Genomic DNA, 113,110 nt, shown 5'->3' on the forward strand with positions numbered 1-113,110 from the left:
AACACCATCTCTATTAAAAATATAAAAATTAGCTGGGCATGGTGGCAGACACCTGTAATCCCAACTACTCAGGAGGCTCAGGCAGGAGAATCACTTGAACCTGGGAGGCAGAGGTTGCAGTGAGCTGAGATCACGCCACTGCACTCCAGCCAGCTTCCAAGAGGGTCTCCTCTGATTCCCAGCACCTGGAATTCATGCCCTTGGGTAGTCAGTCCCAGGGCTAACCATGTAACCATTAGGACATTGAGGAAATGATGTGCAGCTTCCAAAACTAGATCATAAACCATATTGTGGCTTCCACTGTATTTCCATTGGAGTTCTCACTCTGGAGGAAGCAGCTACCATATCGTGGGAGAGACTGAAACGGTCCAATGATGAGATCCAGGAGGTGAGGAAGCCTCCTCCCAGCAGCTATGTGAGTGAACATCCTGGAAGTGGATACCCCAACCCAGTCAGGTGTTCAAATGACTGCAGACACAGCCACCATTTCACAGCAGCCTCAACAAAGAGACCCCAGGCTCATACCATCTAGCCAAGAGGCTTTGAATTCTTGACCCACAGAAAATTTGAGATAATACATATTTATTATTCTTAACTATATTTGGGGGTTATTTGTAACACAGCAGTAGATAATTGATTCAGTGACTCACAGTAAACAAGGTGAAAGAGATTCAGATGTGGATTTGAAATAAAAGGGAGTCCCCGTATTGAGAATTTTTAACCTTTAGAACATATGACAAAGCTCTGTCGATTAGGTAGGGCTGATTTCACTCACTGTTCTCCTCTGTGAATGTACACATCCCCCTCATCCATACCGCTCTATGCACTAGGCTGTAATTATACTATTCCAGGGATTGTCATTGTGCACTATCATTATAAAAATGCTGAGGGTGGGAGACAAACTGAGAGCTGGGAGACGGGTCTTCCTACAAAGCAGCCCCAAACCCAACTGAAAACAAGGTCAAGACTTCGAATCCAACAGTGAGCATTAGCCTAGCCATCTTCCAGTTCATACCAGTGGAACGGAAGTTATCAGTCCTGTGTTTCCAAAATGCTTTCCAGCAACAGGACCTCCAGGTGTTGAAACCATGCTGGGCTGAGTGCCAGCCTTTTGAACTGCAAATTACCCTGGGGTTCTGTGGGAAGCAAACTTGGGCGCCCTCTGGTGACCTTCTGATGAACTACACCACCCAAACATTAACAATTATTTTATAAACAGGTTAGTCATCTATGAGTTAAATTACTAAAGTCCCTTTTCTGTACATACACAGTAGATGCAGCAGCTGGGAGTATGATTTCCGAAAAGAAAAACTGTACCTACATACTTTTTTTTTAGCCAGTTGCAGATATTTTTCTTTTTTTTCTTTTTTATTTATTGGATTAATTTTTTTATAGAGATGGGGGTCTCCCTTTGTTGCCCAGGCTGGTCTCGAACTTCTGGGCTCAAGCGATCCTCCCAGCTTGGCTTCCCAAAGTGCTGGGATTATAGGCTTGAGCCACTGCCCCTGGCCCGGATGTTTTTCATTCCTTTTTTTTTTTTTTGAGACGGAGTCTCGCTCTGTTGCCCAGGCTGGAGTGCAGTGGCTGGATCTCAGCTCACTGCAAGCTCCGCCTCTCAGGTTCATGCCATTCTCCTGCCTCAGCCCCCCGAGTAGCTGGGACTACAGGCGCCCGCCACCGCACCCGGCTAATTTTTTTGTATTTTTAGTAGAGACGGGGTTTCACCGTGTTAGCCAGGATGGTCTCGATCTCCTGACCTTGTGATCCGCCCGCCTCGGCCTCCCAAAGTGCTGGGATTACAGGCGTGAGCCACTGCGCCCGGCCAATTTTTCATTCTTTACCGCATTTATTTTATCTATACCTTAGCAGGGTGCAACTAATGGGTTATGGTTATTGATTGATTGTACAAATTTTAATAGAACCCTTACAATTTCATCAGTCTAATTATGGGAAGCCTTGGAGAAGTGGCTGCAAGTTAAATTTCACTTGAGAGCTAGAATACCAATGCTTGACTCAACTCCTGTTTTCATGTTTGCTGGTTTCAGAAGCCCCTGAGGCAAGATTTCAGGTAGGAACTATCAGTTGTTTACCCTCCCCACCTAGCACCCACTATTTCATCATCTTCCCTGCCTTTGTCTGTCTTTTGGGTAGGAGAGGGCAGTCACAGGGCAAAGTATTCACAAGAAGATACAAAAGGGTGGCTGCAGATGCATACATGAAGAACTTTAAATGAAGACAATCTGTGATGATGCACCTGTGTTTTGCACATTACGTACTTAACTGCTGAAAGAATACGTTCATAGTAAACACATGCTAACCACTCTGGCCATGTCAGAATGCCTACACAATAATAACCGCATCAGACTTAATGTACCAACAGCCCCACTTCCATCCCCAACGGAATGCTTGGTATCTTTCTGCAAAGGAAAATTTGGAAGCAAGACTGCCTCTCTTTCCACTTAGCTAGCAGGAATTTCAATAATGAGATGCGGCAGCATCCATTGACTTTGTACCACCTGTCTTTTATTGTAAGTGTTCACCCTAACGGTTTTTATTAACGCTTTGGCTTCCGTCGCTAAGCAACGTGCCACGTTGGGGCTCTTCGCCAGACTACACCTGTACAAATGTCAGCCTCATTCTCCTGGCTCTGAAGGAAACGTGACCGTTCCCCAAACATGCTCTTTATGGTTGCTTCCTCCTGTTCTTTTTCTCCTTCCCTGAACCGCTCCCAATAGAGACAGGTTGGCGCTTCAGTGCATCTCAGAGCCTCTGGCGCCCGGGCGCCCCCTCCCGGCGACACCTCCCGGCTGTGAGCGCGCGGGAAGAGGCCAGAGGCAGGGCCTCTCAGCTGCTCGGACTGCAAACCACAAAGCGTCTCTTTTTTTTTTTTTGAGGGGCGGAGGTGGTCATTTTTATGTTCCCTGGGCAAAGCGAGCAGCCGTTTGGCTTATAAAATAGCAACGACTGCAGTGGCCCACACTGTCATCACGAAATGCCGCCTCTTGTCATGGTCCCCGGAAAACAGGGTTGAGGAGGAGGAGGAGGAGGAGGAGGAAATGGATAATGCCGATGAGTTACTTTTTTTTTTTTTTTAATTTGGGTATGTTCGAGTACATTCTGGTCTGAATGGCGGTGGAGGAGAAGGTAGAAAGGAGGCGTCTGCCGAGCAGCATCCGCGCGGAGCGAGCTGCGGTCCTCGGGACCCCGCAGCAGGAGCCACGAGCCCGCCCCGGCGTCCGAGCCCTGCAGGCGAGGCCAGGCTGGGCGCGGAGGGACCCCAGCGCCCGGGGAGCGCTCGCTGTCTTTGAGTTCCTGCTGCCAGAGCCCGGCCTCCTCTGCTCTCCGCAGCCTCGCAGAGAGGGCGCAGGGGCGAGTCCTGGGCGGGCAGGGCAGCCGCGCCCGCCAGAGAGACAAAGGCCAGGGGGTCTCTGGCCGCAGCACTTTCCAGCGCCGCCCGGTCCTCACACAGAAAACTCTTCTACCTCTGCGGGTGCGGCTCTAAACGGTAATGTTTGCATTTTCTCTAGGGTGATCCGCAGAGGGGGCCAAGCCATAAGTCCCCTCCAAAAGTCTATATGTGTTCATCGCATGTTTACCAGAAGATTTGACACTACACCAAAAAGCACACAGATAAACACCTTAGAAGTATCACCGTAAAAACGGTTATCTTTCCAGCCAAAAGTCTTGAAATGTGTGGCTCCTAGCGGCAAGCAGCAATGGGATAGTCGCCAGGGGCCTTTTACCCTGTTTAGAAGGTTGGGGGAGGCTGAAGAACATCGCCTGCAGGCCTGGTGGGGTGGCTGACGCCTGTAATCCCAACGCTTTGGGAGGCTGTGGCGGCAGATCACTTGAGGTCAGGAGTTCAAGACCAGCCTGGCCAACATGGTGAAACCCCCATCTCTACTAAATAAATAAATAAATAAATAAATAAATAAGGCCGGGTGCGGTGGCTCACGCCTGTAATCCCAGCACTTTGGGAGGCCGAGACCGGCAGATCACGAGGTCAAGAGATCGAGACCATCCTGGCCAACATGGTGAAACCCTGTCTCTACTGAATATACACGGCCTCCCAAAGTGCTGGGATTACAGGCGTGAGCCATGGCGCCCGGCCTTCTTTTTCATTTTTGAGACAGAGTCTCATTCTTTCTCCCAGGCTGGAGTGCAGTGGCATGATCTTGGCTCACTGCAGCCTCCGCCTTCCGGTTTCAAGCGATTCCCTGCCTGAGTCTCCTGAGTAGCTGCGATTACAGGCGGGTGCCACCGTGCCCTGCTTATATTTTATTTTTTTTTATGTTATGTTATGTTATGTTATGTTATGTTATGTTAATTTTTTGAGATGGAGTTTCTCTCGGTCGCCCAGGCTGGAGTGCAGTGGCGGGATTCGGCTCACTGCAACTTCTGCCTCCTAGGCTCAAGCAATTCTCCTGCCTCAGCCTCCCGAGTAGCTGGGACTACCGCTACACCACGCCCGGCTAATTTCTGTATTTTAGTAGAGACGGGGTTTCACCATGTTGGCCAGGATGGTCTCGATCTCTTGACCTCGTGATCTGCTGGCCTCAGCCTCCCAAAGTGCTGGGATTACAGGCGTGAGCCACCGCACCCGGCCTTATTTATTTATTTATTTATTTATTTTTTTAGTAGAGATGGGGGTTTCACCATGTTGGCCAGGCTGGTCTTGAACTCCTGACCTCAAGTGATCTGCCGCCTCAGCCTCCCAAAGCGTTGGGATTACAGGCATGAACCACCCCACCCGGCCATACCCAGAGTTTCTTATTTTCAGATGAAACATTTTGCTTGATGCCAACATTCTTGTTAGATGTTTTTGTTTGTTTTTTGTTTTTAAGACAGGGTCTTACTTTGTCACCCAGGCTGGGGTGCAGTGGCATGATCTCGCCTCACTACAACATCTGTCTCCCAGGTTCAAGCGATTCTCCCACCGCAGCCTCCCTAGTAGTTGGGACTACAGGTGATGACCTCCATGCCCGGCTTTTGTTTGTTTGTTTGTTTGTTTTGTATTTTTGGTAGAGATGAGGTTTCACCATGTTGCCTACCAAAGTTCTGGGATTACAGGTGTGAGCCACCATGCCTGGTCTTGTTAGGTTTTAAAGCCCATATTGTTTTCTGATCTGATTTTTTGTTTTGTGCTTTATAAAGCAAATATTTATGAAGTATCCACAATGAAGTACCCACAAAATGTGTTCTTGAAGTGAAAGCTAAAATAGAGCCCTTGTCCCTGCTTTCATGGTCCTTCTGTTCTAATGGATGTCATTCTGATGGGGGCTACGGTAACAGCAAGTCAGGGTCTCACCCATCAGAAGGTAATGGTATGTCAGTCGGGAGGCGGGATAGAGTGTCGGGCACTGCTATTTAGATGGTTGGTTAGGAAAGCCCTCTCTGATAAGAGAGCAGAGACCCTAAGAAATGAGAGTGTAGGCTGGGCGCAGTGGCTCACGTCTGTAATCCCAGCACTTTGGGAGGCCGAGGCAGGTGGATCATGAGGTCAGGAGTTCGAGACCAGCCTGGCCAGCACGGTGAAACCCCACCTCTACTAAAAATACAAAAAAAAAAAAAAAAAAAAAATATTAGCCAGGCGTGGTGGCACATGCCTGTAGTCCCAGCTACCTGGGAGTCTGAGGCAGGAGAATGGCTTGAACCTAGGAGGCAGAGGTTGCAGTGAGCCGAGGTTGTGCCATTGCACTCCAGCCTGGTGGACAGAGCAAGACTCCATCTCAAAAAAAAGAAAAAAGAAAAAGAAATGAGAGTGTAAGCCACATGGGACTCCAAGGGCAGAGCGAGCATAAGGTCAGGAGTTGGGGGGGATGTTTGAGGGGCACTGGGGAGGCCTGAGCGACTGGAGCTGAGTGAGGGAGAGGGGACGTGCCAGATGTGTGCTACAGAAAAAATTACTCATGGCCGGGTGTGGTGGCTCACGCCAGCACTTTGGGAGGCCAAGGTGGGCAGATCACTTGAGGTCAGGTGTTCGAGACCAGCCTGGCCAACATGGCGAAACCCCGTCTCTACTAAAAACACAAAAATTAGCTGGGTGTAGTGTCATACGTCTGTAATCCCAGCTACTCAGGAGGCCGAGGCAGAAGAATCGCTTGAATCTGGGAGGCAGAGGAATCAGTGAGCCAAGATCACGCCACCGCACTCCAGCCTGGGCGACAGAGGAAGATTCCATCTCAAAAAGAAGGAAAGGAAAGGAGAGGAGAGGGGAGGGGAGGGGAGGGGAGGGGAGGGTCACTACTGACACTTGTTAAAGTGGAATGGCAGACTTTATTCAGGGGACCGTCACCATACATATAAGGACTGTTCCCCAGTGGGGGAGAGATTGGGCTCAACTCCAAATCAGCAAGAAAAGGTGGATCGTGCAGCCAGGGGGTGGGGCCCAGGTTTTCTTTTTTTTAATTTTTTTTGAGACGGAGTCTTACTCTGTCGCCCAGGCTGGAGTGTAGTGGCACGATCTTGGCTCACTGCAACCTCGCCTCCCAGGTTCAAGCAATTCTCAGCCTCCCAAGTAGCTGGGATTACAGGTGTGCGCCACCACGCCCACCTAATTTTTATGTTTTTAGTAGAGACGAGGTTTCACCATGTTGGCCAGCTTGGTCTCGAACTCCTCGCCTCAAGTGATCCACCTGTCTCGGCCTCCCAAAGTGCTGGGATTACAGGCATGAGCCACCGCGCCCAGCCCCAGGGCCCAGGCTTTCTAGGGCCTAAACTGATACCATTTGTGAGGCCCTGGTTAAGGAAATGAATATAAAATAATGAATCCAAAATGAGGTCCGAGAATGAATATTTAAAGGCGCCCTTAACCTAGGGTCCACAGTCCCCTGTAGCTGGGAGGTGGGTGCGCCTTTGGGCCAGGGCATGTGCACTCCTTTGTGCCAGTCTCTCCCCAGCTGCTTGGCCTGTCAGCACCTGTTGCTGTTTCAAATTTGCAGCCCTGCAGCCCATCCAGCCTGAGTGTGGCCTGCTGAACTCTGGCCAAAGTGCCTTTAAATGAAGGTTGTCCAGCCTTGACTGAGATTAGAGTAGACAGATAGATTAACCCAAATAGTTAATCTGCCAAAAATGTCCATCTTAATTTAAGTTGGAATATTACATGAAAAAAAAGTTGGAATATTACGTGAAAATGTAACATAAAGGCCAGGTGCCATGACTCACGCCTGTAATCCCAGCTCTTTGGGAGGCCGAGTCAGGAGGATCACTTGAGGTCAGGAGTTCCAGAGCAGCCTGGCCAACATGGTGAAACCCCGTCTCTACTAAAAATGCAAAAAACTAGCCGGGCATGGCAGCATGTGTCTGTAGTCCCAGGTACTTGAGAGGCTGAGGCAGGAGAATCACTTGAACCCGGGAAGCAGAGGTTGAGATCGCGCCACTGCCCTCCAGAAAAAGAAAGAAAGAAAGAAAGAAAATGTAACATAAGGTGCTAAGTACATAGAAAGAACAATAGAATCAGAGCTCTTTGGGGGGAGTGATGGATTCTGACAGAGGAAGAGGAGGAAGAGGGGGAGGAGGAGAGAGGAAGAGGGGGAGGAGGGGGAGGAGGGGGAGGAAAAAGTGGGAGAAAGGAGGAGGAGGAGGAGGAGGAAGCTCTCACAAAGGAAGCAGCATTTATCTGGATTGGTAAACATAAGCAGGCTCTGCCAGGTCGAGGATGGCAGAGGGGTCATTGCAGGAGGCAAAATGGCACCGGCAGCAAGGGGTTGGGTGCAGAGAAGTGGAGGGTATGTTGGGGCTGCAGGGGTCTCGGAGGGAGAAGCTGGAGAGGTGGGCTGAAGGGTGAAAGGCGGGGCTGCGGAAGGCAGGCATTTCAGTGAAGCTGCTGGAAACCATCACAGACTAAAATGTTAATGATTAATCATTTGTTACTATATTAACCCACTGCGAGGGCTAACAGTTTTTCAAAAGGCCCTCTGGAGCCCGGAAGACTTGGCTGAGGGGCAGTCTGTTTTATTTTTTTAATTTTAACTTTTCTAATTATGGAAAATTTCAAGAATAACCTGTGTACCCGTCCTCCTGCTTCAGTATTATCAACCAGAGCCCATTTGGTTTCAACTATCTCACCACTCACTTCTCCCTTGCTATATTATTTTAAAACAAATCTCAAGAGATAATGTTCTCTAAAAGATTAAGACTTCAGAGCAGAAGAAATAACTATTGGGTACAAGGCTTAGTACCTGCGTGATGAAATAATCTATACAACGAAGCCCTGTGACACGAGTTTACTTATATAACAAAACTGCACGTGGACCCCCAAACCTAAAATAAAAGTAAAAAAAAAGAAACTAAAGGTAAAAAAGACTAGAAAAAATAACCATAATATCATCAATGTCATAAATTTCTTTTTTTATAGTTTGCTTCAATCAGGATCAAATGTCAGAGGTCTTTGAACCAGAGCAACTCCATCTTGAATAGAGGCTGGGTAAAATAAGGCTAAGTCCTGCTGGGCCTCATTCCCAGGAGGTTAAGGCACTCTGAGTCACAGGATGAGCTAGGAGGTCAACACAAGATACAGGTCATAAAGACCTTGCTGATAAAACAGCTTGCAGTAAATAAGCCGGCCAAAACCCACCAAAACCAAGATGGTGATGAGAGTGACCCCTGGTCGTCCTCACTGCTACCCTCCCACCAGTGCCATGACAGTTACTAATGCCATGGCAGCATCAGGCAGTTACCCTATATAGTCTAAAAAGAGAAGGCATGAATAATCCACCCCTTGTTTAGCATGTCATCAGGAAATAACCATAAAAATGGGCAACCAGCAGCCCTTGGGCCTGCTCTATGGAGTAGCCATTCCTTATTCCTTTCCTTTCCTAATAAATTTACTTTCACTTTACTCTACAGACTGGCCCTGAATTCTTTCTTCCACAAGATCCACAAACCCTCTCTTGGAGTCTGGATTGGAACCCCTTTCCGGTAACACAAATAAGGTTTATACATTGCGATTGGTTGATCTTTTAAATCTCTTATTAATCTAGAATTTATCTCTTTCTTTTTTCTTTTGATTTATTTGTTAAAAAAAACAAAAACAAACTCAAGTTGTTTGTCCTTTAGAATTCCCCAGTCAGGGCTTCAGCAATGGCATCACTGTAGTGTCATATAATATGCCCTCTGTCCCTACAGTTGCCATAATTTGGTATACGGATGTCAATCAGCTTTAGGTTTGATCTTTTGACAAGGCCATTTCATAGTTGGTGGTGTGTTCTTCCATCAGGAAGTATGTAACAGATACTTGGTTGTCTCTCTTTTTGTGATATTAACAATCATTGATACTCAATACCCAGGTAGGAATGGATACGTAGGGCTGGGCCCTGGTGGCTCATGCCTGTAACCCTAACACTTTGGAAGGTCAGAGTGGGCAGATTGCATGAGCCCAGGAGTTTGAGACCAGCCTGGGCAACATGGTGAAACTCCATCTCTACAAAAAAATTAAAAAATTAGCTGGGCACGGTGAAGCATGCCTGTAGTCCCAGCTACTCAGGAGGCCAAAGTGAGAGAATTGCTTGAAGGTCAAGGGAAGGTCAAGGCTACAGTGAGCCATGATTGCACCACTGCACTACAGCCTGGGCAACAAAGCAAGACCCTGTGTCTAAAAAGAAGAAGAAAAAAAGAATGTACAGTTAATAATGGAATTTCAGGTGTGCAAGCAGGTCAATGGGGGGAGGGCTATTTTGGGGTACAGAGAATCAGATGATCTTGGCACCTTTAAAATAACACTTCACATCATATAAGGTAGACAAGTTCTTAGTCTTTTTTCATATACAGTTGGCCCGAGTGAGCTACTGTACCCATCTTTAGCTTTCTTCTCTGCAGTTCATTAACCCATTTCCTTTTCTCAAAAACCATATATGCTGACCCTTTCCAAACTTTATAAATTATATTCCTTTATTCAACAAACATTTATTGGCTGGGCGCAGTGGCTGTAATCCCAGCACTTTGGGAGGCCGAGGCAGGCAGATCACTTGAGGTCAGGAGTTCGAGATCAGCCTGGCCAACATGGTGAAACCCTGTCTCTACTAAAAATACAAAAATTAGCCAGGCATGGTGGCGCATGCCTGTAATCCCAGCTACTCGGGAGGCTGAGGCAGGAAAATCGCTTGAACCCGGGAGGCAGAGGTTGCAGTGAGCCGAGATCGCGCCACTGCTCTCCAGCATGGGCGACAGAGCGAGACTCCATCTTTAAAAAAAAAAAAAAAAGAAAAGAAAAGAAAAAGAAAACTGGAGGCCGGGTGCGGTGGCTCATGCCTGTAATCCTAGCACTTTGGGAGGCCGAGGTGACTGGATTGCCTAAGGTCAGGAGTTTGAGACCAGCCTGACCAACATGGTGAAATCCTGTCTCTACTAAAAATACAAAAACTAGCAGGGCGTGGTGGCAGGTGCCAGTAATCCTAGCTACTCAGGAGGCTGAGGCAGGAGAATCACTTGAACCCAGGAGGCAGAGGTTGCAGTGAGCTGAGATCGAGTCACTGCACTCCAGCCTGGGCAATGAGAGTGAAACTCCATCTCAAAAAAAGAAAAAAATAAAAAGAAAACTGGGCCTTCTGGTGATTTTTAAAAAGTAGGTTTGGGGCACATTGTGAAGGTTTTGCAAGTCAGGTCAGGCCAGGTACGGTGGCTCATGCCTGTAATCGCAGCACTTTGGGAGGCCAAGCGGGCAGATCACTTGAGGTCAGGAGTTTGAGACCAGCCTGTCCAACATAGTGAAACCCCATCTCTACTAAAGAAAAATACAGGCCAGGCATGGTGGCTCACGCCTGTAATCCCAGCACTTTGGGAGGCGGAGGTGGGTGGATCACCTGAGGTCAGGAGTTCAAGACCAGCCTGGCCAACATGGAGAAACCCGTCTCTACTAAGAATACAAAAATTAGCCCAGTGTGGTGGCAGGTGCCTGTAATCCCAGCTACTCAGGAGGCTGAGGCAGAAGAATTGCATGAACCCGGGAGGCAGAGGTTGCAACGAGCTGAGATCGCACCACTGCACTCCAGCCTGGGCAACAGAGTAAGACTCCATCTCAAAAAAAAAAAAAAAATTAGTTGGGTGTGGTGGTGCACACCTGTAATTCCAGCCACTCAGGAGGCTGAGGCATGCTTGAACCTTGGAGGCAGAGGTTGCAGTGAGCTGAGATCGCGCCACTGCACTCCAGCCTGGGTGACAGAGCGAGACTGTCAGAAAGAAAGAAAGAGAGAGAGAGAGGAGGGGAGGGGAGGGAGGGGAGGAAGGGGAGGAAGGAAGGGGAGGAAGGAAGGGAGGAAGGAAGGAAGGAAGGAAGGAAGGAAGGAAGGAAGGAAGGAAGGAAGGAAGGAAGGAGAAAGGAGAAAGAAAGGCCAAAAGTTTGCAAGGTTTTGAAAAGGGAAGTGTGAAAGTATTTGACTGCAAGTTCAGAACTCAAAACTATGTAATGTTCAGGCCAGTATCAACTAAAGCATAGTGACTCAACATGTGGTCCACAGTGTGGGACAGAGATTGAGAGCACACATTTAGAAACTGGGTGAGGTGGCTCACATCTGTAATCCCAGCACCCAGGAGGCAGCAGTCAGCTGAGATCAGGCCACTGCACTCCAGCCTGGGCAACAGAGCGAGACTCCATCTCAAAAAAAAAAGAAAGAAGGAAAGAGGGAAGGAACGAAGGAAGGAAGGGAGCTTTTCAGGCAATATGATAGAATAATTTTGTTTATTGAATCTAAAAATACAATGTAATAACAAAAAAAGTTATTTGGAATTGTATTTTGCATGTTTTTCTTTCCAACTTACATTTATAATAATTCATATTTATTATATTTTATGAAAGTTATCAGTCCAAACAGATTGCAAATTTAAAGAAAACCAGTCCTGAGACTGGGTGCGGTGGCTCACGCCTGTAATCCCAGCACTTTGGAAGGCCGAATCGGGTGGATCACTGAGGACAAGAGTTTGAGACCAGCCTGGACAACATGGAGAAACCCCGACTCTACTAAAAACATAAAAACACAAAAATTAGCCAGACGTTGTGGTGCATGCCTGTAATCCCAGCTACTCGGGAGGCTGAGGCAGGAGAATCGCTTGAACCTAGGAGGCAGTGGTTGTAGTGAGCCGAGATCACGCCACTGCACTCCAGCCTGGGTGACAGAACAAGACTCTGTCTCGAAAGAAATAAAGAAAGAAAAGAAAACCAGTCCTTTACCACAGATACTTTGGAAAGCACTGGACTAGAGTCAGAATAATGCAAGACAAGAGTTTTCTCTTATAGTTTAGGTTAGTTTATGGAGAGAGAGAGAGAGCACACTAAGTGTTGGCTGTTAAAAAGCTTGTAGTTTGCCCAGGGAGTGGAAGGGGTGTCAGCAGCCAGGATAAGCGAATTTAAAGTGGCAATTTAATGACATCACTATTGATTTCAGACTCCTGCAGTGTTCCCCAAACCTTGTACTATACTCAGATTAAAGTCTAGGCTGCTATTAAATAAATGAAGAACAAAATATTGGGGGGGGGGAAATTGAAGCTTTCTTCTTATGCTAACCTCCTGCTATAACCTGGCAGGACAGCTACTTTCCAATATTTTTATAAGTTATTTATATACAAGGGAAGTGTGTTGTAAAGAATTCTAGGAAAGAAAAGGGAAGTCTAATGTTACAAGACACTGCAGGGAAATGTCACCGTATAATAACTCCCATCTGGGTTGGGTGGCAGGGTTTGGGCTTACATGATGTTATGTAATAACACACACCCTCCTTCTGTGCCTTGCTGCCTCGCTATTACACTACACATGGTGCATGTGCAGGGCAGAACGCACCGGGCCCTATGGTGACAGTGCAGGATGCACCAAGAAATAGGAATGCAGACATATTCTCAAGACAAAAAGACAGGCTGGGTGCAGTGGCTCACGCCTGTAATCCTAGCACTTTGAGAGGCTGAGGCGGGCCTCAGAGTAGCTGAGACTACCACCACACTTGGCTAAGTTTTGTATTTTTAGTAGAGATGGCGTTTCACCATATTGGACAGGCTGGTCTTGAACTCTTGGCCTCAAGTGATCCGCTCACCTCGGCCTCCCAAAGTGTTGGGATTACAGGCCTGAGCCACCATGCCCAGCCAGTATTCTGATTTTCTTTAACCCCCGGAAGCTTCCATGTATTCGTTTCTCACAAAGCTTCTCAACATAACCTGTAGACTTTCAACACATACCCACATGCTAACAAGGTGGGTGTGATGGTTAATATTAGATGGCAGCTTGATTGTATTGAGGGATGCCTAGATAGCTGGTAAAGTATTGTTCTGGGTATGTCTGTGAGGGTGTTGCCAGAGGAGATCGACATTTGAGTCAGTGGAAAGGGAGAGGAAGATCCATCCTCAATGTAGGTGGGCACCATCCAGTTGGCTGCTAGTGGGGCTAGAGCAAAGCAGGTGGAAGAAGGTGGGCTAAGCTGGCTTTTGGAGTCCTCTGGCTTTCATCTTTCTTCTGTGCTGGATGCTTCTATCCATTTCTCCTGCCCTTGGACATCAGACTCCAGGTTCTTTGGCCTTTGCACTCTTGTACTTAGACCAGTGGTTTGCCAGGGCTCTTGGGCCTTTGGGTACAGACTGAAGGCTGCACTATTGGCTTTCCTGCCTTTGAGGCTTTTGGACTCGGACTGAGCCGCCAGTGGCTTCTTTCTTCCCCAGCTTGCAGATGGCTTATCACGGGACTTCGCTTTGTGACTGTGTGAGCCAATTCTCCCTAATAAACTCCCTTTCATATATCTATCCTATTAGCTCCGTCCCTCTGGAGAACCCTGACTAATACAGTGGGTTAACAAGGTGGTCGCTTCTCTTTTTTTTTGAGACGGAGTCTTGCTCTGTCCCCCAGGCTGGAGTGCAGTGGCGCGATCTCAGCTCACTGCAAGCTCCGCCTCCCAGGTTCACGCCATTCTCCTGCTTCAGCCTCCAGAGTAGCTGGGACTACAGGCGCCCGCCACCACGCCCATCTAATTTTGTTTTTGTATTTTTAGTAGAGACGGGGTTTCACTATGTTAGCCAGGATGGTCTCGATCTTCTGACCTCGTGATCCACCTGCCTCGGCCTCCCGAAGTGCTGGGATTACAGGCGTGAGCCACCGCGCCCAGCCTACTGGTCACTTCTCATTTAATTCATGAAACAGAAGCAGAGAGGTATTGGCACAGGCTGCAGTCAAGCATTAGCCTCCTGACGCCCTGGACATAAACTGGCTTCCTTGGTAAGCCTGATGTCTGTGTGATGCCCAGATTATGCTGAATTTCACCCTCAAGGAGTAGGTCTAGAAGACCCAACATCTGGCTGACAGTAAATCCAGAAAGTAAGAGCTGAGAAAATGAAAATACCAGAAACAAATTTTTTTTCAAAAAAGTTTCCAAGAAATGAAAAATGTGTTTTCAAGTTGAAATGCCTGACCAAGTATCCATCACAAGAAATTTTAAAAGACACCTACTAAGGCACAATATGATGAAATCTCAGGACCAGAAACAGAGATCTTAAAAGCTTCCAGAGACGAGAGAAAAAAAAAAAGCAAGTCACAAGCAAAGAATTGACGATTACAATAGCATCAGACTTCTCAACAGCAACACTGGAAGCTGGAAGACAAGGAAGCAAGGCCCTCAAAACTCTGTCTGATAAGTTTTCCTAATCTTGAATTCCATATTTAGTCAAATAATCAAGTGTAAGGAGAAAATAAGGATATTTTATACAAGCAATGTCTCAAAAAACAAAACAAAAAAGTAGCTTCTCAATAAACTGTTAGAGAGCTGTTTCACCAAGATGGAAAAAGGGGATATGGCATTCAGGTGAGTGAGAAATTGGCTCATATAACTATGGGTGCTAGGAAGTCTCATGATCTGGCATCTGCAAGCTAGAGACCCAGAAAAGCTGGTGGTGTAATTCAGTCCAAGCTCAACGGCCTGGGAACCAGGGTAGCTGGTGGTATAAATCCCATTCCAAGGGCAGGAAAAGACGAATGTCCCAGCTCAAGCAGGTGGGCAGGCAGCAATAGGAGTGAACTCCTCCTTCCTCTGTCTTTTTGTTCTGTTCAGGCCCTCAATGGATTAGATGATGCCCACTCACACTGGCCATCTACTCCACTGAGTCCACCACCAGAAATGCTCATCTCATCTGGAAACACCCTCACAGACACAACCAGAAACAATAGTTAATCTGGGCACCCCCTGGTGCCCAGATTTTCTGATGACACAGAAAATCAACCACCACAAGTACCTACCAAGCGTCAGGAGCTGTTTTAAACACTGAGGATACAGCAGCGAGCAAACCAAAATAGAGCAAAACCAAACCCTCTTGAAGCTTGCCTGGGATTGGGCTTGAGATTGATGACAAATAAGTAAGTAAAATACATAGTGTGTTACATGTAATAAGTGCCATGGAGAAAAAATAAATAAGAGGGTTGGGCAAACCATGATGGGAAGGTAGGTTTAAATGTGGTGGTCGGCTGTGCATGGTGGCTCACGCCTGTAATCCCACCACTTTGGGAGGCCGAGGCTGGCAGATCACCTGAGGTCAGGAGTTTAAGACCAGCCTGGCCAGCATGGTGAAACCCGTCTCTACTAGAAATACAAAAATTAGCTGAGTGGGCCGGGAGCGGTGGCTCACGTCTTTAATCTCAGCACTTTGGGAGGCCGAGGCGGGCGGATCACAAGGTCAGGAGTTCAAGACCAGCTTGGCCAACATGGTGAAACCCTGTCTCTACTAAAAATACAAAAATTAGCCAGGCATGGTGGCGGGCACCTGTAATCCCAGCTCAGAAAGCTGAGGCAGGAGAATCGCTTGAACCCGGGAGGCAGAGATTGCAGTGAGCCGAGATCGCACCACTGCACTCCAGCCTGGGTGACAGAGCGAGACTCTGTCTCAGAAAAAAAAAAAAAATTAGCTGAGTGTGGTGATGCGCACCTATAGTCTCAGCTACTCTGGAGGCTGAGGCACAAGAATCGCTTGAACCCAGAAGGCAGAGGTTGCAGTGAGCCGAGATCACGCCACTGCACTCCAGCCTGGGCGACAGAGCGAGACTCTGTCTCAAAAAATTAAATAAATAAATAAATACATGTGGTGGTCCGGGAGGCCTTTTTTTTTTTTTTTGAGACGGAGTCTCACTCTCTTTCCCAGGCTGGAGTACAGTGGCATGATCTTGGTTCACTGCAGCCTCTGCCTCCCAGTGATTCTCTGTGCCTCAGCCTCCCGAGTAGCTGGAACTACAGACACATGCACCATGCCCAGCAAATTTTTGTATTTTAGTAGAGAGCTGGTTTCACCATGTTTGCCAGGCTGGTCTCAAATTCCTGACCTCAAGTGATCCACCCGCTTTGGGCCTTCCAAAGTACTGGGATTACTGGCATGAGCCACTGTGCCTGGCCAGGAAGGCCTCTTGATATTGACAAGATAACATCTCAACAGAAACTTAAAGGTGGTCAGAGAGTGAGCTATGCAGCCATCTGGGAAGGGCATTTGGGCAGATGCAAAAGCTGTGAAGTGGAAGCATGCCTGGTTAGGGTTGCCAGGTAACATACAAGGTGCCCAATTAACTTGGAAACAGCAATAAGTTAAGAGGCTGCTGGAACAATCCAGTCAAGAGATGGTGGGGGCTTGGCTCAGAGTAGTAGCCATAGAGTTGGTGAAAAGTGAGCAGATTCTGAATATATTTTGAAGGCAGAGCCCACAGGATTTGCTAAGAAATTGGACATGGAATGTAAAAGAAATCTTAAAAATGAGTGCAAGGATTAGGCCTAAGCAACTGGAAATAGAAAGTTATTCATTTTATCAAGACAGTAAAGACTGGCTATAGGAGGAGTAAATTTTAGGGTGTTATCAAGAGCTTGGTTCTGATCATAGAAATGTTGGGTTGGTGGCTGGATACTTGGGTCTGGAACTCAAGGGAGAGAAGTGTTGGCTGGTGACAAAAATATGGGAGTCATTGTGGTTCTAATTATCAGAACCATTCCTGTCTTCTGAAACAGTTACCTACTACCAGAATTATGCTACATAAAGCCACCCCAAAACTTAGTGGCTTAAAACAACCACCATATGTTTAGCTTACGATTTTGGGGATCAGCAATTTAGGCTGAGTTTAATTAGCTGGGGAGTTCTGGTCTTGAGTCATTTGGGGTAGGCTTTCTCATGCCTCTGCTGTCAGCTGTCAGCGCAGCTGGCTGTTCTAGGATGGCCTTAGCTGGAATGATTCATCCCTGCTTCACCCAGTCTCTCATTTCCAGCAGCTAGTCCAGGATTGTGTTCCCAGTGGAGGCAGTGTTTGGAGAGAGAGGAGTGCTCAAGGCCCCTTGAAGCCTAGGCCTGGAACTGTCACATCAACACTTCTGTCACATTCTCACGGTCAAAGCAAGTCACAGGGCTGGTGGTGAAGGACGGGGAAGTAGATTTCCCCCTTGGTGGGAGCAGCTGCAAAGCCGCATTGCAAAAGGCAGAAATACAAGATTGTTTAGCCATCAGTGCAACCAGTTTATCACATGTCCCAAATCTGAAACATTTTCTTTTCTTTTTTTTTTTTTTTGAGACGGAATCTCGCTCTGTCGCCCAGGCTGGAGTGCAGTGGTGCGATCTCGGCTCACAGCAAGCTCCGCCTCCCAGGTTCACGCCATTCTCCTGCCTCAGCCTCCCAAGTAGCTGGGACTACAGACGCCTGCCACCACGCCCGGCTAATTTTTTGTATTTTTAGTAGAGACGGGGTTTCACCTTGTTGGCCAGGATGGTCTTAATCTCCTAACCTCGTGATCCACCCGCCTCGGCCTCCCAAAGTGCTGGGATTACAGGTGTGAGCCACCGTGCCGGCCAGTCTGAAACATTTTCAACCCGGCTATATTGAAGTTTGATGAACCATCTTTTCTCTCTTAAAAGAAATGTAGCCAGGCAGGTGGGGGGCTCACACCTGTCATCCTGGCACCTTGGGAGGCTGAGGTGAGTGGATCAAGACCAGCCTGGGCAACATGGCAAAACCCCATCTCTACAAAAAAATCCAAAAAAAAAAAAAATTAGCTGGGCCTGGTGGTGCACACTTGTAGTCCCAGTTACTTAGGGGGCTGAGGTGGGAGGATCACTTGAGTCCAGGAGGTCGAGGCTGCAGTGTGCCAAGATCGCACCACTGCACACCAGCCTGGGTAACAAAGTAAGACTCTGTCTAAAAAAAAAAAAAAAAAAAGTAAAAATAAATGTAGGCTGGGCACAGTGGCTCATGCCTATATTCCCAGCACTTTGGGAGACGAAGGCAGGAGGATCACTTGAGCCCTCAAGTTCGAGACTGGCCTGGGCAACATAGCAGACCTCATCTCTACTAAAAATAAAAAAACTAAGCAAGGCGTGGTGCAGCGCACCTCTAATACCAGCTGCTTGGGAGGCCGAGCGGGGAGGATCACTGGAGCCCAGGAGTTTCAGGCTGCAGTGAGCTGTAATTGTGCTACTGCCCTCCAGCCTGGGTAACAGAGCAAGGCTCTGTCTCAAAAAGAAGAAAAATAAAGAATCGGCCTGTGATTGGTCTAATAAGACAGGTAAAGTTGGTCTGATATTTGGCTTTAGTTAGAGCCAGAATCTCAAGGGGAGGGAGACAGGATTCAAGAATACTAGGATGGAGTGAATGTGAGAAAACAGAATGAGGGCCCAAGCCTGTAGAGAAGGAAAATACACTGCAACCCTATCATGCAGCCTCCAGACCACAAGGTTAAAGATTCCACCTGCCATCTTGTACTTTTATGCTGCCCACTGCTGCCACCAAGGGATACGTGAAAGACATTCCAGCGTGATCTTCGTCTTTGCCACATAACAATTCTATACAACTGTGTTCACAAATAAGTCATATCAGTGCCTCATAGCCCTGGTGGTAGTTAGGAAATCCTTCCTTTTTTTCTATCCTAAATCTCTATTTCTGTAGCACTCTAAGCCTGGATCTTCTTAGCTTCTCTCAGGAGGGAGAGGACAACACCCTTGGGTGTCTTCAGCATTCTCCAACTGCATAGGTGTTTGTTCTCCATAATGGCCTTGGGCACATTTTTCCTTCCTCCTCGCAGGCGGGTCACCTATTGAAAATGCTGCGGTGCTGTCATGTGGCATCCCCAGGGTGAGGCCAGAGCGACAGGATGTCATCCGCCTCTCACCCACCTCATGAGCATTTCCTCCAGAAACAGGCCAAGAGGAAAGGCCCGAACTTTCAAGACTAGGATCAACCCTGCAATGTTTGTTTGGGGGAAAAAAAAAAAAAAAAGAATATAGGCACACAAAGTTTCACGTGGTACAGGGAAGGTATGAGTTGCCCATTTTAAAGTGACATCAAACTGCTTGTCAACCCTGAAGAAGAATCTAGGGATAGATTAAAAAAAGTGTTTTTTTTTTTGAGACCTCTTCTCACTCTGTTGCCCAGACTGGAGTACAGTGGTGCAATCTGGGCTCACTGCAACCTCTGCCCCCTGGATTCAAGCAATTCTCTCACCGCAGTCCCCCAAGTGGCTGGGATTACAGGCACCTTCCACCACACCCAGCTAATTTTTGTATTTTTAGTAGAGACAAGAGTTTTACCATGTTGGTCAGGCTGGTCTCAAAGTCCTGACCTTGTGATCCGCCCACCTTGGCCTCCCAAAGTGTTGGGATTACAGGCGTGAGCCATTGCGCCCGGCCTAAAACATATTCTTTTTTTTTTTTTTTTTTTTTTGAGACGGAGTCTCACTCTGTCGCCCAGGCTGGAGTGCAGTGGCACGATCTTGGCTCACTGTAAGCTCCGCCTCCCGGGTTCACACCATTCTCCTGCCTCAGCCTCCCGAGTAGCTGGGACTACAGGCGCCCACCACCATGCCCGGCTAATTTTTTGTATTTTTAGTAGAGACAGGGTTTCACCGTGTTAGCCAGGATAGTCTCAATCTCCTGATCTTGTGATCCGCCCGCCTCGGCCTCCCAAAGTGCTGGGATTACAGGTGTGAGCCACTGCGCCTGACCCCTAAAACATATTCATGATGCAGTTTCCCAAGGCTACACAAAAGTCAGAGAATGTGAACAGGCATCCTGTATTTTGCACTGATTCAGAGTAGAGACCAGTATTGTAAGAATTTCTCATGGTAAAGGCACTCCTATGATAGCCTCTACTTACCAAATCAGCCGATGAGGTAAGTATGAGTTTCTGTTTTCTAGATGGAGATACTGAGGCTTAGAGAGGTTAAGATGCTGGAGTTCTCACAGCAAGTGCCAGGGCTTTTATTAGAACCCAGATTTCAAAATACCACCACTGCATAGTACTAATTCCACATGCCTTCTTCCAAAATGGAAAGAATGCCTTTTTTTCTTGTAAGTCTGCCAAATTGATGCAGACGCTTATCTTTTATTTGTTTTAGCCGAGCTAAAATAGAATGAAAAAAAAAAAAGAAAAGAAAAAGGAATTAGGAAGGAACATGTCTAAAGTACACATCGGATGCTGAGACATCTGGTATGCAAAGTGAGAAAAAGGTATCACAGTGTAAGTTCCTGCGTGTGAGTCCAAAATCCAACTGCACCAGTGTGTGGATGGGGCAGACCTGGTTTCAGCAGCAAGCATGAAGACAAGTTTTAGCTGGCAGAAATTCAAGACAAATCTCCTGTCTGATATTACCCAAAAGAAGCAAATGTCAGTTTAGGCTGCATTAAAATATTATTGCGTTGGCTGGGCGCAGTGGCTCACACCTGTAATCCCAGCACTTTGGGAGGCTGAGGGCAAGGAACATGAGGTCAGGATATCAAGACCATCCTGGCTAACACGGTAAAACCCCGTCTCTACTAAAAATACAAAAAATTAGCCGGGCGTGGTGGCAGGCGCCTGTAGTCCCAGCTACTCGGGAGGCTGAGGCAGGAGAATGGCGTGAACCTGGGAGGGGGAGCTTGCAGTGAGCCCAGATCACGCCACTGCACTCCAGCCTGGGCGACACAGCGAGATTCCGTCTCAAAAAAAAAAAAAAAACAAAAAAAAATTATTGCATTAACATACAATGTGGAAAATGAGGCCAAGCGATACCTGGGGAACTGCAGGGCCTTCACGCACTGTGGTTAAGAGGGACGGAAGTCAAGGGTGCTGAGCACTGGACAGGCGCATTAGATTCCTTTCCACTCTGGCGCTTTATATGTTGCTTTAGCAAGAGGGCAGTAACCACAAGCCAGCTGCCTGAGCTGTTTTCCTTTATCTCATGAGCTCATTTCCTTCCCATGCTTCCTGCTACAATAGTGGTTCCTCAATCCCCAGCAGGGAGCTGAAATCCCAGAAGGGTTTTTAAAATGCTGGATATTCTGGCTGGGCACGGTGGCTCATGCCTGTAATCCCAGCACTTTGGGAGGCTGAGGCGGGCAGATCACTTGAGGCCAGGAGTTCAAGACCAGCCTGGGCAACACGGCGAAACCGTGTCTACTAAAAATACAAAAATTAGCCAGGCGTGGTGGTGGGCACCTGTAATCCCAGCTACTCAGGAGACTGAGGCGGGAGAATCACTCGAACCCAGGAGGCAGAGGTTGTAGTGAGCCAAGATTGCACCACTGCACTCCAGCCTGGGTGACAGAGTGAGACTCTCTCTCAAAAAACCCGAAATATTAAATGCTGAATATTCTGTTTCAGTAGGTGTGGTGTAGACTCAGCACAGTGGCTGGCGCCTGTAATTATAACACTTTGGGAGGCTGAGTTGGGAGGATCTCTTGAGCATAGGAGTTTGAGACTACGGGGAATTATGATCACAGCACTTCACTTCAGCCTGGGCAACACAGTGAGACCCTGTCTCAAAGAAAGAAAGAAAGAAAGAAATTACTCTCATTCGAGAGGTACCCTCCATATACCCAGGGAAAATAAATATCCTCATCTCTGAAGACACAGAAACACAGAGAAGAATCTGAACAAACAGGCCTTGCTAAGTTCCCCCCAGTTTACCATTAGATCATCCGCTTTGTCTAATACTTTTGCACAACTGTTCACTCTTCATTAAACCAAAACAGAAAAATACACAAGCTCACCTGTTTCTTTGGGTCCTCATTTCCTTATGAAGGCTCCCATGTCACAGAAAACATTTAAAAAATGTGTACGCTGGCTGGGCATGGTGGCTCACACCTGTAATCCCAGACTTTGGGAGGCCGAGGCAGGCAGATCACGAGGTCAAGAGATAAAGACCGTCCTGGGCAACATGGTGAAACCTGTCTCTACTGAAAATACAAAAATTAGCTGGGCCTGGTGGTGCGTGCCTGTAGTTCCAGATACTCGGGAGGCTGAGGTGGGAGAATCACTTGAACCCGGGAGGTGGGGGTTGCCGTGAGCCGAGATCGTGCCACTGCACTCCAGCCTGGCGACAGAGCAAGACTGTCTCAAAAAATAAAAACAACAAAAAAATGTATGCTTTGCTTTTGTCGATTTGTCTTTTGTTATAAGGGCCTCAGTCATGAACTTAGCAATGGGTGTGGAAAGCAATTTTTCCTCCCCTACATGAAAATCTCTGCTGCTCTGACACTCACACCCAGTCCTCCTCCTCCTCCCTGGTCTATGGAACAGAGCAGAACAGGTTGCACATTACTTAACCAAATTTCAGAAGCTTAGTCACTTTTACTTTTAATAGATACCAGCAGTTGGTGTTACCATCATGCTGATATAATGGCAGTCACCAACGGTACTAACACACAGCCTGTGTTCCATCTGACAAAATCCACCACTGTGGATTGAATCCCTTCAAGCTAATACAATGGGAGAGGCTTAGGAAGGATGGGGTGCTAGGAACATAATGAAGAAAAGGTTACAGTGCATCATGCCCAAGATCTGTGTTTGCTTAGCTTCCAATTTTATCCTTGCCATCTGTTGATGCACATTCTTCCACCTCACTGAGGTAGTCAAAAGAGGTATTCATTTTTTCTTTCTAATTTCATGTGCAGTAATTTTCCTCTTTAACTGCCAGTTTCCACCTCCAGATTGAATACTAGTTTGGATGTTTGACTTACATGATGAATTGGTAGTTCTTAAGGATAACTCCCAAATTAATGTACTCAAGGAAAAGGAAATTACATGTATAGCTGTTTTGAATAGATGTCCAGAAAATACCAATTTTATACCAACTGCTTAGGGAACAGTAGAATAATTTGATAACCCTGTGCTCTAGATGAGGTCATGTGCAAGCCGCAATTGATAATAAACTAGGGCTTATCTGCTTCCTTTACATGTGGAGAACATCAGCAACTATACAAGTAGATTTTTTTTTCTATTTTTTATAGAGATGGGCTTTCACCATGTTGTCCAGACTGGTCTCAAACTCCTGAGCTCAAGTGCTCTGACCGCGTCAGCCTCCCAACGTGCTGGGATTATAGGTGTGAGTCACCACATCTGGCCAACAACTAGATTTCTAGTAACTAGGTGTGGTAGCTCATGCCTGTAATCCCAGCACTTTGGGAGGCAAAGGCAGGAGGATCACTGGCAAAGGCCAGGAGTTTGAGATTAGTTCCAGCAACATAGCAAGACCCTGACTTCCCCCGGCTCCCAAAAACAAAAAAAACAAAACAAAAAAAACCCAGAAACTCAGGACTAAATGGTAGCTAGTAGCTCTACTGTCCTATTATTAAAAACACTGTGTTATAACTCTTGACTAATAATTGTGGCTTGTGTCCCAGAGGGCCCCTCCAGTGAGTCCCTTGATGTCTCAATTTTCCTTTGTCTGTAGATTGTGACTCACACACAAAACAGCACTGCAGTGTTCTCCCCAGTTTGTGCTCCTTGCTCTACCTCTGGACTCAGAGAAGAGTGGAATGCATATATAAATGAATGGAGGAGAAAGTAATTGAGGGAAACATCATTGCACAAGTTACTTTGGCAAGAATCTTCCTCTAAACTCATATCTGATGTTTCTCTCATTGAATTGTATTGATTCCAGCTAAAGCCACATCCACTCCCAAAGGTTCTCATGGCCCAGCATATGGAGGAAACTTCAATGCCAACTTCCAGGCTCAATTATATGAAACTATGTGTAACTGCACAAATCTACAGGCTCTCAAAAAATAAACTGGAATGTTCTGGTAGTTAAAAATATGTCCCTACAGTAGTAAAATCTGTTTTGAACTGCTGACATGCACAGGGGCCTGATTTATCACTGCTGCATTGATTAAGGGCTAGACTTGGAGGATTTAAGTGAGGTAAATAGAAACTATCAGCACTATTATGATTTTTAACTTATCTGCAAGCTCCACGTTTAGAGTGTAGCTAATTGAGATGGCTAGCATAGCAGCCAACTTTTATTCAATGGAAGGTATGTGGCACCTTTCTCTTTCAAGAGACAAGACCTCCCTCTGTCACCAAGGCTGGAGTGCAGTATTGCAGCCATTAACTCGCTCCAAGCTCAAACTCCTGGGCTCAAGCGATTCTCCCTCCTCAGCCTCCCAAGTAGTTGGGATTACAGGTATGAGCCACTGCCTAGCTATGGCACCTTTTTCTTTACTTGCTTATGTTAAAAACACTTTAATCAACGCCTTTTCCTTTGGAATAATGAAATATTAAATGTTTCCAGAAACTTCAAGTTGCACTCACAGTTCTTATGGATAGTCTCTAGAAACACACGCTAATTGCCACAAAGCTGGAGCTCTTTAGTAGTGACCTACTAGTTGTAAATTACTGATCACTATACTAGTTGTAAATTAGTAAATCCTCCTGGTTTTAGTTCCATTTTACTGAGTATTCTGCTGCCAGCCAGTCATTCCACTCCACCTGTGTGCACACACATATAACCTTAAGGATGCTTTGTTATCAGTGTTCTCTCAAGTTGGTTGAGATTTATTGCTCGTCTTGCAATTTTACCATAATTATCACCAGTTTAGTTTGCAGTTAAGTTACTGACAATCCCTGCAGTTCAGAATGACAGAATTTACATCAACACAAATCTAGTGATTTAACTAGATTTTGAAACTCCTAATGATCCAAATGAGTAATTCACACCTATTACTGAAGCAGATGCACACATAATAAAAAACCATGTACCTGTATTGTATTTCATGCCTGCGACTGTTAGTCTCTTGAGTGCATTTTAATTAGACTTCCTTTCCCACTAGTGAAATCCAACAGTAGTCAAGTTTACCACTATCAGGCCTCATATTACTTAAGTACTTTGCAACAGGTAACCCTGTTGACTACTTCCTCCTTCCTAAAACTTTTTCCACCTGACCTCTGGGAGGCCCTCCCTTGGTTCTTACCTCAGGGGCAGTTCCTTCTTTTTTAAAATTTTTAAACTTTTTTCAGATAGTGTCTCACTGCCGCCCAGGCTGGAGTGCAGTGGTATGATCACAGCTCACTGCACCCTCAATCTCTCGGACTCAAGCCATCCTCTCAGCTCAGCCGCCTGAGTAGCTGGGACTACAGATGCCCAATTAATTTTTTTAGGTCTCCCTATGTTGCCCAGGCTGGTCTCAAACTCCTGACCTCAAGCGATCCTCCCCACTCAGCCTCCCAAATTCCTGGGGCTACAGGCATGAGCCATGGTTCCTGGCTAAATTTTAGAGATGGGGTCTCCCTGTGGTGCCCAGGCTGGCCTCAAACAATCCTACCTCAGCCTTCTGAGTACAAGTGCAGTGGGAGCACCTCTTAATTACCTTTGTTGGTTTCTCTTTGTCAACCAATCTCATGTTGGAATGCAGTCTATCCTCTCTCCAAATGACCTTATCCTGTATCATGGCTTTCAATGTCTATTGTTATCTTTCCACTCTCTATATAGTTCTCCAGCTTAGACTCCTCTGAAGAATCAGCATCTCAAACTTAACACATCCAAAACTAACAAAACTAAACTCGACTTCCCACCTCAGTGCCAACTTTCTTCCAAACGCTCAGACCAAAATACTTGTATCAACATTAAATCCATCCTCTCACCCACCAGCATATCCTGTTGTCTCTATCTTCATTTCCTACCACCTCAGTCTACTACCCTAGACTAAGCCACTATCATCTTTGCCTTAAAAACACATTATACACAATTATTCTATGCTTTTACCCTGCTACCTGGCAGCCAAAGTGATCCTTTAAAAATTTGAGTCATATCATGTAACTCCTCTGCTCAGAGCGCCTGTGGTTTCCTTGAGGTCTGGTCTTCCTTCCTTGCGCACTCCCACTGCTTTACAACCCTTCCTGTCTTCTTGGGTTAGCAAAGTGGCCACTTTTTTCCCAGAACACATCACACTCCAGACTAACTGCTGTTGTCTTGGCCTGGAATGGTTTGTCCTGATATCCACATGGCCTACTTCCACACCTTCATTTGTTTTCAAATGTCACATTATAAGGACCTTCCTAGAAAAGTCCTCTTGCTCCACTCAGTTGTTCTCCACACATTAACAAACCCTAGGGCCCACAGGCTACTAAAGCATGCCTTTGTTAAACTTAGCATCAAAAACAAAATGTTATGAGCTTTCTGATGTTCACATCCTTATTCTTGCCCAAAACGTCTTGACCCTAGGAATAACGAGAAAAAGATATAAAATGAGACAGTCTTCAAAGTCTGAGAAGATTCTACCTGGAATCTTCAAAGGTTTACCATGAGGTAAACAGCTGGGGTTCATCACTTCTGACTTAAATAGACATGATAAAATGCTATGTCCCAACCTTGATTGGATCTGGATGTTGGGAAAACAGCTAAGAGCACTGAAAGGACAACTGGGGAAATACCTCTTCTGCAGAACTGAAAATCTTCAAAACAAGTTGGAGCAGTGGAGCCCACAAAGTCTCTGAATTGCTACTTGTCTGTTTCAGGCTTCCAAGGCTAGTTCACCAATTAGCTTCCATCTCTCACCTCAAGGCCCTCTTCACTATCCTGGTTTCCCCAGCTTTGACCACTGCCTGAAAATTCCCTTCCTGCTATCATTTCAGAGGACAAAAGGCCCTGTAGATGAGACTCACACTTTTCATTACAATGTCAAATCAGAACGCTAAGCCAGGTGCAATGCCTCACACCTGTAATCCCAACACTGTAGAAGGCCAAAGCTTGAGATCACTTGAGGCCTGAGTTTTCAGACCAGCCTGGGCCACATGGCATGACCCCATCCCTACAAAAAAACTATCAGAATGCTTAAAATTGCTATTAAGTTCCCAATACGTATTAAGGTTTGTTTCCAATCACGGGGTGCTGGGGGTTAACATGATTAGTATCTGCCTCAGGTTTTGGACACTATGGACAGTCTGGAATTTGACACTAGGGCAAACTCCAGATTGCTCAAACCACTACATTCACATGTTCAAGCAGACCAGAGTCACTGGCCTGCTTTTAATCTTTCTTTTACAAGTGTAATCAACCAGGTAAGGCTGGTAGACTATTTCCCAAAACTCACGTTTTGAAAATTCCCCTCCCAGGCTGGGCCTGCACTTTGGGAGGCTGAGGTGGGCAGATCTCCTTGAGCCCAGGAGTTGAGACCACCCTGGGCAACTAAGCGATACTCGGTCTCTACAAAAATTAGCTGGGCATAGGGGTGCATGCCTGCAGTCCCAGCAACTAGTGAGGCTGAGGTGGGAAAATGGCTTGAGCACAGGATGCAGAGAATGCAGTGAGTTGCTTGTGCCACTGCACTACAAGCCTGGGTGACCGACCTGCCTCAAAAACTCTTCCCGCTTTTTTTCCTCCTGTATTCCTCTATTCAATCTCAGCTGCCACAATTAGACAGACGGAAAGCGCAAGGACATGTTCTTCTTGCATCTGTGGTGGAAACCTTAGCAGCAGATAGCAACTGCTCCAGGTCTGTCAAATAGATGCATTTTCTTATTCAGACACCCCATCTTTTCAGATACAATATAGAGAACATTTTTACCCCTTTGCCCACCAGCCAGCCCACATTCTGTGTACCTTCATCTTTTATATCAGGGGCTGGCAAACTTGCAGGCTCTAGTCTGTTAGACACAACTCTGCTCATGCACTGACAACAGCCACAGTCAATCCATAAATGAATAAGCATAGCCACGTTCCAATAAAACCGGACTCGAACTTAAATTCCATATCCCACAAGGTATTCTTTTCCCCTCAACCATTTAAAAAGGCAACCAACCACCTTAAAGTGTACAAAACAGGTGGTCGGATAGGCTAGTTTGCCAGTCCCTGTTCTAGTTACCAGGGAGTTTAACATTCATCCCAAAAGACTTCGCTCTCTTTATGTGAAATAAGCTGAGACAAAGTTGCTTCCACTGAATGAGTCTCTCTTTATTCTCTTGGTAATCTCTTCCAGTTAACTACTTCCGTTGTAGGTGATGAAATGGGTAAGGCTCCACACTTCAGATGTTGGCACTGCTATGAGCATGGTCTTTCCCTTTATTGCAACTCAAAATCAGAACCTTTGATTCTTTTTTATATTCCAGTCCCAGAAGTAGTCTCCACTGTAGAAGTTAATTGATGAGTAGTAGCCTACAATCAGGCTCTAGCTTCTCCAGGAACACTACAGGATCAATTTAGTTTAAATATGCATTAAACTAAAAGGCATTCTCTCAAATGAGTTTAAATGCATTTTATTTTTAGACAACCTACATGACATGTTTTTCTTAAAAACAATGCCTCCACTCCAAATAAATCACAGTCAAAATAAATGAAGAGCTCAAGATGACATCAGTCCCATTTGTCTTAAGTCCTGGTGTTGTGTGGATGACAAGCAGAAGCCAGTTATGATGACAGGTGATAGATCCAAAATAATTGCCAAATTTGTTACTGTAAAAGCAAAAACTACATTAATATTTTTCAAACATTACACTGCAAAAGTTACATTACCATTAACATGCAGCCTACATTTCTAGGCTAAAGATGTATTCCCCAATTCAATCTGGGCCGCCACAAAGACAGACAGAAAGCGCAGGGATTTCTTTCTTTTGCATCCTAGTGCAAACCAAAAGAACAACAGTAAATTGTTCAAGGTCTATCAGTGGATGCAGAACACCCTTACCAAATCAGCGGTAGCTCATTTTTCAGAAGGCTGTGGAATGTACCACCCACACCCTGCTCTACCAACAAAAACCTCAGATACTGTCTGAATAACCCCTTTGGTAAGTCATCTTATACTGTTCTAAGTAATTTCTGTCTACTGTTGACTCTAATCTTGCTTGTTCAGTATAGCTTTATGTTTATCTTCTTCCTTTTACAGAAGCCTATGAAAACTAGGATAATGAATGCCTTTGTTTCTGTACAGCTTCCAGCAGTTCCTTCCATAGAAGATACCGAGTTATTTATTATTAGTAAAACAATTTGCATACCAGTTCAGCAGTCAGCTCTATTTACTAAGCCAGTACTGCACTAGGCTTTTCAATGATCAGCTGCCCATTATCAGTAAACCAAAGTGAAAACCACTGATACTGATCCATACGTATACAGCAAAATATGATTATGAAGTGAAAGTGAGGCCATATCTAGAGGAAGATCAATGGTGTTCTCTGATCTCCTTCAGCATTTAAACTCTACTGTATTTTTTTGAGACAGCACCTCACTCTGTCACCCAGGATAGAGTGCAGTGGTGGGATCTCTGCTCACTGCAACCCCCCTCCCAGGTTTAAGTGATTTTCCTGCCTCAGGCTCTCGATTAGCTGGGATTACAGGTGCCCGCTGCCATGCCTGGCTAATTTTTGTATTTTTAGCAGAGATAGGGTTTCGCCATGTTGGCCAGGCTGGTCTGGAACTCCCAACCTCAGGTGATGCACCCACCTCGGCCTCCCAAGTGCTGAAATTACAGGTGTGAGCCATCATACCCAGCCTAAACTGTACTTTATTATGCCCCATCTGTACTCAACGTTTTCCACAAATAAGATTCTAAGCCTTTTTATACCCTAAGAATCTTTTACATATGAAACACAATTCTCTTGATCCCCAAAGAGAAAACTAAAACCATGTTTCAGAATGCTGTAAAACTCATTCTCAGTGTCACAAAACAATTGCAAATCACATCTAAAATATCTTTTTTACATTACTTATTTTAACCCACTTCCTTGTACTTACACATTTTTCCATTTCTAAACCATCCTTAAAGAAAATCATATATGGGGTCACACCATCCTCACGGTAGTCCAATAGAGCAACCATGCCATCTGGATTCATGTTTTCACCAATAAAGAACTTGGGAAGCAAACAAAATACCTAGAATTAGACTATTACATACAAATACATGCCATTCAAAACAAACTACAGTACAAGGGAAGGTTTAGACCACCACAAAAATCAAAACTCCAGTACCCAAAAGCTCTGATGCTCACTTATCATAGACATCTGTTCACTGGATTAAGGCACCTTAATAGTGACCTAAATAGAAAAATAATGTACAGAGCAATCCAGGAACACTAGGCTTTCAGGAAACCTTTACTCTCAATCCTAAATACAATCCCAAACCCTAAAGCGTGCTTATATAGTCAACCACAGGGAACATAAGACTGACAGTGATAGAATATATCATACAGTCTGGAAGTATCTTATGGCCAGGGGATGCATGAAGCTGGAAAATTAGAGGAAAGGGAAAGCCACTGACATTTTCCAAAAGTAGAATTAACAAGCTCAGATACATTAGAAGGAGGACCAGTAGCAATGAGACACATTAGAATTGTAAGCAAAAAACTGAAAGAACACTTAGGTGGTTAAGCAATTCACAAAAAGAAAAACTGAGAAATGTCATCTGGGAAGCAAATTTTCAATCAGAACACAAGATTTGGAAACACTTGCGAGCTGGGAAAGCCACTTTCTACACCTGGAATACTAGTATAGAATTGAAGATTAATCAACTTAATTTTTGCTCTTGCAGTTAAAATTGTACAATCCTTTGATCCAGATACTTAAGGTATTTACCTGGTAGTTTTTGAAATTAGCAAGGATGTGCTTGATTTGTTCTGCAGCCCCTGTCATAAAAGGTTTTACTCTTTCTGGTCTCTGTTCTTCAAGTTTCCCTTTGATTCTAAAACAACATTTCATTAACAGGTTGAAGTATTGAATTTTCAGTAAAATCAATTTTTAAAGTAAAAAATATCCAAGCTTAAAAAAAGAAAACACTGAAAAAGGCAACCAGCTGTTAAGAAATTACTAGTTCACAGAAGGTATCTTTCAAGAATGTTTACATTTCTTGTTGACTATTTTCAAAATACTATTCTAATTCTAAACGGAAACAGACTGCAGGCTTCAGTATGCTCATATTATAGAAAAGCAACCACTCTTTTCCGTGAACTCATTAATAAAAAAGCAAGGACTTTCACAAAAGTATACCCACTGCGAAAGAACCTCAAAAGTTAGCCAATCTTTAAATCCTGTAAGATTCTAGACATCAGCTAGGTACTGCCAGTATCACTTACGATTTCATGTAATCTTTGATGTACTTCTTGTAGGCTTCTTTTGTGAAACTTGTTTCCTGCAGGTGATGGTTCATGACAATATCGACACCAGTGATTACTGTGCTTTCGGTACCTTCGCCCTCGGGGCCTTCAGCGGAGGCATTTCCACCAATGAGCGAGTCATCAATGTTACCTTCTGTCCTACTGACCATCTGCATTAAGAAAAAGCAGTATAATTGCAAAAGACACAAACGCATCCAAAGCACCTTCCACGCCAATAGTTCACGGATAAGAAGTATTCTTAGTTCTTGCTGAAAATAAAAAAAGCACCATTTTGGGAATAAAGTTGTGACCCGTGGATTTCTCAAAACGACCTAACTTAAAAAAGTTGTCTGTTGGCCGGAACAAAAAATGGGGTCATTAAAAAGTTGTTTCCAGTTGCGGACATGTGATGCCTCTGGTTGTTAAGTGGGGACAGGACAAACACGAAAGGACTCCGGGCTCCTAAGCCGGAAGCATCATGTCCCGGACAACCCCGGGAGGAGGATGGGCGCCGAGGCGGCGGGCCTATTTCCAGGATCAGCTCCGCCTCCAGTTTTCTAGAAAAACCCAAGCCCGGAAAGAGCGTCTCCTCCGCCAGGAGGCGGCGGGGAGGATTGCACAACCTCAGGCGGGGGAGCGGCGGAAACCCGAGCCTGCTCGGCCCGGACTCCCCCACGCGCAGGCCCGACCGACTCACCTTCCCCTCCACCTCCAGGCACAACCCGTCCGCGATCTCCCGGATCTTGTAGATGTCGGAGAACATCTCATCGTCTGCCGGATACACAGAGCCGCCCATCACCGTGCGCCCGGCGCCGCCATTTCCCGCATTTCCCGCGCCGGCGGCCGCACGCGGCATCTGCCCCTCCGTAGCTCACCAGAGCTGGGCGCGAGCCCCGGGCACCGACCCCTCCGCGCTCGGCTAAGACCGCCGGCGTCCCCTAGGCCCGCGACGGCTGCGCCTTCCCCGCCCCCACCCGCACCCCAGACCCCCGTGTGCGGCAGTAAGGATAGTGCAGTGAGGACTCACGGCTGATGAGGTCCCGGTAGATAATCATGATGGCGACTGAAGGGAGACGACGACGGCGCTAGCTTAGCACGAGCCTGAAACTCGAAGCGAGCGCGGTGCAGCCGGAGCGGCGCTCGGGGGGAGGGGGGAGCGGGCGGAAAAGGCCGACTCAGCCGCTCCCCAACCTCATATAGAGGGCACGTCCCTCTACGTCATCGCCCGCTGCGCCTCCGGAAGCGACGCAGGCGGTGACGTGGCACGAAGAGCCGCGCGGGGGCGGGGCCACAGCAGGGGCGAGTCGGGGAGGTGAGCATCCGGGGACTTGAGGCGGAGACAGAAGGCTCCGTTTCACTGGGCACGCCAGCGGGTAGGGGTGGGGGCGGGGAGGTGCGCGCGCAGCGTGGGAGGAGGCCAACTCTCGGGGCGCTCCCTAGCCCTGGGTGGGTGGAGCGGGGGAAGCGGAGTACGTTGGACCCGGCTCCGCCCTACCCCACGGGGCCGCCTGGAGAGGTGCTGGGAGCTGGGTGGAGCTTAGAGGAATTAAACTTTGGCCCTGCGCCTCGTCCAGCCTAGGTTCCACCCTTTTCTGGGAAAGTGAGTATCAACCAAGGTAGGAGAACGTCGCATTTAGGGAGGGTCAGGCCCTCTGGCCTGGGGTAGATCTCGGGACTGCCCGAGGGCCTCTGACAACTTTTCAGCATCTGCCCCAGGGCTGCCCCAGCTGGAGTTTTTGGGACGCTTTTGTGGGGGCACCGCTGAGTCCGGATAGTGGGACCCAAGTCGTCCTGCTCGGCCCCTGGGGAATAATCGTGTGGGGCGCAGGGTCTGTGGGAAGGGACTTGGAGAGGAGGGAAGATGTCACGGGAGTCTGCGCAGGGTTTCCATGTGTTCCAATTTTGTCCCATAATTGAAAGCTTGTGGCATTCTGTGGCGGACGGCTACGGAGCTAGCTCTTCCGTTTACTATTTCGCACTTGGTCTTGGAAAAGTATGTTGTCGCTTTAAGATGAAGTTGAAATTTTATCCCTGGTGCTAGAGGGTCACACAAAGGGAGTTTCCCACCTGCCCCACCTGTTTTTTGAAGGACTTTACACCCAATTACTAAGTATTAAAACAAAACAGGTCCTGCATGGTAGCTCATGCCTGTAATCCGAGAACTTTGGGAGGCAACTACTGAAACCCTGTCTCTACACACACACACACGCACACACAAATTAAAAATTAATTGGGTGCGGTGGTGCCTTCCTGTAATCCCAGCTATTAGGGAGGCTGAGCTGGGAGGATCGCTTGAGCCCGGGAGTTGGAGGTTACACTGAGCTATGATTGCACCACTGCGCTCCAGCCTGAATGACAGAGCAAGACCTTGGCTCAATAACAAAACAAAAGTTCCGTATTTAGTCACATCCTCACATCTTTGGCATAAGGCAAAGATATATGCCAGTATGAAGTCTGAAAGCTTGTTCTATTTCGCAAATATTTTGTGCTTTGTATCCCTTAGAACTAGGATTTGCACGAAGATTCCAATTGTGAACAAGTTCGATCCAGTCCTACTCATAGAAGTGTTCATTCTGGTAAATCAAAGTATCAGACAATTATAATACATTAACAATTGTTCATAAATCCAATAATATAGCATTCAGCAGAGTAAGAATGCAACCCTTGGGAAAGAGCAGGACACAGGATGGCAATTGGAATGATGGAAAAGTCAAAATGCAAGAGCCAAGAAATTAACCCCTTTAAGAAGATGGGGGGACTGGGCGTGGTGGCTCACAGGTGTGATCCCGACACGCGCCTGTAATCCCGGCTACTCGGGAGGCTGAGGCAGGAGGATCGCTTGAACCCGGGAAGCGGAGGTTGCAGTGAGCCGAGATCGCGCCATTGCACTCCAGCCTGAGCAACAAGAGTGAAACCCCGTCCTCCCCCACCCCCAAAAAAAGAAGCTGGAGATCTTGGATGGAAAACTCCAGAGGACATTGGGCAACTAGGAGGAAGCTAAAAATGGGGTGAAAGGGAAAAAAAAAGATGGGGGTCTTGGATGGAAAACTCCAGAGGACATTGGGCAACTGGGAGGAAGTTAAAAATGGGGTGAAAGGGATCCCAAAATAAATGGATATGACACATGGTCAGTGAAGGCTCTCAAACCTCATTTCTGGAATGTATGAGATGATTATCACACATTAATACTGTGTGAACATTTTTTTTCCAGATTATTACAGTATAATTATTTTCTACCCCGCCCCGCCCAGATGGAGTCTTGCTCTGTCGCCCAGGCTGGAGTGCAGTGGCGTGATCTCAGCTCACTGCAACCTCTGACTCCCGGGTTCAAGCGATTCTCCTGCCTCAGCCTCCTAAGTAGCTGGGATTACAGGCGCCTGCCACCACGCCCAGGCAATTTTTTTGTATTTTTAGTAGAGACGGGGTTTCACCATGTTGGCCCGGCTGGTCTCAAACTCCTGAGCTCAGGCGATCTGCCCGCCTCGGCCTCCCAAAGTGCTGGGATTACGGGCGTGAGCCACTGCACCCGGCAAGTATAATTATTTTCTTCAGTTTTAATACTTCCAAACTATTCAGAAATATTATCATTGACCCATGCAGTACTCTCAAACATTACTCTCAACTGCCCAATCTCATATTCAGGTCGAAACATTTCTTTAAGTTTTATAAAAATATAGTCGTGGTGAAAAAAAGTACTGAAGAGTCTTGGCACCCTAGATTAAAATCTTGCCTTTGGCCGGGCGCGGTGGCTCACGCCTGTAATCCCAGCACTTTGGGAGGCCGAGGCAGGTGGATCACTTGAGGTCAGTAGTTTGAGACCAGCCTGGCCAACATGATGAAACCTCGTCTCTACTAAAAATACAAAAATTAGCCGAGCCTGGTGGCGGTTGCCTGTAATCCCAGCTACTTGGGAGGCTAAGGCAGGAGAATCGCTTGAACCTGGGAGACGGAGGTTGCAGTGAGCCGAGATTGCGGCACTGCACTCCAGCCTGGGCAGCAGAGCGAGACTCTGTCTCAAACTACAAACAACAACAAAAATTTTATTGATAAAATTGCGGGCTCTGAAAAGAAAAGATCTTGAACACCCAACCAACGAGAATAAACAGACGGTAGAGAAACAATTTAGTGAATAGTGAACAACTTTATTTAAAATGAAATAAGAATAGAAAAGAAAAATCATATATAAAGGCGAATCACAGTAAAGGTGAGTATTATTTTGTGAAACTTTTATTTTATTTTATTTTATTTTATTATTTTTTGAGAATGAATCTCGCTGTGTTGTCCAGGCTGGAGTGCAGTGGCACCATCTCGGCTCAGTGCAACCTCTGGCTCCCAGGTTCAAGCGATTCTCCTGACTCAGCCCCCTGAGTAGCTGGGATTACAGGCACGCGCCACCACTCCCAGGTATGTTTTAGATTTATGTATGTATGAATGTACTAGATCCCACATATATTTCTTCCTGTGGTTATAAGTCAAGTGTTTTGAAATCCATTGACTTGGGCAAATTTTCTTTTCAAATATATTACTTGGCACCATAAACTCTTCAATTTCAGCAAATGATTTTTTTAAATGACCCCAGTGTTTTGTGAATACTTATATTTGACTCTAGCTCATTTGAACAATTTTTGCCAGAAAGAGAAAACAGCCAAATGGAGATCTGGCTTGCTGTGTAGGGGCTGAGAGAAGTGTGATCATTCTGACCCTCTATTAGCAGGAAACTGCTCAACAGTCACATCTTGAAAGTAACTTGAGGCAACTGCAGGAGGGCTGCATGGCAGGAAAGAAATTGCTGAAAACAGGCTGGGTGAGCTGGCTCGTACCTGTGATCCCAACACTTTGGGAAGTGAAGTTGGGCGGATCACTTGAGGTGAGGAATTTGAGACCAGCCTGACCAACATGGTGAAACCTCGTCTCTACTAAAAATAATAAAATTAGCCAGGCATGGTGGTAGGCGGCTGTAGTTCCAGCTATTCGGGTGGTTGAGGCCTGAGAATTGCTTGAACCTGGGAGGTGGAGGTTGCAGCAAGTCGAGATTGCGCCACTGCACTCCAGCTTGGGTGACAGAGCGAGACTCTGTCTCAAAAAAAAAAAAAGAAATTGCAGAAAATTTATTTTTCTCCCCTCCCTTTTTCACTACTGTCCTTGACTAGTTAAAAAAAAAAAAAAAAAAAAAAAAAAGCCGGCTGGGCGTGGTGGCTCATGCCTGTAATCCTAGCACTTTGGGAGGCCGAGGCAGGTGGATCACCTGAGGTCAGGAGTTCAAGACCAGCCTGGCCAACATGGTGAGACCCTGTCTCTATTAAAAATACAAATATTACCTGGACGTGATGGCAGGCGCCTGTAATCCCAGCTACTCGGGAGGCTGAGGCAGGAGAATCACTTGAACCCGGGAGGTGGAGGTTGCGGTGAGCCTAGATAGTGCCATTGCACTCCAGCCTAGGCAGGCCAAGGTGGGAGGCTCACTTGAGGCAGAGTATGAGACCACTCTGGGCAACATAGCGAGACCCCATCTCTATGAAAAAAAAAATTGTTGAAAACACCTCAGTTTTCTCTCCCTCTGAAAAAGAAGCTACTGTCTATAGAAACAAAAGGCGGCCCGGCGTGGTGGCTCACGCCTGTAATCCCAGCACTTTAGGAGGCCGAGGTGGGTGGATCACGAGGTCAGAAGATCAAGACCATCCTGGCCAACAAGGTGAAACTCCGCCTCTACTAAAAAACACAAAAAATTCCCGGGCGTGGTGGCGGGCGCCTATAGTCCCAGCTACTTGGGAGGCTGAGGCAGGAAAATGGCGTGAACGCGGGAAGCAGAGCTTGCAGTGAGCTGAGATCGCGCCACTGCACTCCAGCCTGGGCGACAGAGCAAGACTCCCATCTCAAAAAAAAAAAGAAACAAAAGGCATAGACTTCGCTCAAATTGTCACCCTCTCCACAGGCTATCCTTGACCATCATGTTTAAAATTACAATCCCTGCCTCTTGGAAATCCCTGTGTTTTTGTTTTTTTTCCTTTTGAGACGGGATCTCCTTCTGTTGCCCAGGCTGTGAAGCGGCACAATCACAGCTCACTGCAGCCTCCACCTCCCTCCTCTGCCTCCCGAGTAGCTGGGACTACAGACACGTGCCACCATGCCTGGCTAATTTTTCTATTTTTAGTAAAGTCAGGGTTTCACCATGTTGGCCATGCTGGTCTTGAACTCCTGGCCTCAAGTGATCTACCCACCTTGGCCTTTGAAAGTGCTGAGATTACAGGCATGAGCCACCACGCCTGGTTTTTCTTTCTTTTTTTCTTTTTTTATTTTTGAGACGGAGTCTTGCACTGTCGCCCAGGCTGGAGTGCAGTGAGGCGATCTCGGCTCACTGCAAGCTCCGCCTCCCAGATTCACGCCATTCTTCTGCCTCAGGCTCCCGAGTAGCTGGGACTACAGGCACCCGCCACCACGCCCTGCTAATTTTTTTGTGTTTTTAGTAGAAACGTGGTTTCACCATGTTAGCCAGGATGGTCTCGATCTTCTGACCTCATGATCCACCCGCCTCGGCCTCCCAAAGTGCTGGGATTACAGGCGTGAGCCACCGTGCCCGGCCCCATTTATCCCTAGTATTTATTTGTAGGACTAATTAACCAACATGTTATTTCTTTTCTTTTATTTTTTTATTTTTTTTGAGATGGAGTTTCGCTCATTACCCAGGCTGGAGTGCAATTGCACAATCTTGGCTCACCCAAACCGCCACCTCCTGGGTTCAAGCGATTCTCCTGCCTCAGCCTCCCGAGTAGCTGGGATTAGAGGCATGTGCCACCACACCCGGCTAATTTTGTATTTTTAGTGGAGACGGGGTTTCTCCATGTTGGTCAGGTTGGTCTCAAGCTCCCGACCTTTGGTCTCGAGCTCCCGACCTCAGGTGATCTGCCTGCCTCGGCCTCCCAAAGTGCTGACATTACAGGTGTGAGCCACCATGCCCAGCCCCAACATGTTATTTTCTTATACTTACTTTATTTTCTGTCTCCCCTCCAGACAATGTAAGTGCCACGGAGGTTGAGAGAGTTTTTTTGCTCACAGTTGTATTCCCGGTGCATTAAACAGTGCCTATGGCTGGGTGCAGTGGCTCATACCTGTAATCCCAGCACTTTGGGAGGCCAGGGTGGGCAAATCACTTCAGGTTAGGAGTTTGAGACCAGCCTCTAGGTCAGGAGTAGAGACATGGCAAAACCCTATCTCTACTAAAAATACAAAAAATTAGCTGAGCCTGGTGGCATGGGTCTGTAATCCCAGCTACTCGGGAGGCTGAGGCACAAGAATCCCTTGAACCTGGGAAGTGGAGGTTGCAGTGAACCAAGATCATGCCACTGCACTCCAGCCTGGGTGACACAGTAAGACTCCGTCTCAAAAAAAACACAAAAAAACAAAACAAAAAAAACCATAGAGGAGAGCTCTTCCCTGGGAGGAGGAAAAGTGGCCTAAGACATAGTTAAATCATAAAAGCAAGTTGTAGAACATCACTCCTTCATTTAACACCCAGATACACATGACAAAAACCAATAGACTGCTCTAGCTATGTGTATATATTTACAAAAGCAAACATGAGAATCTAGAAGGTTATGCATCAAACTGGTAACAGTGGCTAATTCTGGGAGGCAGCTGGGGAAAAGTGAGTGGTCAAAGGGGAACTATAGCATTAATTGTTTCAATTTAATATCCAATAATGTTTCATATTTAATATCCAAAATATTCTTTTTCTCATAGATACCAAACATAATAATGCAAATAAAGTATGGGGAAGTATTTATATCATATGTAAACAATATATAAGGAAAATGCACCAAAGAAATAAGTATATATACCTGAAACAAGCTAAGGGAGGGCCATGCATAAATTGTTGGCCAGGCGCAGTCGCTCACGCCTGTAATCCCAGCACTTTGGGAGGCTGAGGCAAAAGGATAGCTTGGGCCCAGGGTTTCAAGACCAGCTTGGGCAATGTAGTAAGACCCCGCCTCTACTTTTAAAAATAAATGAATAAATTGTGTGGCTGGGTTTTCTGATCACTCAAGCAGTTTGTGAGTGTGAGTGTGTGTGTGCGCGCATGAGCACGCACAGGGGTGAACTAGCTTGATTTTTGAAAAATGGACCCATAAATTGTTTTGCTAAAAATATCAGCAAGTCCTTATTTGGGAGTAGTGAAGAGGGGCTGGGTGAATGCTTGCCAACATGCCGCAGGAGGAAGATAAATTATCTTTTTACTTTCCACGTTTTCAAGTGAAGAGCATAGTGAGGTGGGAATTAGAGATAATAGAATTTGAAAAGCATATTAATTTTTTTCATTATGCTTTGCCTTACTTGAAAAATTATTGCTAGCAGCTTTTAGAGTTCTATGTAGCACAGCTCCCTCAAACATTAAGGAGGCCATTGGTGCAAACCGAAAATACAAATAAGACAGTAAGGTGAAGCCAGGGGTAAGGATGATATCAAAGGATGTGTCATCAAGTCCTGCACAGTTGTCAGAGGTGGACTTCACACAAGGCATTTCTCTCATGGGCCCTCATTATGTGATTTAGTCTCAACGAAACCCCTACAGTGAATTTAGTAATGGGTGGCATATGGCTTCTTTCTTTTTTATTTTTTTATTTTTTGTGATGAAGTCTCGCTCTGTTGCCCAGGCTGGAGTGCAGTGGCGCTATCTCGGCTTACTGCAACCTCCACCTCCCAGGTTCAAGCGATTCTCCTGCCTCAGCCTCCTGAGTCCTGGGATTACAGGCATGCGACACCACACCCAGCTAATTTTTATATTTTTAGTAGAGACAGGGTTTCACCGTGTTAGGCTGGTCTTGAACTCCTGACCTCGTGATCTGCCCGCCTTGGCCTCCCAAAGTGCTGGGATTACCAGGTGTGAGCCACCACACCTGGCCGGTTTATATCTTTTTACTTTTCTTTTTTTTTTTTTTTTTTTTGAGACGGAGTCTTGCTCTGACACCCAGGCTGGAGTGCAGTGGCGCAATCTCGGCTCACTGCAACTCTGCCTCCCAAGTTCAAGCGATTCTCCTGCCTCAGCCTCCCAAGTAGCTGGGATTACAGGTATGTGCCACCACGCCTGGCTAATTTTTTGTATTTTTAGTAGAGATGGGGTTTCACTGTGTTAGCCAGGATGGTCTCGATCTCCTGACCTTGTGATCTGCCCACTTTGGCCTCCCAAACTGCTGGGATTACAGGCATGAGCCACGTGCCCAGCCCATTTCTTACAACTTTCTTCAGTGTAGGCCTAACCTTCATATTCAGTTCAGTAAAAATAAGTCTACTGGTAGGCGGAACAAAGGGCTCCTGCCTCACAGCTTGCTTGCTTGCTGTCTGTCTTTTCTTTCTTTCTTTCTTCCTTCCTTCCTTCCTTCCTTCCTTCCTTCCTTCCTTCCTTCCTTCCTTCCTTCCTTCCTTCTCTAATGAAGTCATAACAGCTTTCTGAGGTCTGGATTGATCCACAGGTAAAATTATTTCATGATCTGTAATGGACAGAATATTCTTCCAGCAATCTGCCACAAGTATTGCTTCAGAACAAAGACTTGAAGTGCAGAGAACATTGGCACATACCCTCTAGGGAATCCCAAACCGTCCCCAAGATTTCTGCTGATGTTTATATTGTCATAATCACTGATGACACGTGGGAAGGAAGAGAGTGGATTACATCACAGCAATGGAACTTCAGATTAAACTCTGAGTGTCCCTGTGCTTAAAATATCATCACTCACCCACCATGACTTCCCACAGTCCCCAACTCAGATCAGCTCACTGGCTCTTGTCTCTCTTTCCTCCTTAGCCCCACTCCCCATCAGTAGGAAAAAATAAGTGACAAATCCCTCTTGTTTTCCCATAAAGAGGCAGCATAAATATTCTCTTTTTCCTTCCTTCAAGGCCTCTCACTTTTATTACAGGTAACTTATTAAAATATTTTCCTGAAAGCAGTTCTTTCCCTAAAGGAGATTGTCTACTAGCGCCAGAGTGTTTGATAAAAATTGAGTAGTATTAGGCCAGGCTCTGTGGCTCACGCCTGTAATCCCAGCACTTTGGGAGGCCGAGGCAGGCGGATCACCTGAGATCAGGTGTTCGAGACCAGCCTGACCAACATGGAGAAACCTCGTCTCTACTAAAAATACAAAAATTAGCTGGGCGTGTTGGCGCGTGCCTGTAATCCCAGCTACTCGGGAGGTTGAGGCAGGAGAATCGCTTGAACCCAAGAGGTGGAGGTTATGGTGAGCCGAGATCGTGCCATTGCATTCCAGTCTGGGCAACAAGAGTGAAACTCCAACTGAAAAAAAAAAAAAAAAAAAAGAAATTGAGTAGTATTAGCTTTTTATTAATTCATTCAGCAAATACATATGACGCAATCACGATGTATCAGGTTCACTCCTACTAGATGTACATGAACAAGGCCTTGCCCTGAAGGAAAAGTGGAATAGACATGAGATTAAGCATGCAAATTACAGCCTCTTCCTCAGAGAGCTGCCGATAGCAACTAACACTGACGAAAGTCAATCACAATATCAGTTCCTTCCTCTACAGAGTGTTAAAAGTTTCTCGGCTGGGTGCGATGGCTCACGCCTGTAATCCTCTGTAATCCTGAGAAAGTGCCTGTAATCCTGGCACTTTGGGAGGCTGAGGCAGGTGGATCACTTGAGGTCAGGAGTTCGAGACCAGCCTGGCCAATATGGTGAAATATGTATCTTTACTAAAAATACAAAATTTAGCCGGTTGTGGTGGCGGGCACCTGTAATCCCAGCTACTTGGGAGGCTGAGGCAGGAGAATCGCTTGAACCTGGGAGGTGGAGGCTGCAGTGAGCCGAGATCATGCCACTGTACTGCAGCCTTGGCAACAGAGTAAGACTGTGTCTCAAAAAATAAAAATAAAAAAAGAGTGTTAAAAGTTTCTGAAGAGAATAGTCAAAGCAAATTTTTAAACTTTAGAACTCCTTTAATAACTGTGTTTTCAGCAGTGACCTAAAATTGCTAATGCTTACCGATATGACCATCTTGGGGTCTCTGAGGGGCATTGTAATGGCACCCTTATTCCTCACCAGGGTTCTGAAGCAATTAAGATATAAGAACAGGGAGGCAGCAGATGGAGACTAAAATGTCACCTTTACTACTGACAAAGGCTAGGTTGGAGGCAGAGATTATTTTTTTTTTGGAAAAAAAAATTTTTTTTGAGACAGGATCTCACTATTTTGCCCAGGCTGATCTTGAACTCCTGAGCTGAGGCAATCCTCCCGCCTCAGCCTCCGGAGTAGTTGGGATTACAGGTGTGAGCCACTGCACCTGGCAGAGGTCAGAGACTCTGTGAGCAAATGACTTCCTAATACTTTATAAGACTTAAGCCTAAAATGAGACAGACAGGCCTCTAAACCTTACTAAGTAGAGGAGGGAGTGGTAGGCCAGCTCCTAATAGGAAAAAGGGAGAGAAAAAGGCTACACATGTCAGTTTGTCCTTCCAGATTCCCCAGATAGGTGACAAGGGGAACAAGGCCATGGGCAAAGCAGATTCTCACAATGGAGTATGGTTGATTCTTTACAGGATCTCCTTTTGAAGTTAGAGAGAGTAGCTATACCTTAGGAAATGTGGCTGGACAATTAAGCTGGGTTTATTAAGAATATATGCAGGATGAAAGTGGAGTTAGCTGGTACCCATCCCTGGGCCTTATGGTTGTGGAGGAGTTCACTTAGGGTAACTATCCTGTATGTGCTGGCAGTGGTGGGGGAAATACTTTTGTTCTTGGGGCCCAATCTGTTCCAGGTGGCCATGAACCTGCTTGTGAGCCTGTGGTGAGGAAGATGAGAACGAGAAGGGGACAGCTCTTGGGACTGGACATTAGTGCTTTCAGGTCGATCTGTGATGCTTACCCCGGTTTTTGTTTTGTTTTCGTTTTTGGGACAGGGTCTTACTCTGTGACCCACGCTGGAGTGCAATGGCACCATCACAACTTACTGAAGCCTCCACTTCCCGGGCTCAAGTGATTCTTACACCTCAGCCTCCTGAGTAGCTGAGACCACAGGTGTGCACCACCACACCCCACTAAATTTTCTGTTTTTTTGTCGAGATGGGGTTTCGCCATGTTGCCCAGGCTAGTCTCAAACTCCTGGGCGCAAAAGAGCTGCCCGCCCACCTCGGGCCTCCCAAAGTGCTGGGATTACAGGCATGAACCATAACACCTGGTTTACTCAGAGAATAGCGAACGCTTCCTTGTGCCAGGGAAGGTGGAGCAGTCATGACTCAGGCTTCGGGAGCCTCAGGCTCGCAGCTACAGTCTTATACACACTCACATCAAATGCTGATGGGGCCCGAGTCGGAAAGAAATTAGCCAGACTAAGAAAAACAAGACTTTGGAAATATAAACGTTTGAATGAACATTTTAAGCATGCTATCTGCCTGCCACCTTGGTTCTCAAAGTGGTCTCCCAGACCTTTTCAGGGGTCTATTACATCAAAACTATTTTCAGGGTTTTTTTTTTTTTTTTGAGACTGAGTCTCGCTCTGTCGCCCAGGCTGGAGTACAGTGGCACGATCTTGGCTCACTACAAGCTCCGCCTCCTGGGTTCACGCCATTCTCCTGCCTCAGCCTCCCAAGTAGCTGGGACTACAGGCGCCTGCCACCACGCCCGGCTAATTTTTTGTATTTTTAGTAGAGATGGGGTTTCACTGTGTTAGTCAGGATGGTCTTGATCTCCTGACCTTGTGATCAGCCAGCCTCGGCCTCACAAAGTGCTGGGATTACAGGTGTGAGCCACCACACCCGGCCTTGTTTGTTTTTTGAGACGGAGTTTCTCTCTTGTTGCCCAGACTGGTGTGCAACGGCGTGATCTCGGCTCACTGCAACCTCCACCTCCTGGGTTCAAATGATTCTCCGGCCTCAGCCTCATGAGTAGCTGGGATTACAGGCATGTGCCACCATACCCGGCTAATTTTGTTTTTTTGGTTTTTTTTTTGGTTTTTTTTGTTGTTGAGACGGAGTCTCGCTCTGTCGCCTAGCCTGAACTGCAGTGGCGCGATCTCGGCTCACTGCAAGCTCCGCCTCCCGGGTTCACGCCATCCTCCTGTCTCAGCCTCCCGAGGAGCTGGGATACAGGTGCCCACCACCACGCGTGGCTAATTTTTTTTTTATATTTTTAGTAGAGAAGGGGTTTCACCATGTTTGCCAGGATGGTCTCGATCTCCTGACCTCGTGATCCGCCCGCCTTGGTCTTTCAAAGGGCCAGGATTACAGGCGTGAGTCACCGTGCCTGGCTAATTTTGTATTTTTAGTAAAGACGGGGTTTCTCCATGTTGGTCAGGCTGGTCTCGAACTTCCGACCTCAAGTGATCCACCTGCCTCAGCCTCCCAAAGTGCTGGGATTACAGGCATAAACCACCTCGCCTGGCCGTTTTTTTTTTTTTTTTAAATAGAGACATGGTCTTAGTATATTGTCTGGGCTGGTCTCAAACTCCTGGGCTAAAGCAATCCTCCTGCCTCGGCCTCCCAGAGTTGTGGGATTACAGGCGTGAGCCACTGTTTTTAAGGCTGGGCACTGTGTGGCTCGTGCCTGATATCCCAGCACTTTGGGAGGCTGAGGAGGGAGGATCACTTAAGGCCAGGAGTTTGAAAACAAGACCAGCCTGGGAAACATAGTGAGACCCTCTCTCTACAAAAAAAATTTTGAAAATTAGCCAGGTGTGGAGGTACATATGTGTAGTCCCAGCTACTTGAGAGGCTGAGGTGGGAGGATTGCTTAAGCCTGGGAGGTTGAGGTTGCAATGAGCCGTGTTCATGCTACTGTACTCCAGCCTGGGTGATAGAGTGAGACCCTGTCTCAAAAAAAAAAAAAAAAAGTTTTTAAAAAGTGTAAAAGACTTCCAAGATGAAAAGTCGGAGAATTACTGGCCTACCATAATACAAACCCCATGTCAGGATCTGGAAATATGCAAATAAATGAAAGGTTAAGGAATACACACTAGCCAGGTGCACACAAGCAGGGTATACCATTAGCTGATTCTTTTGAGCAATTAGTTTTTATTATATGGACCCAGTCTTATAACTGATCATGTTTCCCTTCTCTCTTTGACTGCTAGCAAGCTCAGAGCCAAATTTGGGCTTATTTCTGTTAACAGGATCTTACAGAATGCTTTTATGTTACAGCTTACTCCTGGTTACACCCAGTTTCACTACTTTCATTTCCCCTTTGTCCTGATTTGTTTTGCTTTTGTTTTCTTTTTTTTTGTTTTGAGACAGGGTCTCCCTCTGTCACCCAGGCTGGAGTTCAGTGGCGTGATCTGGGCTCACTGCAACTTCTACCTCCCAGGCTCAAGCAATACTCCTACCTCAGCCTCTCAAGTAGCTGAGACTATAGGCGTGCACCACCATGCCTGGCTAATTTTTTGTTTTTTTTGTAGAGACAGGGTTTTGCCATGTTGCCCAGGCTGGTCTCCATCTCCTGAGCTGAAGCAATCTGCCAACCTCGGCCTCCCAGTGTACTGGGATTACAGGTGTGAACCACGTCACCGTCTCAATTTTTTGTTTTGTTTTGCTTTTTGTTTTTTTTTTTTTTGAGATGGAGTCTCGCTCTGTCACCCAGACTGGAGTGCAGTGGCACAATCTCGGCTCACTGCCACCTCTGCCTCCTGGGTTCAAGTGATTCTCCTGCCTCAGCCTTCCAGATAGCTGGGATTATAGCTTTGCACCACAACACCTGGCTAATTTTTGTATTTTTAGTAGAAACGGGGTTTCACCACATTGGCCAGGCTGGTCTCATACTCCTGACCTCAAGTGATCCACCGGCCTCAACCTCCCAAAGTGCTGGGATTACAGGCGTGAGCCACCATGCCCGGCCTCAATTTTTATACCAAGGATTTTCCTCGTATGTATTTTACTTGCTGTGCTATCAGGTATACCTCTGTAAACCACATACAATTCTGTTTGAAACAAGACAGGACACAAAAAAGAAATACCTAGAGTGAGAACTCATGGAATTTCAAATCTTTTTTTTTTTTTTTTTGAGATGGAGTCTCACTCTGTCGCCCAGGCTGGAGTGCAGTGGCACAATCTTGGCTCACTGCAACCTCTGCCTCCCGGCTTCGAGCAATTCTAGTACCTCAGCCTCCCGAGTAGCCAGGATTACAGGCACATGCCAGCACGCCTGGGTAATTTTTGTGTTTTTAGTAGAGATGGGGTTTCACCATGTTGGCCAGGTTGGTCTCGAACTCCTGGCCTCAGGTGATCCACCCTCCTCAGCCTCCCAAAGTGCTGGGATTACAGGCGTGAGCCTCTGCACCTGGTCCAAATCTTTTTTAAAATGCACTCTTGGGAATATATAAAATACCATCCCTGCCTTTGATGAACTTAAAAGTCTATTGTCATACGTGTAAATGGTTACCAGAAACAACAGAATATGATAGATCACAAAGGTAGTACAAGCAAAGTCCATAGGAAGGGTTGCACCTTCTCCCCAGAGGCAAAGTTAAAATGAATGGAGCTACCAGGATTTAACGTTTCTTTTGTAGAACTCTAGGAATTCAGGGAAAGAGAGGCTCATTCCTGCCTTAATGGAGGTTTCAGGGGAAGAGAGGCTCATTTCTGCCTTTATGGGGGGTTTCAAACTTCAGTAGAAAACACTGTAATTGGAAAATGGCTTGAAGACTAATTGAAAACATCAGCATATTACCAATTCTGAGATGCATGTTTTTCACATTTTAAGATTTCTCATCTTGGGATGCATCTTATGGTATGCCATGATTACTTGTCAGAATTTTTTTTCTAAGTGATACATAAAATAATGATGCTTCTTATGATTGATAATGTCTTAGATTAGATGAAGACCATTATTAGTTATTATTATTATTATTATTAATTTTGAGACGGAGTCCTGCTCTGTCGCCCAGGCTTGAGTGCAGTAGCACGATCTCGGCTCACTGCAACCTCCGCCTCCCGGGTTCAAAGGATTCTCTCACCTCAGCCTCCTGAATAGCTGAGATTACAGGCACACACCACCATGCCTGGCTACTTTTTTTGTATTTTTAGTAGAGACAGGGTTTCGCCTTGTTGGCCTGGCTGGTTTTGAACTCCCGACCTCAAGTGTTCCACCAGCCTCGGCCTCCCTAAGTGCTGGGATTACAGGTGTGAGCCACCGCGCCCGGCCTTATTATGATTATTGTTATTATTATTTTGAGACAGAGTCTCACTCTGTCGCCCAGGCTGGAGTGCAGTGGTGCGATCTCAGCTCACTGCAACCTCCACCTCCCGGGTTCAAGCGATTTTTCTGCCTCAGTCTCCTGAGTAGCTGGAATTACAGGCGTGCGCCACCACACCTGGCTAATTTTTGTATTTTTAGTAGAGATGGGGTTTCACCATGTTAGCCAGGCTGGTCTTGAACTCCTGACCTGGTGATCCACCCGCCTCGGCCTCCCAAAGTGCTGGGATTACAGGCGTGAGCCACCGTGCCCAGCCTAGTTAGCATTTTAACATGCCATATGTCTACCACAGTGGTTCTCATGGTGTGGTCTTTGAGATGTCTGTAGCATTGTACAGCAGAATGTGGCCTACTGCAGATGAATGCTATGTGGCTAACAAGTTGCTAGAAGACCATCACCTATTGAATGGAGAGAGGTGGGGACAGACTCATGGAAAGCAATGAAGCTCTCAGCTTCCAGTTCTGGGTTTTCATCCTCCTCTTGCCTCAACCTCAAAGACTCTTCCCAGCTCAAGAACTGGGGGCCGCCCTTGATAAAGCTTTATCTGGCCCCTGATGTATTCTCATCTCCCCAGCTACCTTGGCCTAGATCTGCAGAAATCCCTTTCCTTTTCCTTCTGTAAAGCAAAAGCTGAAAAATTTCAAAAATAACATGACCAGAGAACAAAAGAAAATCAAGTACAGAGAAAACACTGTAGCATGAAAACAAACATGTATGGATTTTGCATGAATTTCAAAACAGATTTTACAACTTTCTCATCCTAATGGATGTAAGGTATAGCTACAGGTTTGGCTAATGGAAATTTCAGGGCACCTGCTCTTTCCCCTTAAAGCTATCAGGGTGGAGTGCCAAGCTCACTCTTGACCATGTGGATTTGGGTGGGCATGGAGAGAGGCATGCTGGAAGATTCAGGCCCTCCCCAAATCACCTTCCATGTTCAGTCTGCCAAGGCCACGTTGCTGACCAGGGTCAAGACAGCCTACAGCTGCCTTGTTCCTGAGGCCATGGCCAGATAAGAAAGCCAGCTTCCAGTCCAGCCCTTCCGATTCCTCGCCACACTTCAAGCTTATGGCTCTGATTGCCACTTCTTCCTGGAAGGCTCAGATATAACTTCTGAAAGTCGTGTTTTCACCAGGACCTCTTTTCCTGTGTCTCCTTCACTTGCTCAAAGGAAGCAGATGCGCTGTGGTTTCTCCCTGTAAGCAAATATTAGTTTCTTCACCAGTTCTGGTCAACTAGAACCTGGCCCTTACCTTCCCAGTAGTCATGGAGCCTGTGGTTTGGCTGGCTCCGCACAGGGTTAACAAATGCCTCTTGGGGAAGACAGTGTGGCCTGGTGGAAAGAACCACCACTTACTAGCTACATGACTACCAAGCCTGCAAGCCTCTGTTTCCTCACCTGTAAAATTGGGTGTGACTTTCACAGTAGTTGTGAGGAGTGACTGAAGTCAAGCATATAAAAGCAACAGGAAGGGACAGGTGTGGTGGCTCACGCCTGTAATCCCAGTACTTTGAGAGGCTGAGGCAGGCAGATCACCTGAGGTCAGGAGTTCGAGACCAGCCTGGCCAACATGGTGAAACCCTGTCTCTACTAAAAATACAAAAATTAGGCGTGGTGGTGTGGGTCTGTAATCCCAGCTACTAGGGAGGCTGAGGCAGGAGAATTGCTTGAACCCGGGAGGCGGAGGTTGCAGTGAGCCGAGATCACACCACTGCACTCCAGCCTGGGCGACAAAGTGAGACTCTGTCTCAAAAAAGAAAAACAGACAATTTTTTATAGCAATGGGACATCATCTCACAAGGCATTTGTTTCACTAAGAGAGGAATTTTGAGACACATGGTATTTCCAAAGCACTTTCTGGCCAAGGAGCTCAAATGACCATACGGATATTCTTAAGGAATGAGAATTACCACTTCCTTTCCTGGCAGCTTTCTTTTTTTTATTATTATTATTTTTTGAGACAGAGTCTCGCTCTGTTGCCCAGGCTGGAGTGCAGTGGCGTGACCTCGGCTCACTGCAACCTCTGCCTCCCAGGTTCAAGCAGTTCTCCTGCCTCAGCCTCCTGAGTAGCTGGGATTACAGGCACACTTTTCGCTGGGTGCGGTGGCTCACGCCTGTAATCTCAGCACTTTGGGTGGCTGAGGTGGATGGATCATTTGAACCCAGGAGTTCGAGATCAGCCTGGGCAACATGGCAAGACCCCATCTCCACAATAAATATAAAAATTAACGAAGCATGGTGGCACACACCTGTAGTCCAAGCTACTCGGGAGGCTGAGGTGGGAGGATCACTTGAGCCTGAGAGGTGGAGGTTGCAGTGAGCCGAGACTGTACCACTGCACTCTAGCCCGGGCAACAGAGTGAGACCCTGTCACACAAACAAAACAAAACAAAACAAACAAAAAAACAAAAACGACTCCACCCCTGCCTGTTGCCCTCTTCCCAGAATCCTCTATATGGGACTTCACACCATACACACACACACACACACACACACACACACACACACACACACACAGACACAGACACACCCCAGTTTGGCCACTCATCAAGGAATACATCAAACAAACACTTTTACAGCTGATTGCTTTACAGGATCATAATTTTAATTTCTCAGAGATCTCATTTAGTTTTCTCTACCAGTGATACCTATGACAGTTTCTATTATCAGAATGTCCTGACTAAGCATCAGGGCCCTAACTCAAGTCACCAGAGGCAGCTTGAAGAGGACCTCTGCCTTGGCATGCTGTATGAATGTTTGTGTCCTTAGGGCTGGCCGAGCAGGGCTCAACCTGGGCACTTTAAAAACATGGTATCTGGCCTGAATTCATGGCCAAGGATATTTGTAAAATGATGTGCTTCTCATTGGGAATAGAAGGCACATTAAGGTTGGAGGCAGAGGAGAATGTAAAGCACAGTTCCTATGTTAGCTCAGACAGGAAATGATGGACATTCAATTCAATAAGCCCAGTGTGTGACAGCATTCTGAAATAGATTGCCTTCAAGTTTCTTTCTTTTTTTTTTTTTTTTTTGAGACTGAGTCTCGCTCTGTCGCCCAGGCTGGAGTACAGTGGCACGATCTCGGCTCACTACAAGCTCCGCCTCCTGGGTTCACGCCACTCTCCTGCCTCAGCCTCCCGAGTAGCTGGGACTACAGGCGCCCGCCACCACGCCCGGCTAATTTTTTGTATTTTTTTTAGTAGAGACGGGGTTTCACCATGTTGTCCAGGATGGTCTCGATCTCCTGACCTCGTGATCCGCCCGCCTCGGCCTCCCAAAGTGCTGGGATTACAGGCGTGAGCCACCGCGCCCGGCCCAAGTTTCTTGATTTTATCTGCATCTTACACCACTTTGAGAATCTGATAAAATATATTGACCTTTTCCTCAGAAAAATGCATATATCCACAAAATTTTGCATATGATATTAAGTGTTTATTAACCTGGCCTGGCTAACTTTGTATTTTTAGTAGAGACGGGGTTTCAACATGTGGGCCAGGCTGGTCTCAAACTCCTGACCTCAGGTGATCCACCTGCCTCGGCCTCCCAAAGTGCTGGGATTACAGGCATGAGCCACCGTGCCCAGCCAAGATTCAGTTCTTAAAATGAACCAAAGTGCTCTTTATCCTGTTTGCTGTCTTGGCATTTCCACTGATGTTAAATCTCAAGAGGTGAAATCTGCACACAAATACTCACTGTCACTCAGGAGGACGCAGCTCAGGAGGTAAGGTGGACATCACTGCGTTGGTACAGGTCTTACATGCAAGACAGAAGCCGTGTTCTGGAGATTTGCTGCTCTTCTTTGGTGTTAAGCCTCTTGCTTTATTAAACAACTAAGTCATGATGAACCATTGGAAGGAGCTGCGTTGTTTCCAGTTTGTCTGGAGGATATATTAAAAGACTAGTTTCTGGAATACATTTGTGTAACTTAATTTTGTTGATGTTTTCTTATTTGATGTCTATTAATACTTTTTTTTTTTTTTTTTTTTTTTTGAGATGGAGTTTTGCTCTTGTTGCCCAGGCTGGAGTGCAATGGCAAGATCTCGGCTCACCACAACCTCTGCCTTCTTTTTTCTTCTGTTTTTAAAACTTGTGGTAAAATCTAGATAACAAAAAGTTTGCCATTTTAACCATTTTTAAGTGGACAGTTCAGTGGCATTAGTTACATTCCCAATGTTGTGTAACCACCACTACTATCCATTTCCAGAAGGTTTTCATCACCCGAAACAGAAACTCTGTACCCATTAAATAGTAACTCCCCATTCTACCCTTCTCTCCCTCCATAACCTCTGTTTTACCTTCTGCATCCATCAAGTTGCCTGTTATAGATAATTCACATAGAATCATTCAGTATTTGTTTCTTTTTGTATCACGTATCAAAATTTCCTTTTTTTTTTTTTTTGCTTTTGAGACAGTCTTGCTTTGTCGCCCAGGCTGGAGTGCAGGGGCACAACCATGGCTCACTGCAGCCCTCACCTCTCCTGCTCGAGAGTTCCTCCCACCTCAGCCATCTGAGTAGCTGGGACTACATGTGTGCGCCACCATACCCAACTAATTTTTTGGTTTTTTTTGTACATACGGGGTTTTGCCATGTGGCCCAGGGTGGTCTCGAACTCCTGGGCTGAAGTGATCCACCCACCTTGGTCTCCCAAAGTGTTGGGATTACAAGCATGAGCCACTGCGCTGGAATGCAATGACACGATCTCAGCTCACTGCAACCTCTGCCTCCCGGGTTCAAGTGATTCTCCTGCCTCAGCCTCCCAAGTAGCTGGAAGTAGAGCCATGCGCCACCACGCCCGGCTAATTTTTGTATTTTTAGTAGAGACGGGGTTTCGCCATGTTGGTCAGGCTGATCTCGATCTTCTGACCTCAGGTGATCACCTGCCTCAGCCTCCCAAAATCCTGGGATTACAGACGTGAGCCACCGCGCCTGGCCTATGCTTTAAAATAAAAATAGAGATTGGGTGTCTGGCTATTATGTTGCCCAGGCTGGTCTTGAACTCCTGGCCTCATCCTTCCCCCTCCACCTCCCAAAGCACGGGGATTATAGGTGTGAGCCACCACATCTTATCCTTCTGGTGCATTTTGAAGGTAGAGACCCTAAGTCAGATTTGCTGATGAATCAATGTGGGGGACGTGGCACAGTTAACCACTCCCTCCCCTCCCCTCCCCATCCCCGTCCCCTCTGTCCTCCCCTCCCCCTCCCCTCACCCCTTCCCTCTCCTTTTTTTTTTTTTTTTTTTTTTGAGAGGGAGTTTCGCTCTTGTGCCCCAGGCTGGAGTGCAATGGCGTAATCTTGGCTCATCGCAACCTTCGCCTCCTGGGTTCATGCCGTTCTCCTGTCTCAGCCTCCAGAGTAGGTGGGATTACAGGTGCACACCACCATGCCTAGCTAATTTTTATATTTTTAGTAGAGATGAGGTTTTGCCATGTTGGTCAGGCTAGTCTCAAACTCCTGGCCTCAAGCGATCTGCTGGCCTTGGCCTCCCAAAGTGTAAGGATTACAGGCATGAGCACCGCCCCAGCCCACACCCTTTTGCTTGAGGCACTTTCTTCTATTTTTTTTTTTGAGGCGGAGTCTCGCTCTGTCGCCCAGGCTGGAGTGCAGTGGCGCGATCTCGAGCCCCGCCTCCCGGGTTCACGACATTCTCCTGCCTCAGCCTCCTGAGTATCTGGGACTACCGGCGCCCGCCACCACGCCCAGCTAATTTTTTTTTTTGCATTTTTACTAGAGACGGGTTTTCACTGTGTTAGCCAGGATGGACACTTTCTTCTTCCTTTGGAAATACATCCTCTGGTTTCCCTCCTCCCTCGCTGGCCTCTCCTCTCAGACTCTTCTGCCTGCTCTACTCCAGGTGCATTGAAATGCCCCAGACCTCTGTGTGGGGAGTCTTCTATGCCACACCCTTCCTAGATGACATCATCTGGCCCTAAGTTTTCAGTATGAGTCAATGTGTTGGTGATGCCCAGATTCCCACCTCCAGCCCTGATTTCTTCCAAGTGCTCTAGAGTCATATACTTATTTGCCTGCTTGATGTCCCTTCTTGGATGTCAAACAGGCATCTCAAAATTCAACTCTTGATCCGCTCCCCTGCTTCAAACTTCGCCATCTCAGTAAATGCGTTATATTCCTCCTGGTTGCATAGGCTTCAAACCTAGGAGTCATCCTTGAATAGACCCTCTTTCTTGCCTCCGCGTTTGAGCTTTCAGCAAGTCCTGTCATTCAGACCATTCACACGTATTGAAAATCCATCCCTTTCTTGCCGTCTTGACTGAACATTCTGATGAAGTCGTCACCACTGCTCCCTGGACCTCTGTCCTCACTAACAGCGCTTCCTGTTTCCATTCCTGCTGCTCCAGAGTCCATCCATCTCCTCCCTTTTCAGAGAGGCTTCTCTGACCACCCTTTGCAATGGCTGCTCCATGGCCCCTGCTATTACAGGCTGTCATGCTCTTGTGGGTCTGCTTGTATATTTATCTCTTTTCTGCCTCCACTAGAAGGTGAGCTCTGATAGGGCAGAGGTTCTGGCTGCCTGGTTCCGTGCTGCATTTTCAGAGTCTAGAATAGTGCCTAGCACATGGTACGTGATGAGGAAATCTCTTTCCTGATGAATGAGCGAAGCAGAGAATCCTCAGAATTCAAGGATGCTCTCTGTCTGCCTTGGGAGCTAGAGGAACTCTTCATTTTTCCCTTCATGAATCTGCTCCACTGTCCTTTCTGTTTATTGGCTTCCTCAGTGTTTGGTTTGCCATGGCGCCATCTTGGTCCCATTTCTCATGTTCTGCTCAGCTCAAAGCAGTCCACGGGTTCAACTCTCAGTGCCCCAGGAAGGGGAAACCCACTTCACTTGGGTCAAGTGTTCATTTTCCATCCTCCCTGTCCCCACCCCAATCAGCAAAGGCTAGTGGCTGGGGGTAAAAGGAAGGCTAGTGGCTGGGGGTAAAAGGCCACCAGCAGAAGGGGGCTCTCCAGAGGCAAGCCCATCCCCAGCTCCTCCCGAGTAAGTGCCAATCACCCAGAGGTGGATCCTCTTTCAGGGCCCTGACTTGCAAAGCTGAGGACCGGCTTCCTGTCAGTGGTAACCCTCAGTGAGGGCCTTGTCTGAGCAGCCAGCAGCCTCTGAGACATTTCCACGTGGGCACTCGCTAACTTAAAAAAGATAAGTACTCACCCTTCCCAGGAGGTACTGATGTCAGGAATAGCCAAGAGTGCAGTCTTGGTCTGTAAGGAGGTGGCCCTTCCACTCCATACGGCCCTTCCCAGGATACTGCTGTATCCTGGGGTCTGCTCGTGGTGCCAGCAAGCAGGCGTTCCTTGGGAGCCCCCCTCAGCCCTCCCACCCACTGCTGTCCTCTCTCCCTGCCCCCATCTGTGTAAGGACCCTCTGATTTATGTTCACTTAGTAAGCTGTGTGTGTGTAGTGGGGTGTCTTTGTCAATGATTTGCTCCTTTTCTCTGAAAACTTTAAGGACTTTGTCTTTGATATTTTTGGATTCACAATAGTATGTGTAGATGTCAGATTTTCCTCATCTCTCCCCTGTGGCCTCTGTGGGTTCTCTCAGTCTGAGGTCTTTCATCTCTCTTTAATTCTGGGAAATTAATCTCCATTCTGTCTTCAAATATCACCTCCCTTCCATATTTTCCCCTTCCTTCTGCAACTCCTATTACCTGGATATTAACATTTCTGTTTCTGTCCTCCATGATTCTAACTTTTTAAGTTATTTTCCTTGTTTTTTTTTATCCTTTCTTTCCTGTCAGAATTTCTCAAGTTGATCTTTCATTTTTGCTAATTCTTTTCTTGACTGTGTCAATTTATTCCATTAATTCTGTTCTGTATGTCAGTATTATATTTTTTACCCTGATCTTTCCACTTGGCTCTTCTGTATGGTTTGTTGTTTTTGTGACATGGTCATGGCGGTGTGGGTTGTGGTGGGAGGGGGTTACCCCCGATATAGTCTGGATATTTGTCCACGCCTAAATCTCCTGTCAGAATGTAATACTGGGTGCTAGAGGTGGGGCCTGGTGGGAGGTGTTTGGACCAGGGGGGCAGTGTTAGTGCCCCGCATATGCTCTCTTTGCGAAAATAAGCAAGTTATTGAAAAATCTGGTCATGTAAAAGTATGTGACACCTCTCCCCCTCCCTGCTCCTGCTTTCTCCATGTGAAATGCCTGCTCCCACTTCGCCTTCTGCCATGATTGAAAGATCCTTGAGTCTTCATCAGAAGCTGAGCAGATGCCAGCACCATGCTTCCTGTACAGCCTGTAGAACCATGAGCCAATTAAATCTCTTTTCTTTATAAATTACCCAGTCTCAGGTTTTTTTTTTTTTTTTTTTTTTTGAGATGGAGTTTCACTCTTGTTTCCCAGGCTGGAGTGCAATGGCGTGATCTCGGCTCACCGCAACCTCTGCCTCCTGGGTTCAAGTAATTCTCTTGCCTCAGCCTCCCGAGTAGTTGGGATTACAGGCGTACACCACCACACCTGGCTAATTATGTATTTTCAGTAGAGACAGGTTTCTCCATGTTGGTCAGGCTGGTCTCGAACTCCTGACCTCGGGTGATCCGCCTGCCTTGGCGTCCCAAAGTACTGGGATTACAGGTATGAGCCACCGTGCCCAGCCGGTATTTTTTTTTTTTTTGTATAGCAATGGAAGAATGGCCTCGTATACACCCTAGAGCGGAAAGTCCCAGGCACCAAGGCTTCCCACCCTAGAAGCAAGCTCAGGGCTTTCTCTTCATCCTTCCAGGGAGAGCACTGAGAGATGATGGGGGGTTGGCAGGGGGCATCCCTTGGATTATCATTCTCCAGACTTAGGCTTGGAGGGGAGGGTGGAGAAGTGGATTTCTGGGTCTGGTCCACCTCACCTGTTTTCTCAGCTTCTCACCCACTCAGAGCTCTTGCCCCAATTCTCCCTTTCATCCTGCAGATCCCTGCGCCTGACTCATCTCAGGCGAGGAGGCAAATCATCAGTTATCTCAGGCAGCAGCAGGACGAGACTCCTTTCTGATTTTCTCCTTCCCTGGCCACCTCTCCCCACCCCATATTCACTCGTTCCAAACCTCTGGCCTCCCCAGCAACTCTACATCCTCATCTCCATCTGTTCCCTCTCTCGATGCTGTGGGTGACATTGGAGAGGGAAGCCCGGAGCCCTGACCTAGTCCGGCGTGGAGAGAGGAATGGAAAGCAGTGTCCCTTTTGAGAAGGCAAATTTACAGCTGGCTTTTGTAATCCTAGCTATTTTTTGTTTGTTTGCTAAGTCTTTGATAGTCCCCAGTGTGGTTTGTCCGCCAGTGATCTCAGCACCACCAGAGAGCTTGTTAGAAATGCGGCATCCCAACCCCACCACAGCCCTCCCAAGTCAGATACTGCCGCCTCACGAGGCCCCCCAGGGATCCACAAGTTCATTAAAGTTTCAGGAATCCAATTCTACTACAAAATATACATTTATAATTAGGAAAAGGATAGTTTCTTTTAAATGGTAGAACTTCCCCAATGAGTCAGCTACCTGTATTTCTGGCCTGTCAGGCTAGACACTGGAGACCATTCTGCATAGAATTGTACCTCCCTGAACTACTGTTAGGCCTTAGGGTGAGGATTCATCTTTCCCTTCTCCCCACCATGGAGACAAAATCCTCTTAAACATATCCGGGCCTGGCATGGTGGCTCACGCCTGTAATCCCAACACTATGGGAGTCCGAGGAGGGTGGATTACCTGAGGTCGGGAGTTTGAGACCAGCCTGACCAACATGGAGAAACCCCGTCTCTACTAAAAATACAAAATTAGCCGGGCATGGTGGCACATGCCTGTAATCCCAGCTACTCGGGAGGCTGAGGCAGGAGAATTGCTTGAACCTGGGAGGCAGAGGTTGCAGTGAGCCAAGATCACGCCATTGCACTCCAGCCTTGGCAACAAGAGCAAAACTTCATCTCAAAAAACAAAAACAAAAACAAAAAATAAAACATATCCGGCAGTAGGCCAGACACAGTGGCTCACCCCTGTAATCCCAGCACTTTGGGAGGCTGAGGCAGGTGGATCACTGGAGGTCAGGAGTTTGAGACCAGCGTGGCCAACATGGTGAAACCCCATCCTTTACTAAAAATACAAAAATTAGCCGGGTATGGGGGCATGTGCCTGTAATTCCAGCTACTCAGGAGGCTAAGGTGGAAGAATCGCTTGAACCCAGGAGGCGGAGGTTGCAGTGAGCCGAGATCGTGCCACTGCACTCCAGCCTGGGCTACAGAGTGAGACTCCATCTCAAAAAACAAACATGGTGGCTCACGCCTGTAATCCCAGCACTTTGGGAGGCCGAAGCAGGTGGATCACCTGAGGTCAGGGGTTCGAGACCAGCCTGGCCAAGATGGTGAAACCCTGTCTCTACTAAAAATACAAAAATTAGCCGGGCATGGTGGCGGGCGCCTGTAGTACCAGCTACTTGGGAGGCTGAAGCAGGAGAATCGCTTGAACCCAGGAGGTGGAGGTTGCAGTGAGCCAAGATCATGCCACTGCACTCCAGCCTGGGCGACAGAGCAAGACTCTGTCTCAAAACAAACAGGCCAGGCGTGGTGGCTCATGCCTGTAATACCAGCACTTTGGGAGGCCAGGAGTTCAAGATGAGCCTGGCCAACATGGTGAAACCCTGTCTATACTAAAAATACAAAAATTAGACTGGCGTGGTGGTGGGCGCCTGTAATCACAGCTACTTGGGAGGCTGAGGCAGGAGAATCGCTCGAACCCAGGAGGCGAAGGTTGCGGTGAGCCAACATTGCACCACTGCACTCCAGCCTGGGCGACACAGCAAGACTCTGCCTCAAAATAAATAAAAACAAACAAACAAAAATATCTGGCAGCAATTTTCAAGCATTCAAAAGAGATGTGAAGGAAAAAAATTTGGCTGGGAGCAGTGGCTCACGCCTGTTAATCCCAGCACTCTGGGAGGCCAAGGTGTGCGGATCACGAGGTCAAGAGTTCGAGACCAGCCTGACCAACATGGTCAAACCTGGTCTCTACTAAAAATACAAAAATTAGCTGGGCGTGGTGGCACGTGCCTGTAATCCCAGCTAGTCAGGAGTCTGAGGCAGGAGAATCGCTTGAACCCGGGAGGCAGAGGTTTCAGGGAGCCGAGATCACACCACTGCACTCCAGCCTGGGCAACAGAGGGAGACTGTCTCAAAAAAAAAAAAAATTAAATCAGCATATTAATTGATGAGGACAAGGACATTTTATTATCATGGGATTACGGGGACAAATGATTGCTGAAATCATAATTAGCTTTCTGGCGGGGGAAGATAATAAGGTAGAAAGAGGAGAAATGGGTGTAATCAACGGAAGTGGCAGAGAGAGATTAAAAAAAAACAACAACAGGAAATGAGAACAAGAATATGACTAACAATGCCTGAGCCCCACCCACCCGTCCTCAGAGTGGACTCCCTCTCTCAAAGGCTTGTGGGCACCTGCCCCCGAGCTGACTCACCCTGTTCAGTCATCACAGCTCACTGCAGTGATGAAGGCTCAGGTGATCCTTTCACATCAGCCTCTCCAGTAGCTGGGACTACAGGCATGTGCCACCATACCTGGCTAATTTTTTGTTTTTGTTTTTTTTTTTGAGATGGAGTCTTGCTCTGTCACCCAGGCTGCAGTGCAGTGGCATGATCTAGGCTCACTGCAACCTCCACCACCTGGATTCAAGCAATTCTCTGCCTCAGCTTCCTGAGTAGCTGGGACTACAGGTGCCTGCCATGACGCCCAGCTAATTTTTTTGTGTATTTAGTAGAGATGGGGTTTCACCATGTTAGCCAGGATGGTCTCGATCTCCTGATCTCGTGATCCACCTGCCTCAGCCTCCCAAAGTACTGGGATTACAGGTGTGAGCCACCGTGCCCGGCCGTATTTTTTGTATTTTTAGTAGAGACAGGGTTTCACTATCTTGGCTAGGCTGATCTTGAACTCCTGACCTCAAGTGATCCACCCACCTCGGCCTCCCAAAGTTCTGGGATTACAGGCATGAGCCACTGCGCCCAGCCACCCATCACCTGCTAGTGTAGACAAATGAATAAACTTAGACAAGCACATGGGCTCCCTCTATACCAGCCTAGACTTTGACACTGAAACTCCATGAGTCTGGGCCACTTCCTGCCACAAGTGTGAATGGAAAATAAATCATTTTCCAAGGAACCCAAAATCACTAAGCCAAGGAGTCAAGCTGAGAACTTTCAGGCAAACCTGCCCCCCATTTTATTTCCTAAATAAGAGAGCTACAAAGATTAAAAAAAAAAAAAAAAAAAAAAAGCTATACACCTTGCTCATAATTTGCCCACAAGGAAATACCTAATTCCACAAGGAAGGGCTAATCAGAAACTCAACAGAATGCGACTGTTTGTCTCTTATCCACCTGTGACCTGGAAGCCCCGTCCTTCACCTCGAGTTGTCTCGCCTTCCTGGACCAAACCAATGTACATCTTACACATATTGATTGATGTCTCATGTCTCCCTAAAATGTATAAAACCAAGCTGTGCCCTGACCACCTTGGACACATGTGGTCAGGACTTCCTGAGGCTGTGTCATGGGCGTGTGTCCTCAACCTTGGCAAAATAAACTTTCTAAATTGGTTGAGACCTGTCTCGGATACTTTGGGTTCACATAAGGAAACAGGAAGCAGGGATCTGGTGTCTATTTCTTTTTCCAAGCACAATGTAAGCACAGTTCTAGGCTGTGTTTGTCTTGTGAGTCCTTCCTGGCTCCCCTCAGGCACTGGCTTTCTCTCCTCTCTCCTGCCTTCTCTTTCTGGATCCACCCTCCAAATGTTGGAGTTCCTTAGGGTTTGATTCTTGGAACTCTTCTGTGTTTATGTGTTCTCCCTAGATAGTATCATCCGTAAGTGACTTAAATAGCACTCATAATGCTTAAAAAAAAAAAAATTTCCATTTCTAGCCTGGACGTCTCTGAATTTCAGAATAAGGTAAATGAAGAATTCACCTTTATACACCTTAAGTTTGAAATGCCAGTGATTTATCCAACAGCCTCCTTGGTTTTGGTTTTAGCCGTATCACCGGCATCTCATTTAACTCAACGTATGCACATCTGAATTCTACTGACTCTCCTAAACTTGCACTCTGCTCCATCTCAGCCAATGGTACCACCAGAACCCAGTTTCCTGAGCTAAGTGCCTTCTTTGACACCTTCCTTTCCAACACCGCCTCACCTGATCTGTCACCAGTCCTGTCACTTGTTTTAAATCCTTGCACTGTCTCCCACCTCTGCACCTCTCCTCCTTGTCTCAGCCTGCTGTCTTGCCCTTCTACTCTTGAGCCTCCCTAAAGTCTGTAATCATCTAGCACCATCTTGTTAAAACATAAAAGATCATGCAGAGTCCCACTTAAAAGCTTACAAATATCTCATTGTACTTAAAATAAAGCTCAAATTCAGCAATGCCTAGAAGGCAGTGAGGAGTGGATAGGTATGAGGATGGCTGCTGATGTGGATTGCCTGGGTTTAAATCTTTCTCTTCCTTTTTTTCCCCCCCATGACAGGATCTCACTCTGAGCGTTACTCAGGCTGGAGTGCAGTGGCCCAATCATGGCTCACTCTAGCCTCTGCCTCCCAGTCTCAAGCAATCCTCCCACCTCAGCCTCCCAAGTAGGTGGGACTACAGGTGACACCACCATACTCGGCTAATTTTTGTACTATTTGTAGAGACGGGGTTTTGCCATGTTGCCCAGGCTGGTCTCCAGCTCCTAAACTCAAGTGACCTACCTGCCTTGGCCTCCCAAAGTGCTGGGATTACAGGCGTGAGACACCGCGCCCGGCCCAGGTGCTTATTGTTAACTCCTGCTTCCTTAACCTCACCACAGTTCACACCCCGCCACTCCTGAGCACCGCACACCGGCTTCCTCCCAGTCCCTCATCTGAGAACTCATGAAGCCACTTGGAATCCCTCTCTGCTTTGCCTGGCTCATTCCATGTCAATTTCAGATCTTCGCTTCAGGTCAGCTCCAAGGAGGCTATCCTTGCCCATCTTCCTAAAATAGAGCTCTCAAAACCTGGCTGTTTTCCTTCAGAGCACTGGCCTACAATTGTAAGTAGATATTTATCTGTTTACTACGTGTCTCCATCACTAGGCTATACACTTCAGGAGGGGAGAATTTTTTGTTTTGGTTCTCTGCCATAAGAGTGCATGGTATTTACTAAGCATGAAATAAATAGTTGTTGGGGGGAAAAAGAATGAGTAAACGAATAAATGAAGTGTGGGAAACTCCTGAGGATGCAACTCTCTACCTAGCGGTGGCCAAAGCTACTGGATAAACCATGTATGTACCCATCTTTTTAACCTATGTGTGTTTTGCTAGAATGGAGTGTTCTAATTAGAAGTAAAAATTTGTTTGTTCTTTAATCAAATTTAATTTTTTTTTTTTTTTTGAGCCAGTCTGATTCTGTTGCCCAGGCTGGAGTGCAATGGCACGATCTCGGCTCGCTGCAACCTCTGCCTCCCAGGTTCAAGCGATTCTCCTGCCTCAGCCTCCCGAGTAGCTGGGATTACAGGCACCTGACACCAGGCCCGGCTAATTTTTTGTATTTTTAGTAGAGACTGGGTTTTGCCCTGTTGCCCAGGCTGGTCTCAAACTCCTGACCTCAAGTGATCCACCCGCCTCGGTCTCTTAAAGTGCTGGGATTACAGGCGTGAGCCACCGCGCCCGGCCTTTTTTTTTTTCTTCTTCTTCTTTTAAAAATGTTTATCTACAAGATCGAGACGGTATCTCACTATCTTGTTGGTTTCAAACTCTTGGGCTACAGGGATCCTCTCGCGTCGGCTTCCCAAAGTGCTGGGATTACGGGCGTAAGCCACCGCGCCCGGCCTATTAATAAAATCGGATGACCTTGCACTTTCTCAGTCAGCGAGTATTATTTAGTACTCACCTCCACTTAGCAGTAGGGAGCTGTATTGCAAAGGGGGCTGATGAGCGCGGCTTGACGCCCCTACACACCCAGCCAAGGGGGTTGCTGCAGTTACGGTTTCGCCGAATGTCCGGCAGAGGGCGCTGCGAACACGCCGCTCCAGCCGCCGGGCAGGGGAGAGCGGAATGACGTTCCCAATGACCGCAGTCAGAAGCATCAGCGCATTCCTAGGACGCTTTCCAGCTGCTGGGTGGCTTCATACCCCGGTAAAGTGCATGGTTTCCAAGTTCCCGCTGAGTACTGGGATCTGGAGAGCTTTTGAAAAACACGGATTTCTGGGCGGCACTCTCAAAGATTCTGGTTCCATGGGAATTGGGCGGGCCCTGGACCCTCTTGAAGATGTTTCCTGTTGATTTTGATGATCAGAAGGTTTGGGCCCCATTGGTGGGAACTCCCCAAGGCGACTAGGGAGCCGAAGGAGAGAGGAGGACACAAACCTGGTTTCCACTCCCAACCCTGTTGCTTTTTAGCTGCGCGATCCTTCTGTGTACTACCCCCCATGACAACTTGTAAAATGGAGCTAATGGTAAAGATAGGGCTAGGCCAGGCCCTGTGGCTCAGGCCTGTAACCCAGCATTTTGGGAGGCTGAGGTGGGAGGATCACCTGAGGCCAGGAATTCGAGACCAGCCTGGCCAACATGGTGAAACTCTGTCTCTACTAAAAATACAGAAATTAGCCAGGCATGTGGCATGCACCTGTAATCCCAGCTACTCGGGAGGCCAAGACACGAGAATAGCTTGAGCCTGGGAGGCAGAGGCTGCAGGGCTAGATCCCGTCTCAAAAAAAAAAAAAAGAAAAAGAAAAAAGAAAAGAAAGAAAGAAATTTTGGAATTATCACTTTGGCTAAATGAATGACTATCATTTTATAGTGGCCTGTGATCCTAGGGTCTTAGGCACAGGGGATACAGCAATGAGCAAACATGCATTCTGATGAAGAGATGCTGACAATCACAACCACACAAATAAGCAAGATAATTTCCCATAGAGATAAGAGCTTTGAGGAAGCCAGAATGCAGGAATGTGATAGAAAGTGGCTGGGAAGAGGGAGCTGAGGCTGGTGGGTCCAAGAAGTCCTCTCCAGGGAGATGACATTTGAGCAGTGATCTGGACAATGAAAAAGCGCTGACTGCACCTCCAGGTGAGAAGAACTTACTGGACTGAGGAGAAAGCAAGCCATCAAAAACCCGAAGGAGGGAGTTTGGTGTGTTCAGAGAACTGGAAGGAGGGAACGCCATGAAAGAGAGGCCAGTAGCATGTGCGGGGCAGAGAGGGAGCCGGCTTCTTAGCCCGTGGAGAGAGAAAGCAGGAACTAAAGGCAGCACCAACGGGAAAGGCTGCATCTGGAGAGAGAAGGAGAGCAGCTGCAGGTTGGTCAAGCTGCTGTAAGGCCCTGCCCAGGCCATACGAACACAGGGAGCTACTTTCCCTGTCCTCGGGACAAATGTCACAGAGGCAGAGAGGTCTGGGGGATGGGGGGATATGGAAAATAGTTGCATAACTTTAAGAGATGGGTGCCATTTAACTCATTTCACACAGGAGGCACTAAGCCAGAGCACACTGAATGATGGCCCCCATCTCAATTTCCTTCCAGCCCTGCTCCTTGCTTTCCTGCATCCATGCCCCTCGCTTTCCCGCATCCATGCCCCCTCGTTTTCCCGCATCCATGCCCCTCGTTTTCCCGTATCCGTGCCCCCCGCTTTCCCGCACCCGTGCCCCTCCGCTTTCCCGCTCCATGCCCTTTGCTTTCCCTGTGAGTTCTCAGGGCTCTATTTCCATTGAAATTAAAACCCAGTTCCCTGTAGAGTAACTGTCTATCAGTAGTTCGTGCCTAGTTTCCTTCTCCTTTGTATTAAGTGACACCATCTGGCCTTCCCAGTCACCTTGGGCTCGTGTTTCCTTTGGATGGCTTCCCAAGGGGCAGGGGGCTCCTGAGCAGCATGTCTTGTGACACAACTTAATTAGGATTGTATTTCATTCTGCATTTTACAAACAGATGACTTCAGCTTTGGGTTCTAAAAGGAAGAAAAGCAGACCCTCTTCCCTTTGGGACTTAGTTGAGTGACCATTTCTCTTACACATCTTACTAGACACTGTATGGAAAAGAATCTGGACAGACTCATTCCCTTCATTCTTCTGTGTACATAAGCTCCTACTACGGTGTTAAGCCCTGGGGACTAGAATTCTGTCTTTAAACTTCAGGAAGTCACAGTAGAATCACAATGTCAGACACAGTCTACGAAACGCTTCGCATATGTTACCTCATTTGATCTTTGTAATCAACCCATGAGGCAGGTGGGGTGTGGCGGGTATGATAGTCTCCTTGTATGTTGCTGGCTTAGAGAAGGTCAGTGACTTGTTTAAGGTCACACTGCTGGTTCCTGGAAGAACTGGGCCTAACACAGGCCTGTTGGCTCTGTTTTCATCCCTCTGGTATCTTAATCCTTAGCACTTCAGAGTGGTGGAATTCAAGATTGGGCCACTTAGCAAACTGGTCCCTTAATTTATTAAATTGTATTGACATGTGAGCTGCATGACCACTGCTTGGATGGGGCTTCTCCGGTAGACAAGTTCTGTTTTCATAGCGAGAGAATGAACTTCCTGGGAGGCTGGAAGAAAGTGAGGGAGGTGAATGATGAGCAATCAGCTGGTCTACTCATAATATCCTCAACAGGGACCACTTCCAGTGGTAGCCAGGTAACCTATCAGAATGACCTCCTGTAGATAACAACTCTAAACTCTGGAGTGCAGAAAAAGTACCTGAAGTCACTAAGGGAGATCAAAAGCCAGAATCTCAGAAAGGAGTCAATACTTGAAGGAAGGGAATGGCACTGGGTGAGTTTCCTGTATTTTTTTTTTTGAGACAGTGTCTCACTTTGTTTCCCAGGCTGGAGTGCAGTGGTGCCATCTCAGCTCACTGCAACCTCCGCATCCTGGGTTCAAGTGATTCTTCTGCCTCAGCCTCCTAAGTAGCTGGGATTGCAGACACCTGCCACCATGCCTGGCTAATTTTTGTATTTTTAGTAGAGACAGGGTTTCACCATGTTGGCCAGGCTGGTCTCGAACTCATGACCTCAGGAGGTCTGCCTGCCTCGGCCTCCCAAAGTGCTGGGATTACAGGCGTAAGCCACCACGCCCAGCCCAGACATTTATTTCTTACTGGAAAATTGAGGATCAAGGTGCAGCAGACATGGTTTCTGGGGAGGATGCTCTCTGCTTGTCTTGCAGATGGCACCTTCTTGCTATGTCCTCACATTGCAGAGAGAGAAAGAGAAAGAGGTGGGGGGAGGGCGGGGAAGGGAGAGAGAGAACTCTGGTCTCTCTTCTTCTTGGTATAAAGCCACTAATCCCATCATGAGGACCCCACTCTCTTGACCTTATCCTTAATCATTTCCCAAAGCCCCCCGCCCTGCAACTCCAAATACCATCATACTGGGGATTAGGGCTTCGACCTACATATTTTTATTACTACGTGTTATGAAGTGAACACAATTCAGTCCATAGCAGGTAGTAATAAAAAATACAAGTGGTGCTCTTCACTTGTGGCAGCTGAAGAACCTAAATTCTCGTGCCTGAAGCCTCCTTTCTGCTTCTCTGGCCATGTGGTCCTCGCGACCAGGGGTGCACGCTGGGCCCAGATTGTCCCCCACAGGTCACGAATTTACTTGAAAGGAACGCTGCAGACCAGTGAAGAGCTGGCAAAAATTGTCATGGAGAAGCAATGATCCAAAGACAGCTTTGGGACCCGCTGGCTCAGGAAGACTGGCTAGATGTGGGCCACATGTGCCCAGAAGGTGGGAGATGTGTGTGCTGCTCATTGTGTGTACCTTCTTGTTACTTCTGTCAGAGCTGAACTTGAATTTGCCATCTCATTTTTGGAGACCTACAGTTGAATCTTTGCATATCTCTGGAATGGTGTCTTAGTCTGTTTTGTGCTACTATAACAGAAGACCACAGACTGAGTCATTTATAAGAGCAGAAAATTTATTTGGCTCATGGAGCAGCCTAGAACCCTACTATTAGGTCTGAGTCAGTCAGATGGAAAGAAGGCGAAGTAGAAGCATCAAGGTCGAATCAGTCACACATGGACTTCCCTAGTGGACTCATTGAAAACCAGACCTTCTGAGCCACCCTTGGTAGGGGCTCTGGAAGTGGCTTCTGAAGAGACCCCATTCTGCACCTCCCACGACTCTATCCACCAAGGGCCTGGTGGGAGAAGTGTGCCCTGCAGTGCCCTCAGAAAGGCCCACTGAAACTGCAAACATTCTTCTTCTGCACTGCCATTTGGTTCATGAAGACATATGGCTGGGAGAAGTTGAGTATCCTATGTCACCTTTTAGTCCAACAATTTTATGGAGGCTTAGCATGGGCAGGCCTGGTGCCAGGTGATGAGGATGCACATGGGAGCAGATCTGGCCCTGCACACAGGAGCCCATATTTCTGGATAGTGGGGCGGAGGTGACACATGTCCACATAACTGCCGTGTACAGAGATAGCAAAACAGTAAGATACAGGATGATTGAAGGTCTGTCTGTAGCTCATCCAAATGATATGGTGACCAGTTCCCAAGAGGAATCTCTACACGTTTCCTGCTATTGAGCCTATGGAGCGTGATAAAAGAAATCTGGGCTGGGTGTGGTGGCTCACTCCTGTAATCCCAGCACTTTGGGAGGCTGAGGTGGGTGGATCACCTGAGGTCAGGAATTCTAGACCAGCCTGGCCAACATGACAAAACCCCTTCTCTACTAAAAATACAAAAAATTAGCCAGGCATGGTGGCAGATGCCTGTAATCCCAGCTACATGGGAGGCTGAGGCAGGTGCCACCCCAGCCAACATGGCACCATCCCAGCCAGCATGGTGCTATCCCAGACAATATGGCACCATTCTAACCAACATGGCACCACCCCAGCCTCAGGTATTCCTTTATAGATATACAAATGGACTAAGACACTGGCATAGCAATAACACTAATAAATATATATCGACTGAATGAAAGAACAAACATGTTATCTTTCTGAAAGAATATATTTTTTGGCCAGGCTTGGTGGCTCACGCCTGTAATCCCAGCACTTTGGGAGGCCGAGGCGGGTGGATCACGAGGTCAGGAGATCGAGACCATCCTGGCTAACATGGTGAAACCCCATCTCTACTAAAAACACACACACACAAAATAAGCCGGGCTTGGTGGCAAGCATCTGTAGTCCCAGCTACTTGGGAAGCTGAGGCAGGAGAATGGCGTAAGCTTGCAGTGAGCAGAGATGGGCCACTGCACTCCAGCCTGGGTGACAGAGCAAGACTCCATCTCAAAAAAAAAAAAGAAGAATGTATTTTTTACAACACAATCAAATCAATGCCTTAAAACTAGGCTGTCACCACATTTTTCCCCCCGTTTTACATACTTAAATTGGCTAAATCAAGAATACGGGCTGGCTCTCAGTCCCTAACTCGTGGGGGGTGCCTCCCCTCCCTGCGATGGGGGTCCTGAGAGCCGGCGGGGGGGATGAGGGGCTGGCTCTCAGTCCCCGCCTGGGGGGGGGGTGCTTCCCCCCCTGCGATGGGGGTCCTAAGAGCCTGGGGCGGAAGAGGGGCTGGCTCTCAGTCCCCGCCTCGCGGGGGGTGCCACCCCCCATGCGATGGGGGTCCCAAGAGCCAGGGGGGGAAAAGGGGCTGGCTCTCAGCCACCACAAAATGGGGAGCCTTTATGTTCAGGTTTTGCCCAAGAGTCAGCTTATTTGCTTCTTGTACTAGCAGGGCAGTTGCTGCCAAGGCCCTCAAACAGGGGAGCCATCCTTTAGAAACCCTATCTAGTTGTTCAGAGACGTAGGCCACCGGCCTCAGCCAGGGCCCCACAGTTTGGTTTAAAGTCCAACTGCGATCTTTTCTCTCTCTAACGTATACAATGGAAAAGGCTTTGTCAGATCGCGTAGCCCCAGGGCAGGGGCTGCCAGAAGATTTTCCTTTAACTCATGAAAGACTTGCTGTTCTTGGATTCCCATTCCAAAGTTTCCCGGTGCCCACCCCCTTTGTGGCCTCATACAAAGGCTTGGGTAGTACTGCAAAGTTTGGGATGCACAGTCTACAAAACCACACAGCCCCTGAGAATTCACTCGCCTCCCTTCAGCCCTTAGGCTCCGGGAGATTGCAAATAACCTGCTTTCTTTCTGTTCCCAGGCGGCGTCAGACCCCTGTCGGAGACTAAATCCCAAGTAAGGTAATAGCCGTCAGCAGATTTGAGCTTACTTCTGGAACACCTAATACCCACAGTCCTCCAGGTGAGTCCTAAAGATCTTAGGATCAGCGATGGGGGTCCTGAGGCAGGGGCGGGAAGAGGGGATGGCTGTCACCCAACCCAAAATGGGCGGCCTTTATGTTCAGGTTTTGCCCAAGCGTCAGCTTATTTGCTTCTTGTACTATCAGGGCAGTTGATGCCACGGCCCTCAAACGTGGGGGGCGATCCTTTAGAAACCCTCTCTAGTTGTTTAGACATGTACGCCACGGGCCTCAGCCAGGGCCCCAGAGTTTCGGTTGAAAGTCCAGCTGCCATCTTTTCTCTATCTGACTCATTCAATGCAAAAGACTTTGTCAGATCAGGTAGCCCCAGGGCTGGGGCTGCCAGAAGTTTTTCCTTTAACTCTTGAAAGACTTGCTGTTGTTGGGATCCCCATTCCAAAGGTTCCCGGTCCCTGCCCCCTTTGTGACCTCATACAAAGGCTTGGCTAATACTGCAAAGTTTGGGATGCACAGTCTACAGAACCCAACAACCCCTAAGAATTCCGTCACGTGCCTTCTGCCCTTAGGCACCGGTAGATGGCAAATAACATGCTTTCTTTCTGTTCCCGGGCTGCGTTCGGACCCCTGTCGGATAGTAAATCCCAACTAAGGTACCTGCCGTCGGCAGATTGGAGCTTTCTTCTTGGACACCTAATACCCACAGTCCTCCAGGTGGGTCCTTAAGGTTCTTAGGATCCGCGATGGGGGTCCTAAGCCAGGCGGGGATGAGGGGCTGGCTCTCAGTCCCCGCCACGCAGGGGGTGCCTCCCCCCCGCCGTGCGATGGGGGCCCTAAGAGCCGGGGGGGAAGAGGGGCTGGCTCTCAGTCCCTGCCTCGTGGGGGGTGCCTCCCCCTCCTGCGATGGTGGTCCTGAGAGCCAGAGGAGGAAGACGGGCTGGCTCTCAGTCCCTGCCTCGTGGGGGGGTGCCTCCACCCCCTGCGATGGGGGTCCTGAGAGCAGGGGGGATGAGGGGCTTGCTGTCAGTCCCCGCCTCGCGGGGGGTGCCTCCCCCCTGCGATGGGGGTCCTAAGAGCCGGGGGCGGCAGAGGGGCTGCCTCTGAGTCCCTGCCTCGTGGGGGGTGCCTCCCCCTCCTGCGATGGTGGTCCTAAGAGCCAGAGGGGGAAGAGGGGCTGGCTCTCAGTCCCCGCCTCGTGGGGGGTGCCTCCCCCCCTGCGATGGGGGTCTTAAGAGCCGGGGTCGGAAGAGCGGCTGGCTCTGAGTCCCCGCCTCGCGGGGGGTGCCTCCCCCCCTGCGATGGGGGTCCTAAGAGCCGGGGTAGGAAGAGCGGCTGGCTCTGAGTCCCCGCCTCGCGGGGGGTGCCTCCCCCCCCTGCGATGGGGGTCCTGAGAGCAGGGGGGATGAGGGGCTTGCTGTCAGTCCCCGCCTCGCGGGGGGTGCCTCCCCCCTGCGATGGGGGTCCTAAGAGCCGGGGGCGGAAGAGGGGCTGCCTCTGAGTCCCTGCCTCGTGGGGGGTGCCTCCCCCTCCTGTGATGGTGGTCCTAAGAGCCAGAGGGGGAAGAGGGGCTGGCTCTCAGTCCCTGCCTCGTGGGGGGAGCCTCCCCTCCCCGCGACGGGGGTCGTGAGAGCCCGGGGGGATGAGGGGCTGGCTCTCAGTCCCCGCCTCGCGGGGGGTGCCTCCCCCCCTGCGATGGGGGCCCTGAGAGCCAGGGGGAAGAGGGGCTGGCTCTCAGTCCCTGCCTCATTGGGGGTGCCTCCCCCCCCTGCGATGGGGGTCGTGAGAGCTGGGGGGGATGAGGGGCTGGCTCTCAGTCCCCGCCTCGCGGGGGGTGCCTCCCCCCCTTGCGATGGGGGCCCTATGAGCCAGGGGTGATGTGGGGCTGGCTCTCAGTCCCCGCCTCGTAGGGGGTGCCTCCCCCTCCTGCGATGGTGGTCCTGAGAGCCAGAGGGGGAAGACGGGCTGGCTCTCAGTCCCTGCCTCGTGGGGGGGTGCCTCCCCCCCCCTGCGATGGGGATCCGGAGAGCCGGGGGGATGAGGGGCTGGCTGTCAGTCCCCGCCTCGCGGGGGGTGCCTCCCCCCTGCGATGGGGGTCCTAAGAACCGGGGGCGGAAGAGCGGCTGCCTCTGAGTCCCTGCCTCGTGGGGGGTGCCTCCCCCTCCTGCGATGGTGGTCCTAAGAGCCAGAGGGGGAAGAGGGGCTGGCTCTCAGTCCCCGCCTCGTGGGGGGTGCCTCCCCCCCTGAGATGGGGGTCCTAAGAGCCGGGGTCGGAAGAGCGGCTGGCTCTGAGTCCCCGCCTCGCGGGGGGTGCCTCCCCCCCCTGCGATGGGGGTCCTAAGAGCCTGGGGCGGAAGAGGGGCTGGCTCTCAGTCCGTGCCTCGCGAGGGGTGCCATCGCCCCTGCGATGGTGGTCCCAAGAGCCAGCGGGGGAAAAGGGGCTGCCGCTCAGCCACCACAACATGGGGGGCCTTTATGTTCAGGTTTTGCCCAAGAGTCAGCTTATTTGCTTCTTGTACTAGCAGGGCAGTTGCTGCCAAGGCCCTCAAACACGGGAGCCATCCTTCAGAAACCCTGTCTAGTTGTTCAGAGACGTAGGCCACCGGCCTCAGCCAGGGCCCCACAGTTTGGGTTAAAAGTCCAGCTGCCATCTTTTCTCTCTCTAACGCATACAATGGCAAAGGCTTTTCCAGGTGGGGTAGCCCCGGGGCTGGGGCTGCCAGAAGTTTTTCCTTTAACTCTTGAAAGACTTGCTGTTGTTGGGATCCCCATTCCAAAGGTTCCGGTCCCCGCCCCCTTTGTGACCTCATACAAAGGCTTGGCTAATACTACAGAGTTTGGGATCCACAGTCTGCGAAACCCCACAGCTCCTGAGAATTCTCTCAGCTGCCTTCGGCCCTTAGACTCTGGTAGATTGCATATAACCTGCTTTCTTTCTGTTCCCGGGCGGCGTCGGACCCGTCGGAGAGTAAATCCCAAGTAAGGTACCTGCCGTCGGCAGATTGGAGCTTTCTTCTTGGACACCTAATACCCACAGTCCTCCAGGTGAGTCCTAAGTATCGTAGGATCAGCGATGGGGGTCCTAAGGCGGGGGGGAAGAGGGGATGGCTGTCACCCAACCCAAAATGGGCGGCCTTTATGTTCAGGTTTTGCCCAAGAGTCAGCTTATTTGCTTCCGGTACTATCGGGGCAGTTGATGCCGCGGCCCTCAAACAGGGGGGCCATCCTTTAGAAACCCTCTCTATTTGTTTAGACACGTAGGCCACCGGCCTCAGCCAGGGCCCCAGAGTTTCGGTTAAAATTCCAGCTGCCATCTTTTCTCTATCTGACGCATTCAGTGGAAAAGGCTTTGTCAGATCGGGTAGCCCCGGGGCTGGGGCTGCCAGAAGGTTTTCCTTTAACTCATGAAAGACTTGCTGTTGTTGGGATCCCCATTCCAAAGGTTGCCGGTCCCCGCCCCCTTTGTGACCTCATAGAAAGACTTGGCTAATACTGCAAAGTTTGGGATGCACAGTCTACAAAACCCCACAGCCCCTAAGAATTCCCTCACCTGCCCCCTTTGTGACCTCATAGAAAGGCTTGGCTAATACTGCAAAGTTTGGGAGGCACAGTCTACAAAACCCCACAGCCCCTAAGAATTCCCTCACCTGCCTTCTGCCCTTAGGCTCCGGTAGATTGCAAACGACCTGCTTTCTTTCTGTTCCCGGCGTTTGGACCCCTGTCGGATAGTAAATCCCAAGGAAGGTACCTGCCGTCGGGAGATTTGAGCTTTCTTCTTGGACACCTAATACCCAGAGTCCTCCAGGTGGGTCCTTAAGGTTCTTAGGATCCGCGATGGGGGTCCTAAGCCAGGGGGGGATGAGGGGCTGGCTCTCAGTCCCCGCCTCGCGGGGGGTGCCTCCCCCCCCTGCGATGGGGACCCTAAGAGCCAGGGGTGATGTGGGGCTGGCTCTCAGTCCCCGCCTCGTGGGGGGTGCCTCCCCCTCCTGCGATGGTGGTCCTAAGAGCCAGAGGGGGAAGAGGGGCTGGCTCTCAGTCCCTGCCTCGTGGGGGCTGCCTCCCCCCCCCTGCGATGGGGGTCCTGAGAGCCGGGGGGATGAGGGGCTGGCTCTCAGTCCCTGCCTCGTGGGGGGAGCCTCCCCTCCCCGCGACGGGGGTCGTGAGAGCCCGGGGGGATGAGGGGCTGGCTCTCAGTCCCCGCCTCGCGGGGGGTGCCTCCCCCCCTGCGATGGGGGCCCTGAGAGCCAGGGGGAAGAGGGGCTGGCTCTCAGTCCCTGCCTCATTGGGGGTGCCTCCCCCCCTGCGATGGGGGTCGTGAGAGCTGGGGGGGATGAGGGGCTGGCTCTCAGTCCCCGCCTCGCGGGGGGTGCCTCCCCCCCTTGCGACGGGGGCCCTATGAGCCAGGGGTGATGTGGGGCTGGCTCTCAGTCCCCGCCTCGTGGGGGGTGCCTCCCCCTCCTGCGATGGTGGTCCTGAGAGCCAGAGGGGGAAGACGGGCTGGCTCTCAGTCCCTGCCTCGTGGGGGGGTGCCTCCCCCCCCCTGCGATGGGGATCCGGAGAGCCGGGGGGATGAGGGGCTGGCTGTCAGTCCCCGCCTCGCGGGGGGTGCCTCCCCCCTGCGATGGGGGTCCTAAGAACCGGGGGCGGAAGAGCGGCTGCCTCTGAGTCCCTGCCTCGTGGGGGGTGCCTCCCCCTCCTGCGATGGTGGTCCTAAGAGCCAGAGGGGGAAGAGGGGCTGGCTCTCAGTCCCCGCCTCGTGGGGGGTGCCTCCCCCCCTGCGATGGGGGTCCTAAGAGCCGGGGTCGGAAGAGCGGCTGGCTCTGAGTCCCCGCCTCGCGGGGGGTGCCTCCCCCCCCTGCGATGGGGGTCCTAAGAGCCTGGGGCGGAAGAGGGGCTGGCTCTCAGTCCGTGCCTCGCGAGGGGTGCCATCGCCCCTGCGATGGTGGTCCCAAGAGCCAGCGGGGGAAAAGGGGCTGCCGCTCAGCCACCACAACATGGGGGGCCTTTATGTTCAGGTTTTGCCCAAGAGTCAGCTTATTTGCTTCTTGTACTAGCAGGGCAGTTGCTGCCAAGGCCCTCAAACACGGGAGCCATCCTTCAGAAACCCTGTCTAGTTGTTCAGAGACGTAGGCCACCGGCCTCAGCCAGGGCCCCACAGTTTGGGTTAAAAGTCCAGCTGCCATCTTTTCTCTCTCTAACGCATACAATGGCAAAGGCTTTTCCAGGTGGGGTAGCCCCGGGGCTGGGGCTGCCAGAAGTTTTTCCTTTAACTCTTGAAAGACTTGCTGTTGTTGGGATCCCCATTCCAAAGGTTCCGGTCCCCGCCCCCTTTGTGGCCTCATACAAAGGCTTGGCTAATACTACAGAGTTTGGGATCCACAGTCTGCGAAACCCCACAGCTCCTGAGAATTCTCTCAGCTGCCTTCGGCCCTTAGACTCCGGTAGATTGCATATAACCTGCTTTCTTTCTGTTCCCGGGCGGCGTCGGACCCGTCGGAGAGTAAATCCCAAGTAAGGTACCTGCCGTCGGCAGATTGGAGCTTTTTTCTTGGACACCTAATACCCACAGTCCTCCAGGTGAGTCCTAAGTATCTTAGGATCAGCGATGGGGGTCCTAAGGCGGGGGGGAAGAGGGGATGGCTGTCACCCAACCCAAAATGGGCGGCCTTTATGTTCAGGTTTTGCCCAAGAGTCAGCTTATTTGCTTCCGGTACTATCGGGGCAGTTGATGCCGCGGCCCTCAAACAGGGGGGCCATCCTTTAGAAACCCTCTCTATTTGTTTAGACACGTAGGCCACCGGCCTCAGCCAGGGCCCCAGAGTTTCGGTTAAAATTCCAGCTGCCATCTTTTCTCTATCTGACGCATTCAGTGGAAAAGGCTTTGTCAGATCGGGTAGCCCCGGGGCTGGGGCTGCCAGAAGGTTTTCCTTTAACTCATGAAAGACTTGCTGTTGTTGGGATCCCCATTCCAAAGGTTGCCGGTCCCCGCCCCCTTTGTGACCTCATAGAAAGACTTGGCTAATACTGCAAAGTTTGGGATGCACAGTCTACAAAACCCCACAGCCCCTAAGAATTCCCTCACCTGCCCCCTTTGTGACCTCATAGAAAGGCTTGGCTAATACTGCAAAGTTTGGGAGGCACAGTCTACAAAACCCCACAGCCCCTAAGAATTCCCTCACCTGCCTTCTGCCCTTAGGCTCCGGTAGATTGCAAACGACCTGCTTTCTTTCTGTTCCCGGCGTTTGGACCCCTGTCGGATAGTAAATCCCAAGGAAGGTACCTGCCGTCGGGAGATTTGAGCTTTCTTCTTGGACACCTAATACCCAGAGTCCTCCAGGTGGGTCCTTAAGGTTCTTAGGATCCGCGATGGGGGTCCTAAGCCAGGGGGGGATGAGGGGCTGGCTCTCAGTCCCCGCCTCGCGGGGGGTGCCTCCCCCCCCTGCGATGGGGACCCTAAGAGCCAGGGGTGATGTGGGGCTGGCTCTCAGTCCCCGCCTCGTGGGGGGTGCCTCCCCCTCCTGCGATGGTGGTCCTAAGAGCCAGAGGGGGAAGAGGGGCTGGCTCTCAGTACCTGCCTCGTGGGGGCTGCCTCCCCCCCCCTGCGATGGGGGTCCTGAGAGCCGGGGGGATGAGGGGCTGGCTCTCAGTCCCTGCCTCGTGGGGGGAGCCTCCCCTCCCCGCGACGGGGGTCGTGAGAGCCCGGGGGGATGAGGGGCTGGCTCTCAGTCCCCGCCTCGCGGGGGGTGCCTCCCCCCCTGCGATGGGGGCCCTGAGAGCCAGGGGGAAGAGGGGCTGGCTCTCAGTCCCTGCCTCATTGGGGGTGCCTCCCCCCCTGCGATGGGGGTCGTGAGAGCTGGGGGGGATGAGGGGCTGGCTCTCAGTCCCCGCCTCGCGGGGGGTGCCTCCCCCCCTTGCGATGGGGGCCCTATGAGCCAGGGGTGATGTGGGGCTGGCTCTCAGTCCCCGCCTCGTGGGGGGTGCCTCCCCCTCCTGCGATGGTGGTCCTGAGAGCCAGAGGGGGAAGACGGGCTGGCTCTCAGTCCCTGCCTCGTGGGGGGGTGCCTCCCCCCCCCGCGATGGGGATCCGGAGAGCCGGGGGGATGAGGGGCTGGCTGTCAGTCCCCGCCTCGCGGGGGGTGCCTCCCCCCTGCGATGGGGGTCCTAAGAACCGGGGGCGGAAGAGCGGCTGCCTCTGAGTCCCTGCCTCGTGGGGGGTGCCTCCCCCTCCTGCGATGGTGGTCCTAAGAGCCAGAGGGGGAAGAGGGGCTGGCTCTCAGTCCCCGCCTCGTGGGGGGTGCCTCCCCCCCTGCGATGGGGGTCCTAAGAGCCGGGGTCGGAAGAGCGGCTGGCTCTGAGTCCTCGCCTCGCGGGGGGTGCCTCCCCCCCCGCGATGGGGGTCCTAAGAGCCTGGGGCGGAAGAGGGGCTGGCTCTCAGTCCGTGCCTCGCGAGGGGTGCCATCGCCCCTGCGATGGTGGTCCCAAGAGCCAGCGGGGGAAAAGGGGCTGCCGCTCAGCCACCACAACATGGGGGACCTTTATGTTCAGGTTTTGCCCAAGAGTCAGCTTATTTGCTTCTTGTACTAGCAGGGCAGTTGCTGCCAAGGCCCTCAAACACGGGAGCCATCCTTCAGAAACCCTGTCTAGTTGTTCAGAGACGTAGGCCACCGGCCTCAGCCAGGGCCCCACAGTTTGGGTTAAAAGTCCAGCTGCCATCTTTTCTCTCTCTAACGCATACAATGGAAAAGGCTTTTCCAGATGGGGTAGCCCCGGGGCTGGGGCTGCCAGAAGTTTTTCCTTTAACTCTTGAAAGACTTGCTGTTGTTGGGATCCCCATTCCAAAGGTTCCGGTCCCCGCCCCCTTTGTGACCTCATACAAAGGCTTGGCTAATACTACAGAGTTTGGGATCCACAGTCTGCGAAACCCCACAGCTCCTGAGAATTCTCTCAGCTGCCTTCGGCCCTTAGACTCTGGTAGATTGCATATAACCTGCTTTCTTTCTGTTCCCGGGCGGCGTCGGACCCGTCGGAGAGTAAATCCCAAGTAAGGTACCTGCCGTCGGCAGATTGGAGCTTTCTTCTTGGACACCTAATACCCACAGTCCTCCAGGTGAGTCCTAAGTATCGTAGGATCAGCGATGGGGGTCCTAAGGCGGGGGGGAAGAGGGGATGGCTGTCACCCAACCCAAAATGGGCGGCCTTTATGTTCAGGTTTTGCCCAAGAGTCAGCTTATTTGCTTCCGGTACTATCGGGGCAGTTGATGCCGCAGCCCTCAAACAGGGGGGCCATCCTTTAGAAACCCTCTCTATTTGTTTAGACACGTAGGCCACCGGCCTCAGCCAGGGCCCCAGAGTTTCGGTTAAAATTCCAGCTGCCATCTTTTCTCTATCTGACGCATTCAGTGGAAAAGGCTTTGTCAGATCGGGTAGCCCCGGGGCTGGGGCTGCCAGAAGGTTTTCCTTTAACTCATGAAAGACTTGCTGTTGTTGGGATCCCCATTCCAAAGGTTGCCGGTCCCCGCCCCCTTTGTGACCTCATAGAAAGACTTGGCTAATACTGCAAAGTTTGGGATGCACAGTCTACAAAACCCCACAGCCCCTAAGAATTCCCTCACCTGCCCCCTTTGTGACCTCATAGAAAGGCTTGGCTAATACTGCAAAGTTTGGGAGGCACAGTCTACAAAACCCCACAGCCCCTAAGAATTCCCTCACCTGCCTTCTGCCCTTAGGCTCCGGTAGATTGCAAACGACCTGCTTTCTTTCTGTTCCCGGCGTTTGGACCCCTGTCGGATAGTAAATCCCAAGGAAGGTACCTGCCGTCGGGAGATTTGAGCTTTCTTCTTGGACACCTAATACCCAGAGTCCTCCAGGTGGGTCCTTAAGGTTCTTAGGATCCGCGATGGGGGTCCTAAGCCAGGGGGGGATGAGGGGCTGGCTCTCAGTCCCCGCCTCGCGGGGGGTGCCTCCCCCCCCTGCGATGGGGACCCTAAGAGCCAGGGGTGATGTGGGGCTGGCTCTCAGTCCCCGCCTCGTGGGGGGTGCCTCCCCCTCCTGCGATGGTGGTCCTAAGAGCCAGAGGGGGAAGAGGGGCTGGCTCTCAGTCCCTGCCTCGTGGGGGCTGCCTCCCCCCCCCGCGATGGGGGTCCTGAGAGCCGGGGGGATGAGGGGCTGGCTCTCAGTCCCTGCCTCGTGGGGGGAGCCTCCCCTCCCCGCGACGGGGGTCGTGAGAGCCCGGGGGGATGAGGGGCTGGCTCTCAGTCCCCGCCTCGTGGGGGGTGCCTCCCCCCCTGCGATGGGGGCCCTGAGAGCCAGGGGGAAGAGGGGCTGGCTCTCAGTCCCTGCCTCATTGGGGGTGCCTCCCCCCCTGCGATGGGGGTCGTGAGAGCTGGGGGGGATGAGGGGCTGGCTCTCAGTCCCCGCCTCGCGGGGGGTGCCTCCCCCCCTTGCGATGGGGGCCCTATGAGCCAGGGGTGATGTGGGGCTGGCTCTCAGTCCCCGCCTCGTGGGGGGTGCCTCCCCCTCCTGCGATGGTGGTCCTGAGAGCCAGAGGGGGAAGACGGGCTGGCTCTCAGTCCCTGCCTCGTGGGGGGGTGCCTCCCCCCCCCGCGATGGGGATCCGGAGAGCCGGGGGGATGAGGGGCTGGCTGTCAGTCCCCGCCTCGCGGGGGGTGCCTCCCCCCTGCGATGGGGGTCCTAAGAACCGGGGGCGGAAGAGCGGCTGCCTCTGAGTCCCTGCCTCGTGGGGGGTGCCTCCCCCTCCTGCGATGGTGGTCCTAAGAGCCAGAGGGGGAAGAGGGGCTGGCTCTCAGTCCCCGCCTCGTGGGGGGTGCCTCCCCCCCTGCGATGGGGGTCCTAAGAGCCGGGGTCGGAAGAGCGGCTGGCTCTGAGTCCTCGCCTTGCGGGGGGTGCCTCCCCCCCCTGCGATGGGGGTCCTAAGAGCCTGGGGCGGAAGAGGGGCTGGCTCTCAGTCCGTGCCTCGCGAGGGGTGCCATCGCCCCTGCGATGGTGGTCCCAAGAGCCAGCGGGGGAAAAGGGGCTGCCGCTCAGCCACCACAACATGGGGGACCTTTATGTTCAGGTTTTGCCCAAGAGTCAGCTTATTTGCTTCTTGTACTAGCAGGGCAGTTGCTGCCAAGGCCCTCAAACACGGGAGCCATCCTTCAGAAACCCTGTCTAGTTGTTCAGAGACGTAGGCCACCGGCCTCAGCCAGGGCCCCACAGTTTGGGTTAAAAGTCCAGCTGCCATCTTTTCTCTCTCTAACGCATACAATGGCAAAGGCTTTTCCAGGTGGGGTAGCCCCGGGGCTGGGGCTGCCAGAAGTTTTTCCTTTAACTCTTGAAAGACTTGCTGTTGTTGGGATCCCCATTCCAAAGGTTCCGGTCCCCGCCCCCTTTGTGACCTCATACAAAGGCTTGGCTAATACTACAGAGTTTGGGATCCACAGTCTGCGAAACCCCACAGCTCCTGAGAATTCTCTCAGCTGCCTTCGGCCCTTAGACTCTGGTAGATTGCATATAACCTGCTTTCTTTCTGTTCCCGGGCGGCGTCGGACCCGTCGGAGAGTAAATCCCAAGTAAGGTACCTGCCGTCGGCAGATTGGAGCTTTCTTCTTGGACACCTAATACCCACAGTCCTCCAGGTGAGTCCTAAGTATCGTAGGATCAGCGATGGGGGTCCTAAGGCGGGGGGGAAGAGGGGATGGCTGTCACCCAACCCAAAATGGGCGGCCTTTATGTTCAGGTTTTGCCCAAGAGTCAGCTTATTTGCTTCCGGTACTATCGGGGCAGTTGATGCCGCGGCCCTCAAACAGGGGGGCCATCCTTTAGAAACCCTCTCTATTTGTTTAGACACGTAGGCCACCGGCCTCAGCCAGGGCCCCAGAGTTTCGGTTAAAATTCCAGCTGCCATCTTTTCTCTATCTGACGCATTCAGTGGAAAAGGCTTTGTCAGATCGGGTAGCCCCGGGGCTGGGGCTGCCAGAAGGTTTTCCTTTAACTCATGAAAGACTTGCTGTTGTTGGGATCCCCATTCCAAAGGTTGCCGGTCCCCGCCCCCTTTGTGACCTCATAGAAAGACTTGGCTAATACTGCAAAGTTTGGGATGCACAGTCTACAAAACCCCACAGCCCCTAAGAATTCCCTCACCTGCCCCCTTTGTGACCTCATAGAAAGGCTTGGCTAATACTGCAAAGTTTGGGAGGCACAGTCTACAAAACCCCACAGCCCCTAAGAATTCCCTCACCTGCCTTCTGCCCTTAGGCTCCGGTAGATTGCAAACGACCTGCTTTCTTTCTGTTCCCGGCGTTTGGACCCCTGTCGGATAGTAAATCCCAAGGAAGGTACCTGCCGTCGGGAGATTTGAGCTTTCTTCTTGGACACCTAATACCCAGAGTCCTCCAGGTGGGTCCTTAAGGTTCTTAGGATCCGCGATGGGGGTCCTAAGCCAGGGGGGGATGAGGGGCTGGCTCTCAGTCCCCGCCTCGCGGGGGGTGCCTCCCCCCCCTGCGATGGGGACCCTAAGAGCCAGGGGTGATGTGGGGCTGGCTCTCAGTCCCCGCCTCGTGGGGGGTGCCTCCCCCTCCTGCGATGGTGGTCCTAAGAGCCAGAGGGGGAAGAGGGGCTGGCTCTCAGTCCCTGCCTCGTGGGGGCTGCCTCCCCCCCCCTGCGATGGGGGTCCTGAGAGCCGGGGGGATGAGGGGCTGGCTCTCAGTCCCTGCCTCGTGGGGGGAGCCTCCCCTCCCCGCGACGGGGGTCGTGAGAGCCCGGGGGGATGAGGGGCTGGCTCTCAGTCCCCGCCTCGCGGGGGGTGCCTCCCCCCCTGCGATGGGGGCCCTGAGAGCCAGGGGGAAGAGGGGCTGGCTCTCAGTCCCTGCCTCATTGGGGGTGCCTCCCCCCCTGCGATGGGGGTCGTGAGAGCTGGGGGGGATGAGGGGCTGGCTCTCAGTCCCCGCCTCGCGGGGGGTGCCTCCCCCCCTTGCGACGGGGGCCCTATGAGCCAGGGGTGATGTGGGGCTGGCTCTCAGTCCCCGCCTCGTGGGGGGTGCCTCCCCCTCCTGCGATGGTGGTCCTGAGAGCCAGAGGGGGAAGACGGGCTGGCTCTCAGTCCCTGCCTCGTGGGGGGGTGCCTCCCCCCCCCTGCGATGGGGATCCGGAGAGCCGGGGGGATGAGGGGCTGGCTGTCAGTCCCCGCCTCGCGGGGGGTGCCTCCCCCCTGCGATGGGGGTCCTAAGAACCGGGGGCGGAAGAGCGGCTGCCTCTGAGTCCCTGCCTCGTGGGGGGTGCCTCCCCCTCCTGCGATGGTGGTCCTAAGAGCCAGAGGGGGAAGAGGGGCTGGCTCTCAGTCCCCGCCTCGTGGGGGGTGCCTCCCCCCCTGCGATGGGGGTCCTAAGAGCCGGGGTCGGAAGAGCGGCTGGCTCTGAGTCCCCGCCTCGCGGGGGGTGCCTCCCCCCCCTGCGATGGGGGTCCTAAGAGCCTGGGGCGGAAGAGGGGCTGGCTCTCAGTCCGTGCCTCGCGAGGGGTGCCATCGCCCCTGCGATGGTGGTCCCAAGAGCCAGCGGGGGAAAAGGGGCTGCCGCTCAGCCACCACAACATGGGGGGCCTTTATGTTCAGGTTTTGCCCAAGAGTCAGCTTATTTGCTTCTTGTACTAGCAGGGCAGTTGCTGCCAAGGCCCTCAAACACGGGAGCCATCCTTCAGAAACCCTGTCTAGTTGTTCAGAGACGTAGGCCACCGGCCTCAGCCAGGGCCCCACAGTTTGGGTTAAAAGTCCAGCTGCCATCTTTTCTCTCTCTAACGCATACAATGGCAAAGGCTTTTCCAGGTGGGGTAGCCCCGGGGCTGGGGCTGCCAGAAGTTTTTCCTTTAACTCTTGAAAGACTTGCTGTTGTTGGGATCCCCATTCCAAAGGTTCCGGTCCCCGCCCCCTTTGTGGCCTCATACAAAGGCTTGGCTAATACTACAGAGTTTGGGATCCACAGTCTGCGAAACCCCACAGCTCCTGAGAATTCTCTCAGCTGCCTTCGGCCCTTAGACTCCGGTAGATTGCATATAACCTGCTTTCTTTCTGTTCCCGGGCGGCGTCGGACCCGTCGGAGAGTAAATCCCAAGTAAGGTACCTGCCGTCGGCAGATTGGAGCTTTTTTCTTGGACACCTAATACCCACAGTCCTCCAGGTGAGTCCTAAGTATCTTAGGATCAGCGATGGGGGTCCTAAGGCGGGGGGGAAGAGGGGATGGCTGTCACCCAACCCAAAATGGGCGGCCTTTATGTTCAGGTTTTGCCCAAGAGTCAGCTTATTTGCTTCCGGTACTATCGGGGCAGTTGATGCCGCGGCCCTCAAACAGGGGGGCCATCCTTTAGAAACCCTCTCTATTTGTTTAGACACGTAGGCCACTGGCCTCAGCCAGGGCCCCAGAGTTTCGGTTAAAATTCCAGCTGCCATCTTTTCTCTATCTGACGCATTCAGTGGAAAAGGCTTTGTCAGATCGGGTAGCCCCGGGGCTGGGGCTGCCAGAAGGTTTTCCTTTAACTCATGAAAGACTTGCTGTTGTTGGGATCCCCATTCCAAAGGTTGCCGGTCCCCGCCCCCTTTGTGACCTCATAGAAAGACTTGGCTAATACTGCAAAGTTTGGGATGCACAGTCTACAAAACCCCACAGCCCCTAAGAATTCCCTCACCTGCCCCCTTTGTGACCTCATAGAAAGGCTTGGCTAATACTGCAAAGTTTGGGAGGCACAGTCTACAAAACCCCACAGCCCCTAAGAATTCCCTCACCTGCCTTCTGCCCTTAGGCTCCGGTAGATTGCAAACGACCTGCTTTCTTTCTGTTCCCGGCGTTTGGACCCCTGTCGGATAGTAAATCCCAAGGAAGGTACCTGCCGTCGGGAGATTTGAGCTTTCTTCTTGGACACCTAATACCCAGAGTCCTCCAGGTGGGTCCTTAAGGTTCTTAGGATCCGCGATGGGGGTCCTAAGCCAGGGGGGGATGAGGGGCTGGCTCTCAGTCCCCGCCTCGCGGGGGGTGCCTCCCCCCCCTGCGATGGGGACCCTAAGAGCCAGGGGTGATGTGGGGCTGGCTCTCAGTCCCCGCCTCGTGGGGGGTGCCTCCCCCTCCTGCGATGGTGGTCCTAAGAGCCAGAGGGGGAAGAGGGGCTGGCTCTCAGTCCCTGCCTCGTGGGGGCTGCCTCCCCCCCCCTGCGATGGGGGTCCTGAGAGCCGGGGGGATGAGGGGCTGGCTCTCAGTCCCTGCCTCGTGGGGGGAGCCTCCCCTCCCCGCGACGGGGGTCGTGAGAGCCCGGGGGGATGAGGGGCTGGCTCTCAGTCCCCGCCTCGCGGGGGGTGCCTCCCCCCCTGCGATGGGGGCCCTGAGAGCCAGGGGGAAGAGGGGCTGGCTCTCAGTCCCTGCCTCATTGGGGGTGCCTCCCCCCCTGCGATGGGGGTCGTGAGAGCTGGGGGGGATGAGGGGCTGGCTCTCAGTCCCCGCCTCGCGGGGGGTGCCTCCCCCCCTTGCGATGGGGGCCCTATGAGCCAGGGGTGATGTGGGGCTGGCTCTCAGTCCCCGCCTCGTAGGGGGTGCCTCCCCCTCCTGCGATGGTGGTCCTGAGAGCCAGAGGGGGAAGACGGGCTGGCTCTCAGTCCCTGCCTCGTGGGGGGGTGCCTCCCCCCCCCTGCGATGGGGATCCGGAGAGCCGGGGGGATGAGGGGCTGGCTGTCAGTCCCCGCCTCGCGGGGGGTGCCTCCCCCCTGCGATGGGGGTCCTAAGAACCGGGGGCGGAAGAGCGGCTGCCTCTGAGTCCCTGCCTCGTGGGGGGTGCCTCCCCCTCCTGCGATGGTGGTCCTAAGAGCCAGAGGGGGAAGAGGGGCTGGCTCTCAGTCCCCGCCTCGTGGGGGGTGCCTCCCCCCCTGAGATGGGGGTCCTAAGAGCCGGGGTCGGAAGAGCGGCTGGCTCTGAGTCCCCGCCTCGCGGGGGGTGCCTCCCCCCCCTGCGATGGGGGTCCTAAGAGCCTGGGGCGGAAGAGGGGCTGGCTCTCAGTCCGTGCCTCGCGAGGGGTGCCATCGCCCCTGCGATGGTGGTCCCAAGAGCCAGCGGGGGAAAAGGGGCTGCCGCTCAGCCACCACAACATGGGGGGCCTTTATGTTCAGGTTTTGCCCAAGAGTCAGCTTATTTGCTTCTTGTACTAGCAGGGCAGTTGCTGCCAAGGCCCTCAAACACGGGAGCCATCCTTCAGAAACCCTGTCTAGTTGTTCAGAGACGTAGGCCACCGGCCTCAGCCAGGGCCCCACAGTTTGGGTTAAAAGTCCAGCTGCCATCTTTTCTCTCTCTAACGCATACAATGGCAAAGGCTTTTCCAGGTGGGGTAGCCCCGGGGCTGGGGCTGCCAGAAGTTTTTCCTTTAACTCTTGAAAGACTTGCTGTTGTTGGGATCCCCATTCCAAAGGTTCCGGTCCCCGCCCCCTTTGTGACCTCATACAAAGGCTTGGCTAATACTACAGAGTTTGGGATCCACAGTCTGCGAAACCCCACAGCTCCTGAGAATTCTCTCAGCTGCCTTCGGCCCTTAGACTCTGGTAGATTGCATATAACCTGCTTTCTTTCTGTTCCCGGGCGGCGTCGGACCCGTCGGAGAGTAAATCCCAAGTAAGGTACCTGCCGTCGGCAGATTGGAGCTTTCTTCTTGGACACCTAATACCCACAGTCCTCCAGGTGAGTCCTAAGTATCGTAGGATCAGCGATGGGGGTCCTAAGGCGGGGGGGAAGAGGGGATGGCTGTCACCCAACCCAAAATGGGCGGCCTTTATGTTCAGGTTTTGCCCAAGAGTCAGCTTATTTGCTTCCGGTACTATCGGGGCAGTTGATGCCGCGGCCCTCAAACAGGGGGGCCATCCTTTAGAAACCCTCTCTATTTGTTTAGACACGTAGGCCACCGGCCTCAGCCAGGGCCCCAGAGTTTCGGTTAAAATTCCAGCTGCCATCTTTTCTCTATCTGACGCATTCAGTGGAAAAGGCTTTGTCAGATCGGGTAGCCCCGGGGCTGGGGCTGCCAGAAGGTTTTCCTTTAACTCATGAAAGACTTGCTGTTGTTGGGATCCCCATTCCAAAGGTTGCCGGTCCCCGCCCCCTTTGTGACCTCATAGAAAGACTTGGCTAATACTGCAAAGTTTGGGATGCACAGTCTACAAAACCCCACAGCCCCTAAGAATTCCCTCACCTGCCCCCTTTGTGACCTCATAGAAAGGCTTGGCTAATACTGCAAAGTTTGGGAGGCACAGTCTACAAAACCCCACAGCCCCTAAGAATTCCCTCACCTGCCTTCTGCCCTTAGGCTCCGGTAGATTGCAAACGACCTGCTTTCTTTCTGTTCCCGGCGTTTGGACCCCTGTCGGATAGTAAATCCCAAGGAAGGTACCTGCCGTCGGGAGATTTGAGCTTTCTTCTTGGACACCTAATACCCAGAGTCCTCCAGGTGGGTCCTTAAGGTTCTTAGGATCCGCGATGGGGGTCCTAAGCCAGGGGGGGATGAGGGGCTGGCTCTCAGTCCCCGCCTCGCGGGGGGTGCCTCCCCCCCCTGCGATGGGGACCCTAAGAGCCAGGGGTGATGTGGGGCTGGCTCTCAGTCCCCGCCTCGTGGGGGGTGCCTCCCCCTCCTGCGATGGTGGTCCTAAGAGCCAGAGGGGGAAGAGGGGCTGGCTCTCAGTCCCTGCCTCGTGGGGGCTGCCTCCCCCCCCCTGCGATGGGGGTCCTGAGAGCCGGGGGGATGAGGGGCTGGCTCTCAGTCCCTGCCTCGTGGGGGGAGCCTCCCCTCCCCGCGACGGGGGTCGTGAGAGCCCGGGGGGATGAGGGGCTGGCTCTCAGTCCCCGCCTCGCGGGGGGTGCCTCCCCCCCTGCGATGGGGGCCCTGAGAGCCAGGGGGAAGAGGGGCTGGCTCTCAGTCCCTGCCTCATTGGGGGTGCCTCCCCCCCTGCGATGGGGGTCGTGAGAGCTGGGGGGGATGAGGGGCTGGCTCTCAGTCCCCGCCTCGCGGGGGGTGCCTCCCCCCCTTGCGACGGGGGCCCTATGAGCCAGGGGTGATGTGGGGCTGGCTCTCAGTCCCCGCCTCGTGGGGGGTGCCTCCCCCTCCTGCGATGGTGGTCCTGAGAGCCAGAGGGGGAAGACGGGCTGGCTCTCAGTCCCTGCCTCGTGGGGGGGTGCCTCCCCCCCCCTGCGATGGGGATCCGGAGAGCCGGGGGGATGAGGGGCTGGCTGTCAGTCCCCGCCTCGCGGGGGGTGCCTCCCCCCTGCGATGGGGGTCCTAAGAACCGGGGGCGGAAGAGCGGCTGCCTCTGAGTCCCTGCCTCGTGGGGGGTGCCTCCCCCTCCTGCGATGGTGGTCCTAAGAGCCAGAGGGGGAAGAGGGGCTGGCTCTCAGTCCCCGCCTCGTGGGGGGTGCCTCCCCCCCTGCGATGGGGGTCCTAAGAGCCGGGGTCGGAAGAGCGGCTGGCTCTGAGTCCCCGCCTCGCGGGGGGTGCCTCCCCCCCCTGCGATGGGGGTCCTAAGAGCCTGGGGCGGAAGAGGGGCTGGCTCTCAGTCCGTGCCTCGCGAGGGGTGCCATCGCCCCTGCGATGGTGGTCCCAAGAGCCAGCGGGGGAAAAGGGGCTGCCGCTCAGCCACCACAACATGGGGGGCCTTTATGTTCAGGTTTTGCCCAAGAGTCAGCTTATTTGCTTCTTGTACTAGCAGGGCAGTTGCTGCCAAGGCCCTCAAACACGGGAGCCATCCTTCAGAAACCCTGTCTAGTTGTTCAGAGACGTAGGCCACCGGCCTCAGCCAGGGCCCCACAGTTTGGGTTAAAAGTCCAGCTGCCATCTTTTCTCTCTCTAACGCATACAATGGCAAAGGCTTTTCCAGGTGGGGTAGCCCCGGGGCTGGGGCTGCCAGAAGTTTTTCCTTTAACTCTTGAAAGACTTGCTGTTGTTGGGATCCCCATTCCAAAGGTTCCGGTCCCCGCCCCCTTTGTGGCCTCATACAAAGGCTTGGCTAATACTACAGAGTTTGGGATCCACAGTCTGCGAAACCCCACAGCTCCTGAGAATTCTCTCAGCTGCCTTCGGCCCTTAGACTCCGGTAGATTGCATATAACCTGCTTTCTTTCTGTTCCCGGGCGGCGTCGGACCCGTCGGAGAGTAAATCCCAAGTAAGGTACCTGCCGTCGGCAGATTGGAGCTTTTTTCTTGGACACCTAATACCCACAGTCCTCCAGGTGAGTCCTAAGTATCTTAGGATCAGCGATGGGGGTCCTAAGGCGGGGGGGAAGAGGGGATGGCTGTCACCCAACCCAAAATGGGCGGCCTTTATGTTCAGGTTTTGCCCAAGAGTCAGCTTATTTGCTTCCGGTACTATCGGGGCAGTTGATGCCGCGGCCCTCAAACAGGGGGGCCATCCTTTAGAAACCCTCTCTATTTGTTTAGACACGTAGGCCACCGGCCTCAGCCAGGGCCCCAGAGTTTCGGTTAAAATTCCAGCTGCCATCTTTTCTCTATCTGACGCATTCAGTGGAAAAGGCTTTGTCAGATCGGGTAGCCCCGGGGCTGGGGCTGCCAGAAGGTTTTCCTTTAACTCATGAAAGACTTGCTGTTGTTGGGATCCCCATTCCAAAGGTTGCCGGTCCCCGCCCCCTTTGTGACCTCATAGAAAGACTTGGCTAATACTGCAAAGTTTGGGATGCACAGTCTACAAAACCCCACAGCCCCTAAGAATTCCCTCACCTGCCCCCTTTGTGACCTCATAGAAAGGCTTGGCTAATACTGCAAAGTTTGGGAGGCACAGTCTACAAAACCCCACAGCCCCTAAGAATTCCCTCACCTGCCTTCTGCCCTTAGGCTCCGGTAGATTGCAAACGACCTGCTTTCTTTCTGTTCCCGGCGTTTGGACCCCTGTCGGATAGTAAATCCCAAGGAAGGTACCTGCCGTCGGGAGATTTGAGCTTTCTTCTTGGACACCTAATACCCAGAGTCCTCCAGGTGGGTCCTTAAGGTTCTTAGGATCCGCGATGGGGGTCCTAAGCCAGGGGGGGATGAGGGGCTGGCTCTCAGTCCCCGCCTCGCGGGGGGTGCCTCCCCCCCCTGCGATGGGGACCCTAAGAGCCAGGGGTGATGTGGGGCTGGCTCTCAGTCCCCGCCTCGTGGGGGGTGCCTCCCCCTCCTGCGATGGTGGTCCTAAGAGCCAGAGGGGGAAGAGGGGCTGGCTCTCAGTCCCTGCCTCGTGGGGGCTGCCTCCCCCCCCCGCGATGGGGGTCCTGAGAGCCGGGGGGATGAGGGGCTGGCTCTCAGTCCCTGCCTCGTGGGGGGAGCCTCCCCTCCCCGCGACGGGGGTCGTGAGAGCCCGGGGGGATGAGGGGCTGGCTCTCCGTCCCCGCCTCGCGGGGGGTGCCTCCCCCCCTGCGATGGGGGCCCTGAGAGCCAGGGGGAAGAGGGGCTGGCTCTCAGTCCCTGCCTCATTGGGGGTGCCTCCCCCCCTGCGATGGGGGTCGTGAGAGCTGGGGGGGATGAGGGGCTGGCTCTCAGTCCCCGCCTCGCGGGGGGTGCCTCCCCCCCTTGCGATGGGGGCCCTATGAGCCAGGGGTGATGTGGGGCTGGCTCTCAGTCCCCGCCTCGTGGGGGGTGCCTCCCCCTCCTGCGATGGTGGTCCTGAGAGCCAGAGGGGGAAGACGGGCTGGCTCTCAGTCCCTGCCTCGTGGGGGGGTGCCTCCCCCCCCCGCGATGGGGATCCGGAGAGCCGGGGGGATGAGGGGCTGGCTGTCAGTCCCCGCCTCGCGGGGGGTGCCTCCCCCCTGCGATGGGGGTCCTAAGAACCGGGGGCGGAAGAGCGGCTGCCTCTGAGTCCCTGCCTCGTGGGGGGTGCCTCCCCCTCCTGCGATGGTGGTCCTAAGAGCCAGAGGGGGAAGAGGGGCTGGCTCTCAGTCCCCGCCTCGTGGGGGGTGCCTCCCCCCCTGCGATGGGGGTCCTAAGAGCCGGGGTCGGAAGAGCGGCTGGCTCTGAGTCCTCGCCTCGCGGGGGGTGCCTCCCCCCCCGCGATGGGGGTCCTAAGAGCCTGGGGCGGAAGAGGGGCTGGCTCTCAGTCCGTGCCTCGCGAGGGGTGCCATCGCCCCTGCGATGGTGGTCCCAAGAGCCAGCGGGGGAAAAGGGGCTGCCGCTCAGCCACCACAACATGGGGGACCTTTATGTTCAGGTTTTGCCCAAGAGTCAGCTTATTTGCTTCTTGTACTAGCAGGGCAGTTGCTGCCAAGGCCCTCAAACACGGGAGCCATCCTTCAGAAACCCTGTCTAGTTGTTCAGAGACGTAGGCCACCGGCCTCAGCCAGGGCCCCACAGTTTGGGTTAAAAGTCCAGCTGCCATCTTTTCTCTCTCTAACGCATACAATGGAAAAGGCTTTTCCAGATGGGGTAGCCCCGGGGCTGGGGCTGCCAGAAGTTTTTCCTTTAACTCTTGAAAGACTTGCTGTTGTTGGGATCCCCATTCCAAAGGTTCCGGTCCCCGCCCCCTTTGTGACCTCATACAAAGGCTTGGCTAATACTACAGAGTTTGGGATCCACAGTCTGCGAAACCCCACAGCTCCTGAGAATTCTCTCAGCTGCCTTCGGCCCTTAGACTCTGGTAGATTGCATATAACCTGCTTTCTTTCTGTTCCCGGGCGGCGTCGGACCCGTCGGAGAGTAAATCCCAAGTAAGGTACCTGCCGTCGGCAGATTGGAGCTTTCTTCTTGGACACCTAATACCCACAGTCCTCCAGGTGAGTCCTAAGTATCGTAGGATCAGCGATGGGGGTCCTAAGGCGGGGGGGAAGAGGGGATGGCTGTCACCCAACCCAAAATGGGCGGCCTTTATGTTCAGGTTTTGCCCAAGAGTCAGCTTATTTGCTTCCGGTACTATCGGGGCAGTTGATGCCGCAGCCCTCAAACAGGGGGGCCATCCTTTAGAAACCCTCTCTATTTGTTTAGACACGTAGGCCACCGGCCTCAGCCAGGGCCCCAGAGTTTCGGTTAAAATTCCAGCTGCCATCTTTTCTCTATCTGACGCATTCAGTGGAAAAGGCTTTGTCAGATCGGGTAGCCCCGGGGCTGGGGCTGCCAGAAGGTTTTCCTTTAACTCATGAAAGACTTGCTGTTGTTGGGATCCCCATTCCAAAGGTTGCCGGTCCCCGCCCCCTTTGTGACCTCATAGAAAGACTTGGCTAATACTGCAAAGTTTGGGATGCACAGTCTACAAAACCCCACAGCCCCTAAGAATTCCCTCACCTGCCCCCTTTGTGACCTCATAGAAAGGCTTGGCTAATACTGCAAAGTTTGGGAGGCACAGTCTACAAAACCCCACAGCCCCTAAGAATTCCCTCACCTGCCTTCTGCCCTTAGGCTCCGGTAGATTGCAAACGACCTGCTTTCTTTCTGTTCCCGGCGTTTGGACCCCTGTCGGATAGTAAATCCCAAGGAAGGTACCTGCCGTCGGGAGATTTGAGCTTTCTTCTTGGACACCTAATACCCAGAGTCCTCCAGGTGGGTCCTTAAGGTTCTTAGGATCCGCGATGGGGGTCCTAAGCCAGGGGGGGATGAGGGGCTGGCTCTCAGTCCCCGCCTCGCGGGGGGTGCCTCCCCCCCCTGCGATGGGGACCCTAAGAGCCAGGGGTGATGTGGGGCTGGCTCTCAGTCCCCGCCTCGTGGGGGGTGCCTCCCCCTCCTGCGATGGTGGTCCTAAGAGCCAGAGGGGGAAGAGGGGCTGGCTCTCAGTCCCTGCCTCGTGGGGGCTGCCTCCCCCCCCCGCGATGGGGGTCCTGAGAGCCGGGGGGATGAGGGGCTGGCTCTCAGTCCCTGCCTCGTGGGGGGAGCCTCCCCTCCCCGCGACGGGGGTCGTGAGAGCCCGGGGGGATGAGGGGCTGGCTCTCAGTCCCCGCCTCGTGGGGGGTGCCTCCCCCCCTGCGATGGGGGCCCTGAGAGCCAGGGGGAAGAGGGGCTGGCTCTCAGTCCCTGCCTCATTGGGGGTGCCTCCCCCCCTGCGATGGGGGTCGTGAGAGCTGGGGGGGATGAGGGGCTGGCTCTCAGTCCCCGCCTCGCGGGGGGTGCCTCCCCCCCTTGCGATGGGGGCCCTATGAGCCAGGGGTGATGTGGGGCTGGCTCTCAGTCCCCGCCTCGTGGGGGGTGCCTCCCCCTCCTGCGATGGTGGTCCTGAGAGCCAGAGGGGGAAGACGGGCTGGCTCTCAGTCCCTGCCTCGTGGGGGGGTGCCTCCCCCCCCCGCGATGGGGATCCGGAGAGCCGGGGGGATGAGGGGCTGGCTGTCAGTCCCCGCCTCGCGGGGGGTGCCTCCCCCCTGCGATGGGGGTCCTAAGAACCGGGGGCGGAAGAGCGGCTGCCTCTGAGTCCCTGCCTCGTGGGGGGTGCCTCCCCCTCCTGCGATGGTGGTCCTAAGAGCCAGAGGGGGAAGAGGGGCTGGCTCTCAGTCCCCGCCTCGTGGGGGGTGCCTCCCCCCCTGCGATGGGGGTCCTAAGAGCCGGGGTCGGAAGAGCGGCTGGCTCTGAGTCCTCGCCTTGCGGGGGGTGCCTCCCCCCCCTGCGATGGGGGTCCTAAGAGCCTGGGGCGGAAGAGGGGCTGGCTCTCAGTCCGTGCCTCGCGAGGGGTGCCATCGCCCCTGCGATGGTGGTCCCAAGAGCCAGCGGGGGAAAAGGGGCTGCCGCTCAGCCACCACAACATGGGGGACCTTTATGTTCAGGTTTTGCCCAAGAGTCAGCTTATTTGCTTCTTGTACTAGCAGGGCAGTTGCTGCCAAGGCCCTCAAACACGGGAGCCATCCTTCAGAAACCCTGTCTAGTTGTTCAGAGACGTAGGCCACCGGCCTCAGCCAGGGCCCCACAGTTTGGGTTAAAAGTCCAGCTGCCATCTTTTCTCTCTCTAACGCATACAATGGCAAAGGCTTTTCCAGGTGGGGTAGCCCCGGGGCTGGGGCTGCCAGAAGTTTTTCCTTTAACTCTTGAAAGACTTGCTGTTGTTGGGATCCCCATTCCAAAGGTTCCGGTCCCCGCCCCCTTTGTGACCTCATACAAAGGCTTGGCTAATACTACAGAGTTTGGGATCCACAGTCTGCGAAACCCCACAGCTCCTGAGAATTCTCTCAGCTGCCTTCGGCCCTTAGACTCTGGTAGATTGCATATAACCTGCTTTCTTTCTGTTCCCGGGCGGCGTCGGACCCGTCGGAGAGTAAATCCCAAGTAAGGTACCTGCCGTCGGCAGATTGGAGCTTTCTTCTTGGACACCTAATACCCACAGTCCTCCAGGTGAGTCCTAAGTATCGTAGGATCAGCGATGGGGGTCCTAAGGCGGGGGGGAAGAGGGGATGGCTGTCACCCAACCCAAAATGGGCGGCCTTTATGTTCAGGTTTTGCCCAAGAGTCAGCTTATTTGCTTCCGGTACTATCGGGGCAGTTGATGCCGCGGCCCTCAAACAGGGGGGCCATCCTTTAGAAACCCTCTCTATTTGTTTAGACACGTAGGCCACCGGCCTCAGCCAGGGCCCCAGAGTTTCGGTTAAAATTCCAGCTGCCATCTTTTCTCTATCTGACGCATTCAGTGGAAAAGGCTTTGTCAGATCGGGTAGCCCCGGGGCTGGGGCTGCCAGAAGGTTTTCCTTTAACTCATGAAAGACTTGCTGTTGTTGGGATCCCCATTCCAAAGGTTGCCGGTCCCCGCCCCCTTTGTGACCTCATAGAAAGACTTGGCTAATACTGCAAAGTTTGGGATGCACAGTCTACAAAACCCCACAGCCCCTAAGAATTCCCTCACCTGCCCCCTTTGTGACCTCATAGAAAGGCTTGGCTAATACTGCAAAGTTTGGGAGGAACAGTCTACAAAACCCCACAGCCCCTAAGAATTCCCTCACCTGCCTTCTGCCCTTAGGCTCCGGTAGATTGCAAACGACCTGCTTTCTTTCTGTTCCCGGCGTTTGGACCCCTGTCGGATAGTAAATCCCAAGGAAGGTACCTGCCGTCGGGAGATTTGAGCTTTCTTCTTGGACACCTAATACCCAGAGTCCTCCAGGTGGGTCCTTAAGGTTCTTAGGATCCGCGATGGGGGTCCTAAGCCAGGGGGGGATGAGGGGCTGGCTCTCAGTCCCCGCCTCGCGGGGGGTGCCTCCCCCCCCTGCGATGGGGACCCTAAGAGCCAGGGGTGATGTGGGGCTGGCTCTCAGTCCCCGCCTCGTGGGGGGTGCCTCCCCCTCCTGCGATGGTGGTCCTAAGAGCCAGAGGGGGAAGAGGGGCTGGCTCTCAGTCCCTGCCTCGTGGGGGCTGCCTCCCCCCCCCTGCGATGGGGGTCCTGAGAGCCGGGGGGATGAGGGGCTGGCTCTCAGTCCCTGCCTCGTGGGGGGAGCCTCCCCTCCCCGCGACGGGGGTCGTGAGAGCCCGGGGGGATGAGGGGCTGGCTCTCAGTCCCCGCCTCGCGGGGGGTGCCTCCCCCCCTGCGATGGGGGCCCTGAGAGCCAGGGGGAAGAGGGGCTGGCTCTCAGTCCCTGCCTCATTGGGGGTGCCTCCCCCCCTGCGATGGGGGTCGTGAGAGCTGGGGGGGATGAGGGGCTGGCTCTCAGTCCCCGCCTCGCGGGGGGTGCCTCCCCCCCTTGCGACGGGGGCCCTATGAGCCAGGGGTGATGTGGGGCTGGCTCTCAGTCCCCGCCTCGTGGGGGGTGCCTCCCCCTCCTGCGATGGTGGTCCTGAGAGCCAGAGGGGGAAGACGGGCTGGCTCTCAGTCCCTGCCTCGTGGGGGGGTGCCTCCCCCCCCCTGCGATGGGGATCCGGAGAGCCGGGGGGATGAGGGGCTGGCTGTCAGTCCCCGCCTCGCGGGGGGTGCCTCCCCCCTGCGATGGGGGTCCTAAGAACCGGGGGCGGAAGAGCGGCTGCCTCTGAGTCCCTGCCTCGTGGGGGGTGCCTCCCCCTCCTGCGATGGTGGTCCTAAGAGCCAGAGGGGGAAGAGGGGCTGGCTCTCAGTCCCCGCCTCGTGGGGGGTGCCTCCCCCCCTGCGATGGGGGTCCTAAGAGCCGGGGTCGGAAGAGCGGCTGGCTCTGAGTCCCCGCCTCGCGGGGGGTGCCTCCCCCCCCTGCGATGGGGGTCCTAAGAGCCTGGGGCGGAAGAGGGGCTGGCTCTCAGTCCGTGCCTCGCGAGGGGTGCCATCGCCCCTGCGATGGTGGTCCCAAGAGCCAGCGGGGGAAAAGGGGCTGCCGCTCAGCCACCACAACATGGGGGGCCTTTATGTTCAGGTTTTGCCCAAGAGTCAGCTTATTTGCTTCTTGTACTAGCAGGGCAGTTGCTGCCAAGGCCCTCAAACACGGGAGCCATCCTTCAGAAACCCTGTCTAGTTGTTCAGAGACGTAGGCCACCGGCCTCAGCCAGGGCCCCACAGTTTGGGTTAAAAGTCCAGCTGCCATCTTTTCTCTCTCTAACGCATACAATGGCAAAGGCTTTTCCAGGTGGGGTAGCCCCGGGGCTGGGGCTGCCAGAAGTTTTTCCTTTAACTCTTGAAAGACTTGCTGTTGTTGGGATCCCCATTCCAAAGGTTCCGGTCCCCGCCCCCTTTGTGGCCTCATACAAAGGCTTGGCTAATACTACAGAGTTTGGGATCCACAGTCTGCGAAACCCCACAGCTCCTGAGAATTCTCTCAGCTGCCTTCGGCCCTTAGACTCCGGTAGATTGCATATAACCTGCTTTCTTTCTGTTCCCGGGCGGCGTCGGACCCGTCGGAGAGTAAATCCCAAGTAAGGTACCTGCCGTCGGCAGATTGGAGCTTTTTTCTTGGACACCTAATACCCACAGTCCTCCAGGTGAGTCCTAAGTATCTTAGGATCAGCGATGGGGGTCCTAAGGCGGGGGGGAAGAGGGGATGGCTGTCACCCAACCCAAAATGGGCGGCCTTTATGTTCAGGTTTTGCCCAAGAGTCAGCTTATTTGCTTCCGGTACTATCGGGGCAGTTGATGCCGCGGCCCTCAAACAGGGGGGCCATCCTTTAGAAACCCTCTCTATTTGTTTAGACACGTAGGCCACTGGCCTCAGCCAGGGCCCCAGAGTTTCGGTTAAAATTCCAGCTGCCATCTTTTCTCTATCTGACGCATTCAGTGGAAAAGGCTTTGTCAGATCGGGTAGCCCCGGGGCTGGGGCTGCCAGAAGGTTTTCCTTTAACTCATGAAAGACTTGCTGTTGTTGGGATCCCCATTCCAAAGGTTGCCGGTCCCCGCCCCCTTTGTGACCTCATAGAAAGACTTGGCTAATACTGCAAAGTTTGGGATGCACAGTCTACAAAACCCCACAGCCCCTAAGAATTCCCTCACCTGCCCCCTTTGTGACCTCATAGAAAGGCTTGGCTAATACTGCAAAGTTTGGGAGGCACAGTCTACAAAACCCCACAGCCCCTAAGAATTCCCTCACCTGCCTTCTGCCCTTAGGCTCCGGTAGATTGCAAACGACCTGCTTTCTTTCTGTTCCCGGCGTTTGGACCCCTGTCGGATAGTAAATCCCAAGGAAGGTACCTGCCGTCGGGAGATTTGAGCTTTCTTCTTGGACACCTAATACCCAGAGTCCTCCAGGTGGGTCCTTAAGGTTCTTAGGATCCGCGATGGGGGTCCTAAGCCAGGGGGGGATGAGGGGCTGGCTCTCAGTCCCCGCCTCGCGGGGGGTGCCTCCCCCCCCTGCGATGGGGACCCTAAGAGCCAGGGGTGATGTGGGGCTGGCTCTCAGTCCCCGCCTCGTGGGGGGTGCCTCCCCCTCCTGCGATGGTGGTCCTAAGAGCCAGAGGGGGAAGAGGGGCTGGCTCTCAGTCCCTGCCTCGTGGGGGCTGCCTCCCCCCCCCTGCGATGGGGGTCCTGAGAGCCGGGGGGATGAGGGGCTGGCTCTCAGTCCCTGCCTCGTGGGGGGAGCCTCCCCTCCCCGCGACGGGGGTCGTGAGAGCCCGGGGGGATGAGGGGCTGGCTCTCAGTCCCCGCCTCGCGGGGGGTGCCTCCCCCCCTGCGATGGGGGCCCTGAGAGCCAGGGGGAAGAGGGGCTGGCTCTCAGTCCCTGCCTCATTGGGGGTGCCTCCCCCCCTGCGATGGGGGTCGTGAGAGCTGGGGGGGATGAGGGGCTGGCTCTCAGTCCCCGCCTCGCGGGGGGTGCCTCCCCCCCTTGCGATGGGGGCCCTATGAGCCAGGGGTGATGTGGGGCTGGCTCTCAGTCCCCGCCTCGTGGGGGGTGCCTCCCCCTCCTGCGATGGTGGTCCTGAGAGCCAGAGGGGGAAGAGGGGCTGGCTCTCAGTCCCTGCCTCGTGGGGGGGTGCCTCCCCCCCCCGCGATGGGGATCCGGAGAGCCGGGGGGATGAGGGGCTGGCTGTCAGTCCCCGCCTCGCGGGGGGTGCCTCCCCCCTGCGATGGGGGTCCTAAGAACCGGGGGCGGAAGAGCGGCTGCCTCTGAGTCCCTGCCTCGTGGGGGGTGCCTCCCCCTCCTGCGATGGTGGTCCTAAGAGCCAGAGGGGGAAGAGGGGCTGGCTCTCAGTCCCCGCCTCGTGGGGGGTGCCTCCCCCCCTGCGATGGGGGTCCTAAGAGCCGGGGTCGGAAGAGCGGCTGGCTCTGAGTCCTCGCCTCGCGGGGGGTGCCTCCCCCCCCTGCGATGGGGGTCCTAAGAGCCTGGGGCGGAAGAGGGGCTGGCTCTCAGTCCGTGCCTCGCGAGGGGTGCCATCGCCCCTGCGATGGTGGTCCCAAGAGCCAGCGGGGGAAAAGGGGCTGCCGCTCAGCCACCACAACATGGGGGACCTTTATGTTCAGGTTTTGCCCAAGAGTCAGCTTATTTGCTTCTTGTACTAGCAGGGCAGTTGCTGCCAAGGCCCTCAAACACGGGAGCCATCCTTCAGAAACCCTGTCTAGTTGTTCAGAGACGTAGGCCACCGGCCTCAGCCAGGGCCCCACAGTTTGGGTTAAAAGTCCAGCTGCCATCTTTTCTCTCTCTAACGCATACAATGGCAAAGGCTTTTCCAGGTGGGGTAGCCCCGGGGCTGGGGCTGCCAGAAGTTTTTCCTTTAACTCTTGAAAGACTTGCTGTTGTTGGGATCCCCATTCCAAAGGTTCCGGTCCCCGCCCCCTTTGTGACCTCATACAAAGGCTTGGCTAATACTACAGAGTTTGGGATCCACAGTCTGCGAAACCCCACAGCTCCTGAGAATTCTCTCAGCTGCCTTCGGCCCTTAGACTCTGGTAGATTGCATATAACCTGCTTTCTTTCTGTTCCCGGGCGGCGTCGGACCCGTCGGAGAGTAAATCCCAAGTAAGGTACCTGCCGTCGGCAGATTGGAGCTTTCTTCTTGGACACCTAATACCCACAGTCCTCCAGGTGAGTCCTAAGTATCGTAGGATCAGCGATGGGGGTCCTAAGGCGGGGGGGAAGAGGGGATGGCTGTCACCCAACCCAAAATGGGCGGCCTTTATGTTCAGGTTTTGCCCAAGAGTCAGCTTATTTGCTTCCGGTACTATCGGGGCAGTTGATGCCGCGGCCCTCAAACAGGGGGGCCATCCTTTAGAAACCCTCTCTATTTGTTTAGACACGTAGGCCACCGGCCTCAGCCAGGGCCCCAGAGTTTCGGTTAAAATTCCAGCTGCCATCTTTTCTCTATCTGACGCATTCAGTGGAAAAGGCTTTGTCAGATCGGGTAGCCCCGGGGCTGGGGCTGCCAGAAGGTTTTCCTTTAACTCATGAAAGACTTGCTGTTGTTGGGATCCCCATTCCAAAGGTTGCCGGTCCCCGCCCCCTTTGTGACCTCATAGAAAGACTTGGCTAATACTGCAAAGTTTGGGATGCACAGTCTACAAAACCCCACAGCCCCTAAGAATTCCCTCACCTGCCCCCTTTGTGACCTCATAGAAAGGCTTGGCTAATACTGCAAAGTTTGGGAGGCACAGTCTACAAAACCCCACAGCCCCTAAGAATTCCCTCACCTGCCTTCTGCCCTTAGGCTCCGGTAGATTGCAAACGACCTGCTTTCTTTCTGTTCCCGGCGTTTGGACCCCTGTCGGATAGTAAATCCCAAGGAAGGTACCTGCCGTCGGGAGATTTGAGCTTTCTTCTTGGACACCTAATACCCAGAGTCCTCCAGGTGGGTCCTTAAGGTTCTTAGGATCCGCGATGGGGGTCCTAAGCCAGGGGGGGATGAGGGGCTGGCTCTCAGTCCCCGCCTCGCGGGGGGTGCCTCCCCCCCCTGCGATGGGGACCCTAAGAGCCAGGGGTGATGTGGGGCTGGCTCTCAGTCCCCGCCTCGTGGGGGGTGCCTCCCCCTCCTGCGATGGTGGTCCTAAGAGCCAGAGGGGGAAGAGGGGCTGGCTCTCAGTCCCTGCCTCGTGGGGGCTGCCTCCCCCCCCCTGCGATGGGGGTCCTGAGAGCCGGGGGGATGAGGGGCTGGCTCTCAGTCCCTGCCTCGTGGGGGGAGCCTCCCCTCCCCGCGACGGGGGTCGTGAGAGCCCGGGGGGATGAGGGGCTGGCTCTCAGTCCCCGCCTCGCGGGGGGTGCCTCCCCCCCTGCGATGGGGGCCCTGAGAGCCAGGGGGAAGAGGGGCTGGCTCTCAGTCCCTGCCTCATTGGGGGTGCCTCCCCCCCTGCGATGGGGGTCGTGAGAGCTGGGGGGGATGAGGGGCTGGCTCTCAGTCCCCGCCTCGCGGGGGTGCCTCCCCCCCCTTGCGATGGGGGCCCTAAGAGCCCGGGGTGATGTGGGGCTGGCTCTCAGTCCCAGCCTCGTGGGGGGTGCCTCCCCCTCCTGCGATGGTGGTCCTGAGAGCCAGAGGGGGAAGACGGGCTGGCGCTCAGTCTCTGCCTCGTTGGGGGGGAGCCTCCCCCCCCTGCGATGGCGGTCCTGAGATCCGGGGGGATGAGGGGCTGGTTGTCAGTCCCTGCCTCGCGGGGGGTGCCTCCCCCCTGCGATGGGGGTCCTAAGAGCCGGGGGCGGAAGAGGGGCTGCCTCTGAGTCCCTGCCTCGTGGGGGCTGCCTCCCCCTCCTGAGATGGTGGTCCTAAGAGCCAGAGGGTGATGAGGGGCTGGCTCTCAGTCCCCGCCTCGTGGGGGGTGCCTCCCCCCCTGCGATGGGGGTCCTAAGAGCCAGGGTCGGAAGAGCGGCTGGCTCTGAGTCCCCGCCTTGCGGGGGTTGCCTCCCCCCCTGTGATGGGCGTCCTAAGACCCTGGGGTGGAAGAGGGGCTGGCTCTCAGTCCCCGCCTCGCGGGTGGTGCCACCCCCTCTGTGATGGGGTTCCCAAGAGCAAGGGGGGGATAAAGGGCTGGCTCTCACCCAGCACAAAACGGGGGGCCTTTATGTTCAGGTTCTTCCCAAGAGTCAGCTTATTTGCTTCTTTTTCTAGCAGGGCAGTTGCTGCCAAGGCCCTCAAACAGGGGGGCCATCCTTTAGAAACCCTGTCTAGTTGTTCAGAGACGTAGGCCACCGGCCTCTGCCAGGGCACCAGAGTTTGGGTTAAACGTCCAACTGCCCTCTCTTCTCTCTCTAACGCATACAATGGAAAAGGCTTTGTCAGATCTGGTAGCCCCAGGGCTTTGGCTGCCAGAAGTTTTTCCTTCAAGTCGTGAAAGACTTGCTGTTCTTGGGATCCCTATTCCAAAGATTCCCTGTTCCCGCCCCCTTTGTGACCTCATACAAAGTGTTGACTTATTCTACAAAGTTTGGGATCCACAGTCTACAAAACCCCACAGTTCCTGAGAATTCTCTCGCCTGCCTTCGGCCCTTAGGCTCCGGTATATTGCAAATAACCTTCTTTCTTTCTGTTCCCGGGCGGCTTCGGACCCCTGTCGGAGAGTAAATCCCAAGTAAGGTACCTGCCGTCGGCAGATTTGAGCTTTCTTCTTGGACACCTCATACCCACAGTCCTCCAGGTGTGTCCTAAGGATCTCAGGATCCGCGATGGGGGTCCTAAGGCATGGGGGGAAGAGGGGATGGCTCTTACTCCCCTGCGATGGGGATCGTCATATCCACAGGGTGAGACGGGGTGATGTGACTGCCTGCATCGTGGGTGGCGCCTGCCCCCCTGCGATGTGGATCGTCTTATCCAGGGTATGAAAGGTGGGTGATATTACTCCTCGCGTGGGTGGGAGTCGCCCGCCCCACTGCGATGTGGATGGTAATATCCAGAGGGGTAGAGGATGGTGATATTACTCCCTGCATCGCGGTGGGCACCCGCCCCCCTGCCATGTGGATGGTCATATACAGGGGGCCATAGGGTGGTGATATTACTCCCGGATTTTTCCTAGGATCCTTTCTATACTGCCACCCTCAGTTCACACCCTGGAACATTATCTTCCATATTCTAGCAAGATGTGGCTTCTAAAGTCGCAGGAGGTATACACCCTTCAATATTATTCGTAATTTTGTAGGGGAATGTTAAACCTGATGTCACAGGACTCTGTACACTGTGATGTTATTCCCAATATCCTAGCTTTACCTTAATAATAATGTCACATTGTGTGTACACCTTGTGGTGTTATTCTTATTCTCCTAAGGGGAGGTTGCATTTATTGTGACACGGGGTATGTTCCTTTTGATATTATCCATAATGTCCTAGAGGGATGTCACCCCTTATGTCACAGGGTTTGTACACCTTGTGAAATTACTCGTATTATCCTCATAGGATGTCACTCCTCATATCACAGAGGGTGTACACTCCGTGATATTGTCATCATATTCTAGGGAAATGTTACTTTTAATGTCACAGAGGGCGCACAGCTTGTGAAATTATTCGTTATAATTTTGTGGGATGTTACCCCTAATGTCACACGGCGTGTACACACCGTGATGTTACGTGCAATATGCTATGGAAATGTTACTCGTAATTCAGAGGTCCTGTACACCGTTTAATAGTCTTTGTAATCTTCTAGGAAAACGTTACTGCTAATGTCATAGGGCCTGTAGACCCTGTCATAAAATTCCTAATATCCTAGCGGGAGTTCACTACTAATTTCACAATGTGTGTACACCCTTTGATATTATTTGTATTGTCCTGAAGAGATGTTACTACTGATGTCCCAATGCAGGTACATTCTCTGATCTTATTGCTTATATCCTCGGGGGATGTTACTTTTAATGTCACACGGGGTGTCCTCCCTGTGTTCTATTTCGTAATATCCCACGGCAATTTTACTTTTAATGACACAGGCGGTGTACACATTGTGATATTATTCGTGATATTCTAGAAAGATGTTACTCCTAATGTCGTAGGGCTGTACACCCTGTGATAGTATTCATAATTTCCCAGGGGTCTATACTCCTATTGGCACAGACGATAACACCCTGTGACATTATTCGTAATATTCTAGTGAGGTGATACTCCTCATGTCACAGGGGGTGTACACCCCCTGTTATTATTCTTACTATTCTAGGGGGATGTTACTCCTAATGTCACAGGGATGTACACCCTGTGATATTCTTCATAGTGTACCAGAGGAATATTAGCACTAATGTCACGATGTGTGTACACCTTGTGATATTATTTGTCATATCCTAATGTCACGGGGGTGTGTTCCGTGTGACAGTCTTCCTAACATCCTAGACGGATATTGCTCCTAACGTCACAGGGTGTGTACACCTTGTCACATCATTCATAATATCCTAAAACTACGTTATTCCTCAGGTCACAGGGGGTGTTCACCCTGTGATATTTTTCATCATAGTTTTGTGGGATGTTACTCCTAAAGTCACATGGGGTGTACACAGAGTCACACAGTGATATGAGTTGTAACATTCTATAGACATGTTACTTGTAAATAACAGGGGCTGTACCTCCTGTGATATGATTCCTAATAGTCTAGGGGAATGTTGCTACTATTGTCACGGGCGTGTACACCCTGTGATATGACTCGTCATATCCCAGCGGAATGTTACTACTAATGTCACAATGCCTGTACACCCTGTGATACTATTTGTAATATCCTAAAGAGATGTTACTACTAAGGTCACAATGTATGTGCACCCTCTGATATTATTCCTTATATCCTTGGGGGATGTTATTCCTAATGTCACACGGGGTGTACTCCCTGTCATATTATTCATAATATCCAAGGGGGATGTTATTTTTAATGTCACCGGGGGTGACATTACACATTAAAAATGCGTATTCAACACCTGTGATACTATTCCTAATATCCTAGGGGCATGCTCTTCCGAATGTCACATGGGGTGTACTCCATGTGTGTACACCTGCTGTGATATTATTCATAATATCCTAGGGGAATGTTACTCCTGATGACACAGGCGGTGTACACCATGTGTGTACCCCTCCTGTGTTGTTATTCATAATATCCTGGGGGGATGTTTCTTTTAATGTCACAAAGTGTGTACAAAACGTCACAGAGGTGTACACGCTGTGACGTGATCTGTAATACCCTAGAAGGATGTTACTCCTAATGTATCACAGGGGTGTACATGCTTTGATGTTATTTGCAATCTCATAGAGAGATATTACTTCAAATATCACAGTGGATGTACACACATAGTATATACCCTGTGATAGTATTCATAATATCCTAGGGAGATACAACTCCTGATATCACAGTGCGTGTACCCCGTGTGTGTACACCCTTGATGTTAGTCGTAATATCCAGGGTAAATATTACTCCTCATATCACACAGTGTGCACACCCTGTGATATTTTTCCTCATACTTTAGGGAGATATTGCTTCTAATATCACAGTGGGTGTACCCCATCTGTGTATACTCTGTGACAGTATATTCTATATCCTAGGGAGGTATTACTCCTAATGTCACATTGGGTGTTCACCCTGTGATATCATTCTTATTTGACCTTGCTGCCTTTTTTATCCCACACTACAAAAGGAATGGAACAGATAAGAAGATACTGAGATTGGACGGTGCTGCCGTGCGGCCGCCGCAGGACAGTTTTAATATCCCTGTTTCTCAGGCTGTAGATGAAGGGGTTCAGCATGGAGGTGATCACCGTGTACATCACTGAGGCCACTGCAGCCTTTCTCGGGGAAGATGACACATCTGAACTGAGGTACCCTCCAACGCCTGTTCCGTAAAATCAGCAAACAACTGACAGGTGAGACCCACAGGTGGAGAAGGCCTTATACTTCCCACGTGATGATGAAACCCTCAGAATGGAGGAAACAATTTTATAGTAAGAGAAAAGGGTCCCCGAGATGGGAAGAAAACCAAATATGGCAGCAGGCAAATACATGATTATGTTATTGGTGAAGGTGTCACAACATGCAAGATGGGGGAGTTGAGAAGGGTCACAGAAGAAACTAGAAATTTCCGCATCCTGGAAGCAGGTCATTTGTAAGGCAATCAAGTTGTGCAGCTGGGCGTCTAAAAGACTGAGAAAAAAAAAAAAAGACAAAACTAGAAAGCCACAGAAACACGAGGTCATGATGGGGTTCCTAAGAGCCAGGGGTGGGAGAGGGGCTGGCTCTTACTTCCCACATCGCAGGGGGTGCCTCACCCCCCTGCGATGGGAGTCCTAAGAGCCGGGCAGGGGGAGAGGGGCTGGCTCTTACTCCCCACATCGCGGGTGGTGCCTCACCCCCCTGCACTATTCACAATAGCAAAGACTTGGAACCAACCCAAATGTCCTTCAATGATAGACTGGATTAAGAAAATGTGGCACATATACACTGTGGAATACTATGCAGCCATAAAAAAGGATGAGTTCATGTCCTTTGTAAGGACATGGATGAAGCTGGAAACCATCATTCTCAGCAAGCTATCACAGGGACAAAAAAAGAAAACGCCTCATGTTCTCCCTCATAGGTGGGAATTGAACAATGAGAACACTTGGACACAGGAAGGGGAACATCACATACTGGGGCCTGTCATGGGGTGGGGAGAGGGGAGAGGGATAGGATTAGGATATATACCTAATGTAAATGACGAGTTAATGGGTGCAGCACACCAACATGGGACATGCATACATATGCAACAAACTTGCCCGTTGTGCACATGTATCCTAGAACTTAAAGTATAACAACGACAACAACAACAAAAATATATATATATATTTAAAATGAAGCCGGTTTGGTTTTTTTAAAAGGCTCCTCAATGACAATTACTTATATAGCTGAAGAAATGGGAGACAAAAGGAGGGCTTCTCTGCCTCCCCAGGGTCTTGGTTTGCCTGGAGGATGGAAGGAAAATATAAGAAGCACTTGCAGATAGCATACAGTCTGGCTTTGAATGATCAGATGTGAATATGTTTCTTGGGATTTGAGGGAGGTTGGACAAGGGGTAGGTGTGGAAGTGCAGAGTGAGTTGGAGAAAGAAGTCTGGCAAAGAAGTTGTAATGACTCAGGAAAGGGAATAGGGTTGTCTCTTTCCCTATGGGTAGAGGTAGATATTTTAGGAAAAGAGAGAGAGAGAAAAAGGATAAAATTTTGTTATGATGCCCCCAAAACTTGTTATGTAAGATATATATCTACTGATAGGACATTTTGAAAATTAGTATCAGCTTTATATTTGGGCACATGATTTCACTGAGATGGTTCTTTGGCAGAGCAGATTAAAATGATGTTCCTGAAATGAAACTAGAGTCTCCAAAATAATTGGCTCATTTTAAGCAAAATATTATTGATGATCAACAGTGACTGGCACATAATAATTGTTTAAATATTTGTTGGCTAAGTCAGGGAATGAATGATATGCTTTGGCAATTACTGACAGTATATAAAGGTCTCAGGGAAGTAGAAGACGTCCACACCTCAGAAGCATCTTCTTGAAACCCATCTCAAGTCTCTCCTCTTGACAACATGTGTTGCAACTACTACGGCAACCTGTGGCTATGGCTGCAGCTATGGCTGCGGCTATGGCTCTGGTTATGGCTGTGGCTATGGCACTGGCTACAGCTGTGGCTATGGCTCTGGCTCTGGCTGTGGCTATGGAACTGGCTACGGCTGTGGGTATGGCTGTGGTTATGGAACTGGCTATGGCTGTGGATGTGGCTCTGGCTCTGGCTACTGTGGCTAGCGGCCATTTTGCTTTAGAAGATGCTATTCTTCCTGCTAAAACATCACTGTCAGAGGACCATTTGCTTCTAAAATGACACGTCTAAAGATAATACTGATTCAAGTATTCATACTCCAAGATTTCTATACCCAAGGATTACATGCCTGACAGAGTCTTGGACCTCTAGCCTCACATTTCTTTGAATGAAATCATGGCCATAGGATCCACGGTGTCATCTGACTGTTTTCCAAATGTTATCTTTTGCTCCCTTAATCTCTGATTCTCTGTTATGACTGTGTTAATGATCATAACATCTACAATTGGGGAAGTCAATCATTTGTAATAAAAATGGTTCTTTATTCCAAAAAAAAATGTTGTAGTAGAAAAGAGTCAAAAAGCTAAAATAAAATATAGTTTATAAAGCAAAAAATTATCAGTAAGCTAAGTTTAATGTATTATTGAAGAAATAAAATGTATTTTATACATTTACCCTAATGCCTAATGTTTAAGACATCTACTGTAGTGTACAGTAATATCCCAGGCCTTCACATTCACTCACTAATCACTCACTGATCCACCCAGAACAATTTTCAGCCCTTTAAGTGCCATTCGTGCTAAGTGGTCTATATAGGTACTGTTTTATTATTATTATTATTATTATTATTATTATTTTATACTGTGTTTTTACTGTATCTTTTCTAGATTCCAATAAGTTGAGATACACAAATATTTATTATTGTGTTACAATTGCCTATATTATCCAATATGGTAACATGCTGTGCAGGTTTGTATTCTAGAAGCAATAGGCTATACCTTATAACCTAGGTGTGTTCTAAGCTATACCATACAGGTTTATGTAAGTACACTGTGAAATCTGCATGGCAAACATCATTGCCTTATGATACATTTCTCAGATTTTCAGAACATATCCCTGTCGTTTAGCAGCACATGAATGTATTTGATTTATTGTCTTGATGTCCCTTTGCTTTCCCCATGTGTTACCATCAACTGCCTAATGAAACAGCCTGGGATTGTGTAATGACTAACTTAGTGCTTTGAGTTTAATTCTTTTTCAGCCACTGTGGTATGTTGATTACTATATTAATAATGTGTCTCCTTTATGTGTTTTCAAATAGTTACTTGATCATGAACTATTGATAAGCTTTGGAAACATGATTTCATTTATTCTGTAGGATAACTTCAGGAAGTGGGTATTAATTCTCACGGTATAAGTGAAGACATTAAGCACCAGAGTTTAAGTAGCTTGGTAAGTGTTATTCCAGTAATTAAATAGGCGTAAATAGAGTTCAACTTTCTCAGTTCTATCTATAATTTCTCTCTATGTATGGGCTTATTTCTATCAACCAGTATACACCTTGGTTTCGGCAATCAGTTATTGACTTTAAAGAAGGAAGAGAAGAAAAAAAAGGGAAGAAAAAACAAAAACCATAACCCTCTTTTACTATCAGACACCACATTTTTCTCTTCCACATTATCTTCTTTAAAGAACTGCATGTTGCAGAGTCTATGAGTGCAAGTGCTAGAAAGGCCAGGTAGAAATATTAAAAGTGATGCAGTTCAATACTGACAGTGATGAAATACAGAATGTATGGACCCTAATGTCCATAAAATGTGGCACAAATACACCATGGAATACTATGCAGCCATAAAAAAGGATGAGTTCATGTCCTTTGTAGGGACATGGATGAAGCTGGAAATCATCATTCTCAGCAAACTATCGCAGGGACAAAAAACCAAACACTGCATGTTCTCACTCATAGGTGGGAAATGAACAATGAGAACCCTTGGACACCGGAAGGGGAACATCACACACTGGGGCCTGTCGTGGGGTGGAGGGAGGGGAGAAGGATAGGATTAGGAGATAGACCTAATGTAAATGATGAGTTAATGGGTGCAGCACACCAACATGGCACATGTATACATATGCAACAAACTTGCCCGTTGTGCGCACATACCCTAGAACTTAAAGTATAATAATAAAAAAAAAGAGAATGTATGGACCCTATAATCTCAAGGGGGGGCGCCAACCCGGTTGAATATTTTTTCAAGCCAGTTTAGGGAAAGATTGATAAGGTTTCCAATTTTTCAAAAGGACCCATAATCCAAATTTTTATATGAAATCTAATTTTTAATTTGAGTTGGAAATTAAAATCAATGTGTTATTTATGTTATGATCTCTACTTTTGGTTCTATGAGATTATTACTTGTTTAACTCTCTGTAATCTGAATTCTGCCACCCACAAGCCATATTAATGGAGATCGTGAATGACTTACATGTTGTCTTTTGAATACATATTAATTTGCATCTTAATTGACTTGCAAGCAGTTTAAAACTCTTCAGGTGTGTTTATCAAAAGATTCCTTCATGTGACTTTTTATCTTTCTCTACTCTTTCATCAATCTCATTTATTATTAAATTTCGGTTATCAGCTGCCATGCCAGTAACTGCCAAGTCTAAACATTTATCACAGTTTACTATGCAAGCTTTATAGGAATATTAATATACCTCATATTCACATATTCAGTATACATCTTAAATATTAATTCCCCAAACATATGATTGTCGTTCAGGAGACTTTCTTTGAACCTCAATAAATGTCATTACACTTTATAGCACTCTATTTTTGTTTCATAGAACTTCACTGTTTTATTAATCATTTCTTTGGATAATATCATATATCTTCTACAAAAGTATAATTTCTATAGGGAAGATAATTTTATTTCTTATTTTTACTGTGACATTTTAGCATCTACTATGCTGGCCAGCACGCCACATATTTGTCAATAAATAATGTATTGCCTCTCAGCTCCAAATTTACCCCGCAATCACTCTGCCATAATGTGTGGAATTCCTCTTGTATTTACTTCCTCATAGTGAGCACAGTATTCAAGCCTTCTCAGTAGAGGGCACCGGAGAGATGTTGTAGAGGAAAGGGCTCTCCTATGGTGCCTGGCTCCTTACAGTGAGTGGGTGGTGTGAGTGTGAGAACATCTAGAGGTGCTATACTTCGGAATCTGAGGTCCCTCAGGAATCTTACAGCTGGGGCTGGCTTCCTGCAGCCTTCTCAGCATGGACACCACAATTTCCAGGCTTCATACCTCCACAGGTTTTTTGATTCCCTCTGCCCACCTGTGTACCTGGGCCCTTGCTAACTTTTGCCTGTGGGCTGCTTGCAGTTAAGAATTTGTCATTAAAAAGAAAAGAACTTGTCATTGGCAGCCGGGCGCGGTGGCTCACGCTTGTAATCCCAGCACTTTGGGAGGCCAAGGAGGGCGGATCACGAGGTCAGGAGATCGAGACCATCCTGGCTAACACGGTGAAACCCCGTCTCTACTAAAAATACAAAATTTAGCCGGGCGTGGTCGCGGGCGCCTGAGGTCCCAGCCACTCTGGAGGCTGAGGCAGGAGAATGGCGTGAACCCGGGAGGCGGAGCTTGCAGTGAGCCGAGATCACGCCACTGCACTCCATCCTGGGCGACAGAGTGAGACCTCGTCTCAAAAAAAAAAAAAAGACTTTGTCATTGGCTCACTCCTTCTATATCCTTTTACCTAGATCCACTGAAAGAGATTCAACTGTGTGGAACCTATGCCACGGAGAATTGCTTTCTGCCATTGTTATCGTCCAGCAGTTGCCGAATAGCTCTGACCTGAGCAAAGCAGTGAAACGCGGTGCTGTTGAGTGGGTTGCCACTGCACGTTTTTCAACTACCCTAGTCTTGTGGAGAAAACACCCCTTGTAAATTTTTTCTTCATTGAATACTCTCCCTCAGGTCCAGGGTACCATATAGAGTTTTCTTGTATTTTAGAGTTACTGTTTTATCAAAGTTTACCAGTCTTTTGTATTACATTTCTCCTGTCTAAATCAACTGTGTGGTTTCTACTCATTATGGATATAGATTGATACAAACTCAATAAATATTTTTGAATGAATAACTCCACAGTCGAAGTTATTTTAATCACTATACAAAATCTCCAGAGTTTCTTCCATATTTCTGAACATGGTAACTATGTATCGAGAGACAAACCACAAATTTAAAGAAGGTGTGGTCAAATTTTATAAGTGTTTATAACATTTGTAAATGTTTGGCATCTAGAATACATGTATAATTCCAACAAATAAATAAGAAAAAAAAAATCCAGTGGGATATTGGGCAAAATATTGAAACCAAAGTGTCATAAAAGAGGAAATATTACTTTTTAATACACGTGGAAAATGTGTACCCACCTGAGCAATCACATAATGCAAATGAAAGTTAAAATACAACAAGGCAAAAAAAATTCCCTTGCTTAAGCCTAATGTAAACAAACAAACAAAAATTCATCAAAAGACTATTAGTTTCTATACAGTCAAGGATAATGTCCAAAATCTGGAGCCGGGAACTGATTCAGTGAGGAAACCACGCTCACCACCATTAAAGATAAGTTGCTATAACTTACATGGGTGTCACTATTGTTTCAGTAACTTGATCTTGCCCCTACTGCTATTGCTACCAGTGAGAATTTTATAGTGCTTAAATGTATCATTATATCATAATTAAAATTCTGGGGAGTGGGTTAATCTAATTGGTAGAGCTTAGGTCATCGGGCATACCCTAGCTGCAACAGAGACTGAGATAATGATTACCGTTATCTTCAGCTTCTATAGTAGGTGGCAAGCTCTGCATTGCAACAACAATCACAAAAGGTTTCTCAATCATATAAAGGTGATTAAGATACTGAGCAGCCAAAATGCACATATGTACATAAACAGACACTCTCATTACACATATGCCCAAAGAGATTTATTTCAGTATTCTATATAATATTAAAAAGTTGAAGAAAATCTAAATATTGGCCAATACAAAAATGCTTGAATAAATGGTGACATGTTATTGGCAGACATTTCTATTAGCAGCCATAAGTCAGTCTCTATATGCCACTTTCTCTGGCATTCTACTATGGAAAATAAACAAATAAACGCTTTCAAAGTTTCTCTTTTGCCTTTTAGTCCATGTAAATTATATCTTGGTTAGTAATATTTGAAGAGAGATCTCCTGTGAGGTTTATGAGAAAGTTATTTCTCTTCCTATAAAGACGTGTGTGTGTGTGTGTGTGTGTGTGTTGAGGGGCTGTACATAGGAGACCAGCCTAGTTCTTGCTTAATAGTGAGGGCATAATACGGTGAATTGAAGCAACTACCTTTCAGTTATGAGGCTACGGGTCTAAGAATGAATGTGAGGATTGCTGATGGAAAGAAGTGAGCCTGGCCTACAATAACATTATTTAGGGACTGACTCTCTGTCCAAATCTTTATTATTTGAGAAAACAACCCCTAAATTTAAATGAAAGGTTGTCGGGAATTTCTATTAAGTAAACTGAAAGTATCCTTAACTTACTCAACATTTATTTCATAGAATATTAAACAGCACTTGATTATGCTGGACCCAAATGCATCAATGGGAATAAATCTTAAAAGTACAATGTTGAGTAAGAAACCACTATGTTTGGAATAAGTATAATATGATGAAATGTATTAATTAAGAAAAATTATAAAACATTTCTGAATATTGTTCAAGCATACATATTTAATGATAATGTGAAATATGAATAAGAAATTTGCACAGCGACACCAGAGAGGGAAAGAATAAAATAGAAATCGTTCAGGAGAGGAAAATTTTGACTCCCTCTTTAATACTCAGAAATAATATAAAGCAAGTTTAATTAAAATTGTTGAATATGGAAGTAAATACATGGATGTCTATTATATTATGCTATTTTGTTTTGTATGTTAGGCATATTTCAAACTTAAAAACTTTTAGAGCGCTTTCCAAAGTAATGTGCAATGAAATTCTTAGAGAAACACTGTAAAGAAAGTAGTATTTTCTCATACTACAGAGTAAACTACTGAGCCTCACTGACATGAAGTAATTTGCACAATTGTTTCTACTCCAAGTGAAGTATTTTACAAATTGTTATGTCACGACCTGGGATTTTTCTTTTGCGTTATCATCATAGATATTCAGGAAATATCTACTCATATGTTCATAAAATTGCCTTAAAATGTTTTTTACCAAAGAGACAAATGTTTTCATAGCCTTCATTCTTCGAAAAACCATCTATAACTTTCAACTCATGATAATGTGTTTCAAGAAATACGTGAAATATGAAATTTTCCCACAGATTAAGTGGTAAAGATGAAAGCTCAGTGGTGGATAAAGGACAATAATAAATAGCTATTTTTGTATTTCTCCTTTTTTACATATTGCTTTTCTTCACTATAAATCAAATATACATTAAGTATTTTATTAAAATAAGTGAAACACTAGAATCTAAATATCTACAAAAATTAAGTGAAGAAATATATCAGAACCCATTGTAGGTTGAGCATTCTGAATCTGAAAATATGAAATGCAAAACGCTTCAAAATCTGAAACATTTTAAATGCTAATATGATGCCACAAGTGGAAAATTCCACACCTAACTTCATGTGATAGGTTGCAGTCAAAAGGCACAACCCACAGTTTATTCAGCATCTCCAAGGAAGAATGACCATCTTAGCCCACTTCAGCTGTGATATATCTTCTCCATGCCCTTCTACGAAGGGTAATAAAATGGCACATGTACAGGCTGGATGTGTGTTCCCACCAGTGCCCTACATGGGGCCAAGACCTACGTGCATTACTGACTGTGCTTTTTCTTGCTTATTCTCTGCTCTTTGGTGTAAAGACATTACTGAAAATGTCAAAAAGGTCTGCAAATACCTCTGTGGGTAATGGTAATAAGAAAAAATAAAAGCGTTTCTGTTTATCTATATAAGACAAAGTCAAGTTGCTAGAGAAACTGGACAGCAGTGTACGTGTGAAACATCTTACAGAAGAATATGGTGGTAGAATAACTGTCCTATATACCCATGGAGAAACGCAGGGATAGACTATTGAAGATCTGTGCTGAAAGTGATGAGCAGAAGATATTGAAAAATACAAAAACACTGCATAAAGCTAAAAATAAATATGTAAGTTGTGTAACCAAAGTGGATATGTTAGCATCCCTGAAGAAACACATATATACCCCTGAAGAAACTTAAGGGTAAACTGCTGAAGATCTGTGCTGAAAGTGATCAGCAGAAGATAATGAAAAATACAAAAACACTGAATAAAGCTACAAATAAATATGCTTTATTTATAAAGCATGCCACTTAATGGTGTGTGGATCATGACATTAGCAAAGATCTATTACAATGAACTAGAAAATTGAAGAGAACTCTGAATACCAAACAGATTGGTTGCAATAATTTAAGAAAAGTCATGACATTGCATTTTTAAAGATTTATGGTGATAAAGCATCTGCTGACCATTAGGCTGTAGATAAATTTATTAATGAGTATATCAAGATTATCGCTGATGAAGATCTGATGCCAGAACAAGTCTATAATGCTGATGAAACATTCATTTCTGTTTTGGTGTTGTTGCTCTAGAAAGACATCGACTAGAGCTGATAAGACAGCCACTATAGGAATTAAGTATGCCAAGGACAGAATAAGTGTCTGGGATGTACTAATGCAACAGGCAAACATAAGTATAAACTTCCTGTGATAGGAAAAAGCTTGCATCCTCACTCTTTTCAAGGAGTAAATTTCTTAGTCCATTATTATGCTAACAAGAAAGCATGAATCATCAAGGCGTCTTCTTTGACTGGTTTCACAAACATTTTGTACCAGCAGCTCAAGCTCACTGCAGCGTCGCTGGACTGGATGATGATTGCAAGATTTTGTTATTCCTTGACAACTGTTCTCCTCATCCTCCAGTTGAAATTCTCATCAAAAATAATTTTATGCCATGTGTTTTTCCCCAAATATGACTTCATTAATTCCATCATATCACCAACATATGGTTAGATCAATAAAGAGTAAATATAAAAACACTTTTTTTGAAGAGCATGCTAGCAGCAGTCAACAGAGAGATGTGAATGTAGAAGATTTTCAAAAGAAGTTTAGCATGAAGGATGCCATCTACGCTGTTGCCAATGCTTAGAATAAAGTGACTAAAGACACAGTTGTGCATGTCTGGAATAGCCTCTAGTCTGTAACCATGTTTAGTGATGATGATGAATAAGGTGGTGGGTTTGAAGGATTCCACATATCAAGTGAGGAAAAAAAACGATGTCTGATCTCCTTACATATGCAAAAAATACCTTCAGAGTCCCTCAGTAAGCCGGAAGAAGTGGAATTTAGGAAGTTTTTAACAGTGATAATGAGAATGCAGTTTTTCATTCATTGACTGATGATCAAATAGCCAAAATGGTTCCGAATCAACGTGATCATGAAAATAGTGATCATGAAGATGATTTATACGTTGCAGAAAAAGAGCCCACGACAACATGGTGAAAATATGTGATGAGCTTATTGAAGGCCTAAAGCAGTGTGCACTCATAACAGAAACAGAAATCTTCTCAGTTCATAAAATCAGAAAGTGACTTCTAAGACAAAGAGTGTTGTTAATGAGACAGATGATTCTGGAGGAAGCATTTA

The 113,110-nt window shown here is 50.2% G+C and overlaps 1 protein-coding gene, 4 long non-coding RNA genes, 2 other non-coding genes and 1 pseudogene across 13 annotated transcripts; 5 read left to right on the forward strand and 3 right to left on the reverse strand.

Annotated features, from left to right (window-relative positions):
* The first annotated feature begins 635 nt into the window (after nucleotides 1-635).
* On the forward strand, nucleotides 636-28,444 carry LOC134728837 (uncharacterized). The gene is made up of 3 exons (XR_010109688.1): nucleotides 636-3,505; nucleotides 8,848-8,919; nucleotides 13,962-28,444. It is a non-coding gene; the product is annotated as an uncharacterized LOC134728837 (long non-coding RNA).
* LOC112439453 (small nucleolar RNA SNORA31) lies at nucleotides 27,552-27,685 on the reverse strand. The gene has a single exon (XR_003027730.1). It is a non-coding gene; the product is annotated as a small nucleolar RNA SNORA31 (small nucleolar RNA).
* On the reverse strand, nucleotides 28,411-32,420 carry TPT1 (tumor protein, translationally-controlled 1). 2 transcript variants are annotated; one of them, XM_003807670.5, is made up of 6 exons: nucleotides 32,280-32,420; nucleotides 31,950-32,023; nucleotides 31,232-31,422; nucleotides 30,735-30,840; nucleotides 29,898-30,014; nucleotides 28,411-28,622 (listed from the first exon to the last, which is right to left on the reverse strand). In XM_003807670.5, the coding sequence occupies exons 1-6, from the start codon at nucleotides 32,305-32,307 to the stop codon at nucleotides 28,620-28,622; spliced, it is 519 nt and encodes a 172-aa protein (XP_003807718.1). In that variant the 5' UTR covers nucleotides 32,308-32,420; the 3' UTR covers nucleotides 28,411-28,619. The 2 variants fall into 2 exon arrangements, with proteins under 2 accessions (XP_003807718.1, XP_034792562.1); XM_034936671.2 differs by lacking the exon at nucleotides 31,950-32,023 and having other exon boundaries at nucleotides 32,280-32,418.
* On the reverse strand, nucleotides 28,714-28,843 carry LOC112439452 (small nucleolar RNA SNORA31). The gene has a single exon (XR_003027729.1). It is a non-coding gene; the product is annotated as a small nucleolar RNA SNORA31 (small nucleolar RNA).
* Nucleotides 32,421-32,712: 292 nt separating the features above from the next.
* Nucleotides 32,713-77,871, forward strand: LOC117975587 (uncharacterized). 6 transcript variants are annotated; one of them, XR_010109686.1, is made up of 9 exons: nucleotides 32,713-32,852; nucleotides 35,515-35,656; nucleotides 61,412-61,514; nucleotides 61,863-63,760; nucleotides 68,563-68,663; nucleotides 69,258-71,661; nucleotides 72,281-74,193; nucleotides 74,813-76,723; nucleotides 77,343-77,871. It is a non-coding gene; the product is annotated as an uncharacterized LOC117975587 (long non-coding RNA). The 6 variants fall into 6 exon arrangements; XR_010109684.1 differs by having other exon boundaries at nucleotides 61,412-63,760; XR_010109685.1 differs by lacking the exon at nucleotides 61,863-63,760 and having other exon boundaries at nucleotides 77,343-77,870.
* A 51-nt stretch (nucleotides 77,872-77,922) lies between these two features.
* Nucleotides 77,923-90,521, forward strand: LOC117975591 (uncharacterized). The gene is made up of 6 exons (XR_010109683.1): nucleotides 77,923-79,253; nucleotides 79,873-81,785; nucleotides 82,405-84,317; nucleotides 84,937-86,849; nucleotides 87,469-89,378; nucleotides 89,998-90,521. It is a non-coding gene; the product is annotated as an uncharacterized LOC117975591 (long non-coding RNA).
* A 90-nt stretch (nucleotides 90,522-90,611) lies between these two features.
* On the forward strand, nucleotides 90,612-108,537 carry LOC117975590 (uncharacterized). Its single transcript, XR_010109689.1, has 7 exons — nucleotides 90,612-91,908; nucleotides 92,528-94,440; nucleotides 95,060-96,971; nucleotides 97,591-99,505; nucleotides 102,459-102,684; nucleotides 105,776-105,849; nucleotides 108,158-108,537. It is a non-coding gene; the product is annotated as an uncharacterized LOC117975590 (long non-coding RNA).
* On the forward strand, nucleotides 102,691-104,787 carry LOC117975589 (keratin-associated protein 21-1-like; annotated as a pseudogene).
* Nucleotides 108,538-113,110: the final 4,573 nt, after the last annotated feature.

Source organism: Pan paniscus, chromosome 14 (assembly GCF_029289425.2).
Source record: "Pan paniscus chromosome 14, NHGRI_mPanPan1-v2.0_pri, whole genome shotgun sequence".
Classification (NCBI taxonomy): domain Eukaryota; kingdom Metazoa; phylum Chordata; class Mammalia; order Primates; family Hominidae; genus Pan; species Pan paniscus.

Coding starts and splice junctions, on each gene's coding strand:
- TPT1 (XM_003807670.5), bottom strand. CDS start 32,307: ATGATTATCTACCGGGACCTCATCAGCC. Junction 32,024..32,279: donor CTACCGGGACCTCATCAGCC/GTGAGTCCTCAC, acceptor TGTATCCGGCAG/ACGATGAGATGTTCTCCGAC. Junction 30,015..30,734: donor CTAATTTCAAAAACTACCAG/GTAAATACCTTA, acceptor TTGCTTCCCAAG/TTCTTTATTGGTGAAAACAT.